A 133,232-nucleotide genomic window follows, 5' to 3' on the forward strand; every position below is an offset into this window, starting at 1 on the left:
CTAGTTGTTTACAGTGGTAGGGCTGGTCCAATACCAGTTAGTCCATCATGGCCAGAGACAAAAGTGTCTCTGTTATATTTCCTGTTGATTTTTGCTGATGTATAGGAGCACTGTTGATTTCTGTAGTTTTTACCAATCAGGTGAATGTTATGATTTATTTTACCATGTCTATCAGTTTATCTGTTGAATATTTTTATTTTCTATGCAACTATCCTTATACCTTTACTTTTTTTCATGTCTTAGAGCATGGTCCAGATCATCTAGTACTATACTGAACAATGCCTGGAATCAGGTATGCTTATCTTCTGCCTAATTTTTTTATTTTTTATTTTATTTATTTATATGTTTTTTTGAGACAGAGTCTCGCTCTGTCACCCAGGCTGGAGTGCACTGGCGTGATCTCGGGTCACTGCAACCTCTGCCTCCTAGGTTTAAGCAATTCTCATGCCTCAGCCTCTCAACTAGCTGGGACTACAGGCATGCACCACCATGCCCGGCTAATTTTTGTATTTTTAGTAGAGATGGGGTTTCACCATATTGGCCAGGCTGGTCTCGAACTCCTGACCTTGTGATCCGCCCACCTCAGCCTCCCAAAGTGCTGGGATTCCAGGCGTGAGCCACTGTGCCCGGCCATCTTCTGCCTAATTTTAAAGAGCACGTGTCTAAAGTTTCTCCATTAGATATGATGTTTACTCTCAGTTTTTGATATTATCTTTTATCAAAGTAAGAAGATTTCCTTCCTAGTCTTCTGAGAGTTTTTATCATAAATGCATGGTGAAATTTGTCATAAACTTTTTTTCTGCATCTACCAAGATAATAATTTTCTTTTTTTCTCCCTCTGTCTACTTATGTGGTGAATATACATTGATAGATTTTCTGGCATTTATTCAACCTTCTATTTCTAAGATAAACCATTTAGTTAGTTCTGAGGGGTTTTTGCTCTGATTTTATTTAGAACATTTTCATCCATGTTTATAACTGAAATTGGCCCATAATTTTCCTTTCTGGTACTATCCTTGCCTGTTTTTTATTTCAAAGCTAAAAGGTGATACTGGCTTTATAAAATGAGTTGGAGAGATTACCCTTTTCCTCTGTCTTCTAGAACAATTTGTGTCATGTAAGGAGTATCTTTCTTTGAAGGTTTGGCAGAAGGTAAAACCATCTGTTCTGGTAATTTTTATGTAAGTGTGAGTGGCTGTGCATGGCTTTAAAAAGAACTACAAATCCAATTTATTTAATGTTTTAAGTCTACTCAGGCATTTAATTTCTTACTGAGTTACAGTAGGCAATATTATTTTTCTAGAAAATTGTTCTTGCTTTTTGGTTTCACATTTATCAGTACAATACTCACAGTAGTTTCTTACATTCATTTAGAATTTTTACAACTTCACTGCTATCTGCCAGTCTTTATTTGTGACTTCACTCCTGTTTTTTCTTGATCAGTTTGCCAGAGGGTTGTTTTTTGAGAACTATTTAAAAATAAAAGCATCTCTACTGTTTCTTTGCTTCATGTTTCCTTAATTTATGCTTTTATTTTTTTTCCATTTTCTTTGGATTTACCCTGTGATTCTTTTTCAGCTTCCTTTGTTGAATGCTTAGGTAATTAATTTTTAAACCTTCTCCTTTTGGTAACAGGTATTTAGGGCTATAAATGGACCACTAAGTATTTCTTTAGATGTTTCCTAGGTTTTGATATCAAGTGTTTTTATTGTTGTCTAAATAGATTATAATTGAAAACTATTGCAAATATGAAATTTAAATATCTATAAGTTATTTAGAAATATATTTTATAATGCATGACTAGCTATCTTTTTGTTATTAACATTGCAAGAAGGTCAGATAACGTGGTCAGTTTTTTGATATTTGTTGAGATGCATTTTGAAGCCTAATGGATGGTTAATTTCTATTTTCTTTCTATATCCATTTGACTATGTTTTTAAAATTATGTTATTTGCATTATCTGTAGCTTTATTAATTTGTCTGCTATAAATATCAACCCATTATGACTGAGGTCTTGTCATTTTGTCTTCCACCTATTTTGAAACTTTGTTAAGTGACTACAAATCCAAGATTATTTGATAACACTGAGGAACTGTGTCCTTTATGTAGTGGTCCTCTTCATCCTTACTAATTTTTTTCTTTTTTGAGACTGAGTCTCACTATGTTGCCCAGGCTCCGGTGCAGTGGCCATGATCTTGGCTCACTGCAAACTTCGCCTCCTGGGTTCAAGCAATTCTCCTGCCTCAGCCTCCCAAGTAGCTGGGATTACAAGCATGTGCCACCATGCTCGGCTAATCTTTGTATTTTTAGTAGAGATGGGGTTTTGCCGTGTTGGCCAGGCTGGTCTTGAACTCCTGACCTCAAGTGATCTGCCCACCTCAGCCTCCCAAAGTGCTGGATTACAGGCGTGAGCCATCGTGACTGGCTCTTTATTTTTTATTTTTAAGTTTGCAATTACCGGTTTCCTTCTACAGGGATATCATTACTTTTTCTTGTGAGAGCCCCACGTTGTCATAAAGGTTTTGCTACCCAGGCATTTGGCATTGGCCTCTGTGGATATTCAAAGGATTTCACAGGTCCAGGACCAGGTTTTTGATGGATTTCTTGGCTAGGAGATTTGGCATCATGCAAGTGGTAGTAAATTCAGATCCTACACCTGTGAATGGTGCAAATTTGGGGCTCTAGCTACTCAAATTGGTGCCCAACTCTACCTGCACGCCCACACATCCACACACCCAGTTACAGGTGGGGTGGAGCTCCTAACAGCACCCTGGGCAGAACACTGCTTCCTCTGGGCAGCTCCCTGGGCCCTGGCCTCATGCAAGTTCCCCTGTTCAAACTCCCTCCCCAACTTGATGCACTCCAAGACCACCTCCTAACCTCTAGCCCTCCCACCCCTAGCCCCTGGAGCCTGTGTCTCATCTGGTGCACCCTGGGCCCCCGGCGTCAGCTCTGGTTGCTGATTCATTTGTGGCACCTGAAGATTTCTCTTCCTGTCTGTCATCTTTCTACTCAGTATTTTATTTGGGTGGGGCGGGAGGGGAATTGTGTTTTCTCCAACATTTTTTGGTCTCCACGGTGGGAGCACAGACCCATGTCCCAGAGTTACCAATCTCCACAGGTCACTATAATTGGAAATGTCCCCTCAGGTTTAAAACAGATTTAAACATTTACCAAACTCATACTATGTGCCAGATACATACATTCCATATATATAAAAACACATATACATATATAATAGTGCACACACACATATGCACATAGACATATATACATATCACACATAGCATATATTCATATATACATATGTAGCACATATATACACATAGAGCACATAGCTCTATACACAGCACATATACCTATACACAGTAAACACACATATATGTATACCCATGTACACGGACACACCGAGCACATATATAACGATGACCACGAACTCACAGTTGTGGGTAGGAAACACACAGTTAAAGGCAGTCCTACCCTACAGCTCAGGGTGTGTCTAACAAGGTGAGGGACTCAGAGGGTAGGACTCAGGTGGGAAGGGGAGCTGGGGGGAGCCAGGTGAGGGAGCGGGGTGCTGGCTGCAGGAGAAGTGTGCGTGCACGTGGCTGGGTACCAGGGTCAGGCCCTTCCCAGGCGGGCTTGGGCACCGGCTGCCTGATCCCTCTCCAGCTTGTTGGGGAACCCCCTTCTAATGCCATGGAGCCTGGCCTCTGCCTCTGGGTCACCTGTGCACCCACATGACCGCTGCAGGACGACGCGGGTCTACTCCATGTGGATTCAGGGGTGTTTGGGCAGTGCTCTGTGGGGAAGGGAGACCAGGGGCCCCGAAGCTCTGAGAGAGGAGGGTGCAGACACATGCTGCTGTCCCACGGTCCTTGTACTTATACTTCTGATGGGTCTTCCCAGGCCATTGTCCCCCACCTGCCACCTTCCCCATCCCCCACTCTGCTCTGGGTGTCTGGACAGGGTGGTGATGTCCAGTGGGGCTCAGAGGCCCTCAGGGCGCCTGGCTTCCTCTTGGGGGTCACCAGGGAGCCCCTTGCAGACATTTCCCAAGGGCCCGCAGTGTGTCAGGGGCTATTCCAGGTACCAGGGTGCTGGAGAGAAAGAGACAGGCCCCTCCTTGCACCTGTGGATGCCGTTCTGCAGGAGAGACGGTCCCTGAGCAGGGACAGCAAGGTGGCTTCAGCCTGGCACCTGTGAGGGTGATGGCGAGAGCTGTGATGGGGGCCTTTTTTTTTTTTTTTGACACGGAGTCTTGCTCCGTCACCAGGCTGGAGTGCAGTGGCGCGATCTCAGCTCACTGCAACCTCCGCCTCCTGGGTTCAAATGATTCTCCTGCCTCAGCCTCTCCAGTAGCTGGGATGACAGGTACACGCCACCATGCCCAGCTAATTTTTGTATTTTTAGTAGAGACAGGGTTTCAGTATGTTGGCCCGGCTGGTCTTGAACTCCTGACCTCAGGTGATCCGCCCACCTGGGCCTCCCAAAGTACTGGGATTACAGGTGTGAGCCACCGTGCCCGGCCTTGATGGGGGCCTTTATGCGGAACCCTGATGGGTTGCAAAGGGATAAGGGTTGGAGGTGGGGCGTGTGTTAGGGAGATGGCCCCAGAGGACCCCTCCCGGTGGGGAGATGCTCAGCTGCAGGGACCCCTGAGAGAGTGCAGGTGACATTCGAAGGAATGTGTGGTCATGGGTGGGGTAGGGGAACAGAGAAATGACAGGGAGGCTGATCTCTCCATTTACTGGAACGACGTGATTGTGTGCTGTATTCGAGGATAGTGATTCAGTGGACAGGGGACTCCTGATGCGTGGGAGAGGCCGCAGCTGCAGGAATGATTTCCTGGGGAGGTGTCGAGAGGAGAGGGGACCTAGCCCACAGTCGGGAGCTTGGCCAGCTAGGAGCTGAGACATCAACATCATCAGGAGGAGGCGCAGAACCAGGCGTGGGTCAGCCAGGGACTTGAGGGGGGGAGGTGACACTCCCTGGCATCCTCTTGCTCCTTGATAGCAGGAGAGTGTCAAGTATTGGGGCTGAGGAAAGGAAGAGGTACTTGGGGTGGAGGGGTTGAGAGACAGGAGCCCTTATCCCAGCCGAAGTAGAATAATGAGCTGTGGCTATTTTCTAGTAAAAGCCAACACATACGTGAAAACTGGCCACATCAGTGGAGATGCCTGGCTTCTCTGCAGTGACGTGAGCTTCAGGATGCAGGGGTGAGTGGGGAGGTGGAGGGTGGGGGAGAGTACGTGTCTCTGCCACCCCTGAATCAGGGGCTGGCATACAGTGGTGCTCAATAAATGTTTGTGGCTTGGCCCCTGGATTAAGCGCCCCGCAGCGCTTAATGAACTCCTGAACTCCCGGCCCTCCTTCCCTCGTCTCTGCAGATGGAGTGAGTTCAGCCAGCATGTCGGCTGGATGGGTGGGCACCGCGTCTGACTTGATCCCTCTGTCTGTCCACCTGGTCCCTAGTGTGAGTCCAGCTGCACCGTTTCGTAAGCCCCCTGCCACTGCGCAGACCCTGGTGAAAGTGAAACATTCCACGGGGATTTGGGCTGTGAGAAACAGCCTGCCTCTTATCATATTCTGCTGGGAGAAAGTGCAAGCAACACCCCCATGATCTTATCAATATCCTGCCAGGCAGCAAGCCATATTGCCCAGACCCCTCCCACCCATACCTATAAGTACCCCAGCCTGTAAGCGGTGGTGGGCTCTGGCATCAAGCTGGTCCCCCACCTCCGCAGGTTTTTACAATATACCTGCGTTTCCTGTAGAGCCGCCACTCTCTCTGTGTGTGTGTGTCTTTCCTTAACCCTCACCTCCCCTTTAAAAAACCTAACACTAGGCCAGGCACAGTGGCTTACACCTGTAATCCCAGCACTTTGGGAGGCCGAGGCAGGTGGATCAACGAGGTCAGGAGTTCGAGACTAGCCTGGCCAATATGGTGAAACCCTGTCTCTACTAAAAAATACAAAAATTAGCCAGGCGTGGTAGTGGGTGCCTGTTGGGCACTGAGTAGCTGGTGGGTCCCAGCTACTCGGGAGACTGAGGCAGGAGAACCACTTGAATCCAGGAGGCAGAGGTTGCAGTGAGCCCAGATGACGCCATTGCACTCCAGCCTGGGCAATAGACCGAGACTCCGTCTCAAACAAACAAACAAAACAAAACAAAACAAAACCTAACACGTAGTACCATGCCTGCAGGTAGTAAATGTTCAACAAGACTTGCTGACGGATGAATGAGTGTGCAGACCAGCAGGTTATACACTGGCTGTTTCCTGTAGGGGGCTGAATGGTGGTCCCTAAAGATAGGTCCCTGTTCCAGAACCCGTGAATGTGACTTATTTGGAGGTAAGGTCTTTGCAGATGTAATAGAGTTAAGGATCTTGAGATGAGACCATCCTGGATGAGGCAGTTGGCCCCTAATCCCAGTTCTTATAAGAGACACACAGAGGAGTTGCCTAGGGAGGAGAGGGGGCCTCATGAAGACACAAGCAGGGACTGGGTTTATGCAGCCACATCCCAGGAACGCCTAGAGCCACTAGAAGCCAGAAAAGCAAGGAGGGGCTCCCTAGAGCCTCAGGGGGCGCATGGCCCTGCCGACCCTAATTCTGGGCTTCTGGCCTCCCGACCATGAGAGAGGAGCTTTGTGCTTTAAGCTGCCCGGTCTGTGCGGCCACAGGAAATTCCTATGCCCCTTGGCGCAGGTGTGCCCACCATAGAGAGCAGAGTGCCATCGCCACACACTGCTCATTGAGGGGTTGATCCTGGACTTGGGAGAGGGCAAGTGGAGCCCACCCACAAGACGCCTTCCCAGCTGAGCCCGACACAGCAGGAACAGCGGGGACCCGGCCCCAGGTGGCTCTGCTCTCAGCCTTCTCTTCCTAGGAAGGGTGCGGGGGTATCCAGGGCCAGCCAGGGGGCCCCGTGCCCAGCACATCATGAGCACTCAGAGTTTATTGGCTGAGTGCCTGATGGACTGATGGACTGATGGACAGTGGGACCCCAGACTGCTCAACCCTCCTCAGGGTCCCACGGTTCCCCTGAGTGGCTCTGGGGCTCTGTTAGAGGTTCTGAGCTTGAAGCTTGCTCCTGATCCCCATCAGAGCCAAGAGAAGCCCCGATTTATGCCAACTCCTGCCCCCAGCACTAATCGATGCTGAACGAGGCCTCGAGGAGGTACCGCAGCGGGGGGAGGTGATCATCACTCAGGCCGGGGACGGCCGCACGGCGTCAAGGGGTGTTTACAGTGTTCTAGTGTGCTCAGCGCTGCTTTGCTTGGCCACTGAACACATCAGAGACCGTGGAGACCCCTGGGAGGAGAGGCGTTAATAGCAGTGACCGCCCCGGGTCAGGACCCATGGAGGTGAACGTGCACAGCCCTGAGACGGAGCACCTCCTAAAATTTGGGGGTCTTGTTCTTATTACCAAGGTTATTTGTGTTTACTGTAGAGCACATTGGAGACGCTGGATAGATACTCAAAATACCGAAAAAGAAAAATTGCTCATAATCTCACCACCAGAGATAATTCCTTTGGGAATGGATCCTTCCAAGCGTTTCCTGTGTGTAAGCTTTCACACTGTGGGGTATGTTCGTGTTATGCTTTGATTCCCTAGTTGTTGGGTTTAAAATATTTCAGATTTTTTTTTTTTTTTTTTTTTTTTTTGTGATGGAGTCTCTCTCTCTTGCCCAGGCTGGAGTGCAGTGGCTTGATCTTGGCTCACTACAAGCTCTGCCTCCTGGGTTCACGCCATTCTCCTGCCTCAGATTCCCAAGTAGCTGGGACTACAGGCGCCTGCCACCACATCTGGCTAATTTTTTTGTATTTTTAGTAGAGACAGGGTTTCACCGTGTTAGCCAGGATGGTCTCGATCTCCTGACCTCGTGATCTGCCCGCCTCCACCTCCCAAAGTGCTGGGGTTACAGGTGTGAGCCACCGCGCCCAGACAATATTTCAGATTTTTAAAGTATTTTCTTTTTTCCTTTTTGAGATGGAGTCTTGCCCTGTTGCCCAGGCCAGAGTGCAGTGGCGTGATCTTGGCTCACTGCCACCTCTGCCTCCTGGGTTCAAGTGATCCTCATGCCTCAGCCTCCCGAGTAGCTGGGATTACAGGCGTCTGCCACCACCTGGCTAATTTTTATATTTTTAGTAGAGACGGAGTTTCACCATGTTGGCCAGGCTGGTCTCAAACTCCTGACCTCAGGTGATCCGCCCACCTCGGCTTCCCAAAGTGCTGGGATTACAGGCGTGAGCCACCACGCCTGGCCTTTAAAAGTATTTTCTATTTCCACTGCCTTATGGCCAATAATGGAGCCTGATTTTTAGAATGTGTTGAGGAGTGTGAGTGTGTGTGTGTGTGTGTGTGTGTGTGTGTGTGTGTGTGTGTTGGGGAAGGCACTAGGTTGGAAACTGTCCTCTCATATTCAATGTCAAGTAAGTTTTCCAATAGAGAATCTCTCATGTTAACTTTTAGGATTCCTGTCCTCAAAAGCCTTGCTTGACCTTTTGTCCATGCCACTGAAGACACAAAAATGTGTTCTTTCCCACGGCTAGTATGACGTTGTCCCTTTCTCCCTGTGCCTTAAACATCTTTAAAAACGACACAGATAAGATGCAAAGATTCTTATTTTGAAAGCTTCCAATGCTAAAGAAGAAAGAAGGTCTACCCTTGTCTTCACCCCCAGGTATCACTATAAATCCTTGAAGATTTTTTTTTCTGTGCATTTACCTATCAATATATGTTTTTTACATAAATGAAAATATAGGGCCTGGTTGTCTCGTAAGCTTGCTTTCTCAAAAACAAACTATGTCTTCTTGAATTTAGCTTGTCCGACGCTTCTCCGTGCTGTGCTGCACACTGAGGTGGCAGGTCCCAGGGTTGGTGACATGAGCTCATCCGCGCTTTGAATGTTTTTGAGGTGGGTTTCATTATTTCTGCTTTATTTGGGCTCAGAGAAGCTGAGACACTTGCTGGGCTACCTGGCTACCCTGGCCGAACAGGAACTCCCCCAACGTCCCACGGGGTGCAAAGCATCGCTTCTGTCCCCCACGCTCTCCTGCCTTCACCCAGATTGCAAAAAACAGGCCTCTCACCTGTCTTGGATGCAGTGTGTGGTCCCTCGGTGAAGGTGGCTGGTGCCTGCCCACTCCAGTGCTGGAGGCCTCAGCAGCCACCTAGGCCCAGGCCCCTGAGCCGCTCGCCCTGTTCTGGCTCTGGCCTGAGCTGCCTGCTTCTCTCCCGCTGGGCAGGGCTGCCCCCAGGCTCAGAGGAGCCTGTCCCCAGGATCCCCTGATGATCTTCGCTAGGTTCCCTCTGAGCAGTGGGAAGCCGGGCCTGAGGTATAAATGCAGGATGGGTGCCGGCCCCGCCTGCCAGGGCCTCTGCACGTGGGTACCGCGGTGCTGGCCCAGAAGAGCCAGCTGAAGTCTAATGGACCTGAGCATGAACCCCCGGCCCCCACAGGAGACAGCTTGGCGGCAGTGAAATGGAGGATGAGGCTGGGGCCTTCAAGGAAAGGTGATACCTCCCTTCCTGAATGCCACCAGGGATGGCCGAGGAGACCTCACAGCATTAGTGAGACCCACCGTGGGGGGTTCAGGTGAAGCCATGGAGGAAATGGGGGTTCTTGTGGGCTGGGAAAGGCTATTACAGCCACCCCCAACTGCCTGCCTGGGGAGATGCTCTGGCTAATGGACTCACTAAGGATGCTGCCTACGGAGGGATGGGGAGGAAGAAGAGCTGGGCCCGGAGCCCAGGATCTTATTTCCAGTCTGAGTTCCACTGCTTGTGAGTTGGGGAACCACACCATTCAGGTGACGTCTCTGAGCCTCAAAGTCCTCACCAAAATGCCTGTAGTCCCTCAGGGCCTCCCTCAATTCCTAGAAAGAAGGGGAGCTCACACACATGCCACACAGGCAGATGGTAGAGCAGCCCTTTCCCCCACACCGGCCGAGGCCCCCTTCCTGCCTGGCGAGGGAAGAGTTCTGATGTGTCAGTCCCCTCAAGGGCAGGATGGAGGCCGGCATCTTATCCGTGTCACCTGCCCTGTGAGGGTGCTGGCCTGGAGCAGGTGCCGGGTGGGCCGTATGGGTGGTGCAGCGGATGGCTGAGTCTCTAGGACGGTCCCCGAGCTAGCATGGTGTTCATTCTCACTGTCCCGCCCTGCAGCGGAAGGAGGTATAGGCATGGGAGATGCTGGGCATCTGCTTTGAACAAATGTGCATGAGGAAAGAAAAAGCGGGGACCCCAGACGTTAAGGCTGATCACAGAAGTAACCCTAGGCAACTGACTTGGGGGACAGTCTTAGGGGTGTGGGCGGTGCTGACTCTGCAGTGACAGTGAGGACTTCCCTGGCCTCTTTATTCTGGGTTTGCTGTGCTGGACCTATGGTGCCTGTCTCTTCTCCAGGAGGGGAGATCCTGCCTGAGAATGGGCCAAGACCCAAGAGACAGAGACAGGCTGCTCAGAAAGACATAAGCTTCCAGAAGGTGGCAGTTCTCACATTTTTTGTGCCTTCTGTGCCTAGAACATTGCCTGGCATGTAGAGATGCTCACATTTCTTGACTAATTGCTAGTTGATTGACAGAGTCCCCAGATCCAGGCACCTGGATCCAGCTGTTCTTGAAGCCCATCTTTGCCTGGACTTTTTAGTAATAGGAGCCAGTGCATTCTGTGTGTGTGTGTGTGTGTGTGTGTGTGTGTGTTTCAATGGGGTTTTTGTCATTTGCAACAAAGATTCCTGACCAGTGGAGAAACTAATACCTGAAAGAGGCAAAGAGGCTTGTTGCAAATACCTGCCTTTACATATGCAATTGGCTGGGTCCTGGTGGGATGACACCGTGAGGTTGGTAAAGCCCCACTTTCTGTGTTGGGCCACACGTGTCAGGAGGCAGCTCAGCTCTGCTTCCCCAGGCCTTTAAAGAACATGTGACATCAGGAGTGGTCCCTGCAGATGTCTTATCTGAAGCCTCCCTCCGGGAAGAATCTGCTTTCAAGTTCATGTGGTTGTTGACCGGGCTCGTTTCTTTGCCGGCTGCCAGGCTGGGAGCCTCTGTTTATTGCTGGCTGTTGGCCAAAAGCTGCCTTCAATGGCTTGCCACAGGGGCCTCTCTAATATGTCAGCTCACAACACGGCAGCTGGCTTCATTGAAGCCAGCAAGGGAGAGAGTCTGCTAGCAAGATGCAAGTCACAGTGCTGTGCAGCCTAATCAGCTTTGCTGTGTTCCATCGGTTAGAAGCAAGCCACTTGGTACAGCCCATGTGCACAGGGAGGGGATGACACGAGGGTGAGACGGCATTGCTGGGGGCTGTCTTGGATTCTGGCCGCCACATCGGTGGGCTGACCAAGACCCCCGTTGCGCTGCTGGTTTCCTGCCTAGCACAGAATATGCCACAGACCAACAACCACCACGTGTTTTTGTTCTTTCCTTTTCCTTTCCAAGTGGGAATTCTAAAAAAAAATTATTGTTATTTCCTTTTTCCTTTCCATTGCGTGTTGTGTGTCTGGAGAGTGACCATCATTTGGCCAAAGGGCACTGTTGTGGCCTGAACGGGGTCTCCCCAAAATTTGTATGTTGAACCCTCAAACCCCCTGTACCTTAGAATGTAACCATATTTGGAGAAAGGGTCTTTAAAGGGTTAATGAAGTTAAGATGAGGTCACTAGGATGGTCCCTGAATCCAGTGTGATTGGAGTCCTGATAAGAGGAGGTGAGGACACAGACAGGCACAGAGGGACCACCCTGTGAGGACACAGGGAGAAGGTGGCCGTCTGCAAGCCAAGGAGAGAGGCCTCAGGAGGAACCAGCCCTGCCACACCTTGATTTTGGATTTCTGGACTCTAGGACTGAGAGAAAGAAAATTTCTATTGTTTAAGTGCTCCCACCAGTCTGTGGTATTGGTGAATGGGTGATAGCATCCCCAGAAAGTACTACAAGTACCTTTCAAAGAGGAGGTGTTTGTGGCTCTGACGGAGGGTGGCGTGAGTAACACCCAGGGTGTGGGCTCGGAGCTGGGGAGGCAGGCCCTGCGGTTGACTTTGGTCATCTCTCTTCTGTGGGGAAGGCAGGCATTTTATGTTGTAAATTATACAGCTACAGATTTTGGCTGGGAGCATTTAAAAATCATACTTAGGAAAGAAGTGGGCACGTAGAGGGTGGACTGAGGGGAGGAACGTGGCCAACACCTGCTGTTTGCCTGCCAGTTTGTTTGTTTGTTTGTTTATTTATTTATCGAGACAGAGTCTCACTCTGTCGCCCAGGCTGGTGTGCAGTGGTGTGATCTCAGCTCACTGCAACCTCTGTCTCTCAGGTTCAAGTGATTCTCCTGCCTCAGCCTCCCGAGTAGCGGGGATTACAGGCACCTGCCACCACGCCTGGCTAATTTTTGTATTTTTAGCAGAGACGGGGTTTTGCCATATTGGCCAGTCTGGTCTCGAACTCCTGACCTTAAGTGATCCACCCACCTTGGCCTCCCAGAATACTGGGATTACAGACATGAGCCACTGCACCCGGCCATGCTTGCCAGTTTTACCTTGGGCGCACCTCTTCCCTGTTTTCAGTCCACTGGGCTAAGGTGGGGTGACTGTCACCCCCTGTCCCCCATCCCTGCCTCCAGCTCCTGGGAGGGTGTGTGCCCCTGGCCTGGCCAGTGCACTTGATATCAGGACTTAAGCTAGAATCTCCAGGAAGGGCGTGCTCTTTCTGCTGGGATTGCAGAATTTGTAGAAGATAAACCGAGAACTGCCGCTTACCTGCCATTTAGTTTTTCCATTGAGAATAAATAGAACACAGACCAAAACAGGGATGAAAACAGGGAAAAGAGAAGTGGCCTAGCGAACATCATCTGCGGCCCTGGATCCAGCTGTGTCTGAAGCCAGAATCACTTCTGGAACTTTCTGGGTATGTGAGTTAGTAAACTCCCTTAAATACACACATACCTCCCATGTACCCCAGATGCCAAAGCTAGATTAACCCGGGGTTTCTGTTACTTGCCACCAAGCACCCTGTCTGATATGGTGTAAAAGTCTGCCTGGGACACTAATCTACAGTGGCATAAAAGCAGAGATGGATGGTCCACCCAGGTCGGGGCAGGGCTGTGCCCAAGGCTGGACCTACTGCCCAGTGGTGCCAGGGAACTTTGGGGGGATGATGGAAGCGATTCTTCCGCAGGGATAGAAACATTCTGATGACATGGGCACATAAACATTTGTCCAAGATAATTAAACTGGATATTAAATGGGTCAGTTTTATTTTATGTAAATTAGGTCTCAATTCAATTTATTAAAAAGATGTTTAAAAAAATCTGCCTGAGCGGGGGAGCCTCCTCTTGCATGCCAGGAAACTTGGCGCTGGCACTCTGACTCACCCGCGCAGAGTTTTCCATGAGTTTTGATTTTGTGAACTGTGCCCTGTTGTTTTCAAGTTCTCCAGCTGTCAAGCCCCTACTGGCTTAAAAGGGAATGTTTTGCACTTGTACTCTCAGTGGTTTTAGTTTGGGAGGATCTCTGCAATGTGTTTGCCCAGCTTTTTGGCCTTGTCACCAGCCCGTCGAAGGGCACATTTCCCAGGCCTGGTCATCTCCCTGTATGCCGAGGGGCCGGACCACATGTGGACCCTCATTTCCCTGCCCTACCTTCTAGATGAGGCCCTGGTTCTTGGGGAGGAAGGATGGTCCTAGCTGAGGATTCCAAGCCAAGCTGTGCAGATGTGAAAAGATCCTGGGGGCTTAAAAATCCTGGCATAAAATATAAAATTCAAGTTATCTGAAAATGACAACTGGCAGGGGATCCGGGAAAGCTGGGTGGATGCCAGAAAGGCATTCCGTTTTCCTTTTGTGAAGACAGGAGACAGAGACGGGAGAGGCGTCGGCGTTCAGGCCGTTTGCTGAGTGTCCGCTGAGCACCTTGTTCCCAGTCCCCGCTTTGATTCAGACGCCCACAGCCTGAAACTGAGCTGTTTCCTCCATTGGTCTCCACAGAGTGTGGATAGGTCTCGATGGCCCGTCTGGGTTATCCTAGGGCTGTGATGGGCATGTCCAGGCCACTCCGTGCATCTGCCCGGAACCCCAGTGTCCAGTGCTTTGCAGATGGGAGATGGAAGGTCAGAGACCTGAGCCTCCAGGGCAACAGGAGGGCCACTGTGGGGAGTCCCTGGATGGTGATGTAGGCCTCCAGCCAGGGCCGTCCACCAGCGCGACTGACCTTGGATGAGAAACTCCATTCATGAGCCCCCACTTCCACAGCTGGGGCTGACAGTATGGGCCATGTAGCCCTGCATGGACAGTCAACAGAAAACCTACGTGCAGCTCTTGGCCAGCACCCACTGCCCATAGTATGTCCGCAAACAGCAGATTGGTGCTGGGGACAAACCACTCACAGGCACATCCCTTCTGCAGTGGCCATTCTGCTCCCTGCCCTGAACGCCCGACCAGGGCAATCAGGCACACCGGCTGCCACCCCAGGCCACTGCACCAACTCCTGGAGGTCGGTGCTGTAGCTGACTTATCCAAGGAAAGTGAGGCACAGCAAGACTGAGGTCCCATGGCTTATAGGTGGCAGCCCTCTGCCTCCCTGAGGCTTGCTCTTGACTTTCCAAATTTGGCCTTGCTTATCCCTTGCATAATCTAAAAGAGCAGCTTATTTTTATAGAAATAGTGGGTGGCAGACAGCACGGAAAAGTGGAGAGTTCTGCCCTGCCTGATGCCCCACCCCTGCCCCTTCACCCCACCCTTCCCACATACCACATGGTTGTTACTAAGTCGGCTTTGTAACAACCAGGGCAGCCCAGATGCTCTGGTCCCATGCCCCACTCTCCATTCTGTGACCTGCTGTGGATCCTTTTCCCAGAGCTGTGGGATGGAAATCTCCCCCGCAGCCCTCAGCTCCTCCCAAGCCCACTTTAATAATTAAATACCAAAGGAAGGAGGAGGAAAGTGGAGGAGAGCGGGCAGTTCCCGCTCATCTCATCATCTGTGCAGTCTCCCTCCATTAGCACAGAGAGCGAGGTGGTCCAGGGAGGTGTGGGAATCCTGGGGCTTTGCGGGGGGATGGAGGGGAAGAAAGCTTGTTCCCTAGCAAGACTGCAAACACCTGCACCTGAGAAGGGCCACGGGTTGGGGGAGGCCTAGTTCCTGGGGTTCACCTCTGCCCCTCCCGCCTTAGGATCCATCAGGGCAGATGCCTCCTCCTAGAGTCGGACCCAGCCTATTCCTGACCTCCAGGCCCTGCTACTGCGTGAGGCTGTCCACCCCCTCACCGGCCCTGGCTCTGAGCTGTTGCAGCAGCATCCAGGCAGGGAGGCCCCTTCCTTCTAGGTCAGCAGCTCCCCACGAGGACTCAGGGCTGGAGTCCTGGGGTGGGGACTCCTAAGGAAGAGATGAATTCCCAGGAACTGGGATGCTCTGGGCCCTGAGGAGGAGCCAGGACCCCAGATGGACCCCCCACCCAGCTGCCTTCAGGAGAGGGACGTGCTTCTGCCCACTTGTGTAGCTAGGATGCCCGTGCTGGTGGGAGCTTTCGCCACTGGACGAGGTCCTAGCCCTGCCTCCTGGTGTGTCTGCTCAAGGCCCCACCTGGCTTCTCTGAGTCGCTGGAAATGACCTGTTGGACATGGTGGTCTCCAGCTCTGCTCTTCTGGGATCCTCTGACCAGCGCTGGGGAGGGTGGGACTTGGAGGATGGCAGAGCTCGTTCTGGGCACTGGGAGGGAGCGGGTGGGGACATGCAACCTTCATCACCTAGAGGTCCTGGAACTACGACATCTGGGCCACATGAGATCCCCTCTTTTCCTAGAGCGGTGGTCTTGCTGAGAGGACCTGACCAGGATTGTTAGAAAGGGGAGCATGGAGGAGCAGTGGGCTGAGGAGCAGGGGCAGGAGGGCAGTGGAGGTCAGGTTGGCCGGGCAGTGGATCATCAGGGACACAGAACTGGGGGGTCAGCCCACTGAGGGCTGGACCACTTCACCAGGGGCAGGCTGAGCAGGCTCCAGGGCCTGCAGTTAGAAGGCCACGTTCCAGGTGGCTGGGTGCGTGAACCTGGTGGTACTGCCCACGCCTCTACTCATTCCCACCTGGAGCTCGGAGTGCTGCCCGCCTGCCTGCTCCTGGCTCTGCTCTGCAGACGAGGGGCCCAACTCTGTCAGCCACGTTTCCTGACTGGGGGCACCAACACCTCTGCCATGATCTCTCTCCATGGGACCATGGGGTGAGCAGGCTTGCCTTAAGGCTTGTCTCAAAGGAGCCAGGGTCCTAGGTTGCACACCAGGAACCCAGGATGGGGCCCTTCTGGGGGCTGACCAGAGGCAAAAGGGCCAGGCAGGAACCCTTCTAGCGTGGCGCTGGCTGGGCTGTCATCTTGGGAGGGCTCCCAGCCTATCGCTGGGTTGTAGAGAGATGTCTGGGCACTGGGAGGCTGGCTCAGGGATCTCAAGACAGAGAGGGGCATCCTGAACGGGGGCAACAGGAGGAGAGGCAGCAATCCACTCCACGGAGCCTCCGGTGGACACAGGCAGGACCATGGTGGCCGGCCCAGAGCCTGGCATGGAGGAGGTGAGAGCTGTGGCTCCCAGAGGCCGTGGGGGCCTCCGAGCTGAGAAGGGGCACTGGGATACGCCGGCACAGGACAGCCTGGCTGACCACGGCTCCCTCTGGCAGGGAGTGGACAAGCCACAGGAGCGGGAACACGGGTGTGTGCAGACCCAGCCCCAGGAGGAGGCCTGAGAGCAGAGGCAAAGAGCAAAGTGTGCGGGAGAGCTGGCGGGGGGTGCCACCCGTCCCGGGACTCTGTGCCCTTGGGCGTCCTCACTGTCGGAAACAGAGACCCAGGGTAGGACTGTGGGCATGAAGCCTTCCTGGCTGCAAGTTATAAAATGTTTATTGATATACATTTTGTCTTTTATAAAACTTCCGTTGGCCACATTGGGCCACTGTGCACCACAGTGCCAGTCCCCAGGTGGCCAGGGCGGAGCCAGTGTCCACTTTCGGGTGGGGGCTGGAGCCAAGAGGCTGTCCAGGAGCTGCCCAGTGGGTCCTCATGGCCTGCGGGATACCTCAAGTGCTCCCGGAGGCAGCCTAGGACTGGCTCGTCCCGGAGTCAGAAAAGGCAGGTCAACTACCCAAGGCGGCCAAAGGCCCTTCCTGTCTCCAGAGCCTTGACATAACCAGAAATCCCCCCATCAAAGTCACCAAATGACTCGACGGGGGGAAGGGAGGTTGTTTGCAGAAAGACTTAGCTACAAGGCATGTGAACCAGAACTTTCTTCCAGACACCATTTCCTTCACATTTGCTCACTGATAATGCCTTAAGAGGATCGAATCTCTGGAACAGCCCTGAATGGCAGGGATGAGGCTGCTGGCCTGGTGCTGGCTGGGACACAGTCAAGGAGGGCTGACCCAAGAGGCAGAGGTGGCTAGGCTGGGTGTTGACCTCCTCTCTTTTACCAACCAGCCTAGGGCAAGGAGGGGCCCCACCACCTGGGGGCAACTTCTGTACAAGAGGTCTCTAGGGGAGCAGAATGGGTGGGGGAGCCGGGCAGGGGCCACAGGGTCTGTTTGCTGGTGGCTGCCCAGTCTCCCAGCCACCCCTGGAGTCCCCAGCCCAGGGAGAAGGAGGCCCGAGGAGAGGAAACAGATCTTTCTTCTCCTGTATGGACTCAGAAGCAGGTGCCCATTCCTGTCCCAAGGCGAAGGGTCTTGGAGGCCGCTTCCTGCCCCTGCCTCCTCCAGGCGCTGGAGTCTCAGGAGGCGTTCCCCGGGGGACACTGCATCTCCATGGTGACTGTGTTGGGCGTGCTGCCCCCGGCCTCCCCCAGCTCAGCGCCGTCCCGCAGGGCCCGCTGGAAGACCACCCTGAGCGGCTCCCACAGCCGCTGCGACTTGTCCCTCCCGGCCAGGAAGTAGACGATGGGCTTGGCGCTGCTGTTGATGCAGATGCACAGGTCAGTGACGTACTCGGGGAAGGGGGCCGGGATCTGGAAGACCCAGAAGAGGAACCAGTCGATCCCTAAGTAGATGGAGGACACCAGGAAGACGGAGACCATGGCCAGGATGACGTGGTTGAGCTTGGCAGAGCGCTGGCGCCGTCGGGCCCGGCACTCCACGTGCAGGATGAGGGCCAGGCAGGGCAGCACCATGAGCGGGCAGCAGAGCAGGAACAGGAGGATGCCCAGGAAGATGTCCATGTGCCTGCAGGCCGCGCCGGGGGCCCCGCGGCCCAGGAACACGCAGAAGTAGTTGTGCAGGCAGGTGACCAGGAGGGACAGGACCCACAGCAGGGCGCACACCACGGCCGACAGGCGCTTGGGCCGCCGGCGCCAGTACCAGGCGGGGAAGATGACCGAGGCGCAGCGCTCGGCGCTGACGGCCGGCAGGAGGCTCACGCCGGTAAGGAACATGCAGAGCCCCAGGACCCGGCACACGCTGCGGATGTAGTCGGCAAACGTGCCCAGGAAGCCCCCCGTGTTCAGGATGGAGAACACCGCCTTGCTGAAGAGGTAGCCCACATCGGCGCTGGCCAGGTGCAGGAAGTAGATGGAGAAGGGGTTCCTCTTGATGGAGAAGCCGAAAAACCAGAGGACCAGCCCGTTGCCCACCAGGCCACACAGGCAGAGGAGCAGGAAGATGTAGTTCATGACGGCCGGAGGCGGCAGCATCGCGATCTGCTCGATGGTCAGGAAGCCCCGGCTGTAGAGTTCCGGGGCCTCGCTCAGGCCAGGGCACATCTGCGCAGGTGCAGAGAGGGACACCTGTGATGCCGGCTGGCCCCCACCCACAGACCTGCATCTGGGGCCCAGCGTGGGGGAGGGGGGGGGTCCCAATTAGGGACTTGGGGCAGGGAGGGGGTCTGTAAGGCAGTGGCTGTGGAGCAGCTAACTGGCTGCAACTCTATCCTCAAACGCCCCTGACCTCACCTGATGTTAACTCTCCGTCCCAGCGTCTAGAGCTAGCAGCACACAATGGTGCCTATAGGAGTAGAGGTAGCACCAGACAGTGCCCAGGAAGGGTGCCAGGCTGCCCACCGGTCAGAGTAGACTGTCCAAAAAACGTCCAAGTCGCACAAAAAACTGCAGAGCCTTTCCCTTTTTTTTTTTTTTTTTTTTTGAGACAGAGTCTCACTCTGTCACCAGGCTGGAGCGTGCAGTGGCACGATCTCGGCTCACTGCAACCTCTGCCTCCCAGGTTCAAGCGATTCTCCTGCCTCAGCCTCCTGAGTAGCTGGGACTACGGGCACGCGGCACCATGCCCGGCTAATTTTTGTATTTTCAGTAGAGACGGGGCTTCGCCGTGTTGGCCAGGATGGTCTCGAACTCCTGACCTCAAGTGATCCACCTGCCTCCCAAAGTGCTGGGATTATAGACGTGAGTCACTGCGCCTGGCTGAGCCTTTCCATTTTTAAGAAGAGCAAAGAGACATGACTCCTAAACACAGTGTTAGAATCCTGGATTATACGCTGGATCTCAACAACTGCTGCAGAGGATATCGTTGGGACCACTGGGGAAATGTGAGTATGGACGATGCAGAGATAATGGCATTGCATCGGTGTTGCAGCTTTTGAATGTGACAATGTACTGTGGCTACGCACATTTTCACTATGTGGCTACGGGAACGTCCTTGTTCTTAGAAGATACAGGCTATTTGGGCATCAAGGGCTTGGTGTCTGCAATTTACTTTTGTTTGTTTGTTTGTTTTTGAGACAGAGTCTTGCTTTGTCAGGCTAGAGTGCAGTGGCCCGATCTTGGCTCACTACAGCCTCCGCCTCCCAGGTTCAAGCAATTCTCCTGCCTCAGGCTCCCGAGTAGCTGGGACTACAGGCACGCACCGCCATGCCTGACTAATTTTTGTATTTTTAGTAGAGATGGGGTTTCACCATGTTGGCCGGACTGGTCTCGATCTCTTGACCTCAGGTGATCCGCCCATCTTGGCCTCCCAAAGTGCTGGGATTAGAGGCGTGAGCCACCGCACCCAGCCTTGCAATTTACTTTCAAATCATTCTGGGAAAAAAAGCCTATCTGTCAAGAGATAGAGAGAAAGCACTTGTGGTGAAGGGTTAACGATGACTGAGCTGAGGTGAGGTATTGGCGGGCATTGTACTATTCTTGCAAAATCTTGCAATGTTTCAACAAACACGAAACTATTTGAAGAAATAAAATCACTTGTAAGTTACATTTAAAAAAAAACAACGAGTGGATCTCGGCCTTCCCCGGAGCTGGACCCTGTCCTCTAGTGGGATGGGAGGTGGCTTCCTGATGAGCCAGGGTTGCCCCTGGGGTTTCCAGATTGTGGGAAAGTCCAGGGGGTCCCTGGGGTGGAGGAGAGGCAGCAGCTATTTATCAAGCTGCAGGGAAGCATTTCAATACTTTAACTGTTGGTGTGGCTGTAAGAGTGCATCCCAGCTGAGTATCGGTCCTGCCCTCAGGGTCTAGGCTTGTGTATAAATGCATGCAGGTGGGCCAGGTGCAAGGAACAGGTGAGAGGGAGCACAGTGGCAAATCTGAGAGCCCCTCTCTTGAGCGAAGCGGGCAGCCTGCTGTGCTCCAGCTGGTGGGGGCCAGGGATTGGGTGCACTGGAGTGGCTGATCGTCCTCCCCCGCTCCCTGGAGAAGCCTGAACTCTAGACTGGAATGTGGAACACCCGATCTTTAAATGTTAACATTTAAACATGCTGTGCAGGCCAAACAACCCATCTATCTACAGGCTGGCTCAGCTCTCCGGCAGTCCTCTCCGACCTTTCCCCCCAGAGGCAAAGGCTGCCTGCCCGGAGAACAGTCACTCCTCTTCCCACATCCAGCATCTCCCCTCAAAGGCTGGTTTCTGTTCCCACTGCTCAGGGCTCCCTAACAAAACCAAAGGCAAGGTTATGAAGGCAGGATCCATTCTGCCACCTTCAGATGACTCCCAGCTCTGGCAGAAAGCTGGGTCCTGAGAGACTGTTCTCTGGGTTGGACACCCCGTTGCAAAGGGAGGGACCTCCTAGCCTGCTCAGGTCAAGGGGAATCTGAAAACAGGACTGAAGGTGTTGGCAAAACTCTGGGGAGACTCTGTGAGGTCAGGGCAAGCACTGTAAGGGGGCCCTGCTCCCTCCCTGCCATTCTCTAAATACATTTATAGGCTCAACCCCTGTCGGCTGGTCTGTTCGCCCCAAATCCCGCTCCTTAGCTTCTCTTTCCTGTGGGTGACCTGGACACTCTTCTGGGCTGGGGAACTAGACCGTAGGATCTGGTGCCCAAACAGGCCCAAGAGGACCAGCTCAGGTGCTGGGAAAGAGCTGGGCTTCAAGGGGCTGGATGGAGGCGGTCAGCTTACTCAGTGCCTCTTGTATGCATGCACGCTGGAAAAAGTCTGCAATCCCCTCCTTGGAGTCAGAGGGGGAGGCCGGGTGAGTCACTGGGCGTGTAGCTGCCGTGACCAGCCGCATACTGCCTTGTAGAATGCCTGCTCTGGAGCCCGGCCCCACCCTGGGCTCTGCCTTTGCGCTGGGAGTTTCTGCAGACTGCCTCACCCCACCTACCAGTCCAACCTCTGCCTCCTGCGGCCGCCACTCCACAGCGGTCACTACGGGGAAGAGGGAGAGGGCCCAAGGCCCAAGGGCGTGGGGGTGAGATCCCCAGGGCTGGGCTGGAGTTGCCACTCTGCTCCTGACCCAGGGGCTGATCCCAGTCAAGTTACTACCTGGGTGTAAGCCTCAGTTTCCTCAAATGCAGAAGAGGATGGATAGGAATTCAAGAGATCCTTCGAAGTTGAGAGCGAAGGAAATCCCAGAATTTTCAAGGGATTCAGAGAAGTAGGGGACTAGGTTGGCTGAGGGCAGGAGGAGGGTCAGCCTGGAGGGGTTGTCAGAGTCTCAGGGTGGGTGACTCATGACTAATGGACCCTGGCCTGGGGCAACACTCTCGGGGTGGCCCAGGACCCCCTAGGCTCCATGGAGCACATGACATCAGGGCCACCTTGGAGTCAGCGTCCCAGGGCTTCCTGGCCCGCCTGGCTGTAGTAAGTAGCTGACTGCCCCACCTCTGCAGGGAAGAGATGAAACAAGACCTTGCAAGGATGCTACAAGGCGACCACAGTGTCAGCACAGCGAGGGACCTTGAGGTCCAGTCCTGGTGCTTGCCTCACTGATGAGGACAGGAGGGTAGGAGGGTCCAGGGAACTTGTGCCCGGCCACATAGCCCAGAGGAGCCCACTGCCCACGGTGGGTCCAGAGCTGGAAAGTGGGGCCAGGAAGGGGGGGATGGGGGAGGAGATGCTGGGCTGGGTCTGCCCCTCCCACCCACACCCGTCTGGGCAAGACCAGGGCCCTCCGCCTGTGGCACTTACCTTGTTCCTGTTGCCGGGATGGGCCTCCCAGGAGCAGTTTCCAGCCATCTCCAGGCCTGGCGCGTCTGGGCCCCTGCTGGCAGCTCACCAGTCTGCACACCCACCTGGCAGAAGCCCAGAGAGAGGGTGGATGAGGACAGCAGGGACCCCTCCCCTTCCTGGACCCCCGTGCCTAGGCCCCCAAGGCCTGTGGCTCTCAGCCATCACCTTAGAGGAAAGGCAATCACCCCACACCCTCAGCAGCAGGGGCATTGTGGGACTGTCCTGGTGAGATTCTGGAGGTCACCCCTGGGGCACGGCCCCCTCCTGCCTGTGGACTCCGCGTCAGCCCCACCGCAGCTCACTGGAAAAGAAGCCCTCTCCTTTCCCTTTTCTTGTGAGAGTTCTGGAGCCAGGCTGCTTTTGCAGACATACATTTACTTCCCCACACACATTTTTGGGGCACTTCCTTTGTGCCCTGCCTGGTGTGGGGACAGGGGTTTCCCAGCAATCGGTCCCAGAAGGAGGAGCAGGGGAAGAGGGATCATTCCTGGCAGGGGGAACCTGCTGGAGGAGGAGGGCTTTGGCTGAGCCGCGGTTTGTAACATGCTAAGGCATCTGGCCTTTCCCCTACATGTGCCTGGGAGGCAGGACAGCCCGGTCATCAGCATCACTGTCACCACCACTTACCCTGCCAGCCCGCCTACACCCATCATCTGGTTTGGTCCTCATGACCAGCTATGGGCCAGGTATCCTCATGCCCCTTTGATGGGCGCTCCTGGGCTTAGAGGGTGAGGTCACCTGCCCAAAGGCACACCCATAGCCACACCATGCCCTGCAGCCTTGCAGATTTGTGTTTCGAGCAGCTGCCGTAGGGAGGGACTGCTGGCATAGAGAGGGGAAGCTGCACCCACCCTAGGGCTGCCAATGGGAGGCCTGGGGTAGGGGGTGACCCTGCTGGAGGCTGGTCCACCTTGGCCGGCCAGACCTCATGGGTCTGCCTGCCTTGGGTCCTCTGGAATTGATCCCGGTCCCCCAACCTGAGCTTCACCCCTTGGAGGAAGCTTCTCCCCGTGAAGCCCTGTGCCCCTTCCCCGCAGAGAAGCATCTATTATTATTCCCTGCTGTACTGGGGGGGTAAACTGAGGCTGTGAGCGGAGAAGGGCCTTGCTGGGCACAGCCCAGGTCGCAGGCTGCCGGGCCCCTCCTCTCCCAAGGGGAGAGCTGGGCATCCTGCTCAGCTCAACTCCCCGGAAATTCTTTCCTCTGCGCCGCGCGGGTCCGCCCGGCCTCAGCCAGCCACGTGCCCCCGCCCGCCGCGCACTCCTCCCGCCCGGGGGCGGGCCGTACTCCTGGCCTCCGCGCCCACCATTGGCTAGAAGAGGTGGCCGTCTGCGCGTGTGGCCCGCCCCCTCTTTAACCCTGGGCCTCCCGGAGCTGGTGGCGCAAGTGTGGCCCCAGGGGCCGCTCCCAGGACCCTTCCCACCCAGTGGCCTGGCTCCCCTCGGCCCCGCGCTGCCAGACCGCGCCGCTCTGCGCCTTCAAAGGGCGTTTGTGAGCACCTGTGCCTGGCCTACGGCTGACTCAGCCTGGGGTCTTCGGGGTGTCCCAGGGTGGGGGCACCTTGTGTGCCGGAGTGAGCCAGTGCATTGTGATGTGTGTGCAGTGGGCTTGCAGATGGCTGGTGCTGCGACCTGTATCTTAAGTCTCCCTCCTTGGACTCCAGTTGGGCCATTGTCCCGTTGCCACAGACAGGCCGTAACTTCTCCACGCTCTGGGGCCTGTCTGAGCTTTCCTGCCCTGCAACCCCAGACCTATCACCTGCCCTCATCCTTCCGGGCGCCTGGTAAGAGCCCCCCAAGCTCTCTCCATTGCCCCTACTCTTTTTGGTGGCCCTTCTGGACACCCACCACCCCTAGGTCTGGGCCCCCAGCCTTGTTTCCAGAGATGTCCTGACTCACAGGAGCCTCATCCATTCACCCTGGCCAGGCTAGACCCCAGCCACACCAACTAGTGCCCCAAAGGCAGTGGGCTGGGCTCCCCCCTACGCTGCAGGTGGGCATGCAGTGGGGGCCCCCAGCTCCCCTCTCTACCATCTGCGTCCCTCCATTATGTGGGTGTCCCTGTGCATTTGTCCTTGTCCTGCCAGGGACAACCTGAAAAGCGATTTCACGCATGCACAGAAAGATCTAGAAGCCAGCAGACCCCAGATGGGCCATATTAAAGGACATGTGTGTGACACGTGGATGGGGCGTGCGTGTCAGTACATGTGTATGTGTGTTCCTCTGGGTGGGATCTGGGCTGCTATGACAGAACTAGTTTCCACTGAAGCTGACCCAAAAAGCTGCCAGCACAGCTCACACCTGACCCTCCCCTCGGAGCAAGCCCAAGGGTGGCCTGGCCACCTGTCAGCCTCCTGCAGCCTTGCCCGCAGGAAGCTCCTCCTCTCCCTTCACTCCATCCCACCATGACCCAGCCCCGACGCCGCTGGGGCTGTCCCAGCCCCTCTCCTTAGCCGCTTGTGCCGCCATCAGAGGGGCCTGTCTCGCTCCCCCAGACACAGAGCCTCTGTTTTCCTCACTCCGGGTCTGGAGTCCCCTGCTTAACAGCTTGGATTGAAGAGGCTTGTCTGGGGGGACTGAGACCTTGCAGATCATTCCAGGAGCCGCCTCCATCCAAGGCCAACAGCTTCATCAGGCCGCAGGCCTGGGAGAAGGTGGGACTGCAGTTGCCCAACATCCTGTGGCTGCCCACACGGACACCCCATGTGCACCCCAGGGCTGAGAGCAGGGGGAGCCATCTCCCTGTGTGTGGGACACTGCCTGCTGGGTGTTCCGTTCCAGCCCCTCTAGAATGCATGCTTGAATGGCCAGTGAGGCTGGGGGAGGGACCGAGAGGGAGCCCTCACCCCCAGCAGCACAGAGCAGGAGCTGGACGGTGGGGCTGGGGGTGAGGCCAGCTGAGAGGGGTCAGGTCCTGCCACGGGAGGGGGACTTTTAAAGTTCCTCCATGGCCCTGGAACCCTGGAGCCTCAGGAGTGGCAGGGGAGCTTCTCCGGTGAGTGACAGCCTCTCTGGGGTCTCAGGGCTCCCTGCCTGGGGCCTTAGGATTTCTGGGAGCTGCCTGCCCCGACAGCGTCCACCTCTCTGCCCCTACAGTGCCCGCGTCATTTTCCTTCCCTGCCTGGCCCTCACCCTGCAGCCCCGGTTGTTGGAACACCCTCCCCTGGACCCTGGGCCCCTGGAGCTACCTGCAGCTGTCCTGATCCGCCGAGGCCTCCTTTTGTGGAGGGCTCTTCCTGTGACTCCCGCCTCCGGCCGGCGGACCCGCCGGGGCAGCAGGCCAGCGCCGAGCGCGGCCCGGAGCCTTGGAAAATAGGAGCTCAGAGTAGAGCCCTCTCCTGCTGGAAGAGATGGCTTTGGAAGCAGAACCCGCCCCAAACCCAATTCCTGGCCCGGCAGGAGGGGGAGGGGGAGGGGAGTAGGAGGAGGGGCTGAGCAGGGCTGAGCGGGGATGAGGCTTCAGGAAGGAATGCCCCGCTCAGGAGCCCCCCCCAGAGCCCCACCGGGAACTCATCTCTCCGCCTGGTGACGTCACGTTGGCCCGAGCACTGCAGCCCGAGTCCAGCTGTTCATCTCCCTCACATTCTGCTGCTCGGCAGGGCTGCCCAGGAGAGGGAGCACCGGCTGTACACTTGCCTGGCGTCTTTGGTCTGCCCCCAGTGGGCATTTCGGGGCAGGCTGGCCCAGGAGGGGCTAGTCCCCACCCCGTTGTTTTAATTTACTCAGGGGCTGATACAGAGCAGTGGGGGGCAGCAGGGCGAGGGCTCCATGGAGGGGCAGTGCAGAACTGGCAGAGGTGGTCAGCACCGCCCAAGCGGCACCCCTCCCCCTTCCCACCCCGGACTCGGCCTGGGCCCCCTGGGGGCTTATGGAACCAGGAATTCCCTTTTCCCCAGCCCTAATAGCAATCAGATGGCGCAAGTGGAAAATCACGGCGCTCGGCAAGCAAGCTGGAAATTGGCGGGCTGTGGTGCCTGGTGCCTGCGCTGCTCAGCGGGAGGATGAGTCAGGTCCCCCTTCCCCATTGAGCCCCTGGAGGCGGGCGGTGGGGGGGGGTCCTGGAACGCGTTCATGCCTGGGGCACTGAGCATTGGTAGGGGTGGGGGTGCAGAGTCGGGGGTGCGGGAGCCAGCAGGGTGGCCAGGAGGAGGGGGTGATGAGAAGGCTCCCCTCCTACCCTGGGCCAACTTTCTCAGGGTCCAGGAAGCCCGAGGGAATTCTGAACTTTCCCTGCAGGAGTGTAGTGCCCAGACTGGGAGAGATGTGCCTCTGTGGGCATCTTGAAGGGAAATGAGAAGCGGAGCTGCCCCTGCACCTGCGCTGGGAGCTGCCTGCCTCCTGCTTGTCCTGGCCATGTGCGAACCTCAGCGTGGAAGAGGGACTCTCGCACTGCTCCCTGCGCGGCTCAGCTGGCCTCCTGGGGTCCGTTTTTCAGGGATGGGGTGAGGAGGGACTCTGGGATCCTGGAGGCTCACGGGCCATGCCTGAGGCTGAGAGAGAGGCTGGAGGCAGCAGGCAGGGTGGTGACCCGTCCCCTCCTCTCCAGGGCAGCCAGCTGGGGCCCAGCTGGAACGCTTGTTTACATGGGGAGGCCGGGGGAGGCTGAATCCCGGCGAGTTCCAAGTGTAATTGCGTTTGGACACTTAAAAGGAATTGTGTGAAGTGGGCAGAGGCTCTGAAGTCCACCGCCTTATTTGGTATGGAAATCTGTTTCTCTCAAAATAAGCGAGAGGCGCTTGTAAACGGGAAGGTCGTCCTGGCCTGAGTTTGTGGAGTCCCCTTCCCGTGGGCTTGGTGTGTCCGGCTGCTCTGTTGCAGTACCGCAGACCAGGGGCTTATCGGAGCAGGCGTTTGTTTCCCATGGCTCCGGGGGCTGGAAGGCCAAGATCAAGGCCTCCACAGATTCAGCGTCTGGTGAGGACCCAGCCTCTCACTGAGTCCCCATGTGGTGACCCCTTTCAGGCAGGCGAAGGAGCTCAATGGGGCCTCTTTTACTCGGGCATTAATGCCATTATGAGGCCCCACCCTCATAACCTGCTCATCTCCCAAACACCCCACCTCACACAGGAGATTAGATGTCAACACATGAATTCAGGGCAGTGGGGCAGCAGGGCAGGGGGTGGGGCCACAAACATGCAGTCTGTAGCAGCCACCCTGGGGGTCTCTCCCCACCCCCTGGGGGAGTGGTGGGCTGTGTGTGTGGGGTGGTGCCCAGAGGCCCAGTGCAAGGAGTTCCTGTGCTGCCTCCAGGCTTGGGTGACCGTGGACAGTTTCCTTCCCACTGGGGACCTTGGTTTCCTCAGCTGTCAGATGGGAAAAGATAATGACCCACAGGGTTATAGCAAGGAGGGATTGGATGCCGGGAGGAGCCGGGAGAAAGAGCTCTTCATGCACCTCAGCAACGCCGCTCCCTGCTCCAGGTGTCCCGCTGGTGCCAGGCCCTCCCTGCAAGGCTCAGGGCTCTGGCTGATGCTGAGAATGGGGCATGGTCCCTGCTCGTCCAGCCTTCACTTTCTAAACAGCCACCACTTGCCGTCAGGAGTCCTCCCCTGCCCCTCCCAGTAGAACTTTGTTTTTAATCATCCCTTGCCAAGGGCCTCATGGTCCTACGCCTCTCCCCATGTCCCCTCCTGAGGGTGCAGGCCTGGACCCTCCTCTGTTGGGGGGATCCTTGGGGGAAGGAGGTCGGTTCTGGACAGAGATGTCTCCCTGCCAGGTGCTTCTGTGGCCTATGGTTGCCCTGCTGCTCCCTGGACGAGGGGGTGGGTGTGGACCAGCCCTCGTGGCCCCTCTGCAGCCAGCACCATCCTCAGTAAAGACTACAGGTATTTCCTGAGCACCTGCAGGGTGCCAGGCACTGTGCTCTGTGCTGATGAATAGGACAGGCAAGGTCCCTGCTCTCCGGGAGCTGATGTCCAACAGAGAGGCAGACCAGGTCAAAGGAAACACAGTAAAATGCACCTGCGATGAAGAAGGTGTGCAGGGCCATTCGGCTGGTGTGGTGGCTCACGCCTGTAATCCTAGCACTTTGGGAGGCTGAGGCAGGTGGATTGACTGAGCTCAGGCGTTCCAGACCAGCCTGGCCAACATCGTGAAACTCCATTTATACTAAAAATACAAAAAATTAGCTGGGCATGGTGGCACACACCTGTAGTCCCAGCTACTTGGGAGGCTGAGACATAAGAATCACTTGAACCCAGGAGGTGGAGGTTGCAGTGAGCTGAGATCACGCCACTGCAGCACCCCAGCCTGGGTGAGACAGCGAGACTCTGTCTAAAGAAAAAAGGTTGAACCAAGGCCTAGCTGTCTTTCCTAATAGTGAAAGGGACCCCTCTCCTTCTGCTCTGTTCCCCTCCTCCACTAGGCTGGGCCTTTCTGTGCTGGAAGGTGCATCTTGGGAATCTCAGCAAAAGTCCACATTATCCTCTGTCCTGCATGTGGTAGACCATTCATTTGTTAATTTGTCCATCTTTCCATCTATCCACTTACTCATCTACCCACTCAACTACCCATCTACTTGCTCATCCATCCATCCATCCATCCATCCTCCCATCCATCCATCCACCCACCAGACCATCCATCCATCCATCCATTCACCCACCAAACCATCTATCCATCCATCCATCCAAGTACAAGACCATCCATCCATCCATCCATCCATCCACCCACCAAACCATCCATCCATCCATCCATCCATCCACCCACCCACCAGACCGTCCATCCATCCATCTATCCATCCATCCATCCATCCATCCATCCATCCATCCATCCACCAAACCATCCATCCACCCACCAAACCATCTATCCATCCATCTATCCATCCATCCATCCATCCATCCATCCATCCATCCATCCATCCACCAAACCATCCATCCACCCACCCACCAGACCATCCATCCATCCATCTATCCATCCATCCATCCATCCATCCATCCATCCATCCATCCATCCACCAAACCATCCATCCATCCATCCATCCATCCATCCATCCATCATCCATCCATCCACCCACCCATCCATCCATCAATCCGTCTATCCATCCATTCATCTATCAATCCATCCATTCATCCATCTAGCCATCCACCCACCCACTCACCCATCCACCCATCCATTCATTCTTACCTTAATTCAACACATTTGTACTGAACACCAGCAATGTTGGTGCTAGGAAAAGAATTGTGGAAGAACCAGACATGGGGCATGGGGAGCAGGTGATAAATAGAAAAAACTGAACATAAGAACTCCAACCTGTGATTAGTGCATTGAGAAAACCAAACAGGCATAGTGACAGAAACTTAGGTGGTAGGCAGGGAGGGATGGGAGGTGAGCTGAATAATGGCCCCTAAAGATGTTGATGTCCTAATCCCCAGATCCTGAGAACATGTGACTTTGCACCTGGCCAAAGGGACTTTGCAGTTGGGATGGAGTGAAGGGTCTTGAGATGGGAGCATCATTGTGGATTATCCAGGTGGGCCCTATGTCATTGCAAGGGTCCTTGTAAGAAGGAGACAGGAGATCAGAATGAGTAGTGGGCCATGTGTTGATGTGAGGAAGGGGCCACCAGCCAAAGAATGCAGGCTGCCTCTAGAAACTGGAGAGGACAAGGAAACAAGCTGTCCCCTAGAGCCTCCAGAAGGAACCAGCCCTGCCAACACCTTGACTTTAGGCCTCTGATTTCTGGAACTCTTACTAGAATACGTTTGTGTTGTTTAAGCCACTAAGTTTGTGTCATTTGTTACAGAAGCCACAAGAAACTAATCCATGGGGATGGCCAGGCCTGATTAGCTGGGGTGGGGCTGGAGGCTCCTCTACAGAGATGATGCTTACACTGAGACCTGAAGGAGAAGGAGGAGGTGGCTGCTCACGCAACCCACAGGAAAGTGTTCCAGGATCAAGAACAGCAGGTGCAAAGGCCCCGTGATGGAAAGGATTGGTGCACTAGGAGAACAAAGTGGGTGGCTGCAGGGCAGGAGGGGAGGGTGCATGTGCAGGCTGGGCAGGAGGGTAGGGCCTTGAGGCACCCTACAGGCCCCTGTAAGTCCAGGCACAGAGCTGCTGCCTTGAGCCCTGAGGTCTGGACATTCCAGTTTCCCATCTTTCCAATGTGGGACTCTCTGCCTTTTCCAATTCCCCACTTCCCTGATGCCAGATACTGCCTGACTGTGTCCATCTCTCCCCCGTCCCCTGGGCCACCTCCCTGCTGAGACCCCTCACTGGTGCCTCCCAGGTGCATTCTCCTCGCTGCCCCCAGCAGAGTCCTTCCCACACACCCAGCTCCTCGGTGTGGTGCCTGCCCGTGGGTGGGTGGTGCACCCCACTGGCATCCCTCCTCTGCCCTGTCCACCTCAACTTCCAGGGCAGCCTGGACACCAGGTTTGGTCTACCTCGTCCACACCCGCCTGCTTCTGTCCCGCCTTAAGCGGATCCGTGATGTCCCGTCATTAGACCTTCAATTTCAGCACAGGACTGAATAACTAACCTTCAAAAAGTTTGCAGTAGCCTTGTCACTCCTAAAAATAACAAATAATTCCTTAAACATCATTCAACATCCAATCAGTGTTTGCACACTTTTTTTACAGCTCTGCATGTGTGTCACAAGCTAAACAAGGCCCGTGAGTGGATGTGCTTCTTTTTGGGGTTGGGGAGAGACGGTGTCTCACTCTGTTGCCCAGGCTGGATTGCAGTGGCAAGATCTTGGCTCATTGTGTCTCCCGGGTTCAAGCGATTCTTCTGCCTCAGACTCTTGAGTAGCTGGGACTACAGGCAGTGCCACCACGCCTGGCTAATATTTGTATTTTTAGTGGAGACGGGGTTTCACCATGTTGGTGAGGCTGGTCTCAAACTCTTGACCTCATGTGATCCCCCGACCTCGGCCTCTCAAAGTGCTGGGATTACAGGTGTGAGACACCGTGCCCTGCCTGATGTGCTCCTTTTAATGACAGGTTCCCCGCAGCATCTCCCTGTCCCTCTTCCTCAGTCTCTCTCCTTCCTGCCCTCCTCCTCCCCCGGCCCTGACTTGGGTCAAGAAACAGACACATCACACTATCAGGGAAATAGGGGTTCACACGTGGCGTGGGCAGGTCTGAGGCGTGCGAGTCTGGAAAGCTGTAGTCAGAGAATCAGAGGAACGCTCACTGGGACTTTGGCCAGCCCCTGTGTGGGTACTGGAGCTGGAAGAGCTTGGGAAGCTGCCCCGTGTGGCCGCCACAAGCCTGAAGGAAGAGCTCGTGGGGAGGTCTGTGAAGCCACTGCATCTGGGCGCCATGGCCTCCTGGGAATCACGGGTCCCAACTGACTCACCTTCCAAACCTCACCACGAGCCCTTCTCATTGAGAAACTCTGACCCAGCATCTGTCATGGAAGGGACTCGGGGAACAGTTTCCAGCCATAGGAGGAGGTCATGGGACTGAGAGGCCGTCCAGGTCCAGCACACTCCAACTGTCAATTTGCCATGCGGATACTCTTTTAACGAGACTTAACCTTTTAGTGGGGAGGTGCAAGGAGTTTATTTTAGGGGGTGACCCCAAGAAACATTACAGGGAAGGAAAAGAGTTCTGAGAATTCTCTCCCACTTTGCTTTGAGGGGTCCTGTCTTCAGCTTACCACTGCCCTTGCCTTCTCTGTGGATTATTATGGCAACAGACACTTGCAAACCCTAGGTAGGTCCTCAGCGAGGGTGGCTTGAGCAGCCAGAGACAGGCTGAGAGCAGCTGCCAGGATGGCTGTCGGACCCTCAGGGGCCTGGCGGGAAGCTCACTCCTGCTTTGGGGCAGCAAGAGAGAGGGAAACAGGAGTTGAAGTTGCACTGAACACTGAGGTCACGTGCGGGCTTTCCTTCTGGGCCTGCCACTGGTACGCAAACAAAACTCAAATATGTCTTCAAACCCAATCAAACTTCGTCACAGTTTCCCCTGAGACTGGTGCAAAACTAGTACAAAACTCTTGCTTTCTCAAGTCTGAGAGATCTGGGGTCTTCTGTTTGGGAGAGACCATGTTTCCTATAAACTTTTTATCAGAAGCAGCTATTTCCAGACAAAACTTCTGAATGTTCAGCCTCGAACGCATCTCTTGAATCTGGAATTTCCCCAAGGCTTGATTCCATGGGATGGCTGAACAGATAACACTGACTGGGGGATGGGTGTAGGTGTGTTGGTGTGTATATTTCAAGTCACTTTTGCTTCTTTAAAAATATTTAATTCCAGGAACATTTTTTAAAATTGTGATAAATTGTGCATAGTATGAAATTTATCTTTAGCAATTTATATATTTTTTTGTTTAGCTAGAGTCTAGTTCTGTTGCCCAGGCTGGAGTGCAGTGGCACGATCTCGGCTCACTGCAACTTCCGCCTCCCGGGTTCCAGTGTTTCTCCTGCCTCAGTCTCCTGTGGAGCCGGGATTACAGGCACGCACCACCGCACCCAGCTAATTTTTGTATTTTTAGTAGAGACAGGGGGTTTCACCATGTTGGCCAGGCTGGTCTCAAACTCCTGACCTCAGGTGATCCACCTGCCTCGGCCTCCCAAAGTGCTGGGATTACTGCGCCCGTCCCCATTTGTCCCTTGATCCATATCTGGGTCATGTCCATCTCTGTCCTTCCTAAGCCACACCTGCCTTGCACATTCTGTAACTTCAATGCTAGGTATAGGGCTGACAGCTATGAACACACATCAGATAGACTAGGAATGGGAGGGAGGGAAAGGAAAAAGAACTCAGTAATATATACCATGTACGCATACCGAAGCAGGGGTGAGAGCACAAGCAACCACCGCAAACCTTGTTCCCGTGATAAGGAACAGATAAGGCCTCTTTTCCCCAGCACGTTCCACGCTGCCTTTGCCCACCCGCCATTTCAGCTTGTCACTGTTCTTGGCCTGGTGGGGCGATCCAGGCCTTCATTTTTTTTTTTTTTTTTTTTGAGATGGAGTCTCACTCTGTCATACAGGCTGGAGTGCAGCGGCATGACCTTGGGTCACTGCAAGCTCCGCCTCCCAGGTTCAAGCGATTCTCCTGCCTTAGACTCCCGAGTAGCTGGAACTACAGGCATGTGCCACCACACCTGGCTGATTTTTTGTATTTTTAGTAGAGTAGGGTTTCACCGTGTTAGCCAGGATGCAGGCCTTCATTCTCGAAGGATCTGTGCCCTGGGTGGGGCTACCTCTTTTGCATTGCTGTAGTTTCCTGTGACTTTTTACCATGGGACACCAGAGTGCTATGGGATATGTCAGAGAATCTCCTGGATTCTAGGCATGGGTCTCCCATTTCCATCATAGCAACCCATGAGGGCCAGCCACCTCAGCCGGTGCCGTGACCCCCTCTGTGCTGGTGGGCTCAGGGGTTGATGGTTCAGAGCCTACACTTCATCCTGTGGTCCCACAACATGTCATCGTCTGCCATGAAAAGGTCATTCCTGTGTCCAAAAACTGCTCCTTGCTTAGGATGATGGGGAACTTGGCAAGACAGAGAATTCAGTGGGTACAAGCCAACGGGTCCATTGCATTTGTGAAAACTAAGCTTCTTGATCAGAAGCAATGCGTGGGGAATACACTAATGATCTGTAAGGTCCCATACGCCCATGGATGGTGGTTCTGGCAGAAGCACTGTAGGCAAGGAAGACAAATCCATATTCAAAACAAGTGATTGGACGGGTGCGGTGGCTCACGCCTGTAATCCCAGCACTTCGGAAGGCCAAGGCAGGCAGATCACAATGTCAGGAGTTTGAGACCAGCCTGACCAACATGATGAAACCCCGTCTCTACTAAAAATACAAAAAAGATTAGCCGGGCATGGTGGTGCGCTCCTGTAATCCCAGCTACCAGCCTGAGCGACAGAGCAAGACTTTGTCTCAAAAACAAAACAAAACAAAACAAAAAACCAAGTGATTATTCCAGGAAAAACAAATCTCTGCCCTTTCCAAGTGGAATCAGTCCAAGGAAATCAACCTGCCACGCACGAGGTGGCTGGCTGTCCCCTGGGAAATGATGTCCCATCATGGGCCTGTAGGATCTCAACAGTGATTGTAGATGGTCAGCCTTGGCCAGGGGAAGCTCACATGGCTGAGCTCATGGGAAACCAGGTGGCCAGAGAAACAGGCTGAGTGTCATCCTCGGAATAGGTCATCCGGTCCACCTGTTTAGTGAGAGCCGTCTCTGGGAGGCTGACCGTTGGCCAGTATTTACATGGGACACAAAGAGCTATCTGCCCCCCTTATGCCCATTAAAAGGGATTCGCCTTCATGCCTCTTCCCGAGACCTTGGATTAATTGTCCAATAGTGTTCCTTCCAAGCTCCGGAGCAGTCGTTAGATCCTGCCCATGAATCAGTGTAGACTCACATCTCTGACCATCTCTCCTTCTGTGTAATGTGAACAACCAGGTGCACTGTTTGCAAGTCTGTCCCCGGACACTTCAGGGCCACCCTTACTGGGGCAGTAGAGCTCCAGCTGCCCACTTTCAGGCGATGCCAGCGAGCCATACATAAAACAGACCTGGAGTTTTTTCTTTCTTGGTCAGCTGGTCATAAGGGACTCCCATGAGATCATTCATGTGGAGGCGGGGAGGAGCTCTGCAGTGAAGGGGGTGCACGGGAGTCTGGGCCATCTGCTTGTGCAACGGACTTCAGGAGCTGCTCAAGTCTGAGCTCACGTGGCCCACTTCTACCTGATCACGGTGCTACAGCACACATTACCTGTATCATGTGTTGGATTGGTTACCGTCTAGTTTCGGGTGGGCAGCTCAGATCCTGTGGGAAAATGTGACACATTTAGTCCAACAGCAAGCCAGAAGCTGTTTTTCTTTTTCTTTCTTTCTTTCTTTTTTTTTTTTTTGAGACAGTGTCTCACTCTGTCTCCCAGGCTGGAGTGCAGTGGCAGGATCTTGGCTCACTGCAACCTCTGCCTCCCGGGTTCAAGCGATTCTCCTGCCTCAGCCTCCTGAGTAACTGGGATTACAAGCGCCTACCACCACGCCCGGCTAATTTTTGTATTTTTAGTAGAGATGGGGTTTCACCATATTGGCCAGGCTGGTCTTGAACTTCTGACCTTGTGATCTGCCCACCTTGGCCTTCCAAAGTGCTGGGATTACAGGCGTGAGCCACCGCACCTGGACTTTTCTCTTCTCTTCTCTTCTTTTCTTTTTTTGAGACAGAGTTTCACTCTTGTCACCCAGGCTGGAGTGCAATGGTGCCATCTCGGCTCACTGCAATCTCCGCCTCCCGGGTTCATAGCAATTCTCCTGCCACAGCCTCCTCAGTAGCTGGGATTACAGGCACCTGCCATTATGCCCGGCTAATTTTTATATATTAGTAGAGACAGGGTTTCACCATGTTGGCCAGGCTGGTCTTGAATGCCTGACCTCAGGTGATCCGCCTTGGCCTTGGCCTCCCAAAGTGCTGGGATTACAGGTGTGAGCCACCGCGCCCAGCCCAGAAGCTGTTTTTCAAAAGGAGAATAGTTATCTTCAGAAGAGGACATGTCTTTGCTCTAAAATCCCAGTGGTCTCTTCTGTGACACCTGTTGGAGCCTGCCAGAGGCCTCATACAGAATCCCTACTTGCCCCGGACACCTCAAGATCCACTGGATCTGTTGGGTCTGTTGGGCTCAATAGCATGACAGCTTGAAAGCAGCCTGGATGTATTGCAGAGGCTTCTCTCATTCTGGGTCCTGAAACTGGCAGCAGCCTTGCAGGTTACCAGTGAGTCGGTCGGAAGAGCACACCTGAATGAGGTGTAAGCTGCACCAAAACCCAGAGCCCCACCAAAGGTCATGCCACTTTCTTAACAGGAGGGGGTGCCTGGTGCAGCAACTGGTCTTCCTCTTCAAGGGGCTATCTCAACACGCCCCCCACCATTGTACCCCTAGAAACTTCACTGAGATGTTAGGCGTTTTGTGGGGTTCATTTCCCACTGGCTGACATGCCTGTGTCTTGCCAAGATGGCTCGGGTATTTACTGTTTCTTCTCAGGTCCAACGCACACATGCTATCACTACAGTGGGTCGGTTCGTCAGCCTGTGGAATGGTGAGGTAATGGAAGTACTCCAGAACTAGCTGTCACAGAGGGCTGGAGAGTTGGTAGACCTGAGGTAAGGGGGTAAAGGTGTTTTCCTGTCACTGCCCAACGGAACACACTTCTCATTTGTTTCTATTTTTTTCTTTTTTTTTTTTTGAGACAGAGTCTTGCCCTATCGCCCAGGCTGGAGTGCAGTGGTACAACGATGGCTCATTGCAACCTCTGCCTCCCAGGTTCAAGCAATTCTTGTGCCTCAGCCTCCTGAGTAGCTGGGACTACAGGCATGCACCATCATGCCTGGCTAATTTTTGTATTTTTAGTGGAGACGGGGTTGTGGTATGTTGGCCAGGCTGGTCTTGAACTCCTGACCTCAAGTGATCCTCCGCCTAGGCCTCCCAAAGTGCTGGGATTAGAGGCATGAGCCACCGCGCCTGGCCTGTTTCTGTTAAGTAATGAGTATAGAGAAAAATAATTGGTATTGAGTGTTGGGAGCTGTGTTGATTTGCTCCATAAAAACATTACATCCAGAAAAGCACATGAAGTTGCAGTTACTGCTTGACTAAGTTCACAATATGACTTTTGGTTTTCCATGTTGGGAGAGAGAGGCAGTGCTGGTGGCATCCATGTGGCCCTTTCTACCATAGTAGCCCTCACTCTACCAGTCAAGGAGCCACCCCATGGCTTCTACACCACTGAGTGCCTCTTCCACTGTACTTTCCAGAATGAGAAAATAACCACAGGGTGGGTTTCAGGGCCTGCGGAGCCTCCCATGAGACGGATCAGAACAAACCCCATTCATTGCTTGACCTCCAAAAGCCCCTGCTTTGACTGTGGGACCGCAGTGGCTGTGTGCATCAGGCACAACGAGTACCGCTAAGACTCAGTTCCCTGTGACCGCCCTCCCCTCTGGGTATTTGCCTTTCCATATTCACTCTTCCCAGATAAATGGCACAGGTCCCTTTGGGGACAGCAAGGAAAATGTGTGTACATTGTAAATGTTTGGTGGCAGAGCAGCGTCCTTCCTCAGTGAGACCCAGCCTCACTTTATTCAAGGAGCTCTGGGTAAAATCTGGGAACTGGGTCAGGGCGCCGAGCCTCCACCACAGTGACTCGAGTCAGCTGTCCGTTCACAGAGCTCCTTAATCAGGTCAAGTAAGATCTTAGTAGGTTGCCAAGATGTTAGGCTGAATGATGTTAAATTGTAGTTTTTCTTGTTGAAAATGGTTAAACAGCCGGGCACGGTAGCTCACACCTGTAATCCCAGCACTTTGGGAGGCCAAGGCGGGTGGATCACTAGGTCAGGAGTTTGAGACCACCCTGGCCAATATGGTGAAACCCCATCTCTACTAAAAATACAAAAATTAGCTTGGTGTGGTGGCGCACACACGTGATCCCAGCTACTCGGGAGACTGAGGCAGGAGAATCGCTTGAACCCGGGAGGCAGAGGTTGCAGCAATGAGCCGAGATCGTGCCACTGCACTTCAGCCTGGGTGATAGAGCAAGATTCCATCTCAAAAAAAAAAAAACAACAAAAAACAAAAAAACAAAAAAACAAAAAAAAAAAGAAAAGAAAGAAAATGGTTGAACATTGGCAATTTTACATGGTAAAACCAACTGTTTCAGTCCTAGGTTCTTCATGGTGAGTTAACCACTGCCAGGGAACTCTGGGGTGGGGGTGGGGGGTCAAGCCATTCTGATTATTAATCCAGTTCTCTGTGATGTAACGACACCCTCCCTGTCTGCGTGGTGAACTGTCCCTTGGCCCCGCCACTTTGGGATTCCACCATCCTCACTGAATTCAGGAAGCCCATTTCAATGGCAGCATCTCCCACTGTCACTCCTAGCCTGCAGAGAGCAGCCACTACAAACTCTTCAAACATGCTGATGTTCCTGACCCAGTGTCTTTCTCAATGCTTGGGTGAGGGGCCCTCCTGAGGGCCTAGTTAGGGGATGAAAGAGTAGATTGCGGCTGGGCGCAGTGGCTCACGCCTGTAATCCCAGCACTTTGGGAGGCCGAGGCAGGTGGATCACCTGAGGTCAGGAGTTCAAGAGCAGCCTGACCAATATGGTGAAACCCTGTCTCTACTAAAAATTTAAAAAATTAGCCGGACGTGGTGGCAGGAGCCTGTAGTCCCAGCTACTTGGGAGGCTGAGACAGGAGAATTGCTTGAACCCAGGAGGTGGAGGTTGCAGTGGGTCGAGATTGCGCCACTGCACACCAGCCTGGGTGACAGGGCTAGACTCCATCTCAAAAAAAAAAAAAAAAAAAAACAACAGAGTAGACTGTACATGATACATTCACTCCAGTATTCCTCTCCTTAACTCTGGGTTTTTTTTTTTCTGTTTTGGTTTTGTTTGTTTGTTTGTTTTTCGAGACAGGGTCTCTCTCTGTCATCCAGGCTGGAGTGCAGTGGTGTGATCACAGCTCACTGCAGCCTCATCCTCCTGGGCTCAGGCCTCCTGAGTAGCTGGGACCACAGGTGCGCACCACCACACCTGGCTAATTTGTTCCATTTTTTTGTAGAGATGAGGCTTCACCTTGTTGCCCAGGCTGGTCTCAAACTCCTGTGCTCAAGTGATCCATCTGTCTTGGCCTCCCAAGTGCTGGGATTCTGGGTGTGAGCCACTGTGCTTGGCCCTACTCTTTGGACACCTTTCTCTACTGCAGTGGCTCTCAATCAGGGGAGATTTTGCCCCCCATGGGGACACTTAGCAATGTCCAGAGGCATCTTTGGTTGTTATGGCTGGGAGGGGTACGTTTCTAGCATTGAGTGGGCAAGGGATACTGCTAAGGTCCCCACAACCTCCCCCAACAGCAAAGAGCCATCTGGCCTCAAATATCAATAGTGCTGAAGTAGAAAAACTCTGCTCCACGGAATTCCAAAGAAGTCCTGGAATCCCATCTTCATTTAAAATGGGTCACCACTGGGCTGGGTGCAGTGGCTCATGCCTGTAATCCTAGCACTTTGGGAATGGAGGTGGGTGGATCACTTGAGCTCAGAAGTTTGAGAACAGCCTGGCCAACATAGTGAAACCTCATCTCTACTAAAAATACAAAAATTAGCCAGGCGTGGTGGCAGGCACCTGTAGTCCCAGCTACTTGGGAGGCTGAGGCAGAAGAATTGCTGGAACCCGGGAGATGGAGGTTGCAGTGAGCTGAGATTGTGCCACTGCACTCCAACCTGGGTGACAGAGCAAGACTCCATCTCAAAAAAAAAAACAAAAAACAAAACAAGGCCTGGCATGGTGGCTCATGCCTGTAATCCCAGCACTTGGGAGGCCGAGGCAGGTGGATCACTTGAGGTCAGGAGGTCGAGACCAGCCTGGCCAACTGGGTGAAGCCCTGCCTCTACTGAAAATACAAAAATTAGCTGGGCATGGTGGCGGGTGCCTGTAATTCTAGCTACTCAGGAGGCTGAGGCAGGAGAATCGCTTGAACCCAGGAGTAAGAGGTTGCAGTGAGCAGAGATCGTGCCATTGCACTCCAGCCTGGGCAACAAGAGTGAAACTCTGTCTCAAATAAATAAATAAATAAAAACATGGGTCACCACTGCTCCAGGTTTCAGTTGATGGAATGGGCCAACTCTGAGAGCCACTCCCAGGTGCTGAGTGGACACGTGGAGCTCAGAATCTCTGGTGAGTGCACCATATCAAAATAATTAAGCCTGACCCGGCATTACTTTCTTCCCCCACCCCGCCGGTCTGACACCCTTAGGGTTTGTTCCCCTACAGATTTCCTAGGTTTCTGCCAGTATGAACCGGAAATAGCTTGCAATTCTTTTGTTGTGTATAGTACATCTTCCTGGGTCAGATTTTGTGGCCACATTCCTGGAGCTCACCGGGATTTCGATCTAGAAGCTGGAGGTGGTAGGGGCTCTTGAGGAAGAGTCTACCCTAGGATTAGAATCTTCCCAAATGGAATCCGTTCCACCATTCAGGGATCCACTCTTTCCCCGTCAGTGCCCTGACTTTCACAGAAGAGAAACTTGCGGCCCTGAGTTCAAGTGTAGTAGTTGAACTTGATTCTATTTTGCCACCCAGGGGATCAGAGTTTGGATTTGTTTATTTTTTTGATCTCTCAACTCTGTGGCTACAAGAGATATGGACTTCTTTTCAAGCACCAGTGGAGGGTTTCTGGTACTTTAGGTCTTGAACTGGATATTTAAAACCCTGAGCTCCTATTTTTTTCCCCCAGCAAATTCTCCGGTGCAATAGGAGGAGGCCACCAACTTCACAGGATGCAAACTCTGTATTTCACCATCGCGTTCTGTTGCAACAGCTACCGTTGCCTGTTTGCCTTCTGCAGGCACTTGACCCCATGTGATTGCTGATGAGGACTGCAGCAAGCTTCCCACACCTTCCCCAGCCCCACCCTCCAGCTCCTCCTGCATTTATGGAAGCACTGATTTCTATAGTAAGCCCCTTTTTCTCTGGAATGCATGGAGTGGCCCTGCTTTCCTCTCCAAACTCAGATGGATATGGTTTTTAATTTTTTAGTTTAAAAAAATTTCTTTTTGGCCAGGCACGGTGGCTCACGCCTGTAATCCCAGCACTTTGGGAGGCCGAGGCGGGCAGATCACAAGGTCAGGAGATCGAGACCATCCTGGCTAATACAGTGAAACCCCATCTCTACTAAAAATACAAAAAATTAGCCGGGCGCAGTGGCGGGCACCTGTAGTCCCAGCTACTCGGGAGGCTGAGGCAGGAGAATGGCGTGAACCTGGGAGGCGGAGATTGCAGCGAGCCCAGATAGCACCACTGCAGTCCGGCCTGGGTGAAAGAGCAAGACTCCATCTCAAGAAAAAAAAAAAAAAAATTCTTTTTGAGACAGGATCTCACTCTGTCACCCAGGCTGGAGTGCAGTGCAGTGGCATGATCACGGCTCTCTGCAGCCTCAACCTCTGGGCTCAAGCGATCCTCCCATCTCAGCCTCCCGAGTAGCTGGGACCACAGGCACGCACAACACCCGGCTAATTTGTTGTGTTTTTTGTAGAGATAGGTTTTTGCAGTGTTGGCCAGGTTGGGTCACAAACTCCTGGTTTCAAGTGATCTGCCTGCTTCACCCTTTCAAAGTGCTGGGATTACAGGGATGAGCTACTGTGCCTGGCCAAAAAAATATTTTTTTAGAGATAGGGCCTCACTCTGTTGCCCAGGCTGACTGGAGTGGCGTGATTGTAGCTCATTGCAGCCTCCAACTCCTGGGCTCAGATGATCCTCCCACCTCAGCCTCCCGAGTAGCTGGGACTACAGGCAGGCCTATGCTACCACAATTGGCTATTTTTATGATTTCTTTTTTTTTTTTTTTTCTGGTAGAGACAGGGTCTCGCTATGTTGCCCAGGTTGGTCTTGAGCTCCTGGCCTTAAGCAACCCTCCTCCCTCTGTTTCCTAAAGTGCTGGGATTACAGGTGTGAGCCACTGCACCCAGCCTACTATACGTCTTTTGAAAACCTCTCTAGGCTGGGTGAGGTGGCTCATGCCTGTAATCCCAGCACTTTGGGAGGCTGAGATGGGCAGATCACAAGGTCAAGAGATCGAGACCATCCTGGTCAACATGGTGAAAGCCAGCCTCTACTAAAAATACAAAAATTAGCCAGGCGTGGTGGCACATGCCTGTAATCCCAGCTACTCAGGAGGCTGAGGCAGGAGAATTGCTTGAACCTGGGAGGCAGAGATTGCAGTGAGCAGAGATCGTGCCGAGATCGCGCCATTGCACTCCAGCCTGGAGACAGAGCGAGACTCCATCTCAAAGAAAAAAAAAAAAGAAAACCCGTCTCATTGTTAAACTCTTACCAGGAACCTTATAGAGAAGGGGATTCAAGGACTTGCAGCCTTAGAGGGATGTGCTGGCGGGGCCACGTTACTCTTTCTTGGTTTAGTGTAGATTTTGTTGTTGAGAACCTTTGTGTTTTTATTCTTGTGGCAACCCTCCCCCAATACCTTCATATGATACCTTTAATCCCCTCTTTTTTGGCAGGGGGGATTGTCGATTGGTTTTCTTTTGTTGATTGGTGTTCTTTACTCAGTTTAAAAATTTTTTATTTTATTTTATTATTTCAGAAAAATTTTCTTGAATTATAATTATTATTTGTTCTGCTTCATTGCTTTGGTTTTCTTCTGGGATTCCTATTGTATGTATCTTGAATCTTATTTGCCTATTTTCTATAGCTATAATTTTCTCTAGACTTTTTTTTTTTTTGGCTTCAACATTTCTTTTTGGTTTAAAATTTTTTCTGCTTTCTTTCTTTCTTTCTTCTTTCTTCCCCCTTCCCTCCCTTTCTTCCTCCCTCCCTCCTTTCTTTTTTTCTCTCTCTCTTTCTTCCCCTCCCTCCCTCCCTCTCGTCCTTCCTTCCTTCCTTCCTTCTTTCCTTCCTTCCCTTCTTTCTAGATAAGAGTCTTGTTTTGCGCAGGTTGGACTTGAACTCCTGGGCTCAAGCGATCCTCCCTCCTCAGTCCCCGAGTAGTTGTGACCGCAGACATGAGCCTCAACAGCCTGCTTTTCCTAGTCTGTTTCTCTTAAGGCTTTATTTGTGGTACTCATTTGCCCTTCTACTCCTTTTAGTTTCAGTCTTCATTTCTTAATTCCTTTTCTCTTTTAAACTCCTTTCTGATTTCATCATCTCTTTACAACTTTTCCTTTTCACCGATTGCTTCATTTCTGAGTTTTTCTAGTTTTGATTTATGCTATTTTCCATAACTTCTATTAGTTTCTTAATATCTAAAATCACAGCTTGTTGTGCGATGTTAAAGTGACTGCTTCTGTCTGTTTTGAGGACATGTCCTTTGGGCACACCATCGTTGGCTGGGTAGGGCTGTCATTCTGCTCCTTTGTCTCTCTTTTTTATTTTTATTTTTGAGATGGAGTTTCGCTCTTTTTGCCCAAGCTGGAGTGCAATGGCGAGATCTTGGCTCACCGCAACCTCCACCTCCCGGGCTCAAGCAATTCTCCTGCCTCAGCCTCCTGAATAGCTGGGATTACAGGCATGTGCCACCACGCCTGGCTAATTTTTGTATTTTTAGTAAAGACAGGGTATCACCATGTTGGTCAGGCTGGTCTCAAGCTTCCGACCTCAGGTGATCTGCCTGCCTCAGCCTCCCAAAGTGCTGGGATTACAGGCATGAGCCACCGTGCCTGGCCTGTCTCTTTTTGTATAGCATCTCTGTATGGGATTGGACAACACTTCCTTCCTGTTGATCATTTCCCCCCCACAGTGAGATGCATCTTTCTGAATATCTCTGGGGGAAAGGTGGGCCAGGATAGCTCCCTTGAGAGCGCCCTCTGCTCTTATTAAGTTGGTGCAAAACTAAAAAACTGCAATTACTTTTGCACCAACCTAATAGTTCTGAGAAGAGATGGTAAACACAGCCCCTTGCTTTCTGCAACCTGCTGCCTCTGTTCTCTTCTCTCCCTTTTACTGGGACCTGTTTTCCTTTGTGCTTCTGCCCTGGTCAATTTGGATTCTACCCCCAGCAATTTCTTCTCGGGGCAGGGCTTTGTCTTGGAAGCGAGTTGCATTTTGTGAATTTCAAGAGTCCATGGCCCAGATGGCTCCGGCACCGTCTGCCTTACTGCTTTCTCCTTGCAGGCGCCTGCAAGTGGAAGGAAGGCTGTGAGTCTCCCTGCTTTGACTCTTGTTCTCTGACTGGACTATGGGCTTTCCAGGGAGTACCTGCTGTGATTTGGGGGTCTCTCCAGATCTCAGGACCATCAGAATCCCCGTCTGCATTGACTTCTCTCCTCTTCCTCTCCTGCGGTTGCTGATACCATGCAAGGCTTGTGGCTGTCAGTGACTTTGTACCCCCCTGCTTGTGTGCTGTGGACACCTTGCCATCTAGTCCCGTTGTGGCTATAGTTATCCAGAGGTTTTTGGTTTTTCTATCCTAGATGCTCTGTCAATTGTTGGGGAATTTGGGGAGGTGGAAAAAACTATGGCATCACTGTCCCATCTTCCCAAAATTGCTTTCAAACCCACTTACCAAAAAGTAGCAGAAACATTCATTATAAAAGCCACAGTGTGGATGGCAGCCCCCAGTGTTCTTCAGGGGAAATGAGAAGCTTCAAAGAGCAGAGCATGACATGTCTCAGGGCCTGGGCCCCTGTCTTGAGACTGCAGAGACTCTGTGGATAGAGCTCTAAGCAGGGCTGCCCTGTCCTGTTGCTGGGTTGTGCACTCCTCAAGTGCCCCTGGCTGAGAGGGTAAGTGGGGCTGAATCCCAGCCCATGCTGTTTGCTGAGTCCTGCGTCTGGTCCTGGGATGTACCCCTCCCACCTTGATAATGTACGCAGGACCTAGCAGCTTTCCTGACCATAGGGGAGGGGGTGGCTGTGTGGTTTTGAGGCCTTTTTTCTGCGGGGGGCGGAGGGGGGTCCCTGCAGGGAGGCCTGCAAAGCCTGAGTTCTCTCCCTGAGATGGGGAGAGTGACCACCAAGTTCCATGCATGTCCTCCCGGGTCTGAGCTGCACCAAAGTCACTTCTGGTAGAAACGTGGAGCTCCGGCTGGGCGCGGTGGCTCACGCCTGTAATCCCAGCACTTTGGGAGGCTGAGGTGGGTGGATCACGAGGTCAGGAGATCGAGACCATCCTGGCTAACACGGTGAAACCCCGTCTCTACTAAAAATACAAAAATTAGCAGGGCGTGGTGGTGGGCGCCTGTGGTCCCAGCTACTCGGGAGGCTGAGGCAGGAGAATGGCATGAACCCGGGAGGCGGAGCTTGCAGTGAGCTGAGATTGCGCCACTGCACTCCAGCCTGGGGGACAGAGTGAGACTCCATCTCAAAAAAAAAAAAAAAAGAAATGCAGAGCTCCCTCACCTCTGTCCTTAACCATGCTATCTTCAGCCTCATCTGGGAAAGAGGCTTCCGGGAACAGGAGCAGGGGGACCCTCAGCCAAGCCAGGAGCTGGATGAATCATGCTGGCTTGGCCCAGTCCACAGGGGCTCCAGGTAGAGGGACTCTAGAGCCACAGTCCTCCCGGAGGAGTTTCCCCAACTTTCCAGCCCCTGGCCCACCGTGGACTGCTGGGGTTCCTGGTTGGTGCGGGCCCTTTTCTGCCCCTCGGTTTGTGATCACACTGTTTTCTTTACCACTGTCCCTTGGAAAACTTCCATGCATCCTTCAGGGCCCAGCTCAGATGTCACCTCCTCCAGGAAGCCTCCTCATGAAGCCTTGCTTCTTAGCCCAAGCTCAGTTTGTCCCTTCCGTAAGTGCTGCTGCTCCTGACTCCATTCAACACGTGTGGATTCTGTCGTGCATCAAAACACCATTTGCTGAGCAGCTACTATGTGTTCAGTCTCTGTGTGTTACCCTGGGGTAAATAAGACAGACCTGGCTCCTGGCCCCGGGGGGGTGTGCGGTGAGATTATCAGGGAGGGGCACCATGGCAGATATGCTGCTGTCCCCAGTGCCCAGCAAGGACCTGGCATGCAGGAGATGCTTCATGGGGGTTTGGTGCTGGGCGAACGTCCTCAGCGTGGAGGCCTCAGCCAGCACAGCAGGGGAGCAGAGGCTGTCTTTGGCATTAATCCCTGAGTAGCTTCCTGGTCCCAGCTGCTGGGCTGGGGGACATCGCCCACTCTCCAAGCTGCTCACATACATTAGTAGCCGCTGGAGATGGGTGGGGGCTTCTCAGCTTCACAGGGGCAAGGTGCAGTGGCAGAGTAGGCCTTGCCCATGAACCGCCAGGGTCCCCTAGCCGAGATGAGTTCCCTCTGGCAGGCTGTGGAAGGATCATCCCTCCCTGGGTGCGTGACCCCCAGCCCCGCCCGACCTCAGGTCTATCCCGGGGCCTCCCCTCCCACCTCCGAGCTCTGGGTCCCCCGCTGTAAAAAGCCTGCAAGGCTGGCTCAGAGTCTGGTCCCAGGGCAACTGTGGGGTTGGCCGTGGCCCCACCCTACTGGGTCTCACTCACTCTCAGCTCACCTCAAAGCCCTGAGGTGGGAGTCCTGTGTAGCCCCTTTCTGTGCCAGAGCACACCCAGACTTTTCTCTTCCAGCCTGGGGCTCATCGTCTGAGGGCAGGGCTGCCTTTAAGACATCGTGGGGTTCGGCCACCCCAGTGCAAGCTGCCCCCACCACGGCCCCTCTTCAGGCCCAGGGGTGAATGGCTGCTTGTACCAGGTAACTGCAGCCCAGTCTCAAGCCATTGTGTCCCTGAGGCACCTGGTCCCCCTGGAGGGTCGGCCTTCTTCCCCTCTAATCCCCCCAGGCCTCTCCCAGGGACCTCTTAAAAGCACAGATCCCACGTGTTTCTCTCCCTTGCTCAAGACTGTCTGGCGGCCTTCTCCTTGCTCTCGGAGTGAGGTCTAAACCCCTCAGCACGGACACCAGGCCCCACGGGGTCTGCAGCTGCCCCTCACTTCCTCTGGGTCATCTCCCCTCAAGCTCACTGCTCCCAGCACCGCCCCTGCACACTGCGGCTCCTCCTGCCTCCCTGTCTGTACCCACCGTGTGGAGGACCCCTCATCAGCCTTCAGACTTCAGCTGAAGCGGCACCTCCTCCCAGAGGATCTCCCTGTTTATCTCATTTAAAGATGGCCCGCTGCGTGTGCGCTTTTGAAAATTGCACCATAATTCGCTTACTATAAAATGGGCCCTCTTAAAAGGATACACTTCAGTGGCTTTTAGTATATTCACAAGGTTGAACAACCATGACCACTTTCCAATTTCAGAATGTTCTCATCACCCCAAAAGGAAACCCTATCCCCGTAAGCAGTCTCTCCCTGTTCCTCCCTCTTCCCAGGCCCTGGCAACTGTAAAGCTGCTTTTTCTCTCTCAGGACCTGCCTCTTCTGGACATTTCGTATAAATGGAATCGTGTAATATGTGGCCTTTCGAGCTGGGCTTCCTTCACTCAACGTCATGTTTCCAAGATCCATCCCCATTGAAGCTGGTGTCGGAGCCTCACTGCTTTCTGCGGGCAAGTAACATACCATCCGGAGTGGGTTACGTTGGTTCCTTTCATCAGTCCCTTGGTAGCACAAGTCCAGTTTGTACTTTCTATTTTTATTTTATTTTATTTTATATTATTTTATTTTTGAGATGGAGTCTCACTCTGTCTCCCAGTGGCCCAGCTACTTGGGAGGCTGAGGTGGGAGGATCGCTTAAGCTGGGGAGGCCGAGACTGCAGTGAGCTGTGATTGTGCCACTGCACCCCAGCCTGGGTGACGGAGCTAGACCCTATCTCAAAGAAAATAAAGAAAGAAAGAAAGAAACAGAAAAGAAGACGAGTGAAAGTCCTAACCGCCTTTGTCTCTAAAAAACTGTTTTTAGAGACAGAGTCTCACCCTGCCGCGCGGCTGGAGCTGCCATGCCATCACAGCTCACCTCAGCCTCAAACCTCGGGTGCTCCTTGTGTGTGGTTGTCGGGGGAGGGTCTGAGCTCGGCACTGCCTCCTTGCAGGGGTGCATGGTGCCACCTGCAGCACGTTTGCACTCCCCGACCCAGGACAGACTGGTGGTGCCCCCTTGCCGGCCCCTGCGCCCCTCCACGCAGGGAGATCTGTGCCCTAGGAACAGCTCCCAGCCATGGCCAGGGACCACCGGGAGTGGGGAGAACAGCCTGCTTTCCCACCTCCCCGATACCTCTGAGGCTTGTTCTATGTGGTCTCCCAGAGGTCTCCACGGGGCCTAGCCCCGCTGCCACTGCTGAAAACTTGCCTTATTTGGCTTCTCCCCTCCCCTGCGCCCCTTCCCTCTTTCCCTCCCACCCTTCCCAGGCTCTCCACCAAAACACACTACTTGTGCTCAAATCCTTGTCTCAGCGGGAGCGTCCAGGGCCCTGGCCTAAGAGCTGGCAAGACCCCAGCTTCCACCCCGCTGGCTGTCCTCCCAGCTAGGCCTGACTGGCCCCTGCTTCTCCTGGGGCTTCACCCCCAGTGCCCCTCCCAGCCTTTTCCCCTCTCTGTACCCCCAACCCCCTCTCCCGGGGCTTCACCCCAGGGGCCCCTCCCAGCCTTCTCCCCTCTCTGCACCCCCGACCCCTCTCCCAGGGCTTCATCCCAGGGGCCCCTCCCAGACTTCTCCCCTCTCTGTACCCCCAACCCCACAGGCCTCTGGGCTCGGACTTCAGCCCTCACTTTCCCGACGCCACCCTAGTGACTCTCGTCCCCCACCGGCCCCTTCCTTGGCTGCCACCACAAGCCATTTGGTTCACAACATAGCAAATGGCCTGGGTCTCCCCGAATTCCTGTTGCTTGTGTCATATGCAAGAGAACTCAAAATAGCACGTGCAGCCTGCCCTGGCCTGGGAAGTATCTGGTTTTCCCAGGGGTTGGTCCCCAGGGCAGGACAAGGGGGTTTGCTCACCAACACCCCATTTTTGGGCCCTGTGCCCAGCTCACACGCTCTCCTTCCCCTCCAGGGCCAGGCTTGGCTTTCACTGTGCCCCTCGCTCACTGTGTGACCTCAGACAACGCACACAGCCTCTCTGAGTCTTCATTTCCCAGCGTGCAACACAGGGATAATTCCTGGGCTGCTCTGGGCAGTAGTTTCAAGGTTGAAGTGTGACAAGGGATGGGAGAATAGCTCATGAGTTTTTTTTGTTTTTTTTGTTTTTTTTTTTTGAGACAAGTTCTCTCTCTGTCACCCAGGCTGGAGTGCAGTGATGGGATCATAGCTCGCTGCAGCCTCGACCTCCCCGGCCAAAGCGATCCTCCCACTTCAGCCTCCCGAGTAGCTGGGACTACAGGCATGTGTCATCACACCCAGCTAATTTTTAAAATTTTTTATAGCGATGGGGTCTCCCTATGTTGCCCAGGCTGGGTTTGAACTCCTGGGCCCAAGTGCTCCTCCTGCCTTGGCCTCCCAAGGGATTGGAGAATACCTGGTGATTTTAAAACAGCATTTTTTTTTTTCTCCCAGAGAATGGGCATGAAGGGAAGGGGGTGGGAGGGCAGAAACCTGGCCTGGGGCCCTACCGCATGTCCCTTCTGTCTGCAAACCTGGGCCCTCACCATCATTATCCCCATTCTACAGATACAGAAACCGAGGCTCAGTGAGATCCTGGGGTTGCCAGAGCTCATGGGGCTGGCGGTGGGTGGGTCAGGGCACAGGCTTTGCTCACATGACCATGAGGCTGACGGTTTTTGCTTTCTTCCACGTGATCTTAGCAATCATCAGAGACTGTTACAATGAGCACGTTTGGTGTTATTCATTAGTGCCTAGGACAGTTCATGATATGTAGTAGGTGCTCAGTAGATGCGTGGGTGAATGAATGAATGAATGAATGAATAAAACCACAGAGCTCCCCTTAGAAAGACCGATACGGATACATGACCCCTGTGGATGCAGCTAAACAGAGGAAACCCAGCTGCACGTGGGCAGTCGGCCTGACGCACCCGGAGCCGGGGAAGTAAATATGGCCAAGAAGCACCTGGAGCAGGTCCCGGGTGCTCAACCGCAGACGGCCAGTCTCCAGGCTGCGGGGACGCTCGGGTCCTTCTTGGGAGGTTCCTGCAGGGGAGCGGAGCTCCTGCCTCCCCAGGCATTCTCCGTCTTGGGAGACATTGATTTCAGTGCAGTGCTGGTGCCTCCAACTCATTGCTGGACCTCACAGAAGCCCCGGCAGCCTCCCCGGAAGACATCATTTCTTCCTCCTATAAAATAAAGGGGGAGAGATGATGGGCACTTTGGCCAAAGTAACACAACTGGGGCAGTTTTTGGAAACCCAGGGAGGTATTTCTGATATTCAAACCAAGTTAGGTGCAACCTCTGAGTGCCTTGGGAGAAAAAGCTCCCAGTCGATGGCACCAGCCCTCGGCCTTGGCAGGACATAAGGGACCCTCAGGCTGAGCCAACATCACTGTCCCCACCAAGAATAAGTCTTTCTCCACTGCTGGTTCCAAAAGACATGCGTGACGGGCAACAAAAGCCACATTGGAGAGTGCAGCTGTGCTGTGAGGGTCGTTCTTGGTTCATTTATGGGGTAGCGGGGCGGGGGGAAGAGGAGGACAGAGTACTCTTATGACTCTCCTGGGTTGTTTTCTAGCCTAGGGGGAGGGTAGGGAATGGGGTTTCTGTGCCAGGGACCCCCTTTCTCATCGACCTCACACAACACTGGCTCACACAGCTGGGCCAGTCTCCTTCGCAAGAGGAAGCCGCTGTGTTGGGGACTTGGACGGCAATCCTATTCCCAGAAGAGGGGTCTTGTCCTAGACCCCAAGAGTGTGTTCTTGGATCTCTCGTGGGAAAGAATTCAGGGTGAGTCGCAGAGTATAGTAAAGTTAAAACAGTTTATTAGAAACCACTCGGCCGGGCGCGGTGGTTCGTGCCTGTAATCCCAGCACTTTGGGAGGCCAAGGGGGGTGGATCACGAGGTCAGGAGATCGAGATCATCCTGGCTAACATGGTGAAACCCCGTCTTTACTAAAAATACAAAAAATTAGCCGGGCGCAGTGGCGGGCGCCTGTAGTCCCAGCTACTCGGGAGGATGAGGCAGGAGAATGGCGTGAACCCAGAAGGCAGAGCTTGCAGTGAGCCAAGATCACGCCACTGCACTCCAGCCTGGGCGACAGAGTGAGACTCCATCTCAAAAAACAAAAAAAGAAACCAAAGAAACCACTCTAGGCCGGGAGCAGTGGCTTGTGCCTGTAATCCCAGCATTTTGGGAGGCCGAGGCAGACAGATCACCTGAGGTCAAGAGTTTGAGACCAACCTGACCAACATGGTGAAACCCTATCTCTCCTAAAAACAAAAATTAGCTGGGCGTGGTGGCGGGCGCTTGTAATCCCAGCTACTTGGGAGGCTGAGGTAGGAGAATCGCTTGAACCCGGGAGGCAGAAGTTGCAGTGAGCCGAGATTGTGCCACTGCACTCCACTCTGGGGGACAGAGCAAGACTCCGTCTCAAAAAAAAAAAAAAAAAAAAAAAAGAAATCACTCATTGCAGAGTAGGGCCTCCTCAGGAAGCAAGAGGAGGAATGCTTCTATCTTAAACATAGTGCTTGCTTATACAGGCTGTTAAAAACAGTGTGCTTTATTACAAAGGCTTGTGATCAGCTTGTGACAGACTATTAGCATTATTTTCCTATGTTACTACTGATTTTAATAAGAATTTACCAGTGTACTATTATCTTTAAGAAAAACTTCTTCTGGCTGGGCCCAGTGGCTCACCTGTAATCCCAGCACTTTGGGAGGCTGAGGCAGGTGGATCACCAGGTCAGGAGTTTAAGACCAGTCTGGCTAAGATGGTGAAACCCCGTCTCTACAAAAATTAGCCAGGCACAGTGGCAGGCACCTATTATCCCAGCTACTTGGGAGGCTGAGGCAGGAGAATCAGTTGAACCTGGGAGGCGGAGCTTGCAGTGAGCCAAGATTGTGCCACTGCGCTGCAGCCTGGGTGGTAGAGTGAGACTCCGTCTCAAAAAAAAAGAAAAGAAAAACCACTTCTTCTTCTTCTTTTTTTTTTCGTAGCCCAGGCTGGAGTGCAGTGGTGCAATATCAGCTCACTACAACCTCCGCCTCCTGGGCTCAAGCAGTCCTCCCGGCTCAGTATCCTGAGTAACTGGAACTACCGGCATGCACCACTACGCCTGGCTAATTTTTAATGTTTTTGCAGAGTTAGGGTTTCACTATGTTGCCCAGGCTGGGCTCGAACTCCTGGGCTCAAGCAATCCACCTGTCTTGGCCTCCCAAAGTGCTGGGATTACAGGAGCAAGCCACATGCCTGGCAAGAAAAACTTATTCTTAACCCAAGAATGCTTTTTGTTCTTGAAAGATTGGGGCATTTCCATCAGTTCTGGGTCTTCAGTTAGTTAGCATCATCAACTCTTTCTCTCAACCATAAAAAACATCTTGTGGGCAAGACAGCCCAACCCCCTGGAATGTAACCCAGTAGGTTTGGCCTTATCTGGCCTTTATTCAAGATGGAGTCACTCTGATTAGGATGCCTCTGACAATCCCAGCGAGCTGCTGTGGGTTGACCAGTGTATTAGTCCATGCTCACATTGCTAATAAAGACATACCTGAGACTGGGTAATTTCTAAAGGAAAGAGGTTTAATTGACTCACAGTTCAGCATGGCTGGGGAGACCTCAGGAAACTTACAATCATGGCGGAAGGGAAAGCAAATATGTCCTTTTTCACGTGGCAGCAGCAAGGAGAAGTGCCGAGTAAAAGGGGGAAAAGCCCCACTTATAAAACCATCAGATCTCATGAGGACTCACTACCACAAGAACAGCAGCATGGGGGTAACTGCCCCCATGATTCAATTACCTTTCACTGGGTCCCTCCCACAACATAGGGATTATGGGAACTATAATTCAAGGTGAGATTTGGGTGGCGACACAGCCAAACTACATCAACCGGCCTGGGTCAGCCTCACCCTCCTGACATCATCCTACCCTGGGTGGGCCCTGGCCTCGTGTGAAGCAGTGGATGACATACCAGGGCTGCTTCCAGACACTGTGCCACCAGCCCTCTGGGCGATGCAACGTCACAAAGTCCCTCTAGCCTCGACTTTCTCATCTGCCAACTAAGAAGAGTGACAGTGTCCTTGGCTCACAGGCTGGCTGTGAGAACCAGATGGGAAGTGGGGTGTGGGATCTTAGGAGGCATAGGAGCAGGCCTAAAGTCTCACCACTGTAAACTTCCACACTACATATTGTGGTAGGCCACCTTCTAAGATGACCCCCAAGGACTCCTACCTCTTGGTGGTCACAGCTTTGCTCTTCCCTCCCCTTGCAGGTGGGCTGGACCTGGTGACTTGCTTCTACCTGATAGAATACAGCAAGAGTGATGAGATGTCACTTCCGAGATTAGGTTGGACGGATGGTGACTTCCAGCTTGTTAGTCTTCTCTCGGGCTCTTCTTGTTTGCTTGCTCTGGTGAAGCCAGCCACCATATGGTGAGTTGCCCTGTGGAGAGGCCCATATGGCAGGGAGCTGAGGGAGGCCTTTGGGTAACAGCCTCTGAGAAACTGAGGCCCTCAGTTCAGTAGCTAGTGAAGAGCTCAATCCAGCCCACAGCCACTGAGCAAGCTTGGAAGAGGACCCTTCCCTGGGGCAGCTTTGTGCTATTGTAATATAATAAAGAGTGTATATCTGGTTTTCATCTAGGGTTCCTGGCATAGAGTTTCTAAAACCACTGGAATTTCCTAAGTAAAAGGGGTGAGAGAAGTGTCTTTTGTTACTCATAATAAGCCCCCTTCAACCATACTTGAGTTTATTCTAATGAGGTGACTCATGGAGGTTGGGGGCTGGTAGCCAGAGGAACCAACCACGTGATTGAGGGTTGCAACTTTCAGCCTCACCCCCAACCTCCAGGGAGGAGAGAGGGGCCAGAGATTGAGTTCAATCACCCATGGCCAATGATTCAGCCAAGCATGACTATGTGATGGAACCTCCATAAAAACATTGGGTCTCATGAGAACAACAGAATACAGAGAGCTGGTTTGGTGGACATATGGAGGCTCTGGGAGGGTGGTGGGCCCAGAGAGGGCATGGAGCCCCTCTCCCATACCTCGATTATACATCTCTTCGATTTGGCTTTTCCTGAGTTGTATCCATTATAATAAACTGGTAATGGTATGTAGATTGTTTTCCTGAGTTCTATGAGCCATTCTAGCAAATTATTTAACTTGAGGAGGAGATTGTGGGAACCTTCAATGTATAGCTGGTCTGTCATTAGTGCAGGAGGCCCTGGACTTTCAACTGACATCTGAAGTGGAGGCAGTCTTGTGGGATCCCTTAACATGTGGGATCTGCATTAACTCCAGGAAGATAGTGTCAGAATTAAATGGAATTGTAGAACACTCACTTGGCGTCCAGAGAGTTGGTTGGTGTGTGGGAAAAAATATCCCACACACTTGGTGTCAGAGATGTGAGTAAAGACAGGTCAGAGACCTTGCGATGATTGCAGCCCTGGCTGACACCTTGATTACAAGCTCTTGGGAGACCCAGAGTCTGAGGCACTCAGCCAAGCTGCATTCAGATTCCTGCCTAAGAAAAACTAGGAGATAATCAGCATTGTTTTAAACCACTAGGTTTTGGGGTTGTTATATGGCCATAGATAACTAATACACATATTTATTTTAACATCTCTTAGAAAAATAGAACTAACACATCAAATTGAGTTTTAGTGTTTTATTACTTGCAATGAAACTAAGTAGAGAAAATGAATCAATGTAAATCAATTTGAAGAGAACCGTAAGATAAACAGAGGTACAGATGGGTGTGGGATGGCAAACAGCAAGGGGTAGAAGGACAATGACTGAAGTTTGGTAAGCACTGAGCTAATTGAGCTGACCGTGATTCCAAAGCCATAGTATGCGTGCTCAGTGTTAGGAATAATGAAGGGTTACCTCTGTCTGGGTGCAGGAGTCTACAGGGTGCAGCAAGTGCCTCCACCCCCAATGGTAAGTTGTGCCCTGCTGAGGGGGCTGCATATCAAAATCATCTGGGTTCCCGCTGCCTGCCTCCCATAGCTCCCTCCCGTCCCTAGCTGCTTCTTGCCTTACCCCCAGCCTCAGTGCAGGCAGCACACCCATCAGGGAAGGAATGACTTTGTGACCTGTTTGCTGTAGCCCTGTGTCCAGTGGCCTGAGGGGACTGGAGATCCAGGAACCCTGGTTCTTTTTTTTTGTTTTTTGGGATGGAGTCTCGCTCCGTCGCACAGGCTGGAGTGCAGTGGCACGATCTTGGCTCACTGCAACCTCCGCCTCCCAGGTTCAAGTGATTCTCCTGTTTCAGCCTCCCCAGTAGCTGGGACTACAGGTGCACGCAACCACACCAGGCTAATTTTTTATATTTTTAGCAGAGATGGGGTTTTGCTATGTTGGCCAGGCTGGTCTCGAACTCTTGACCTCAGGTGATCCGCCTGTCTTGGCATCCCAAAGTGCTGGGATTACAGGCGTGAGCCACCACACCTGGCCAGCATCCCTGGTTCTAGGATGGCTTCTGCCATCACCTGAACAGGAATTGTGGAAGGGTTATTTCTCTTCGCTGGGCTGAGGAAGAGGAACAGTGGTGGGTAGGGTGGAAGAGAAAGGAGAGAGAAAGATAAGGGTAGGGGATAGGTGGGACAGGGTCAAAGGACATCACTGCCCTGCCTCGAGTCCACTGCAGAACTGCCTCCCAGTCTGTGGCACCAGAAAGACCCATGGATGGGGCAGGCAGGAGGACTGGTGGCTTCACCCAACCTCGGCTGCAGATAAGGGGAGATCTTGGCCAAGCCCTTCTTGCCTCTGGGCTCAGTTTCTCCCTCTCTAAAAGGATTGCGGAGGCCTTTCTGGACTGTATAGCCTTGAAGGGGAGGTGGCCAGAGCCACTGAGTCTCTCCCCTTCTTCTCTGGGTCTGGGAAATGCTGTCATAGCCTCCTCTTTCTGGGTTCTGTCTCCTCCACTGGACCAGACAGACAAGGAGCTCTGAGGATGGGGCCGGGCACTCAGACTGTGCCTACTGGAAGGGTGCCCCCTTCACCAAGTGCTTCCCATTGGCCCCGCTTCTGACACATGTCATCTTGTTCGAATCCTCCCTACAGCCATGTGAGGTGCAATTCTCTCCCCACTTTACAGATGGGGAAACTGAGGCTCAGAGAGGGGGTGATGCGCCCGGCATCTCACAGCTGGGCCAGTGTAGGTGTGGAATCAGCAGAGCCAGCAGTAGATCCCCATTTTGCCCTCTCCTCTATTGTATCCACAGCACCTAGAAGAGCACACAGCACCTACGAGGCGCTCAGTAAATGCTTGCTGGGCAGGGCTTGCTGGGGGGTGGTTCCTGGTCAACCTCGCAGAGCAACTGGCCCCGAAGGAGCAGCTCGAGCCAGGGCCTGGACCTCCGCTATTGGAGGCACGTGTGTCTGGGAAGACCCCCTTCACCCAGCACAGGGGGCTTGGGCTTGTTACACCCCCACTTCACGGAAGAGGCAACTGAGCAGCCGAAAAGTGCTGTGACTTGCCCGAGGTCCTGCAGAGGCTGGGCTGGTGTCTCACTAGTTTTTTCTTTTTTGAGATGGAGTCTCGCTCTGTTGCCCAGGCTGGAGTGCAGTGGCACGATCTCGGCTCACTGCAACCTCTGCTCCCTGGTTGAACCAATTCTCCTGCCTCACTCAGCCTCCTGAGTAGCCGGGATGATACGCGTGGGCCACCACGCCCGGCTAATTTTTGTATTTTTAGTAGAGACGGGGTTTCACCATGTTGGCCAGGCTGGTCTTGAACTCCTGACCTCAAGTGATCCGCCCTCCTCAGTCTCCCAAAGTGCAGGGATTACAGGCGTGAGCCACCGTGCCTGGCTGTGTCTCTCTAGTTTTACTCCCAGGCTAGCACTGCTCCCTTGATGACAGGTCCCTAAGCCAGGGCCCAGAACACCCACAAACGGTGACTGCCAGGCTGCTGTGAGGATGGTGCTACCCAGAGGGGCCCCTACACTAGCTCTTTCTCTCCCTCCCGAGACCCGTAAGTACGTGGCGACAGACTCACTGAATGCCGGTGAGGGACACAGCCCAGATGCCATCTGTCCGTGCCCCATTCTGGCTGTGCCAGGAACAGGACATTGCCATCCCAGTCTCAGCGCCCTCTTGCGGGACCTCACTGGGCCCTGCCCACATTGTTTGTTTCTGCTCCTTCTGAGCTCCCTCCTGCATCACGCTCCACATGGTGTAACTGCTTACTGGGAACCACATTCCACTAGGGCCTCTGGGGTTGTGTACCCAAACATCAAGGGAATTCTTTAGCGGCAATAAAGACAATTTATTGGGATGTGCCGTTTTTGCAGACAGCTGCGTGCATCTATTATTTCCTTTCTTCGAAATAAAAATATCTTATACTTTTTTTCATGTTTTAAAATGTATGCTCCTTGTCACAACAAAACAAAACAAAAAACAAAACAAAAACAAAACTCAAACCTGTGGCCACATCCTGAGATCTCTCTCGACCCCACTCTGTTCCCCAGAGCTGTGTCATCTTTTAAACATTTGCTGACTTAGGAGTTCAGTGATTTCATTGTTACTTTAATTTGCATCCCTTTGTAGCCTAATGAGGTGGAGCTTTATTTTAGGCATTCCTCACTGATATTTCCTCTTTCTTGGGAACTTCTGGTTCAAGTCTTTTCCCATATGTGGAATTTAAGGCTGAATGTATGGGATTTTAAAGGCTCTGCAGGAAGCAGAATTTTGGCACCCATGATCTTCACTCCTGGTGTCCTGCCTGTGGTTGTGCTAGATGAGATGGCAAAAAGGATTTTGTAGATGCGATTGAAGTCACGAATGAGCTGATCTTAAATTAGGGAGATCATCCTAGATTATCTGATGAGCCCAGTGTAATTGTTACCAGAAAGAGGTCCTGATCTAGATCCCAAGAGAGGGTTCTTGGATCTCCCACAAGAAAGAACTCAGGGCAAGTCCACAGTGCAATGCAAAAACAAGTTTATTAAGAAAGTAAAGTAGGCTGGGTGCGGTGGCTCGTTCCTGTAATCCCAGCACTTTGGGAGGCCTAGGCGGGTGGATCACCTGAGGTCAGGAGTTCGAGACCAGCCTGGCCAACATGGTCAAACCCCGTCTCTACTAAAAACACAAAAATTAACTGGGCGTGGTGGCGTGTGCATGTAATTCCAGCTACTCAGGAGGCTGAGGCAGGAGAATCCCTTGAACCTGGGAGGCGGAGGTTGCAGTGAGCTGAGGTCGTGCCATTGCACTCCAGCCTGGCGACAGAGCGAGACTCTGTCTCAAAAAAAAAAAAAAGAAAAAAAAAAGAAAAGAAAGTAAAGTGGTGACAGAACAGCTGCTCCATAGACAGAGTTAGGACGTTCCGGAAAGTAAGGAGGAACGTGTCCACCCTAGGTATAATACTCGTTTATATATAGGATGAAAAAAGATCAAAGATCATGAGGACACGTGCTCTGCCACTGGGGTTTGTGATAAAGAATTTTCCTAATTACTGTATTTTGCAAGAATTGATATTATTACCTTTAAAGCAAAATTAGGGATGCTTCTGTTCTGAAGATATCAGGATATCAGCACACTCCCAAGTCTAGGTCTGCTTAGTAAACATTATCAATCTGTTCCCTTAACTGTGAACGCCTCACTTTCTGGGAATGCAGCCTGATAAAGCCCCAGCCTCATTTTTCCTAGTCCTCACTCAAGATGGAGTCGCAGCAAGTCCCAGCCTCATTTTCCCTAGTCCTCACTCAAGATGGAGTCGCAGCAAGTCCCAGCCTCATTTTTCCTAGTCCTCACTCAAGATGGAGTCGCAGCAAGTCCCAGCCTCATTTTTCCTAGTCCTAACTCAAGATGGAGTCGCTCTGGTTCGAATGCCTCAGACATAATCATATGAGCCCTTGGCTCACTGCAACCTCTGTCTCCCAGGTTCAAGCGATTCTCCTGTCTCAGCCTCCTGAGTAGCTGGGATTACAGGCGCCTGCCACCATGCCTGGCTAATTTTTGTATTTTTAGTAGAGACGGCGTTTCACCATGTTGGTCAAGCTGGTCTCGAACTCCTGACCTCAGGTGATCCGCCTGCCTTGGTCTCCCAAAGTGCTGGGATTACAGGCATGAGCCACTGTACCTGGCCTGAAAGCAGAGTCTTGACGAATTATTTGTACACTCATGTTCACAGCAGCATTATTCACAATAGTCAAAAGGTGGAAGCAACCCAGTGCCCATCCATGGATGACTGGATAAGCAAAATGTCATGGATACATACAGTGGAGTATTATTCAGCTTTAAAAAGGAAGGAAATTTGGACACATGCTACATGGATGAACCTTGAGGATTTTAGGCTAAATGACATAAGCCAGTCACAAAAGAACAAATACTGCAGGATTCCACTTAAATGAGGAACCTAGAGTCGCCAAAATCTTAGGGATAGAAAGGAGAATGGTGGTTTCCAGGGGCTGAGGGAATGAGGAGTCAGTGCTTAATGGGTCCAGAATTTCAGTTTTGCAAGATAAAAAGAGTTCTGGAGTTGGAGGTGATAGTTGTATAGCATCATTAATATATTTAATATCAATGAGCTGTACACTTCAATATAGTTATGTGAACTAAAAATATCTGAGACAGGTCTCGATCTATTTAGTAAGTTTATTTTGCCAAGGTTAAGGAGTGCCTGGGAGGCAGGTCTATGCCTTCCTTCAAGGATGATTTGTAGGACTTCAATATTTAAAGGGGAAACTGGCCAGGTGCTGTGGCGGAGGTTGCTGAGTGACCTGAGATCGCACCACTGCACTCTAGCCTGGGCAACGAAGCAAGACTCTGTCTCAAAAAAAAAAAAAAAAAAAAAAAAGGGAAAGGGTGGATATTGGGAAAGAGGGAGAAATTTTAAAAATATGTGGAGAGATAAGAGACAAAGGTTGCATTCTTGTGAGTCTTTGATCAGACTTTCACTGAAATACACAATTTACAGGTTGCGGGGGTAGAGGAATAGTCACTTATGCCTTAGTCTGGCTCGGTGAATCTGCACTTTTATACCAGAGGAAGCAATCAGGTGAGCAGAGGGATGACTTAGAGTTCCATCCTTTGTTTGGAACCTGTGAAGATCAGTTGTCAATGTACATTGTTAGGGTAAAATTCAACAAAACTGTTTTAGGGTAAAGATCTTGGGTGCCCACGAAAAATTTCCTAGCGGGCAAATTGTGAGGGAGGTATGTAGCTTTTTAAATCTTCGTAGCTATTTTATTAAAGAAGAAAAGGCGAGGCAGTTTGCCCAACGCAGTTCCCAGCTTGACTTTTCCCTTTGGCTTAGTGATTTTGGAGTCCTGAGATTTATTTTCCTTTCACAGTTATGATGGTAAATTTTATATTTATTTTAAACCCTCCCCCCTCCCCAAAAGAGGGGGAAAAAGTAAAGAGGTATGGCAGAAGGGGAAGTCACAGAGATTGGAAGCGTCTTGCAGCACCTTTTTTTTTGAGATGGAGTCTCGCTCTGTTGCCAGGCTGGAGTGCAGTGGCGCAATCTCAGCTCACTGCAATTTCCGCCTCCCGGGTTCAAGCGATTCCCCTGCCTCAGCCTCCGAGTAGCTGGGACTATAGACACGTGCCACCACGTCTGGCTAACTTTTTGTATTTCAGTAGAGACGGGGCTTCACCATGTTGGCCAGGATGGTCTCGATCTCCTGACCTCGTGATCCACCTGCCTCGGTCTCCCAAAGGGCTGGGATTACAGGCGTCTTGCTGCATCTCGAAGCGTCTTCAGCGTGCTCTTGCTTGCTGGCTCTGATGATGGAGGTGTTCAAGCCATCGTGGAAGGAATGCAGTGGCCTCTAGGAGTGAGAATGACACCAGCCAACATCCAGCAAGAAGACGTGGACTTCAGTCCTAGGCCCATGGAGACAATTCTGTTAACATCCTGGATGAGCCTGGAAGTGGGCTTTCCCCAGAGTCTGCAGATAAGAGCCCACGGCAGCTGACATTTTGACTCTAGCCTCGTGAGGCCCTGAGACAGGAGGTTTCCTGCCCCGCAGGACTGAAAGATGATGAATGGGAGTTATTTTATATTTTCAGATTGTGGTAATTAGTCACTGTAGCAATAGAAAACGAATACAAGGTCTTTATGCATTAATGTTGAAAACACTTTTTATATACGTTGTAAATATTTTTTAAGTGTGTCATATGTTTTTAAACTTTTCCCTTAATGATATTGAATCCTCCTAATTTCACCATCAGAGGGTAAACTCCAGTTCCATTCTGGGGGGAGTCCTTTGCAGTCACCCCGTGTACTCAATACTCACATGCATCAGAATCACCCCGAATGCTTGTTAAAACACAGATTCCTGGGTCCTCCCCGCAGAGTTGCTGATTTAGTAGGTTTAAGGGCCCAAGAATTTGCATTTCTAAAATGTTTCCAGGTGATGCTGAAGCTTCTGGCCGGAAAGACATCCTTTGAGAACATATTTCCTCCCCAGCCCTCGGCCCTTAAGCCCCAGAACGCTGCCCCGCCCTGGGTGGAACGAAGCTGAGCTCCACCCTAGAGGGGCGGGGCCCTTTAGCTCCGCCCCACTCAGGAGAACCCCACCCCTCCCTCCCCGTTCTCATTGGCTGGGACTGCAGGGATCCCCTGCGCCACAGTGCCGTGCGCGCGTCAGCAAAAACGCCAGGGACGGGGTCTCCGCGCCTGCGCAGTGAAGCTGGGCGCCTTCGGGGCTTGAGCTTCTGAGGGTCGGGTCCAGCGCGTGGGCTGCTGGATGGCGGAACCCCAGGCGGAGTCGGAGCCCCTGCTGGGCGGGGCCCGCGGCGGTGGCGGCGACTGGCCGGCGGGGCTGACCACTTACCGCAGCATCCAAGTCGGCCCTGGTGAGCCGCCCGGACCTGGGGAGGGGACTGGCCCGGGAGACCAGGGTCGCGCGTGGGGGTCCCGCTGTCCCAGCACCCCGCTTTCTGCCGGGCGCGCCCCCACCAGGTTCGAGTCCGAGCGGGGCCCGGGCCGCGCCGGGTGCCAGGCGAGCCGGTGTTCTGAGGGCGAGTGGGCTGCGTCCTGCGGACCCGGACCGGGGTCAGGGCAGAGCTGGGGTCTCTTCCGTGTCGCGTCCTGATCCCGACCAGCTGGGCGAAGAGGCCCTCGCCCAGCCTTGGGCAGCCCCGAGGGAACCGGCCACCTGCGGCAGGCACCCTCCGTGTGCCCGGGCGGGCCCAGACCCCATACTTCCCGACTGTCGCCGTAATGAGGGTCGCCTAATTGACTCAGAGAAGGCAGCACTTTGATTTTTCCCGTTTCTTCTGGAAAAAGCAGAGGCTCACAGAGAGGCGTTACCCTACCCAAGGTCACACACCCAGTAAGTGGCCGAGGTGGGATTCGAACCAGTTGGGAGCTAGGAGTCCTTTCTTTGTAGGGTGCCTTTCCCCGTCCCACTTCCCGTGGGGCTGGGGCGGGCCCCCTAGACGGGGGCGGCTTCCTCTCCTTGCCCTCTGCCACCCCAGAGTCCCCTCTGCACTCCCTCCTGCCCTTCCCGTTTTTTGTCCTGGTCTGAAGATTGCTGAATCCGCCCCCCGAGGGTGGGGTGCGTCCGCCCCTCGCTGACACCAGGGGAATGAGATTCTGGATTAAGAGGTGGAAGGACCTTAGCTTCACTTCACAGATGAGGAAACTGAGGCCCAGAGAGGCCCTGAGACCTGCCCAAGGTCACAGCCCTCTGTTCTGGTGCGGCTGCTGCTCGAACCACTCTGAGAATTCACACCTGGCTCCTTCCCTCTCTGGCCTCTCTTTCCTTCTTTCCTCCTCTGTCTGGAAGGAACTGGGTTGGAATCCTGGTGCCCACCCACTGGTCTGTGGCATGTGCCCATCCATGGAGTAATGAGGGGCCAAGGAGGGGACCCTGACGAGAGATGAAAAACCAGAGGCCAAGGTGGCCACCCTGTCTGCTCACCTCAGAAGCTGCCTCCAGGAAGTTCTTCAGGTGCTTCCTGGGACCAGTCAGGAAGGAGATCTGCAGGGAGCAGCTCTGGCAGGCCCCTTGATGAGACGCCCAGCATATGGCACCGTTCAGGGAACACAGACTTTGTGTCTAGGGGTCTGGGCGCCTTTCTGGGGCTGCACTGGCTGTGTGACCTTGGCAGGTTGCTTAACCTTTCTGTTTCTTTTTTGAGATGGAGTATCACTCTGTCACCCAGGCTGGAGTGCAGTGGCGTGATCTCGGCTCACTGCAGCCTCTACCTCTGCTGGGTTGAAGCGATTCTCCCGCCTCAGCCTCCCAAGTAGCTGGGACTGCAGGCGCCCGCCACCACACTTGGCTAATTTTTGTATTTTTAGTAGAGATGGGGTTTCACTGTGTTGGCCAGGGTGGTCTCAAACTCCTGACCTCGGGTGATCTGCCTGCCTCGGCCTCCCAAAGTGGTGGGATTACAGGCGTGAGCCACTGTGCCTGGCCATGCTTCACCTTTCCGAATCTCAGTAAAAGGGAGATAATACTAAGGACTGCCTGGCGGGCATTGTGAGGATTCAGAGAGAATCCAGAGTTTGTCCTCAGCACAGGGCCCGGCGGGCTGGTGTGGGGGCCAGTGGCCGTCCTGGGTAAGCTCTGTGATCATTGCAGGTCCTCCCTGGCAGGTGAGACCCGCTCTGCTGGGCAGTGTGGCTGACAAGAGGAGGCTCTCGGGGAGCGCTCTTTGTCCCTATGCTGTGGCCTCAGCCAGGGCTTCTGAGAACGTGGACAGGACGCTCTGTGTTCTGAATCCCCTTGGCCAGGGTCCCCAGCAAGGACTGGCAGACTATGGAGCCATGGAGACTCCGAAAGGCTCATTCAGTCTCTGTGCTGAGGCCTGTGCCAGGCTTTGAAATGAAGGCCCTGTGCTCTGGTTTGCAAGTCCTGTGGTTGGTCTCTTGCCAACGGGTTGTGGTGAGGGCTGCTGCTGTGGGTGCCCCAAGGACCCCAGTGGACCCTGCTGTTGGGTCGTTTTGACTTGGCCCCACCTGATGGGGCCGGGGTCAAAGGTTGAGAACAGTTGTTTTCTCTTGTTGCTGGGTCAGAAAAATCACACTTTTACTGGTTATCAAACAAGTCAGAGGACAAGGGATTGCGATGCTGTAGAGGCTTTCAGAGTAACTGAATGCTTATGAAGGGCTCACTTAGCAAAGTACTCTGGCTATAGTAAGTCATTCAGTCTGTACTTAGCTCCTATTGGGTGGGGGTCCATGAGGACCTGGAGCACCTAGAGGTTAAGGGACTTGCCCAGGGTCACAGAGGATGATGGTCAGGACCCTACACAGGTTGTGCAGCCTGGAGCCTGGAGCAACAGGGGAGCGGGAGCTCAGACCTGGATGTTGCGGGGCAGAGGCTTGGATTAGGAAGCCGTGTCGAGGCCTGGTGTGCCGGATGCAGCATCTCAGCCCCTGCTGTCCTCTGTGCCTTGCAGAACCCTTCAGCCCCAGTGGGTGATGGTGTGTGGAAAGGTGATTGTCCCCCAGGGTGATGAGCTCAGGGCGGGGCGAGCTGTCCCAAGGGAGTCCCTGGACTCACAAATTGGGGGATGGTGCTCCTGGCAGAAGCAGCAGCCTGAGTAAAGGGTTGGAGGCTTTGGAGAGCATGGCCTTGGCAGAGCCCAGTTCGGAATGAGTGGCACTGAGGGTTGAAAGGCAGGAGAGAGGCGGGCCGGCAAATGTGGGAACCTGCAGTGCCAGACCAGGGTGGAGTGTGGGCCTGGAATAGTGGGGGCCCAGGGGAAGCTGCGATGTGCTTCTGAGTGTTTGGAACGAGATCCTTGGGCTGTTGCAGGGTGAAACGGAGGATGGCCAGACCCAGAATTTTACAAACCAGCAACCAAAAAGCCAGGCGAAAGGGAACCACGAGTGCTGGATGGTTCCAGGGGTGCCCACCACTGTTGGCCTGGGATGGCTGGCCTGGGTGGATGTGAGTACTTTCCGTGGTCCTGGGGCTGGAGTGAGGCCCGGAACTCGGCCGCTTGTCTCTTGTCTAAGAAGCTTGTATCACTAGATCTCTCCTGGTAGAGATTTTGTCTTCTCCCAGGGAATCTGGTAAGGTGGGGCCTCTCAGATCACCGGCCCCCCAGGCTCCCCTCAGGGCTGTTCATTTATTCATGGGATATATCAGCTTTGAGTCCTGTGTGCTTGACTTCTGGGCTCTGCAGATACAGCAGGGAACAAAACAGTGTGGCTTCTGTTCATAGCGATCCCAGGATGTGCTCAGGGGACATAAACAGTAGCCACTTTCAGAGCTTCCCTGGGGAGACATTCGGGTGTCCTCAGGGTGGGTCTCGTGGCTGTGCATGTGGGCACCAAAGCCACAGGGAGGGAAGGCTCTTGCTCCCGGCAGTGCAGCAGGGCCGGGCAGAGTGAGGGTGGGGTCCGGTCTCCTGCCTCTGTCTGGGGCCCCTCACACCTCTAATCCGTCCAGGGCCCAGCTGCCTATACCTCATGCCCCCAAGCAGGAGCCCCGAGGACAGGGGCAGCTGCCTCCCTAAGGATGGCCAGTGGCGTGGGCGGGTCATGGCCTGGAGCTCTGCCTGGGGACCAGCACCTCCTGAGGCCTCTGCTGCTGCCTCCCATGTCACCACATTGTCTTGGTGCAGCTGTGGGCCCCAAGGGGCCAGGTGTGAAAGCCGAGTCTCAACTGAAAAAGCAGCTGCTTCACCCTCTCCCCGTGCTGGGAAGTGTCAGCCTCTCCGGGCTCCTCAGTTGCTTCGGGTTGAGTTTTCCTTCCCTGTTGGCCTGCTGGGGAGCAGCTCTGCAGCGAGGCCAGAGGTGGCCCGTGCCTACGATGCGGGTGGGTGGCCCAGGCTCCCTGCAGTGGCTCAGTGGCTGACCAGGTGCGCCCGCTGGCTGCTCTGTGGCAGGTGAGGGGCTTGTGAGCAGGCCAGGGTGCTGGGTCCTGGCTTCTGTGCCGCCTGACTTTTCCTGAAGGCCCCTCCTAGTCAGGAGCCACTGCCGCTTTTGCCCAGGCCTGCCGGGAGGCTCCACCCTGCTTGTGCTGTTGGTAAAGGCGGGCGGCCACCCTTCACCACAGAAGGCACCGGCAGAGGCTGGGGGACTCGGGCGTTCCTGCAGCTCTGACCCTGGGAGTGATTTGGGTGGGCTTGCCTGGGCCCATGGACCGGGACAGTGAGGGAATGGGACCTTGGTAGCACTCATGAAGCCTCATGGCAGTGCCTTTGGGTTCTAGATGCCAGTTCTCCCTGTCACTGTTGAATCCGAGGTCTGGTTTGATGGGGGTGGGTGGGACACTGGGTACAGTGTCCTGGCTCATGAAGACTGTGCAGGAGCCAGGTAGGGCCGAGCGGAAGAGGGGTGACAGCAGCCCCATGTACCGAGCATGCCTGGGGAGCGTGGCAGGGGGCTCTTGTGCTCCTGCGTTGCACCTCACAGTACCCTCTGGGGAGCCGATTGGGTGGCTGTAAATAGCCCCACTTGACAGAGGAGGAGCCAGCCACAGCCTTCCTGCCAGCACGTGGAGGAGCCGGGCTCTGAACCCCGACGCTGGTGCCAGGGCCCTGCAGGATGTGCCGCTTCCCACAGGCTTGCTAGTTGTGTGCGCTGCATGCGGAGGTGCCGTGCCCTGGGCCTGGCCTGTGCATTTGATGCCGAGGCACTTACCTGGTTTGGTCCCTGCCCTGGGCAGGTACATGCAGCCCCACTGCCGGGTGGAGTCATCTCTTTACAAACGGCCTTGGGAAGAACCACAGCCGGCATCTTTCCTTGATCACGGGTATCCTGGAGGGTGAGGCCATGTCATCCTGCTCGGTCACCTGATGTGTCCCCTCTGCCTGCAGGTGCCGCGGCCAGGTGGGACCTCTGCATTGATCAGGCTGTGGTCTTCATCGAAGATGCTATTCAGGTCGGTGGCACCTGCTCCCTGTGGCCGGGCCTGGGGGGTGGCCGCCCTCCGATTGGCTCGCCCCTCCAGGGGCGACTGACTGGGTCCAAGGCCTCCATTGCTGGACTGTAGGTTAAGAGAACTGAGGGTGGAGCCTCTGGGCACGGCTCTTCGTCAGTCCCCGGAGGACTTGTCTTCTGCATCCTGGACGCATTTGCTGCTTTGATGCACCGTGTTCTGAGGCCTGTTGTGGACCACCCCATTCTAGGTCCCGGGTGGGTGGGGGCATCCTGGAGGATGACACAGCTGCACGGGGCGTGGGAGGGTCAGCCTTGCACAGAGAAGAGAGAGCCTCGCAGGCAGACACGGGCACAGCTGTGCTCTCAGCAAGTGTTCCCTGAGTGTTTGCTCACGCACCCACCCACCCCGGGTGTGTGGCCTGTGAGGTCTTGTGTGTTGGGCAAACCTCGTGGTTTGTGATGGTGTGGGCCTGATGGGTCAGGGCTGGCCATGTCCACACGCTGAAGCGTCCCCTGTGATCCACAGCCTGAGACTTGGGCCTGTCTCGTGTGTGGTGTGGGGCTCGGGTCACGGCCCACCCTGCATGCACCCATGTCATGCCTCATGTGACTTTTCGCTTGTAGTACCGCTCCATCAACCACCGGGTGGATGCCAGCTCGATGTGGCTTTACCGACGGTATTACTCGAACGTATGCCAACGGTGAGAACGCACCCATGTGGAACTCAGGGTTCCTGCCGGCTTGCGTGGCAGGGGAGGCTGGCCCCCACCTGGGGATCACCTGGTCTCAGGGTCCAGGCAGGCTCCCCACTACATAGATAGGGCGGTTACCATCATCCTCTCTGGAAAGGAGACGGCCTGTGATGGCAGGCTCCTTCTACAACAAGGGTTCCTTTCTGGAATGCTGTGGTCAGCCCTCGGCAATGGAGCTTTGAGCAGATTCGTGATCTCCCCAGTCACGAGTGTCCACGCTCAGGCAGCGCCAACTCCCGTGCTTCGGACTGGGGAAGCTCCTGACCAGCCTCTGGGCCCTGAGGGCTGCTGGCTCCTGTGTTTTCATGTTTCTGTCCCCTTTCCAGGACTTTGAGCTTCACCATCTTCTTGATCCTGTTTTTGGCTTTTATCGAGACCCCATCCTCACTCACCAGCACGGCGGACGTGCGCTACCGCGCTGCTCCCTGGGAGCCGCCCTGCGGCCTGACCGAGAGTGTCGAGGTGCTCTGCCTGCTGGTCTTTGCGGCCGACCTCTCTGTGAAGGTGAGGCGGGCGCCAGGCCCTCTACGTGCTGCCCCGGCCTCCCAGCGCCTGGCCGCTGCTCTCCTGGTTTATTGCTGATTCTCTGGAGTGAGCTGCCTTTTCCCCAGACTTTGTACTTTGACCCGGTGAGCAAGGCACACTTTCTTGGACAAGCAAGTGCCTGAGGCAGAGGCTATGTCAGCTCTCCTCCCTCTCCACCATGCAAACTGAGGCCAGTGTGCCGTCAGCTCTCCTCCCTCTCCACCATGCAAACTGAGGCCAGTGTGCCGTCAGCTCTCCTCCCTCTCCACCATGCAAACTGAGGCCAGTGTGCCGTCAGCTCTCCTCCCTCTCCACCATGCAAACTGAGCCCAGTGTGCCGTCAGCTCTCCTCCCTCTCCACCATGCAGACTGAGCCCAGTGGGCCGTCAGGGGTTGCGCAGGCTGACAGGGCCTCTGGGAACAGTCCAGTGTCTGCAGTGCTGCTGTGAGGAGAGGTCCCAAGTGAATAAGTGAGGCCCAGGTGGTCCCTCCTCAAGGCTCACCCTGCCACCCCAAAGAGAAGAGGAGAGGAGGTGGGCGTGGGGCAGAAAGGGGTTTCTTATGCACACAGCAGCTGCTGCATGTTTGACTCTGGGTTCTGCCTGTGACGCACGTCCTCCCACAAGCTGGAGGTGGGCCTTTGGTGCTCACCTAAGCTTCTGAGCCTCGTCAGAGACTTAGTGCCTTTCCAGGGAGGTGCAGGCTACGTTTTCTATTTTTGTCAAACAGTGATTCCAGTGCTGCGGTCTCAGGGGCCCCCACATCCATGCCCATGGTGTTAGATCAGGCCCTGGCTGCAGCCCTCCTCAGCGCCAGCCCTGCCGCTCCTTGGCTGGGCCTTGGGCTCACGTGGCTTCCTGGTCGCGTGGGGCCTCTGCCCGGCACTGCCCTGTAGTCCCTTGTGGGCAGGGCGGGCTGTGTGCCGACCGAGGGTTGTGGCTGGATGCTGGTGTGTGTGATTGCAGGCCCCGGGCAGTTTCTCATTTCTTCCTTTGTAGCTTATCATGTGGTTAGCAGGTCTGGGGGTTTTTCAACTGGAACTGAAACTGGCAAGAGGTTGTCATTAGCGTTTTTTGAATGGTTGGTGTGTTTGAGAAGTGTCAAAAGGTGAGAGAGGGTACATCAGCAAGCTGTGACCTCTGGGGGCTGTCTTTTATTTTATTTTATTTATTTATTTTGAGACACAGTCTCGCTCTGTTGCCCAGGCTGGAGTGCAGTGGTGCAGTCTTGGCTCACTGCAACCTCCGCCTCCTGGGTTTAGGTGATTCTCCTGCCTCAGCCTCCCCAGCAGTTGGAATACAGGCGCGTGCCACCACGCCTGGCTAATTTTTTGTATTTTTAGTAGAGACGGGTTTCACCATGTTAGCCAGTATGGTCTCGATCTCCTGACCTTGTGATCTGCCCGCCTCGGCCTCCCAAAGTGCTGGGATTACAGGTGTGAGCCACTGTGCCCGGCCGTCTTTTATTTATTTATTTATTTTTGAGACAGAGTCTAGCTCTGTCGCCCAGGCTAGGGTGCTGTGGCATGATCTCAGCTCACTGCAACCTTCGCCTCCTGGGTTCAAGTGATTCTCCTGCCTCAGCCTCCCAAGTAGCTGGGATTACAGGTGCCTGCCACCATGCCCGGCTAATTTTTCTATTTTTGGTGGAGACAGGGTTTCACCATGTTGGCAAGGCTGGTCTCAAACTCCCGACCTTGAGTGATCCGCCCACCTCGGCCTCCCAAAGTGCTGGGATTACAGGCGTGAGCCACCGCCTTCTGGGGACTTTCTTGATGGTGGGAAATGGCAGTTAGGTAAGGGAAGAACAGACCAGACCTCACTTCCCAAGCTGCCTTGCTGTGGCGGCGGAGACCTGCCCACTGAGCTGGTATTTTTCTAGCCTTTTCCAGAGTGCATTCCATGTCTTCTCAGCCTGCACAAGGTGGTTGTTAGATAGGCAGAACAGGCAGGAGCCTCCCATTACTGATGAGGACCCCAGGCCAGAGAGCTTTGGTGCTGCCTGAGACTGCACAGCGAGTCCCTAGCAGGCTTGGGCGGGAGCTCGGGCCTCCTGACTGCTGCTCTGCGTCCCGTGGGGACCACACTGTTGTGGAGGCGCACCCTGCTCTGGTCGCCTGGTCCCTGCGCTGCGCACCGTCATTCTCTGGCTGCAGGGCCAGCGTGTGGGGCTACTTGCTGCTCACCCGCCCGTCTATCTTGCAGGGTTACCTGTTCGGGTGGGCCCATTTCCAGAAAAACCTTTGGCTGCTGGGCTACCTCGTGGTGCTGGTGGTGTCTCTGGTGGACTGGACCGTGTCCCTGAGTCTCGTGTGTCATGAGGTAGGTGGTGAGGCAGCCCTGAGACAGATGGAGAGATCTGGGGCTGGTGTGGGTGCAAGGCCCACGGGGGTGCTGGGATGGAGCCCTGAGCCCGCCAGCCATCCTGCCCACCCGCCCAGCACTGCCCACCTCCCATGGCACTTCCTTCACTTGTTGGCTGGGGATCCTTGTTCCTGTCTCACAGATGAAGACATGGAGGCCTGGACGGGCACAGGGTTCCTCCTGGCTCGCCCTGTTTTTGAGGGCGGACCTGGGAGTGAGCTCCAAGACTTCTGCCTCCCGGCTCTCCGCTCTCTAGCTGAAGGCCTCGGCCGTCCAGCCCCGGATGAGAGCGCCACACCAGGGCCTCACCATGCCCCGTAGTCACAAGCCCCAAGCTCTGTGAGGTCTGACAGTGAGAAAGCCCCCTCACCCGGCCACACTCAGCCCTTTCCACCGCAGTGCCTTGGTTTCCCCTCAGAGCACCCAGAAGCACCCCCTGGGCTTTGCGAGAATAGAGCTGGGAGAGGTGGGTGCGGAGTCAGCAGAATCCACTGGGGTCTGTCGGGAAGCAGAGCCCCACAGGTGCCTTGTGGAGAGAATGAACAGAGGGCCTTAAACAGGCTCCGAGAAACCAACAGTGAAAGGAGCCCAGTGGAACCCAGAACCACCGGGAGCAGTCCCACTCATGGGCAGGGGACGGGGGAGAGATGGGGGTTGTTAGCACCTGGAGGCCCAAGGGAGGGGCCCATAGAGCTGGGTTCTTGCCCTCTGTCCTCTGGGAGGGGGTGCTGTCTGGTGGGCGCTGGTGCCTCCCAGAAGCTCAATGAGGTTGGTCCCAGCAGTGCCGATGTGGGGGCTGGAAGCTCCAGGTGCAGCTGATAGGAACAGCCTAGTGAGTGCATCTCCTGTCCCCGCCTGCCCCAGGGCCCTGCTGGCAGGACCTGGTGGGGAGTAGCTGCTGAGGAGAGCTGGAATGGGCGGCATCGCAGCCCACAGCACGGCAGAGCGGAAGGGTGGCTGGAGGGCAGCCCCGCTGTGCTGCTGCGGGGCCTCCGTGGCCACCTCCTTCCTGTCTCCCTGACTCGGCAGCTTCCCGCAGCCTCCTCCCTGCAAAGGGAGAGCCTCTTGCGTGACTGCCCCAGCAAAGGGAGCGAGGATAGCCCTCCCACCGCCATTTCTGAGTTACGGTTGTGGCAGCTGTATCATGTTCTGTAACTTACAGGCTAAATTGTAAGCCACACCAAGAATCCTTATATGAAATTAGGATGGGGAAGGAGACAGGAAAAAGAGACACAGGTCTACGTTACAAGCAAGGAAGAAAATGAATAAAGGCCTGGTTTTATACCTGGCCGTGGGCCCTGCCTGGATCTCTTCTGCCACCTGCTCCGCGCTCCCTTCGCCTCCGCCAGCTCCCCACCTGGCCCGGGTTTTTCACCTGGCACAGGGACTGGACCTTCCTCCCTGAGGGGCCCGAGTCCTTGGTGGTCCTGCCTTTGGAAGGCTGGAGTTTTCTGCTAACTTTTCCTATGGGACATAGGAGTAAGAGGTGGCCCAGAGGACCCCCACCCAGCCCTCCCTGCTGTTCTCAGTGGCAGCAGCCAGCCTGCCCGCTCACCCTGCTGGCACAGCAGCCCTCTTTCCATGAACAAGCTATGGTCCAGCGTGTGTCCCGGTGGAAGCATCCCCACCTTGGGAGTGGATATTTCCAGAGCGGGGACCCAGAATGGGGGAGGTGGGAAGTGGAAAGCTGGCCATCCACCTGTGCCTCTTCACCATGTTCACTCCCATTGCCCTTGCCTGGGTCCCAGTGGGTCCTGGCTGGGGGAGAGACAGCCCCGCCAAGTGGCCTCTGGTTCAGAGCCTGTGCTGTGCCCTGTGACCCTAAGCTGACAGCGTTGCTGAGTCTTCCTAAGGCTCTGGGACCCTTCCTACAGCCAGCTACTGTGGGCCCGCGCCGGGGCTGCCCCAGCTCTTTCACCTGAAGCAGCATTTGCAGGGCTGTGAGTGGGACACAGTGCCCCACAGTTCATTCCCAGGTCCTGGGATGGTGCTGGGAGAGGCGTTGGAGGCAGGGCAGGCAGATTCATAACCTGCATGCCTGTCTGTCCAGGGAGGACAGATGAGCGATGGTTGTGGGCAAGGGCCCCTCTGTTGTCAGGGGGCTGTCTCGGGCTGGTACCTGGCCCTGCCTCTGGCTGAGTGGTTGTGCTATTGGCACCAGGCATAGCCTCCGTGTCTGTCGTGGTGGTTGCTTTGTGTGTGGTGGAGGGAGTTAGGAGCAGGGTGGCTGAGGGAAGAGGCCTAGCTGCATCCACAGGATGCCTGGTCCTGGCCAGAGAGCCTCCTCTCCACGATGCCCATGGTGGGCGTTCACATGGGGCACCAGCTCCTTAGGCCACGTGCCCTGCAGAAAAGCTCGTTCAGAGCAGCTGGTCCACATACTTCCTCCCAGACCTCGTGCCCAGTCTTCCACTCTTCTCTCTCCACGCCCCTGTCCTCCACTTGGGAACATCCCCTTTCTCAGTCCACACAGGGGACTGCCCAACCCTGCCCACTGCAGAGCTTTCCCTTCTGCAGCATCCGTGCAGCGCTTTCTTGATGGAGGCTGAAATGTGCGTGTGTGTGTTTCCGGCTGGGCCGGCTATCATTCAGCACGTCTGCAAACCAGGCCTGAGGTTTTCCTCTGTGGCCAGCTGTCCAGTCATAAAGAACTCCTACAGGCATGGGGTGGCTTGCAGGGAGGACTGGGTGCCCTCCAGCCTTGTGGCCGAGTGGGTTGGATAATATGGAGGCTGCCGGTCACTGTTGGGTTTTGCTCGTTCACTCTTGTCTTTGCCAGGGCTGTTTGGACGTGGTTTTTCCTCAAGGCCTTGGGTCTGAGGGTCCCAGGGGCTTGACTGGCATTGTGGTTGGTTGTCCTTGGAGGCTAGTCACCTGGATGTACCTTCCCGTCCTTATAGAGGCCTCATGGCCCCAGCTGTCAAGGGAAGGCCCTCAGGTTGGGCTCTTGTGTCTGGGGAAGCTGTGCTGTGGTCTGTGTCTGACTACAGGTGAGGGTGCAAGTTCCTGGGCAGGGGAGGGGACCCAGCAGCATCTTCAGCACCTCCTTGGCCTGTAGAGGGGCTGAAAGAAGCCTTTGTTATCAGGCCCTAAGACCAGAGTTTCCAACCAGTGGGCAATGAATGGGTTCCGGGTGAGCTGGGCGCACAGGGCAGGGGCCAGAGCCCTGAGCAGTTCTCTGTTCACCACTGTTCTCTTGGCCTTCTCAGTCCTGCGCCAGGCCCTGGGGTCCCTTTTGAGAATGGTGATTCACTTGGAGTGAGCGCTGGGGATCAGTCACTTGCAGATGTTCTGGAGGGCCTGCCGTGCTGCTGCTGGCTGGACCTTGGTGAACAGAATAGGCAGGTCTCTTGTCCTCTGAGACCCCCTTCTGGAGTGAGAGAGAGACTGCCAGCGCACAGAAGTGCCAGACATAGAGTGTGATTCCCAAGTGTGGTGGTGGGTGCCATGCCGGAGAGGAGCCCGGCAGCCCTGGCAGAGGTGGCGTTCTGCAGGTTGCGGGGGCTGAGCCGGCCGGCTGGGCAGACACTGGCAGCTTGAGGGCCGTGGCCTGTGAGGTCTGGGAAGGGGCTGGACTGACTGGCTGGGCCTGTTCCGTGGACCCCGGAGGCCATGGGCAGAGCTGTGGGCAGTTGTCGGAGGGTTTTGGTTTTGTGCAAGGAGCTGACAGCTCTGCGTTTCTAAAACAAGATACTGATGAGGATGCGAGACTGCAGTGGAGAGCGTGGATTTGAGATTGACAGGCGCCAAAGTGTAAACGAGATACTCAAGGGACTGAATCCAGGTGTGAGGCAGAGAGAGGAGGTGGGGGCAGGGTGCCCAGCACAGGCGGATCGGGCAGTGCGGGGACCTACAGGGCAGCTGGGAGCACCAAGGTAGCTGTGTCTGGTGCTGAGGGCGCCAGGCAGGATGGGAAGGTGCTCATGGGGACCCCCAGGTGGGTCCCAGTGGCCAGGAGGGGAGGATGGGCTGGGATAGGAGCAGGGGAGTGAATGGAGGGGAGGGCAGGGAAACGTGGCATGATGGAAGCTGTGAGAACACTGGTGTGTGATGGTTGGGGCAGAAGGTGGTGATTGAGCCAATCCTGAGAGGGCTGGGGTGGGTTGACAGGACTGTGGGTGGTGTGGTGGCCGTGGGTGGGCCCTTCTGTCCTCACAGAAGGAAGGCAGGGAAGATGGGGATATCTGTGAGAGTGTGTGTGTGTGAGTGTGAGTGTGTGTGTGAGTCTGTTTTGCGTGTCCATAAAGCAAGACCTGAGGCTGGGTATTAATAGAGAAGGGGTTTATTTGGCTCACGGCTCTGTAGGCTGCATGGGAAGCATGGTGCTGGCGTCTGCTTCTGATGAGGCCTCAGGAAGCATCCACTCATGGCAGAAGGAGACGGGGAGCAGGTGTGTCACATGGCGAGAGAGGCCCCCAGACTCCTTTTAAAAACCAGATCTCTCGTGAACCCCTCACCTGAAGTCATTGCTGCAGGGAGGGTACCAGGCTATTCATGAGGGATCCACCCCACGACCCAAACCCCTCCTGCTAGATCCCGCTTCCAACACGGGGAGTCAGATTCAACGTGAGATTTGGAGGGGACGCACATTCACACCGTGTGAGTGTTGAGCGTGGGAGCAGTGAGGCTGGAGGGCGCTGTGTGAGTGTGGGGGTGTGGAGGTGGGGCTCCTGGAGGCAGGGTCTGTGTCTGGGAGGGGAAGGCTTGGAGATGGGGACACAAGGGGAGGCGGGTTGAGGGGTGAGGAGGCGGGGATGGTACCCTGAGAAGCCAGGTGTGCTGGGCAAGGCAGGAGGGTACCAAGGGAGGCATGGGGCCACCACCCTTCCAGCTGTGTCCTGGGTGGGCACAGGGGAGGATGGCCTGGGACAGGGACAGGTGTTAGGATTGGGGAACCTGTGTGTGCAGCGCCCAGGAGTTGGGAGATGGGTAGTGGGGAGGCCTGTGACAGGGAAGGACTGCAGAGCATGTGGCCTGGAACAGGTCTCAAGGCCAGCTCTGGAGCCAGGCCCTCCACTTTGGGCTCAGTGACTCTGGAGTGGCCCCCAGGGCACTGGGGTCTCTGAACCGTGTGCCCATCTGGGATGGTCGGTGAGGGGTAGAACTAAGCACTTGACGTGGTCCTCAGTTTCCTGGGTCTCTTCCAGCCCCTGCGGATCCGCCGGCTTCTCCGTCCCTTCTTCCTGCTGCAGAACTCCTCTATGATGAAGAAGACCTTGAAATGCATCCGCTGGTCGCTGCCGGAAATGGCCAGGTGGGCTCTTGGTGCTCTGGGCTCGCAGGGTTGGGAAGGGGCTCTCTCTGCCCCGGGCCACGTGGTTGCGGGTGGGGCCCACCGGAGTCTCATCTTGGACTGCGTGCTCCGCATCCCTGGCTGGCTGGTGACGGTGTGGGGAGGCTGCTGGGGGGCTTTTGGGGTCTCTTTGGTTCCAGCAGTTCCCCAGAAGCCTCCCAGCAGCCTTCGAGCTAGGGCCAGGGCTGCAAACACCGCGGCCCCAGCTCGAAGGCTGCTGAGTCCCATGGGCACTCTCTCCGATGGGTCTCCTCTTGTCCCCTCTGTGGCTGTGCCCTGCCTCTCCCCTCTGCCGTCCCCTCCCACTCATGGTGTCGGCACGCTGCCAGCCTAGACTTCATAAAGCTGAGCTGTTCCTGACGACACCCCTGCTTGGAAGCCCTCGTGGCTCTTGTTGCCACTAGAAGCGTGGGGCTCTCTCCCTGCGCCCCAGGCCCAGCCTCCATCCAGCCTCGGCTCACCCCTGGTCCCGATCCCCTGCCGCCCTCCGCTCTTGCCAGTGGCAGCGTTGCCCGAGTCCCTAGTGGCTCACGTGCTGACCCCTCACCATCCAGCTCAGGTGGATGGAAGTGGCCTCCCCTCTGAGAGCCCTGGGTCCTTGGATGCTGTCTCAGCTGGGCCCCCAGGGTTTCATTTGTCACTGTCAAAGAAAGGACCCTGCCAGGGCACGACCAGGCCTTTCCTCTGGGCCCCATGAGCTGAGCATGAGGCAAGGCCCTCGGGGAGAGGGGGACCCAGCTGCTGCCTGGATCCACCCCAGCTGCTGCAGACTCTTGGGCGCTCCTGTCACCGAGCCCTGCAGGCAGGTCAGGTGTCCCTGCCTGCCCGCCGCCTGGCCCAGGCTGAGTGCCGTGCTCTCCCCCAGCGTCGGGCTGCTGCTGGCCATCCACCTGTGCCTCTTCACCATGTTCGGAATGCTGCTGTTCGCTGGTGGGAAGGTAGGGCACCCGTGGTCAGGGTCTGGGAATGGGGCTGCCCTGTGCTGTGACTAACAGAGGGGGCTGGGCTGGTGTCTGCTGCCCTGGCCTAACCCATGTGCGGACTCTGTCCAGTAATAGCAGTGGCCCATCTGGGGTCCAGGAGTCTGCCTTTGGGTGGCCACAGTGCTCCACCACCCCACTGCCCAGACACCTGTCTGCCCTGGGGTCTCCTGGGCTCAGGGCCACTTGTCCTTTGTCCTGGCTGTCCGCTCCCACCCTCCTCTGCTCCCTCCCATCCTGACTCAGTTCCCCTATCCTCCTTCCCACTTCCCTCCCCCCTCCCTATCCCCCGCCCCTCCCCGCCCTTCCCCGCCAGGCTATTCACTGAGGGTGGGTCCTCTGGTTTCTCCTCCAGCCCTGTTCATCCTTCCTGACAACCAGGCTTGCCCTGTACCCTCTCTGACTGCAGCCCCCAAGGCTGCGCTGGCCTACTGGGAGGGCCCTCACCTCCCACGCCCTCTCCTGCCACTAGTCTCTCCCACCATATCCTCCTCTGCGGCTGCCCCGGGGCCCAGCAGCTCGTTGCTGTGTGGAGGCGTCTTCCTGTCCCCCAACCCCGCTCCAGTGCTATGTGTTTGTCCTCCTGTCCTGGCCGAGGGCACCATCCTTCTTGGGGCTGGGGCCACGCTGCATCTCTGCTGCTTTGTTGTGGGAGTGGACAGTGCTCAGCCTGCGCTGCTGTTCCTGTTTGTGGCCGTGTTGGGGTTTGGTGTGTGTTGTCCAGAAGGGGAAGGCTGAAGCCCGCGTTCTCACCCAGGGCGGAAGCGGTCATTGAGCCCCTGTGTGGCTCTGCATGTGTGTGTGGAGTCTGCATGTCTGTGTGCATGTTTGTTTGTATGTGTAGGTGTATGGTGTTTATGTCTGTGTGCGTGTTTGTATGTGTGCATGTGTAGTGTCTGTGTGCATGGTGTCTGTATGTCTGTGTGTGTGTTTGTATGTGTGCATGTGTAGTGTCTGTGCATGGTGTCTGTATGTCTGTGTGCGTGTGTGGTGTCTGTGTGCATGGTGTCTGTATGTCTGTGTGTGCGTGTGGTGTCGTGTGTGTGGTGTGTCTATGTGTGCATGCATGGTGTCTGTATGTCTCTGCGTGCGTGGTGTCTGTATGGCTGTGTGCGTGTGCATGTGTGTGCGTATCTCTGTGTGTATGTGTGTGTTTGTGTGCCTGTCTGTGGGTGGTGGGGGCAGCTGGGTTGTGGAGATGGAACCGGCTGACAGAATCTCAGGCCCTCCTCTGTGTGACCGTCCAGTGACCCCTGCAGTAGCGCTGTTTGCCAGAGCCTGTACCAGGTGGATGGCGTCAGTGTGGGTGCTGGAAGTGGCAACAGCCTCGGCCTTGAGGCCAGGGTGTGGTCCTCGACCCCGGGAAAGCCGAGTGTCCCATCCTGAGGCACCTGGAAGGGTTGGCTCCTCCTCCAGGCGTGGGTTTCTGCCCCACGAAGGGGACCTAGGGGAGCAAGGTGTACCTTGTGTGAGGGGTGCGTGCTTGTCGTGGTCTTGGCAGGAGTCTGGATCCCTGTCCGAGGCAGGACTTGAGAGGAGCGTGGGATGGTACCCGGCCCATCCTGCCTTCCTTCCCTGGCCATCATGCCCTGCCACCCTGGCCTGGGGCGGTAGCCAGGCTGTGCTTCTGGGTGCAGCGGCCGCCTTGCTTTAGCTACCTTTGTGAGTGCGGTCCAGAGCCAGCCTGCTTGTCCTCTGCTGGCTTTGCTCGTTGTGAAGCTCCAACCTGGATTGATTTCCAAGAACCAGGGTTGGTGTTGGGGTGTGTGGTCTCCCAGCAGCCGTGATGGTGCTGTCCCATTTTACAGATGTTTCTCAGGTCGGGGCTGTGGGCTGGCTCGGGTCCATCGTCGCTGGTTGTGGCAGGTTGGGCAGGAGCCCAGGGCTCCTCTGTGTCCCTGCAGAGCTGTGGCTTGGGCTGGGCAGGAGGTACGGGAAGTCATGCCTAGGGTCTGGAGCTGAATTGTAGAGGAGGAGCGTGAGGCCTGCTGGGAGGTACACAGTGTGGGGTGGGAGATGGGCCGGGGCAGGGCCACCTGCCTTAGGGAGTTCTGTCGGCTCTATGGACCTCAGCGTCTGTTAGGTGGTGTGCCTCAGCTGGCTCGAAGCCTGGCCCTAAACCTTGCTCCATGGGCGCTCGGTGGGTTGCTTTACATTTGGGAACGTGGTGGTTTGACTGGGTGAGGGTGGGACGGGGGATGCCCGGGAGGCCTGGACCCAGTGCTGTGGTCCTGCCGTCCCCGGTGACTGCTGGAGGCCAGCCTGCCCTCCAGGCCTCGGAAGGCCTTGCTCTGCTCCTCCACTCTGGCTTGGGCTGAGGCCCAGGAGGGGCCCGCCTAGCTCTCCCCAGCAGGGGAGCCTGTCCCTACCCGTGGCTCTGTGCCTGACAGCGCTCCCTGCCTTCTAACTTCCTCTCAGTGGCCCCTGTGCCCCCTCCCCCAGCAGACTGTGGAGTCTTCACCAATTAGCTCACGTGTCCTTGGGAGCCCCTGACTGGACAGACGAGGGGACAGTGCCATTTTATAGGTGAGGCCTTGGAGGCCTCAGTGCTATTGATGCGGCTGTGAGGCAGGAAGGGCGGCCTGTGCGACAGAGAGTGGCCATCACAGGTGCCTCCATGCCAGGGCCTGCCTGCGGGGTTGCCCCTTGGCCAGCAGCTGGGATTGTGGCTTTGAAACGATCCCTAAGAGAGGAGGTTGCTTTGTGTGCCAAGTCCCGCTGTGCCACCTGCCCCCACAGTTCATACAACCAGTCTGGTTTGCGGGAACCACCCATCTTCCAGCTGGGGGGTCTGGAGGCTTGGTAGGCAGAGGGTGCCCATGAGCCTGGCCCCAGTGAGAGCCCCGGGCCCGGAGTCTCAAGCAGAGTTGCTTTCCGAGCAGAAACACTGCATGTGCCAGCTGTGTTTTGTGGCTGGGACCCCTCTCAGGAGGGAGAGAGGATAGGGACTCCGGTGTGGATGCCCCCTTACCAATGGCTGTGATTCGCCACAGCCACGAGCACAGTGCCACTGAGTCCCGTGGGTGGCTATGGGCGGCCGTGGGCCCTGACACACAGCCTCTAGAGCAGGCTTCACGAAGGGTCCAACCTATCTCACCCTGGCAGCCTGGGCCCCTCTGCTCCTCCTGCCCCTCCTGCCTCTGCCCCGTAGCCTCACTGCTTGCACAGTGCATGGCAGAGTCGGCTGCGAGCAGGCGAGGTGGCCTGAGGGAGGTCACTAGGCTGGCTGAGGGCTTTTTGCTGTGGTTCTGAGCCGGCCTGCTTCCAGGCACCGTGTCCATGCGGGTGAGCGGTCTCCCTGGGTGCCCACTCTTGCGCCCGGAGATCCTGAGTTTGGTCCTGTCTGGCCATGAGCTCAGCCTGCTGGGAGGCCACAGGGAGATGCAGGCTGGGCGGCGGGTGGATGGTTCCAGCCGGTTGGGTCCGGGGCCTGGAGCTCAGCCTGTGGGGTGGGGACCCAGTGGTGCCCTGGAGCTGCCGCTTCTGCTCTTAGCAGGATGATGGGCAGGACAGGGAGAGGCTGACCTACTTCCAGAACCTGCCTGAGTCTCTGACTTCCCTCCTGGTGCTGCTGACCACGGCCAACAACCCCGATGGTGCGTGCAGGGCCAGGGAGGGACCGTGGGGGTCGGTGAGCCCAGCACTGGGGGGCCGGTTTGGGCTGCTGAGCCTTAGAACCCAGTGGGAGTTTCTGAGGCCTTTTTTTCGATAAGTGGAGAAGAAAGGGTGACATTTTCCTTCCTCCCCTTCTTTTCCTATCTCTTCTTTTTTTGTCTTGGTTTTCTTCTCCCTCTCTCTTGTCCCTTCTCTTTCCTTCTTTCCTTTTCTGTCTCATTCCTTTGCTTTCTCACTCCCTCCTCCCTTTTTCTTTTCATCTCCTCTTCCTCCTTGTCTACTCACTCCTCTGAGAAGCTGAAAGTGGCTGGTGTTCTTCATAGGGCGATGATGGCAGTGGTCAGAGGGGTCTCCTGGTGCCGTCCTGCTGGAGCTCCACACATCCACGCTGCGGTTGCTGCCGAGGTTCAGCTGTGGGAGCCACTGGGCAGCAGCATGTGAGGGCCAAGGGTCTTACTGGCCACGACGCTCACCCTGTGTGATGCTCATGGGGCCTCCACTGCTCAGGTGCAGGTGTGGCCAGGATGGAGGCCACGGTCCTGGGCTTGGCTGTGGCCCAGCCACCCTGGCTGGTGCCTTTCATCTTGCGGACCCTGAGTGCTGTCTCTTGTGTCCTCTGAGTCCTAGGAAGTGACCGCAGTGGGAGCAGGACCGTCTGAGTCCTAGGAAGTGACCGCACTGGGAGCAGGGCCGTCTGAGTCCTAGGAAGTGACCGCACTGGGAGCAGGACCGTCTGAGTCCTAGGAAGTGACCGCAGTGGGAGCAGGACCGTCTGAGTCCTAGGAAGTGACCGCACTGGGAGCAGGACCGTCTGAGTCCTAGGAAGTGACCGCAGTGGGAGCAGGACCGTCTGAGTCCTAGGAAGTGACCGCAGTGGGAGCAGGACCGTCTGAGTCCTAGGAAGTGACCGCACTGGGAGCAGGACCGTCTGAGTCCTAGGAAGTGACCGCAGTGGGAGCAGGACCGTCTGAGTCCTAGGAAGTGACCGCAGTGGGAGCAGGACCGTCTGAGTCCTAGGAAGTGACCGCAGTGGGAACAGGACCGTCTGAGTCCTAGGAAGTGACCGCAGTGGGAGCAGGACCGTCTGAGTCCTAGGAAGTGACCGCAGTGGGAGCAGGACCGTCTGAGTCCTAGGAAGTGACCACAGGGGGAGCAGGACCGTCTGAGTCCTAGGAAGTGACCGCAGTGGGAGCAGGACCGTCTGAGTCCTAGGAAGTGACCGCACTGGGAGCAGGACCGTCTGAGTCCTAGGAAGTGACCGCACTGGGAGCAGGACCGTCTGAGTCCTAGGAAGTGACCGCACTGGGAGCAGGACCGTCTGAGTCCTAGGAAGTTACCGCACTGGGAGCAGGACTGTCTGAGTCCTAGGAAGTGACCGCAGTGGGAGCAGGACTGTCTGAGTCCTAGGAAGTGACCGCAGTGGGAGCAGGACTGTCTGAGTCCTAGGAAGTGACCACAGGGGGAGCAGGACTATCTGAGTCCTAGGAAGTGACCGCAGTGGGAGCAGGACTGTCTGAGTCCTAGGAAGTGACCGCAGTGGGAGCAGGACTGTCTGAGTCCTAGCAAGTGACACAGGGGGAGCAGGACCGTCTGAGTCCTAGGAAGTGACCGCAGTGGGAGCAGGACCGTCTGAGTCCTAGGAAGTGACCGCACTGGGAGCAGGACCGTCTGAGTCCTAGGAAGTGACCGCAGTGGGAGCAGGACCATCTGAGTCCTAGGAAGTTACCGCAGTGGGAGCAGGGCCGTCTGAGTCCTAGGAAGTGACCGCAGTGGGAGCAGGACCGTCTGAGTCCTAGGAAGTGACCGCAGTGGGAGCAGGACCGTCTGAGTCCTAGGAAGTGACCGCACTGGGAGCAGGACCGTCTGAGTCCTAGGAAGTTACCGCAGTGGGAGCAGGACCGTCTGAGTCCTAGGAAGTGACCGCACTGGGAGCAGGACCGTCTGAGTCCTAGGAAGTGACCGCACTGGGAGCAGGACCGTCTGAGTCCTAGGAAGTGACCGCAGTGGGAGCAGGACCGTCTGAGTCCTAGGAAGTGACCGCAGTGGGAGCAGGACCGTCTGAGTCCTAGGAAGTGACCGCACTGGGAGCAGGACCGTCTGAGTCCTAGGAAGTGACCGCACTGGGAGCAGGACCGTCTGAGTCCTAGGAAGTGACCGCACTGGGAGCAGGACCGTCTGAGTCCTAGGAAGTGACTGCAGGGGGAGCAGGACTGACTGTGGGGAGGGCTGCAGGGAGGTTTCAGCTCTGTGTGCAGAGGGACATCCTTGATAGGTAGGGAGTTCCCCGTCCTGGAGGGTGTGCGAGCAGAGGCAAGAGATCGAATTTGGACAGGAAGGCCTTTCAGCCCTCCCAGGAGACCTCCTTTCTTTTTTTTCCTTTTCTTTCTTTTTTTCTTTCTTTCTTTTTTTTTTTTGTTTGAGATGGTGCCATGCTCTGTCACCCAGACTGGAGTGCAGTGGTGCAGTCTCGGTTCACTGCAACCTCCACCTCCCAGGTTCAAGTGATTCTCCTGCCTCAGCCTCCCGAGTAGCTGGGTTTACAGGCATGAGCCACCACACCTGGCTAATTTTTGTATTTTTAGTAGAGATGGAGTTTTACTATGTTGGCCAGGCTGGTCTCGGAATTCCTGACCTCAAGTGATCCACCCGCCTCAGCCTCCCAAAGTGCTGGGATTACAGGCGTGAGCCACCACGCTCAGCAATGGAGACCTCCTTTCTATTGCAAAAGCAAATAGTGTAGCGTCAGGATGGGAGTGGGATCAGGTACTGAGGTTGTCAGTTTCTGTTATTTCTTTTTTCTTTTAGTGATGATTCCTGCGTATTCCAAGAACCGGGCCTATGCCATCTTCTTCATAGTCTTCACTGTGATAGGTGAGTGCAGGTAACGTGGCCAGCATTTTGTGACAGGATCCCGAGAGCTCAGGGACCGATACACCCTGCTGCCTCCACGACCTGAAACTTCACATCCGTGTTTTTCACTCCAGAGATCACCCCAGGGATCCCCTGCCAACAGCTTTTAACCCCAGAGATCCCCCACCAACAGCTTCACCCGAGGGATCCCCCACCCCACGGCTTCACCCCAGGGATCTCCCGCCAACAGGTTCACCCCAGGGATCCCCCACCAACAGCTTCACCCCAGAGATCCCCCACCAACAGCTTCACCCGAGGGATCCCCCACCAACAGCTTCACCCCAGGGATCTCCCACCAGCAGCTTCACCCCAGGGATCCCTCACCAACAGCTTCACCCCAGGGATCCCCCACCAACAGCTTCACCCCAGGGATCCCTCACCAACAGCTTCACCCCAGGGATCCCCCACCCCACGGCTTCACCCCAGGGATCCCCCGCCAACAGGTTCACCCCAGGGATCCCCCACCAACAGCTTCACCCCGGGGATCCCCCACCAACAGCTTCACCCCAGGGATCCCCCACCAACAGCTTCACCCCAGGGATCCCCCATGCCACGGCTTCACCCCAGGGATCCCCCACCAACAGCTTCACCCCAGGGATCCCCCACCAACAGCTTCACCCCAGGGATCCCCCACCCCACACTTTCTGTTCTGTCCCCACCATTGACCTCGTCATCCTCCCACCTGTGACTGCGCTGGCCAGGCCATGTTTCCATTTGATAGGGGACGCCCCCGGCGCTGTGCTATCCTGTGCCGGCCACCCTTGCGTTGGTTTTGCTGCTGTACTGGTGGCGCCCCTGACCGTGGCTGTCTCCTCTTGAAGGAAGCCTGTTTCTGATGAACCTGCTGACAGCCATCATCTACAGTCAGTTCCGGGGCTACCTGATGGTGAGCGAGCTCCCCAATGCTGGCTGTGCCTGGAGCTGCCGGGAGGCCAAGCAGGGTGTGGCTTGAGATGAGCAGCTGGGTGACCCTTGCTGGCCAGGCCCCTGGTGGGACGGGAGGGCAGGGTTGCCACCTCTTGTGGATCAGCCGGGGATGCACATGTGTTGTTGCTCTAGCCACTGCCAGAGATGGCAACTCCCAGGACAGCAGACCCTAAACCCTCTTGAGGGGGAGCTGGGGGCGCCCCCAACACACAGAGGAGAAACGCGGCCCAGCATATTGCGCAGCACGCCCGTCAGACTCCTTCCTGTGCGGCCTGTCCCGGGAGTCTGACCAATCCTCTCATTCCTGGGGGGTGAGGGGCTGCCCCCAGGCTGTGGGGAACTGGGCCCCCCCCCAAGGCTGCCCAGACTCCCCCTCTGCCTGTTCCCCAGGGGAGGGAAGGGTCGGGGGTTCTGAGCTGGGGGAGGGCTGATCCTGCCGTTCATAGCCTTCCTCTTTGCAGAAATCTCTCCAGACCTCGCTGTTTCGGAGGCGGCTGGGAACCCGGGCTGCCTTTGAAGTCCTATCCTCCATGGTGGGGGAGGGAGGAGCCTTCCCTCAGGCGTGAGTGCTGGGCATGGACCCTCTTCTCCCTGAGGGTGGGTGCTGTGGCTGCTGGGCAGGGGCCGGGTGTTCATTAGGGGCTTCTTGTGCTTGGCCTGTGCCTCGCCCCTGCTGGCTGGCACCCGACTCATGGAAACCACCATGTCCCTGGCGCTCTGTGGTTCCCGGCGTCCTTGTCCTGAGTCCATGCCTTTGTCTTCGTGCCCCCCGGGGACCCTGGGCTGGTGAAGGGCCGAGTGGCCCGGCCTTCTTGTCCCCCTTTGTGCTCTTCTACCCTTCTGTGCTGACTTAGGCAGCAGAGCCAGAGGTGCGTGGGCCAGGTGTCCACACCACCATCCTGCTTGGAAATGAGGGCAGAGAGCTTGAGGGACATTGCAGTGGAAAGTTCTGGTCCTGACTGCTCATAGTGGTGAAGTCAGTTTGCGCCTTCTCGGGGGGACGGCAGTGGCAGGATGCTCGTTACAGGGGCTCTTGGTGTGGCTCAAGCTGCAAAGTGGCTTCATGGCAAAGCTCAAGCCAGACGCCAGGGCAGGAGGACCCAGGCCAGGGTTCCAAGGGAGCCGAGCTGGCTGTGCTCACCGGGCTGTGGGTTTTTCCCTGCAGAGTTGGGGTGAAGCCCCAGAACTTGCTGCAGGTGCTTCAGAAGGTCCAGCTGGACAGCTCCCACAAACAGGCCATGATGGAGGTACCCGCCCCCTGCTCCCAGCCTCCTCTGGGCTCCTCCCGGGAGGTCACTTGGGCCAGCAGCCCCTTTTCAGGACTAGGGGTGTGGCTTCAGGTCACCTGCAGCATTCACAGCCCGTCAGGGTGGGGTTGGGGCTGGGGGCGCTCACCTTCGAGGGCGCTCACCTTCCCGTGCGCCCCTGCTGACCTGTGCTCCTTCCTGTGCAGAAGGTGCGTTCCTATGGCAGTGTTCTGCTCTCAGCTGAGGAGTTTCAGAAGCTCTTCAACGAGCTTGACAGAAGTGTGGTTAAAGAGGTAACTGGGGCCACAGCCGCCCAGGGTGGATAGTGGGGGCCTTCCAGTTTCCCCTGCCCTTGATCACCTGGGGAACTCTTCTAATGATCAGTGCTGGGATTCACCTGCCAGGGATCCTGGCTCCTAGTATGGGAACTGGGAATGGAGTTCTCTTTGGCTCTTGGAGACTGGGGAGATTTTTATGAAATTCACCAGACCCCAGGAACTAGCCTGAGCCCAGCCCGACATGAAGGAGTCTTCCAAATGGTCTTCTCGGTTTCCATGACAGACTCTCCTTTTCCTGTCTGTCCTTCCTCAGGAGGTCCACACACTGGTCCTCTCCAAGGCCTTTGCCTTTCACCCTTGACACTTACAAAGTTCCCAGGTGGGCCTCAGCATCCGACTAAGCTCTGTGTCCAGAAGGCCTGGGCCAGGTGGGTGGAGACAGTGGGAAACAGCCCAGGTGCTCACAGGCAGTGTGGGGGCAGCACGGGGGCTGCCATTCCAGCTGCTCAGCCTCAGAGGACTGAGCCAGACCCTGGAACAGGGATGGGGCAGAGAGGTGGGGTGGCAGACGCCTGCCAGTTCTGTGTCACTTTTCTCGTTTGCTCAGGCTCCTGGGACGGCACCACAGACTGGGGCGGGGGCAGGGCTGAAGCAGCAGACATTTGTTATCTCACAGTCCTGGCCGTCAGTCCAAGGCCAAGTGTCACAGGGCTGGTTCCTCCTGAGGCCCCTCTCAGTGGCTTGTAGGTGCTGTTCTTTCCCCATGTCCTCACCTGAGGCCTCTCTCCGTGGCCTGTAGATGCCAGCCTCTCCCTGTGTCCTCACCTGAGGCCTCTCTCCGTGGCTTGTAGATGCCAGCCTCTCCCTGTGTCCTCACCTGAGGCCTCTCTCCATGGCTGTAGACATCGCCTTCTCCCTGTATCCTCACGTGGTCATCCCTCTGTGTGTCATCTCCTCCTCTTATAAGGACCCTATTCAGATTGGATTAGGGCCCATTCTAATGGCCTTGTTTTAACTAAATTACCTTTTAAAAGGCCCTGTCTCCAAATATAGTCACATTCTGAGCTACTGGGGGTTAGAGGTTAAAGATACGAATTTCGAGGGAGACAAAATTCAACCCATAGCAACTGTCAGCTGCTTCAGGATTCCTTGTCGGCCCCTGTGGCTGCAGGACCCTGTCAGAGGTGGTTCTCTAAAAAACATTGTTTTCCTAAGGTCCTTCCAGACCTCTGTAGTCAGGCCCTGCCCCAGCCTGAGCTTGAGTGCCACGCACTCGTCCCCATCCTCACTTCGGGCATCCTCTTTAGGGCTGCATTCCTCATTGTGGCACCCCCAGCCCCTTGGGGCATATGGGCGATGAGTGTGGTGAGGATCAGTAGGTGGCAGTTTGAATATTCACGCCATCAAACCTCTGTTTGGGACAAGGCTGGGCAATGCGTTATCAACTTAAGGTTGACTTGAAGATACGAAATAAATTTTACCAGGTGCAGATTTCACAGAAACTGTGGAGATGGTCCTCAGATAACAGAAAGTTAAGAAGCACCATTCTAGATAAAGGCGCTTGTCCTAGGGGCGGAGCTGTTTGGGGCTCAGGAAGCAGCTCTTAGCGGCTGTCGTAGGCTAGGTTTGCTGTGATCCGGCCCATGTTTAACCCAGACGGACACCTTGGCCAAGAGAGATTTCAGCATTATCTATTATGTCTAAATTGTTACAAGGAGAAGGTGTTCGTATGTTAGCTGTGTAACTGAGAGATAACTGATATGACTAAAGGGGCAGGCAGACACAGGCTGGGAGAAGCCAGTCATCCTAAAGGTTCTGGAAAGGTGGTTTTTGTTCCTCAGGCTTTGCTCCTGGTGTGTTCTGGGCCATCTGGGCTCTCCCTGGGCAGTTGTTGCCGTTCCCTAGGGCGTGGTTGAGTCCTGGTTGTCCAGAGCTGACTCTCCCACCCTTTTCCAGTGTCAGGATTTGGTGAGACCTGGAAAGGGGTTCCTCCTCCCGTGATGATGTGGAGGAAGGGCGGATGGATTGCTTTGGCCGTGACCCAGTAGAGCGGGCTTGTGTGCGCACAGGAGTGGGGAAGGCCCAACACGCAGGCCTGGCCTGATTCCCAGCCTGGTGGTCTCCCTGGAGGTCCCGGCGATGCTCTTCCCAGGGCACCGAGCACTGGGCTTTGAGATGGGAGTTTAGGTTCCACAGGTTTTGGGAGCCACAATAGCCTTAATCTGGTTTTCTGACTCCTTCTTTCCTCAATAATGCTGACTGTAGAGGGGAGGCCGTTGCCCCTCGGTATCTGCAGGGATTGGTTCTAGGACTCCATGTGGATACAAAATCCATGGATGTTTAAGTCTCTTAAGATGATGTAGTGTTTGCATGTAACCTACACACATCCTTCCGTATACTTTAAGTCATTTCTAGACTACTTGGAATACCTAGCACCTAGGAATGCAGTGGGAGTTTGGGGAATAAGGGTAAGAAAACCTGTACATGCTCCGTACAGATGCTTTTTCCCTGAGTATGTTTTGATCTGCAGTTGGTTCAGTCTGCGGACGCAGAGCCCGCTGACGTGAAGGGCTGGCAGAGCTTCAGTTTGGGAGGCAGATGCTTCTGGGATTGCTCAGATTTGGGGCAGCCTGTGGTTTTGGAAGCACAAAGAGGTCCTTTCTCGGCAGGCTGACGTCATGGGAGCTCCAGCCTTTTCGAGAGCCCTCCCGTGTGGGGTCACTGCCTGGGCGTCAGCCTGGCCGTGGCCAGGGAGTCGGTTGGTGCTTGCTGGCGAGCTTCAGAGAAGGTGCCCTGCCTGCTGCTGAAAGAAGTCTCCTCTTCATATGAGAAGCTTTTGGGGTTAAAAATGTAGTGGTCATTCATTATAGACAACAGAGGGAAGTGGGAAAATCCACCTCACGGGCTTTCTACCCAGAGACAAGCACTTTAGTCATATCAGTTATCTCTCAGTTACACAGCTAACATATGAACACCTTCTCCTTGTAACAATTTAGACGTAATAGATAATGCTGAAATCTCTCTTGGCCAAGGTGTCCGTCTGGGTTAAACAGAAAGTGTCATGTACGGCAGTGGCAACTACGATAAAAGAGTAACTGCAAGATGTAAGGAAACCATGTGGTGTCCTTGGGCTGAGGGGAGTGCATGAGGAAGGATGGACCTGGAAGGGGACCCTCCGAAGCTGGGGTTCAGACCTCTTGAGAGCAGGTGTGGTTTTGCCCACAGGAATGCAGAGACGTTCACTGGCTTCCCCGGGCTGCGGTTGGTTTGTGGTCACTGGGTAAGCAGGAGGCGACCCTCCTGGGTGCAGCAGGCCCAGGCTGTGAGCAGGCAGTGGCGTGGTCCTGCCGAGGGAATTCGGTGCCAGTGTGGGCAGGTGGCCTTTGGGCACTGGTTTCCACATTGAGGACTGTGGGAAGCTGGGAAATTTTCAGGAGGTCAGGCTGTGGCTGTAGGTCCCCTGGGGACTATGTGTCTCGGACAGAGCGTGTCCAGATGTGCTTAACACCACACTCCGATCCACCCCGTAGCATCCGGAAACCGCAGGGGAGGCCTGCCCTCCTGCTCTGTCCCTCCACCTGCCCTCCTGCTCTGTCCCTCCACCTGCCCTCCTGCCGTGTCCCTCCACCTGCCCTCCTGCGGTGTCCCTCCACCTGCCCTCCTGCCGTGTCCCTCCACCTGCCCTCCTGCCGTGTCCCTCCACCTGCCCTCCTGCCGTGTCCCTCCACCTGCCCTCCTGCTGTGTCCCTCCACCTGCCCTCCTGCTGTGTCCCTCCACCTGCCCTCCTGCCGTGTCCCTCCACCTGCCCTCCTGCCATGTCCCTCCACCTGCCCTCCTGCCCTCGTGCCATGTCCCTCCACTTGCCCTCCTGCCCTCATGCCATGTCCCTCCACTTGCCCTCCTGCCCTCCTGCCATGTCCCTCCACTTGCCCTCCTGCCATGCCCCTCCACCTGCCCTCCTGCTGTGTCCCTCCACCTGCCCTCCTGCCATGTCCCTCCACCTGCCCTCCTGCCACGTCCCTCCACCTGCCCTCCTGCCCTCCTGCCATGTCCCTCCACCTGCCCTCGTGCCATGTCCCTCCACTTGCCCTCCTGCCCTCCTGCCATGTCCCTCCACTTGCCCTCCTGCCCTCCTGCCATGTCCCTCCACCTGCCCTCCTGCCGTGTCCCTCCACCTGCCCTCCTGCCGTGTCCCTTCACCTGCCCTCCTGCCATGTCCCTCCACCTGCCCTCCTGCCATGTCCCTCCACCTGCCCTCCTGCCACGTCCCTCCACCTGCCCTCCTGCCCTCCTGCCATGTCCCTCCACTTGCCCTCCTGCCGTGTCCCTCCACCTGCCCTCCTGCTGTGTCCCTTCACCTGCCCTCCTGCCATGTCCCTCCACCTGCCCTCCTGCCCTCCTGCTGTGTCCCTCCAGCCCCTCCGCTAAGAAAGCCTCAACTCCCGTTCACTGTGGATGAGACGCTGAAAGGGACCCTGCCCGTTGTGGCAGAGTGCGTATCGAGGAGGATGTCGGGAGCCGAGAGGAAGTTCGCTGATCATTGGCACCACCAGTTTGGGTCTCACTGGAGAATAGCCACTCTATTCAACTGGATATTTTGGTGTTTTCCTTCCAGACTTTTCCCTGTGTAATTTCAGGCATTTGTAGTTACCTGGGGAAACAGTTGCTTTGTTCTTCTTTGACGTATACATGAAGCATTGCGATTTTCACTCTGCAGCCTGCCTGTTCACGCAGCCATGTCTTCTTACCCTCTCCATTTTCATATGGACTTTCTGGGGGGATGAGCTGTAGCCACGTGTCACATGTGGCTGTGGAGTACTTGACACGTGGCTGTTGCCACCGAAGAACTGAGTGTTGAATTTTGTTGCATTGAAATTTTCATGAAATAGCCGCCGGTGGTCAGTGGCTCCCGTGTGGGACAGCGGGTGCAGGTCTCCTTGCTGAGAAATGTTTAGGCCATTCCCCTTGTTGACCTCTTGCACACACAGACGTGTCTCAAGGAGGCTGCTGAGCGTGGGAAGTGCTGGGTCTCACAAGGGTCCTGACAGTGGCAGCGTCTGCCCGCCTGCCCCTCATTGCCTCCTGCTGCTGCTGGCCACAGTACAGGAGTTGGTTCTGTGCTGAGTTTCTGTAGCTATGAGTATATCACTTACCTGTGTTTTTTCACACAGCTTTTTTTTTTTTTATATATATCAGGGTGACACTTTGCGTATGTTTCAGGTGACTCTAATATCACAACATGGTTTACTTACAGCCTCAGTGGATGTTTCAGTTGCTTCTATTTCTCTTTGGGTGTTACAAAGACCACTGAGATGAACACCTTTGTGTATAAAGCGATTTCTGTGTCTGGGATTATTTCCTGTGGCTGGATAGATAGGACGGGAGATGGGGTAGGAAAAAATCAAATCCCAGAATAAGAGGGTGTGAGCATTTTTGGGCTGCAACAGCCACGGCTGCTGGCCTGTGCTTCTGAGCACGTGTGTTCCTTGCCCAGCACCCGCCGAGGCCCGAGTACCAGTCTCCGTTTCTGCAGAGCGCCCAGTTCCTCTTCGGCCACTACTACTTTGACTACCTGGGGAACCTCATCGCCCTGGCAAACCTGGTGTCCATTTGCGTGAGTGTGGATTTGCCCCAGAGCTGGCACGGAAGTGCCGGTTCCCGCCCACCTTGCAGGGGAGCCTGCCCCTCCTGCCTCGCCCAGCGCTGTGCTGGGCCAGCCGGCGAGCCCTCTGTTCTGGCGTTGCAGGTGTTCCTGGTGCTGGATGCAGATGTGCTGCCTGCTGAGCGTGATGACTTCATCCTGGGGGTAAGTTCTGAGCTGTCCACCTGTCAGGGCCAGGGTGAGGCTGGGCAGTGCTGGCAGCCCTGGGGCCCAATGCTGGGTGCCTCTTCTGCCCCTTTCAGATTCTCAACTGCGTCTTCATTGTGTACTACCTGTTGGAGATGCTGCTCAAGGTCTTTGCCCTGGGCCTGCGAGGGTACCTGTCCTACCCCAGCAACGTGTTTGACGGGCTCCTCACCGTTGTCCTGCTGGTAAAGTAGGCGCATCCGAGGCCGGCCTCTACTGGGCGGGTGGGTGAGCGCCACCTGGGCTCTGTGCTGGCCCATCTCAGGCCTCCCCTGAGGACTAGAGGCTGTAGGAAGGTGGGCTTCTGCTCTCAGTGGTGAGGGCTGGCTTCCCTGCTGGCCGAGTTGCTCAGTGGGCAGCCGGTGAGGTCTTTAGGAGGCTGGGTTTCTACTGCATCCGAGTGTCATGGGGGGCAGGCTGCCCCTCCCGACCCCCAGGGGAAGCCCTGAAGGACTTGTAGCCCTGGCCAGCGACTCCAGCCCGGGGAACAGCCTCTTAAACGTCACTGATAGACGGTGTGACCTCAGCATGGGTGGAGCGAGGGGCCAGGGGGCTCTCAGGCACCAGGGTGTTCTTGGGAAATGCTTACACTTCCTTTCCCCAGACCCAGTGGGAGTGAGGGCATGCCACACTTGGTGTGTGTGTCACAAGCAGCCACATGAGAGTGACGTTTGCTGTAGCCAGCAGGCCCCTCGGCACATAGGTGAAGAGAAATTTGAAAAGGGCCCTGCAGTCTGTCCTTGACTCAGTATCTTCTCTGCCACCTCTGCCACCCCAATCTGTGCAGTCCCCCGATTCCTGAGGCCAGGGTGTCTTTCCAGCTGAAAGAAGTCCTGACATCTGGAACCAACCCGTGGGGTCCAGGACCAAGCTCTGATTTCTCCCCAAAAGCCCCTTTTGGGGAGAATGTGTTAGAGATGAGCTTTATAATAATTCCTTTAAGGGCCGCCCAGATTAGTGTTGCTGTAGCGAAGCCTTCTTTTCTTTTGTAATTAAAGGTTTTGGAGATCTCAACTCTGGCTGTGTACCGATTGCCACACCCAGGCTGGTATGTGACTGGGCAGAACCGAGGGCGGCTACAGCAAACAGCACCACCACCCAGCGCCCCTGGGAGGGTCTCAGTGGTGTCCAGGGGGCTGGGTCTGCTCTGACTCTAGGGCAGACCCCGTGATGGTGGAATGGGTGGGCCGATCCCACAGCAGAGGCTGTGTCGGGGCAGGGCCCTGCCGTCGCTCTGGGGGTCCTCTCTCCAGAAGCTGGCACCCCGCAGGCTGTGGAGGGAAGCCGTTGTTCCCCCTTGGAGATGCCCTCCCGGGCGGCAGTGGGCTCCCCCTCCCAGCACACATGCTGGGGGCTGGCAGCAGAGATGCCCCTGGCTCAGGTCTCAGGGGACCTGTGACCACTGGGATTCGGCTGGGCCCCTCTGCTGGCGGGAAGGTCCTTGGGAGAGCCCCTGCCTCACAGTGTGACCTTGAGTCATCGCCTCCCACTCTGGACATCACTTTAGCCTCCTTAAAATAGTGGAGCTAGGGGCCCGGGGCTCACTGAACTCTGAGGCTGTGTGCTGATTCACCACTGCCCGGGGTTCTGGCCATGAAGAGACAACCTGGGCAGGGACCCTGGAGCCTCGTGGCACCACAGGGCTGTCAGCCAGGCTGCTCTGCCCTGAGAGCGTGGCTCTGGTGTGCCCGTGATGAGACAGGAAGGGTGGGGCACGGGGCCCAGCATGCCAGCCTCGGCCCTGTGGTTAGGCCGGGCTCCTTGGGTCTCTGTGTGCTGTGTCATCCACCCCACTGCCTAGGGAGCAGCTGGGAGTCGCTTGGTGGGGGTGGGGACGGTGGACAGCAAGAGCCTTGCTATTCCGTCAGCTCCCTAGGAAGCCCCCCAGAACTTACCTCAGGAAGGCAGGCAGTGCCACTGTGCTGTGCCGTGGGGCTGGCATTGCCTTGTCTTTCATGTGCACTGAGCATGCCCGCTGCACTTTGTTCTGAGTCATTACCTTGGGGGGCTGACACTGTGGGTGAGAATGGGTTTGAGTTTCAACAGAAATGAAAGCATGGAAAGACCATGAGGGATGCCAAGCGGGGCTTGGGTCAGGGATGGGGTCAGGGTCAGGGTCATGGGACAGGAGGTGGGCGATGGGGGCAGGAACCAGGGGATGGGGCTGGCGCAGGAGACCGGGGCAGGAGACATGGGCTCACGCAGTTCTGCTGGGGCCTGAGCTGGAGCAAGTCTCAGTGTCTGGAACCTCCATGCCCTCCCGTGTGGACAGAGGGTCTGTGTAGAAGGAGGGCTGCAGCCTTCCCGCAAGGGCTGGCTGGGAAGGTGTTGGGGGGATGGGGGTCGCTCCGGGGCTGCAGGTGGAAGCGGAGCAGTGAGTAGCCCAGGCCCCGCCCTCTCGCCACCCTGCAGAGGCTTTTCTGCTCGGTGTTGGCTGTGGGGTGCACTCCCGTCATGCCCTGTTGCCCTCCCTGCGCCTCCGTCCAGGAACCCGCGCGTTTCCTTGTCTCCTCCCTGTGGGGCTCCTGGGCTCCTCCCAACCCGCCTCCCGTGTCTCTCCCCAGGAGGCCGGAGATGGTGGGCCTGCTGTCGCTGTGGGACATGACCCGCATGCTGAACATGCTCATCGTGTTCCGCTTCCTGCGTATCATCCCCAGCATGAAGGTGTGTGCCGGCCCCACCCCCACTCGCCCCACCCTCCTGGGTCATGCTGCTGCGTTGCTCCAGGGTGGGTGAGCCTGGGGCAGGAAGGGCCCGAGGACTGTGCCCGTCACCCTGGGCTCCCTGGCTGCACCCTCAGCTCTCTGCCGTGCTCTTGTGATGCTGGGGAAGGGTCATTAGAAGCAGGAGAGCCCAGCCCTGCATTTCTGGGTTGGGAGAGGAAGGCGGGCAAGGGTGTGGCGGGTGCAATGCTTTGGCCAGTGGCAGGAGCTCCTTGGGGCTGGAGCCCTGGACACCAGTGCTCCCCCAGGTCTCTGAGGTTCCCAGAAAGGCCTTTGCCATGGCTCCCAGGGTGCTATTAATGAGGGGCAGTGGTATCCCTGGCCAGGGAGCTTGTTTCCAGGATCCTCTAATGCGGGCGCAGGTGGCTCATGACCATCTCTGAGGGCTGGTTTCTCTTAATGCACCGGTTAGGAGCAATGGGCACCTTAAAGGGGCAGGCAGGCAGAGGTCGGGGGTCTGGGCCTTGCTGCTCCTGGCATCATGTCCTAAGACCCATGTTCTGAGTGTCCAGGTCCCTCCTCTGTCCCCGTTCATCCTTCCTCTGAGCTGTGCACCTGTCCCACCTGACAGTATGTCCCACTTGAAGGCAGCTCAGGGGTCCTGAGCCTTCCTACGGGGCTGCTGTGCTGGGACCTTCATACGCACACACACGCGCACACGTGTTCACACATAATTACAGCCATACAAGCACAATCATACATATATACAATACAGCCAAGCACACGTGATCTCACACACAACCACACATGTGACCATGCACATGCATATACACACACAATCACAGGCACACATGATCATACACAGTCACACATATACAATCATGTTTGGATACAATACACATCATCATGCACATACACACGTACATTAATACGCACGCCCGCATCACCGTATGCACAGATAATCACATGCAAATATCCATGTGAACTCATGTCCGTGTAAGACGCATGATCGTGTGTGCACACATCGCATGCAGATATCCATGTGAACTCGTGCCCGGGTAAGACGCATGATCGTGTGTGCACACATCGCATGCAGATATCCATGTGAACTCGTGCCCGGGTAAGACGCATGATCGTGTGTGCACACATCGCGTGCAGATATCCATGTGAACTCGTGCCCGTGTAAGACGCATGATCGTGTGTGCACACATCGCGTGCAGATATCCATGTGAACTCGTGCCCGTGTAAGACGCATGATCGTGTGTGCACACATCGCGTGCAGATATCCATGTGAACTCGTGCCCGTGTAAGACGCATGATCGTGTGTGCACACATCACGTGCAGATATCCATGTGAACTCGTGCCCGGATAAGACGCATGATCGTGTGTGCACACATCGCGTGCAGATATCCACGTGAACTCGTGCCCGTGTAAGATGCATGATCGTGTGTGCACACATCGCATGCAGATATCCTTGTGAACTCGTGCCCGTGTAAGACGCATGATCGTGTGTGCACACATCGCATGCAGATATCCTTGTGAACTCGTGCCCGTGTAAGACACATGATCGTGTGTGCACACATCGCATGCAGATATCCATGTGAACTTGTGCCCGTGTAAGATGCATGATCGTGTGTGCACACATCCACAGTAAGGCCTCAGTGCTATCCACAGGTTCTTGGAAACTGTGACTTTAAGGGAAATGGCGCACAGCAGACCCTGCAATCATGCCGTTTTGCTTGAAGTCGCAGTTTCCCAGGACCTCTCACGTGAGTATATACATGCTCACGATGACACGCAACGTGTGCACACGTACATGCTGACTGGTCTCCACTGTGGCGTTCAGCTGTGTTGTCTAGTTTGGATTCCTCAGGTGGGTTGATGGGGCTGATGTGAAGGCCTTTCTCCCGGCTAGGCTGTGATGAGGAGGAGCGGCTCTTTGGAGCCGGGGCCTCCCTGCTGGTTCTCAGAGGCCCCTTCTCAGACTCAGTTCCTGCAGGTGCTCCTGCCACCTCTAGCTCTGCATTTCTTTGGCGTCTCCAGGCCACAGAGTAGCTGACCCACCTGCAGTGGGTTGGGAGGCAGAGAAGGGCCTCCCACAGGAATTTGAAGTCCGTGCTTGAATGAGGCTGGGGTGGAGGTGTTGGGATGCGGGAGTGGGTGAGTGAGTGCGTGCGGGTGGCGATGCAAGCGTGTGCGAATGCGTGTGGGTAGATGTAGGTGTTGGGGTGCGAGGGTGTGTATGGGTGGACGTGGGGGCCTGACAGGCTGTGTGGGTGTGTAGAGGCGTGTGGGGGTGGCTGTGGGTCCAGGTGTGTGTGTGTGGGTTGGTGGTCATTGGCCTGCCCCATCTTGCCTTTCTGTCAGGGTCAGCGTGGTGGGCCGGGATGGTGTCCCCTCAGTGGGGCCAGGAGGAGTAAGGGCTGTGCTCTCTTCCTGTCCTCAGCTGATGGCCGTGGTGGCCAGTACCGTCCTGGGCCTGGTGCAGAACATGCGTGCGTTTGGCGGGATCCTGGTGGTGAGTCCCAGGCTGCTGCTGGTGGCGGGTTATGCACTGGAGTGGGAGGCTGGGAGGCTGGCGGAAGGCAGTGCCGGGCCGGCTCACTGCTCTGTCGGTAGGAAGGTTCTTGGGTTCGGACGGCAGCAGGTTCCTGAGGCCAGGGAAGTACAGGGTCGGGGTAAGAAGCCAGAGGCATCCCCTTCTTTGTACAGCAGGGAGCTCGGGTGGTGTGGCTGGTGGCCCTGCCTGAGCATCCTTCCCTCCCATGGCAGAGACTGTTTGGTAATTTTTGAGTCTCTCGTGTTTTCTGGGTTGTGGATCTCGTTGAGAAAGTAATGACAGAAATTTAAGAGGCGCAGGGCTTTGCTCCAGGGACCCCAAAGCCTGCACAAGCCCTGGGATGAGGACTTGGTCGAGGCTCCTTTCTTAGAGGAATTTCAGGGACTCACAGCCACATTTGCTGAGCGAGAACTGTGGGACGCCCCGGCCCCTCCCTGGGGGCCAGCCTTCCAGCTGAGGAGCCCATCTGCTCTGCCTGGTGGCCGGGCTTGGGCAGGAGAGGGGCCTGTGACCAGGCAGGCCCCAGATCCGCGCCGTGCAGAGTGACAGGAGGCGCCCTTTGCAGGAAGCCCGGCCACACTTCAGGCAGTTTTGCCATTTTATTCTGACCACCTTGACGTAGGGACCACTGGGGTGAGAAGGTGTCTCTGGGGCCGCAGGGTGCTCTGGGCTGGACCCCAGCTGTGCCTCGCGCCTCTGGAAATAGACGCTGGGAAGAGAATCTTGCCTCAGGTGCTGTCTGCCCAGCCCCCTAACTTGCACAGCAGAGGAAACTGAGGCCCAGAAAGGGGACCAGGTTAGCCCAGGCGTGTACCCCTTCCACTCTGCTGACGCATGTTAGGGACAGGCCTGGGGTTGGCGGGCAGCCTGTCCCCTAACTGTGGCTGCCAGGGTACCTGGGGGCAGGGCCCTAATTCCCTTAGGAGCTCCATGACCACGCCTGCCTGAGCCCCACTGTGTCTGTGGACCCGCCAGCCCTGGGGGAGGCCAGCTGCGTGTGTTTTGAAGTAGCAGCCAGGCTGGAATCCCAGCCCTGGGCAGAGGGTCCTGGCCTCACAGTCATCCTCTGGCTTTGCGGTTCTGTCTGGGGAGGGTGGTGGTGGGTGCACCCATGGGTGGGGCTGATCAGTCCCCGGCTCCTGGCCCGCCAGGTGGTCTACTACGTATTTGCCATCATTGGGATCAACTTGTTTAGAGGCGTCATTGTGGCTCTTCCTGGAAACAGCAGGTGAGGTGGGGTCCGAGGTGCCACAGGGAGTGTCTCAGGGGTGCTGGGGTGGGCGGGAAGCCTTGGCGGTGGCCTCAGTGGGCTCAGCATCTCAGGATGGGAGGGTGTTCTCCCAGTTCCTTCGTCTCCTCCCTCCACCCCCTTTTCCCGACCCCCAATTTCCACCTCCGCTCCGCACCTCTCCTAGGAGCCCTTGCCTGGAGTCTGCTAAACACATTTCTCGTGGCCTGCTCAGAGCAGCACTTTCCCTGCCCTCTGAGCCTCTGTATCCCAATTTGTACCTTCAGGCCAGGCTGAGCACGCCAGCAGAGGAAAGGGGTGTAAGGTATCAGGCCTCAGAACCTGGAGCCCCCGCCCCTGACCCAGGTGTGTTGTGTTCCCCAGCCTGGCCCCTGCCAATGGCTCGGCGCCCTGTGGGAGCTTCGAGCAGCTGGAGTACTGGGCCAACAACTTCGATGACTTTGCGGTGAGCCCTGCGCCCTGTCCCAGCACCCTGCTCCCCGGGCTCCTCCCCTCCCTACCTCCTGGGCCCTCCTGGACCGCTGGTCTCTGCCCCCGCAGGCTGCCCTGGTCACTCTGTGGAACTTGATGGTGGTGAACAACTGGCAGGTGTTTCTGGATGCATATCGGCGCTACTCAGGCCCGTGAGTCCTCGTCTCCCTGACGGCAGTGATTCTCCGTGCAGCCTGGGGGTTCCCTCACCTCCGGGCACGCTGCATCTGCACTGGACGCCCGGAGCGTGGCTGGGACGGGGACTCGGGCCTTGACAGGGAAGTCGGCCAGCGTGGCATCCTGGCTTGCCTTGTCCCTGCCCCCTGCATAGCCACATCGTGACTCTCAGGATGGTGGCCAGTGACTCTGGGTTTACACCTCCTGGAGGTCGTTGGTGTGTTTGGGGCTTCTGAGGAATTCCATGGGGGTGGGGGAGCCCCGGGAAGGCTGAGTGAACGAGATAGTTCAGCTCTGAGCTTGAAGAGCTCAGACTGGCCCCAGCTGATGGTCCTGGGTTTTAATCCCAGCACCGCCTCCTGCTGGCTTAGCTACCTCGGCAGCTTGTTGCACGTTTCTAGGCCTCAGTTGGGTTGTTTCTGAGATGGAAATAGTAACGCGCTCTGCATCATGGTGTGTGTGGGCCGGCTGCCCGAGAGCTGTCCTGGCCACGCAGCAGTGGTGTTTGTATCGAGTGCTCTTGCTTTGCTCATCGTGGTTCACAGGGTGGGTCTCTGTCCTCCGCAGGTGGTCCAAGATCTATTTTGTATTGTGGTGGCTGGTGTCGTCTGTCATCTGGGTCAACCTGTTTCTGGCCCTGATTCTGGAGGTATCAGAGATCCCCACCCAGGCTGTTCTCCATGGTCGTTTGTTTCTAATTCACTCTCGATGGGCCTGAGGCCACCGGCCGGGCCTGCCTGGAACTTTGATGGGAGAGTCGTGCTGGGTTAGGCGGGTCCTGAGTGAGGCTGAGCCCCTCCCGTGGGGCTCAGTGCTGCCCGCCCTGGCTGCTGGGGCCTTGGGGAGTGCTCCTGACATCTGGGCTGCTGGGGCCTTGGGGGGTGCTCCTGACATCTGGGCTGCTGGGGCCTTGGGGGGTGCTCCTGACATCTGGGCTGTGGGGATTCTCAGGCCCCCAGGTCGGGCTGAAGGAGGGACTTGGACATTGGCTCCAGGAGGAGCCAGCAGCCTCGTGGGGCCTGTGCCTGGGTGTCCAGGGTGAATGGCTCAGCCCCCTCAGCGGGTGCCCTGTGGCTGACCCTGGAGGGGCCGGGGATGGGGCAAGGCTGCTTTCATTCGGGGCCCACACTCACTGGCCACTCCTCCTGCTTGCCAGAACTTCCTTCACAAGTGGGACCCCCGCAGCCACCTGCAGCCCCTTGCTGGGACCCCAGAGGCCACCTACCAGATGACTGTGGAGCTCCTGTTCAGGTGTGTGGGTGGGGAAGGCGCTTCTGTCTGGCCCCCTGGGATGGGAAGCCAAGAGCTGGGGGGTGGAGGGGTTGAGGCGGCGGGCAGGCCCTGATGACTGTCCTCCCCCTCCGCCCGGTTATCTGGCTTTGGTCCTGTGCTCTAGGAGAGCAGCTCAGAGCCGGGATCGGGGCGGCTTCTTCTTCCTGCCACTGGCGTCATAGCCTTTGTCCTGCTCTCCTGCTCTTGGATTGGGCATATTTAAGGCACCATCCTTCAGGGTCCATTGGATCCTGTTGGATGTAAACAAGGGACCTGAGGAAAACGCACCCATCTCTTCTCCTGGCAGCTTTGAGATGGTTCCTCTGCTAGTCCAGAAAAGTGACCACCCAGAGGCAGCCCTGCTGTGGGGCCTCTGTGCCTTCCACCAGGGGCTGCCGAGTTGCTGCAGCCAAGCCCTGCGGTCCTGCCAGCCAGTGGGAAGACGTGGCCCCTGGGCTTTTAAGAATGCCGTGTAGATATTTCTAGTGGCTACATCCATCCTGAGGCTCATCTGAGTCCCCGTGTCTCTGTGTCCCTGTGACACTCACTTCGCATGTGTTGCTAAGCTCTGCTCCCTTGTTCTTGTGGGCAGGCCAGGGTCTCCCTCCTTTAGAGGCCCCTGTGTGCATCTTTCCTCAATTCCACAGGGATATTCTGGAGGAGCCCGGGGAGGATGAGCTCACAGAGAGGCTGAGCCAGCACCCGCACCTGTGGCTGTGCAGGTGACGTCCGGGCTGCCGTCCCAGCAGGGGCGGCAGGAGAGAGAGGCTGGCCTACACAGGTGCCCGTCATGGAAGAGGCGGCCATGCTGTGGCCAGCCAGGCAGGAAGAGACCTTTCCTCTGACGGACCACTAAGCTGGGGACAGGAACCAAGTCCTTTGCGTGTGGCCCAACAACCATCTACAGAACAGCTGCTGGTGCTTCAGGGAGGCGCCGTGCCCTCCGCTTTCTTTTATAGCTGCTTCAGTGAGAATTCCCTCGTCGACTCCACAGGGACCTTTCAGACAAAAATGCAAGAAGCAGCGGCCTCCCCTGTCCCCTGCAGCTTCCGTGGTGCCTTTGCTGCCGGCAGCCCTTGGGGACCACAGGCCTGACCAGGGCCTGCACAGGTTAACCGTCAGACTTCCGGGGCATTCAGGTGGGGATGCTGGTGGTTTGACATGGAGAGAACCTTGACTGTGTTTTATTATTTCATGGCTTGTATGAGTGTGACTGGGTGTGTTTCTTTAGGGTTCTGATTGCCAGTTATTTTCATCAATAAGTCTTGCAAAGAATGGGATTGTCATTCTTCACTTCAGCACAGTTCTAGTCCTGCTTCTCTGGAGTAGGGTTGTTGAGTAAGGTTGCTTGGGTTGTGCATTGCACAAGGGCACATGGCTGTGAGGTGTATCCTGGCGGGGGGCTGTCTACCTGCAGTGAGGGGCACCTTTTCTGTTTTGCTCAAAGGCATGTATAAGCCAATGGGTGACCTTATTTCCTGTGTCTTCAGGTGTGTGGCAGGGGGCCTGGGGTGGGGAGGTGGGGCGAGCGAGCAGTGTGTGGAAAGCCTTGTTGTCACCTGAAGCACGCCAGGTCCAGATTGACCAATGGTTTTCTCACTTCAGGGGCCAACCCACGCCCCCTTTCTGCTGAGGTTTGGGTGCCATCTAGTGGTGGGATGGGACTTGGTTGACTACATTTAAGGTAAGGTGGACCCAGCAACTCCCAGAAACAACTCCGGGGACACCACTCCCCATCACACTCCACACCGAGCCTGGTGCCCGGTCTGTGCCCGAGCTCAGCGGGACCAGGAAGGGATGGGCCCTGCCAGGGTTGCCCCTGCACTGTGCATTCTCGCCTGGGAGGCACAAGTTCTTTCATCTGCTTTTCCTTCAGAGGTGCTGAGCCCACGCCATAGCCCCTGTGGGATGGTGGGGGAGGGGGCGACCCGAACAACAGTGCAGTCGGTATCGAGATTGGGGAGAGGAGCGAGTCCAAGGAGAAGGTCATGAGTTTCTTTTTACTCGTGTTGAATAATAACAATAACAATAACAATAACAATATGGAAACCACCGCAAACTTGGAGAAAAGTTGTAAGCACAGTAAAGAGAAGCTTCCTTCTGAGTCACTTGAGTGGTTGCCGTTCTGGCCCTGCACCCTCTGTGCTTTGGGACGGCGTCCAACCCGCATTCATGTCAGGAGTGAGTCGCACGTGGCTTTGTGGTCATGGCGACTTAATCCGCCTGGACGGTGGCTCCGTCTCCCTGGGCTTAGACGACCTTGGCACTTCTGGAGATAAGCCCATGGCTCCCAGGTTGTGTTCATGTGACGTTTCCTTGTGGTAGGTTCTGGGTCTGCGTTTCGTCTAGGAGTGTCACAGGATGGACACTGCCTCCTGGCAGGGGCTGCCCAATGCAGTTAGCCTCCTGCTGGTGTTCTCTCTTGTTGCTTGGTGAAGGTGGCCCTGGTCAGCTTCTCCACTGCCCAGTGAACGACCCCTTTGTAATGAATGAGTGGGGAGGTAGTGTGAAGCGATGCCAATATCCCATCCCTGTCAAACTGCCTTTACTTTTTCCTTCCTTCCTTGCTCCCACCTGTGTGGATCCTGGTCCCTTCTTGTATTCAGGGCTGTGGTCTGTTATGACATTTACTCTCAGGCTCAGGTCCTGCTTGTTTGGCCCGTGGGAGCCCCTTCTTCTGCCTTTTGTGTTTTTTTTGTTATGTACCTACAGTTCTTTAGCTGTTTCTTTACTTTCTGGTGCAAAAAGATGTTCAAGCCTTATTTTATACTTGCCTGCCCCTTTCTCTTTCATTTATTGGAGTGAGCTGCAGCTCTAAGAAGACCTGTTCTTTTGAATGGAGAGTAGCATCAGGAACCAGGATGTGGGTGCGAGGCGTGCTCCTGGCTGTTGCAGATTGCTGCACCCGGGAGCTCTTAGTGGACAGAGCTAGAGGATATGTGCACGTACTTCCATCTCTCTCTCTGTCTCATCTATTCACAGCTGGGAATGATACTAATACCTCCGATTTTAGCCCAGCACCACAGGGTACGTTCCAGTTTTTCTCTCTTTCCATAGCTGTAAGGCCCTTTCTGGGAATGGTTCTCATTCTCCTTAATCTATTATTGGGTCAGTTTTCCTGCATGTCCCCAGCCTCCCATCACTGCCACCCACTCCCCACAGAGATGCCCTGCTCATCCGACTGGGGCTTTGACTCCCACACTGTGTACCCCTCTTGTGTGGACGCCCTGCTGCCAAAACCTTCAGCAAACAGCTTTCCAAATGGAAGTTGTCACTGTCAGGGCCTTTACAATCAGCAACAGCAAAATCTACATGCTGCTGAGGGTCCTGCCTCATTAAGATGCAATAAATATGTAAGTACATAAAAACAGCAATAGAAGAAACGTAATGCTTTATTCTCAAATATGATGTCTACATAGAAAAGCCAAAATTATTAAGAATAGTAAGAATTCACCCAGCACTTTGGGAGGCCGAGGCGGGTGGATCATGAGGTCAGGAGATCGAGACCATCCTGGCTAACAAGGTGAAACCCCGTCTCTACTAAAAATACAAAAAATTAGCCGGGCGCAGTGGCGGGCGCCTGTAGTCCCAGCTACTGGGGAGGCTGAGGCAGGAGAATGGCGTGAACCCGGGAAGCGGAGCTTGCAGTGAGCCGAGATTGCGCCACTGCAGTCCGCAGTCCAGCCTGGGCGACAGAGCGAGACTCCGTCTCAAAAAAAAAAAAAAAAAAAAAAAAGAATTCAGCACAGTTGTTTGCTATGAGATTTAAAAAGTTTTTACTTTATTACTTATTCATTTATTTATTTTAGGGTCTTGCTCTGTTACCCAGGCTGGAGTGCAGTGGTGTGATCATGGCTCACTGCAGCCTCCAACTTGTGGGCTCAAGCAGTCCTCCTACCTTGGCCTCCTGAGTAGCTGTAACTACAGGCACATGCCACCAGGTCTGGCTAATTGTTTTATTTCTTGTAGAGATGGAGTATCTCTATGTTGCCCAGGCTATTCTTGAATTCCTAGGCTCAAGTGATCCTCCCACCTTGGCCTCCCAAAGTGCTGAGATTACAGGTGTGAGTCACTGCACCTGGCCTGCCCTGAGATTATATACTGAAATCAATTGCTTTTCTAGACACTAGCAATAAGCTTATAAATTATATTCAAGGATTCAGTTATATTCATTTTTTAAAAGATATTTAAATAAGATTAAAAATTCTTAAAGTTTCTAAAAATAAATGGAAGGAAAGATATTCAAGGCCTATATACAGAAAACTATAAAACTTCATTAAAGCCCATGACTGTAGATACAAGTAAATTGAGACTATGTAGTTTTCTGTTGCTGTGTAACAAGTCCCCACATACTTGGTAGCTTATCACAACCTCATTTCTTAGCTCCAAGCTGCAGGTCAGACATCCAGGCACGGCTTGGTAGGTCCTCCGTTCAGCAGAAATTGGGGTGTCAGTGGGCTGGGTTCCTTCTGGGAGCTCCGGGGAAGAGTCTGCTCCCATACTCACTTGGGTTGTTGGCCAAATGCAGTTGCTTGCAGGTGTTGGGCTGATGTCCGTTTCCTGCTGGCTGTCAGCCAGGGGCTGCTCTTAGGGACTAGAGGCCACCCACATTCCTTGCCATAGGGTCCCCTCCATCTTCAAAGTCAGCAACAAAGAAGCTGCCTCACATTGACTCCCACTCACCCTTTGAATCTCTAGGAAAAGCCTGTGTGGTTTACAGTTTCACCTGATTAGGTCAGACCCACCAGGACAACTGCCCATCCTTAAAAGTCCTGTGTGCCACCTAACATATCCCAATTCCGGGAGTGACTTATTCACGGGAGGAGATTATGTAAGGGTAAGGATCACTGGGGTCATCTTGGAATTCTGGCCACCACAGTTTTTCTATCTTCATGGTCAAAAAGAATTGATATTGTAAAAATGTCAGCCTTCTCCAATTTCATCCATACATTCATTATAATTCTAAACATAATGCCATTTTTTTCCCACAAAATTTGATAAGTTGATTGAAAAATTAACATGAAAGTACAAAAACAAGAGCAAAAATCCTTTCTGTGGGAGAATCCAGTTGAGGGAATTGCTGCTCCATTATTCCTGACTTACATTGCTGGGACAGCAGCCACAGCAGTGTGGTCCTGGTGCAGGAGCTAATCGGCTAAGGGGAGAGAGCCCGGGAGCCCCGCACACCGGCGCAAGGGCGAATCTACTAAGGGGAGAGAGCCCGGGAGCCCCGCACACCGGCGCAAGGGGCGGATCGGCTAAGGGGAGAGAGCCCGGGAGCCCTGCACAAATGCGGAACTGCGACGGATGGCAGCAAACCCGCAGGGAAGGGATTGTTATTTAATAAATGCTGCCAGAAATTCCAGCCCAGGTGGGAAAAGAAAGAAATAAGTTCCCTGTTTCACACCTAACACAAAAGTACATACCGACTGGAGGCGGGCTTAAGTGTGAAAAGCAAGTTTTAGAACGTTTAGAAGATGAACTCAATATATTTAAATTAAGAACTTCTTTCTTTAAAAAAGGCCATAAAATAGGCAAGCCACACACTGGGAGAAGATTTTGGTAACTGAGAACAACTAAGAACTTATATCCAGACCACATAAAGAGTACCTACAAATTAGGAAGAAAAAGACAAAGCAGTAGAAAGTTGGGCTTTTCACAGAAAAGCAAACACCCGGGTTCCATAGCTATGTCAAAAGTTGCTCCGTCTTACTAGTTATTAGGAATATGCAAAATGAAACTGAAACACAACATTTCACTCACTCCATGGTCAAAATGGAAGAGGTTGGACCATCTTAATTGTTAGTACTTACATGTTTATTCTGAAGAGTCAAGCTAAGCTGAAACAACCTCTTTGGAAAATTGTTTGGTGTCATTTCTTGCAATTGAATAGGACATACCTTGGTAATTCTCTGCTAGATACACTCACAAGAGAAACTGCTGCCCGTGTGCACTGGAAGACGGTCGGCAGAGTGATCCTAAGAGCAGTATCAGTACTAGCAACACATCTGCCAGCTGAAACGTCCTCAACAGAATGACAGGTACGCTGCAGCTTGGTGACAGTGGAGTATTACACGGCCGTGAACATGAATGAACTCCAGCTGCAAAGAGCTACCTGGAAGAATCTTAGAAACATAATGTTGGGTGAACAAGTTCCAGAAGTCTCCACACGGCACGGTATTATTCATGTAAAATTCAAAAGCAAGGTTAAACAACATACCATGTAGGCACGCATACATCAGTGATGAGGTTACTTCAACACAAGACAGCCTGAAGCCTGTGGTCCAGTCAGTGCTGAGATTACTTCAACACAAGACTCCCAGAAGCCTATGGTCTGGTCAGTGCTGAGATTACTTCAACACAAGACGCCCAGAAGCCTATGGTCCGGTCAGTGCTGAGATTACTTCAACACAAGACGGCCAGAAGCTTATGGTCTGGTTAGTGCTGAGATTACTTCAACACAAGATGGCCAGAAGCCTATGGTCCAGGGAGCGGCCACCTCTTGGGGAAATGGGGATGGGATGGGAAGGGACTGACTGCCATGAGCAAGTTCCAGGGGAAGTTCTTGTCCTGGCGGGGCTGGGCAGGGCTCATGGTCATGGTATTAACCTTAGGAACATGCACATGTTACATGTGTTCTTTTGCATGTGCCAAATATTAAAAGGAGAGCGAGAGGAGAGGCACTGAAGACAGTGAGGATGGACGGCCCTCAGGGAATCTCGCTGCAAAGGGGAGGCGGGGTCAAGAGGATATTGTGGTGGTTTTCACGTGGGAGGATCCTGTGTGGACTGATGTGGAAGACCCAGGGAAGAGCCAGAGAAGTGACAAAGCAGGAATGAGGAGGCCAGGCAGGGGTCAGCCACAGGGACGTTGCTGGGCAGTGGCAGGAGGTGCAGTGCCAGGGGCAGCAGTGGGGCAGAAGTGGGGCGGGGCTTGGCAGGGCTGGGCAGGGCCGGGCTGGCAGGTCCTCTGCCCCCAGGGCTCAAGCACAGGGCTGACCAGAGCAGCAGTTCTGCCGGCCCCGCAGGCCTGGTATCACTAGTGGGAGCACTCAGTGGCCATCAGGTTCCTCTCCCAGGTTCCCTCCCACATGCTGTCCCCAGTGCAGGTGGCTGGATGGGGTCCAAGACCCATGCCCAGTCTGTCGCTGGGGCCTGGGAGCGGGGTCTTAGCGAGCAGGCTGGGGCCTTTCATGTGGTCTCTGTCCAGCTGGGCACAGCAGGGGGAATCTTCCCTACTGCCAGAACGGCTTGGATTGGGTTTCCCGCCTGAGATAATTAGTGGTTCTTAGGAAAAGGTTAGAAGAGTTCTTGCTTAAAAACCACCAAATGGGACTGGGCACACTGCACTGCTCCTAAAAATCAAAGAGGAGGCGTGGAGCCCAGACAACACTCCTCACATCAAAGTGGCCAGCAGACGGCCCAGGGCAGCGGGCACAGCCTCCTGCACGCCTCTCCCCAGCCCTCTACTCACGTTTCAGGGTGTGTGTGGGGGGCCAGCTATTCTTCTGAGTAATTCAATCGGAGCCTCACAGGGTGGTGGGACCCACACCTGTGGGGGTTCTGGGTAGGCCTGGGTGCCTCCACAGTTCCGACCACAGTTGGCTAATCCACACCTGGGCCTGGGCCCCAGCAGCACCTGTTGCCAGGTGAGCCTGCCTGCCTGCCTCCCAGGCCCTGCAGGTTGTGGCCTTTTTAAGCACAGCTGACGGGCACACTGACTTGTGAGGTGGGCGGGGGCCCAATAACACAAGTCCATGGTGAACATTATAGAGTGGTTCTTATTTCTGAAGCTGAGACCTATGCAGTGCCGGGCAGGTGTCTGCCAGCGCCCCTCAGACATGAGCGTGCGTCAGAACTCCCTGGGGAATGTTGACAATGCAGATTCCCAGGCTCTGCCCCAGAGTTTCTGATTGAGATGGCCAGGCTTGAGGAAGTACACGTGTGAAAAGTTTCAGGTGCTGCTGCTGGCAGGGGCCACATGTGGGGGTCGACTGGCCTAGGAGCGCCAGCTTCCCTCCCTCCTTCCCTTCTTTTCTTTCGGCAAATTGTAAGGAGCACCCAGAGCTGCTAGGGGCCAGTTTGAAACTAGCAGTGCTTTGGGAGGAGCAGCTACAGAAAGGCCCTTTCTCTGGGTGGTTGGAATGAACCCAGCCTCTCTGGGTAGGGGCATCAGGGAAAAGTGCTGGCTGCTCAGTGCTGCCGTGCCCCCGGCCACACTGGCGGACACGTGGCTTGGCCGGTAGGAGCCAGGCAGGACATTGGCCCATCTGCCTTGGCTATGGGATGTGTGCAGGGTGCACGACTGGATGTGGAGAGCCTGGCCGGACCCTGCCACACTCAGGGGCACGGGTATCAGCAAGAGCCCCTGAGCATGAAGAGAGCAGAGATGGGGTCCCGGCCTCTGTGGGGTCTGGAAGTTCCCGGCTGATGCCTCCCATCCCCCAGCTCCATGCTCCTGGGCTTTTGAGCCCCTCCACTCACCCTGTGAGGCCTTGTGATGTGGAGAAATTTGTAGATATGCATGCCATCGAATGCCAGAAAGAACAGAAGGTAGCTTACATCTGGTGCTGTAGCATGCAGTCAGTGTTTATCTGAGGTTACTGTGAGCCAGGCATGGGGCGCTCACGTTCTCACCTGGACGTACCAGGGGGATGACAGCAGAGAAAAGGCTGGGACCAGGAGGAGGAGGAAGAGGCTGGATATGAAGCCCGAAGACCCACTGTTACTCCAGGCCAGCTTGGAGCTTCCTGAGGGCCTTTGGGAAAAGGGAAAAGGTTTCTACCTGAAGAGGCACGGGTCTTGTTGGTGAGCCCTGCCCTTCCTGGCGGAGACATCCCTGGGTGGGCTAGGCCTGGAGAAGGCTACCACCCAGCGTTGGTGACCCCAGCACCATGTTGGGAAACATCGGGATGTGAGCCAGGACCCACAGAAGCCTCGATTTGGTCTCCGTGTGTTTTGAAGGTTCATGGTGGGAGGCCCAGGGGGTGAAGGGTATGAAGGCACCTTCTAGTGTTGAAGGCAGGGAACACATGCCCATTGTCTGCATTTCATTTCCCTTAAAAGGAATCTCAGGAGAGTAATAATAGTGATAATTGGTTGGTAGACGGAAGTCATGTTGCTGGGGGCCTGCTGGCCTCTAGGTGCTTTCTGGAGCCCTTTACCTGCAGGCTGGCAGATGGATGTGTTTAATCTTACAGAGTCACCCGCTGTGGCCCTATTGACAGATGGGGAAACTGAGGATCAAAGAAGGTGGATAACCTGCCAAGGCTGCCTGGCTGGTGAATGGTGCTGCCGCTGCTCCTCCCGGCCCCAACCTTCTCTGCTTTCCACCCCCTGGTACCTCTGGGTGGAAACGTGAGCTCTGCGTGCCTGGCTTGTCCTAGCCCCGGATAAACACTCGCTGAACCAATGCTGCAGCGTCAGATGCAACTCCCAGGACGGCCCTTTGCCCACCACGGCAGGGTGGCCAGCCAGTCCCAGTGGCTCCGTGTGTCACCGTGGAAGGTGGCAGGTGACACTTGGCCTAGAGTCTGAGGCTTGGCCTGGGTCCTGCCTGCTACTGGCTGTGGTCTTGGACTTGAAATCGGCTTTTCCTGGCATCTGTCCTGTCTTTTGGAAAGGGAGGCGAGTGGGCTTGTTGGGAGAATGGCAATGAGGAAGCCGAGCTAGCGACCCCGGCATGGGCTGTGAGCTTCAACCACCAGGTTCAACCCTTGGAGCTCCTTGCATGTGGGGTCACTGTCCCCATCTTGCAGGTGAGGAGACTGAGGCACAAGGAGATTCAGGGACCCATGCAGACAGGTGGCAAGGTAGAGCGTGAGCCCAGGGCCACTCTGCCTGCAGCCCCAAGCTGTGGCCACGGACTTCCCATGGGGCGGCTCCTCGGTTTCCAGGCCTGGGCTCAGCCATAGTGACTGCGGTCTGGGTGGACCACCGGCCTCTCTACACTCATGTCCTTAGCTCTCAATCTTCAGGATGGCGGTGGGCATATGGCCTCTCTCCTTTCCCGTGTCCTGTGGTAATGACCTTGATAAGTGCAGAGTGGAGTGAAGAGTGAGGGAGGGAGAAGCAGTGTGGGGTGCAGCAGGCAGAGCTTCCGGTAGCAATGCTCCAGGTGAGGGACCCTCGAAGCTGTGGTTGCAGGACCCATCCCTGGTGCAGCTGGGCCCTCCCATTGCCAGGTGAGGGGCGCCAGGCATGTCGGGAAGGAGGGGGATGTGGGTCAGCCGCGGAACTCATGGGAACTCTGTTGGGACAGGAGTTGTGGGAAACGGCCACTTCCTCTCTCCTGGCACCTCTTCCTTCCAGACTTGCTGATCGAGGCGCTGGCGGGAGAGATCAGAGGCGAGAGGCCTTTCTTTCCTGGGTCGGCGAGGGGCCTTTCTTTCCTGGGTCGATGGAGGTGGGCTCTGACGTTGGGTGATGCGGGTGGCCTCCAGCTGAATCGGGCTCCCTGGGTGCCTGTCCACTCCTCTGCTGTGCCCTTCATTGGCCCAGCACGTCAGGCACTGGGGATCCTGGTCCTCCCATGGGTCCTTAAGCCAGTCTTCAAACAGTTCATGCCAGGGCCCTCTGCCCCTCCTGCGTGGTCCCCACCTGGATCCCAGCAGCCTCAGGTGTTCTTGGGCTCACTGGCTGGAGGCTGGAGGTGCCCTCCCCGGCCCACCCCTGCATGGCTGGGCTGCTGTGGCATCAGGCACCATCTCCATGTGGGGGGCACCAGTCCACCCTCCAGGTGGCCCTGAGCCCTCTCACCAGGCTGGGTGTTAGCTGGTGGAGTGGCCACATCGTTTGCACTAACCCCACTTTCTGGGTCCCTCTGGGTGTTCTCTCGTCTCCAGTGGGTGAAGAGGCCTACAAGTCGGGAGCTGGTTTTTATTCATTTCCTTTGTAAATTCTTATGTCCAGAGGGCTCCTGCCTTGGGATTCATGTCTCTGGTTTTCAGATGGAAATGCCCATTTTAAATCCCGTTACAGGTGTGTTTGCAGAGAAACAATACTGCAGACATGAACGTGTCCTGTGGTTGGTGGGTCAGTGGGGCATTTGCTCCTTTTGTTGTCCTTTTTAGTATTTTACTATTTTTGAGATGGAGTTTTGCTCTTGTCACCCAGGCTGGAGTGCAGTGGCCTGATCTTGGCTCACTGCAACCTCCACTTCTTGGGTTCAAGCAATTCTCCTGCCTCAGCCTCCTGAGTAGCTGGAATTACAGGCACCCACTATCATGCCCGGGTAATTTTAGATTTTTGTAGAGATTGGGTTTCACCATGTTGGCCAGGCTGGGTCAGGCTTGAACTCCTGACCTTAAGTGATCCGCCCACCTCGTCCTCCCACAGTGCTGGGATTGCAGGCGTGAGCCACCGCACCTGGCCCCCTTTTAGTATTTTAAACCATTCCCAGGCTGAACTTTAAGAACTATGAGGAAAAATAAGATGTTTAAAGTCACGAACGAACACACACATCTTATCCTGATGGTGAAACAAATAGTTACAAGCTACTTTAAAATACCAGGAAGTTCTGGATTGGCCAGAGGGTGGGAGTCAAGGTTTGTAGCCAGTTGGGTGTCAGGGCCTCTAGGCATGTACTGAATCCGTGGCCCTTTCTTCGAATAATGTCTTTATTTTATTCTATTTATTTATTTATTTTGAGATGGAGTTTCGCTCTTGTCACCCAGGCTGGAGTGCAATGGCGCGATCTTGGCTCACTGCAGCCTCTGCCTCCTGGGATCAAGCAATTCTCCTGCCTCAGCCTCCTGAGTAGCTGGGATTTCAGGTGTGCACCACCACGCCTGACTAATTTTTTTTTGTATTTTTAGTAGAGATGGAGTTTCACTATGTTGGCCAGGCTGGTCTTGAACTCCTGGCCTCAAAGGATCTGGCTGTCTCAGCCTCCCAAAGTGCCACACCACTGCGCCCAGCCTCAAATAATGTCTTTAAATCAGCCCCAAATCCACGGAGCCACAAGGAAAATAATTACATCGAGCAGCAGTTAACAGAATATCCCAAACCCCAAGGTGTGACAGAGTAAGGCCTGTGCAGCTGCAGCGTGGCGCTGAGCAGGAAGGACGCGTGGAGATGCCGGCTGTGGCGACCGCGTGATTTGAAGGCACCTGTGACTTCTGCTCCTGATGGGGCAGAGGCCTCATGAACACGACTGTGGTCTGTGGCATGCTCACATTGGAGGGAGTGCCAGGAAGTTCCCAGGCCCGGGACGGCCGCGCCTTCTGTTGGTCCATGCAGGGCTCCTGCCTGTCTTTTATGAGTGTAATGTCAGCGGTAGCTTAGCTCTGATTTTAAGCTCAGCTGTACCTCAGCTCTGGTGTAGTTTAGTGGCTTAGCCGTGGCAGGGAGGGGATGGGGTCGGCCCAGCCCCCTCCCCAGGAGGGCTTTCCTGATCTCCCCCATCAGAACAACCCCCTCTCAGCTCCTACCACCTGTTCTGTCTGTCCCAACATCGACCTCTCCCTCCTGTCTCACAGCTGGCTGTGGGCCTGTGAGTGCTCCTGGATGGAATGTCCCAGATGCCGTCGGTCCCAATAAATGAGCCCGTAGCATGGCACCCGATCCACCCAAAACAGACTCTCCAATACATATGGAAAGCGGGGTGGTGGGGGAGCTTTCCAGCATTGTTCCAGTGATTCCCAAACATTCGTGTCCATCGGGATTCCTGGAGGGCTCGTGGAACAGGCTGCCAGCCCCGCACCAGGGTTCCAATTTGTCAGGCCTGGGAGGGACCTGGGAATTCCGCTCCTGACCAGCTCCCTGGTGTTGCTGATGCTGCCGGCCGGGGGTCACACAATGAGAACCACATCCCAGCATTAGCATCACTGTAGTGGGCTGAGCGGGGATCCCCCAAAGTATGACCAGGTCCTAACCCCTGGCACCTCAAATGCGACCTTATTTGGGTAATAGGGTCTTTGCAGGTGTAATTAGGTTAAACACCTTGAGGTGAGGCCATGCGGGATTTAGGGTTGCCCTGAATAGAATGGCTGGTGCCTTATAAGAATAGAGAAGGCAGAGACCACAGAAAAGACCACGTGAAGACAGAGGGCAGAGACTGGAGTGATGCGGCCACAATCCAGGGAAGGCTGGGAGCCCTCCGGGGCTGGAAGAGGCAGGAAGGACCCTCCTCTAGAGCCCTCGGTGGGAGCACAGCCCTGCCAATGCCCTGATTTCTGACCCCCGGAACTGTGGGAGAAGAAACCTCTGCTGTTCTGAGCTCCGGGTTGGTGGTGATTTGTTGTGGCAGACAGGAGAACAGTGCAGCCCCCGAATTGTGCTCATTAGCAGCCACTTCCCGGTGCCAAGCTCTGCAAGACCTCACATCGCGACCTCCAGGCAGCCAAGGCCACATGGGGCAAGTGCAACGATTTCATGCTTCTGCGCCCTGCTGTTTCTCCATGCAGCGGCCCAGGGGTGCTTCTGGAACACATCTAGGCCTGAGCCCCTGGGTTCCGGGAGCCTGTGGAGAGCTTGCAGCTTGGGGCTGTCCCCAGGGCCCCTCTCTCTCAGTTTTGTTTGGAGCGGTGGCCTCGAATGCTGCCCGAGCCTGGGCTGGGGGTACCACCTGGGCAGAGGGATGCCCTGTGACCTCTCAAGGGGCTGCGGCATCTGGGAACAACCTGCCCTGGGCCCAGGGTTGGGGGGTCCATGGGACAGGCATGGTGGGGTGGTGCTGGTGCAAAGCTGCCTGCCCAAGTGGGGAGTGCTCCAGCCGCATGGGGCATCAGTCACCTTGGGTATTGCTCCAGGAGCAGGCAGTCTGGGAGACCTCAGAGGAGGCCTGCTGGCTGGTCCACTGGTTTGTCAATCACTGGCAGGGCAGAGAGTGATGAGCTGGGCTTGGAGGGGACACAGTCTTGGATATGAGCCCAGCTCTGTGGGCACAGGCACTGTGGCCCCTTCTCCACTGGCCTCAGGTTCCTGGTGTGTGAGATGAGGTGGAAGTGAGCAGAGGGGGCTCCTGGCAGGGCTGCGAGCCTCCTACCTCTGGGTCCCACATCGGTGCTGGGTCCCAATGCCCACCTTGTCTCAGGGGTGACGTCATCACCTTTTGAAGAAGCCCCAGATGGTGTTGAATAGCGATCGCCACCCCCAGTGTGCACCAGGGAAGGAGCATCGTAGACCTAGCAGATGAGGGCAGGCATGACTGAGCCCGTCCCAGCTGGGCCTGGGTACCGGAGGCTTGTAACCTACAAGATGCCCTCAGAGCATAATTTGCATACAGGTGAGGGCCTGCGACAGAGGCCCTGCATGTCCAGAGGCATGGCCAGGTAGAGTAGGTAGGCAGGCTAGACACACCTGGAGATGCTGCCCTGGGCACACGCAGTTCCTGGGTAAGCCAGCGGAGGGCAGCAGAGCCTAGCGGCAGGCGACCCAGTGCCCAGGCCCTGGTACCCTCCTTGCCTCGCTCAGCACCAGGCCTGGGAAGGCAGGGGGAGTCCCCTCCTGGCAGGAGCTCCTCCTCCTCCTGGCAGCCTTCCTGGGCCTGTGCTGGGAACCTTACAACCCTTGCCTAAGAGACCCTAGGGGAATCTGTGTGGTGGCAGTGACAACCAACACTTGTTAGATTCTAGCCAGGAGAGAGGGTAGCGTGCTTTTAGTGGGGAGAGGGTGTGATGAGGTGGGCTGCTGGCTCCCACCACCAGGCCAGCCGGCCACCTGGAGTGCAGGGTACTGATGGGGCCCTCTCTGGCTGTGGGGTTCCCGCTGGGTGGGGCTGGAGCATCCCCTGGGTCTGTCCACCTGCCAGCCACTGTGGGGACACTCAGACTCCCTTCTCCCCGGGTGGGCCACGTCAGTGCCCCCGGGCATGTGAGGTGCTCAAAAGACCCTGCGCTTCTGTGGGTATGCGACTCATTCCACCTCATTTCCCCAGAAATCCGGGTCTCCAGGAGGCTCTTGCAGTCACCCCTTGCTGGTGAGTGCGCTTAGGGAAAGGCCATTTTCAGCCTTCACTGGGGCAAAGAAAAGAGGCTCTGTGTCTGGGGATGCAGTGGGCCACTGGTGAGGGGGGTCACGCTTTGCAGACAGGGCCAAAGTCCCAGAAGGGGAAATAGGTTGGGAGCTGTCAGAGGCCAAGTTGGACAGCTCCACCTTTCCCCCCGCACTGCACAGCCCCTTCTCCTGGAAGTGGACAGGGCAGGGAGGACTGAGAGGGGAAACTGAGGCCCAGACATCCAGGCAATTGCTGAGGTCACCCCAATGTCTGTTCCTTGAGTGCAGCAGTGGCTTGGGCCCCGGGTGCCCTGCCTGTCCATCAGCTCTGCCCACGCCCCCTCCCTGCTTTTTCTCCTTGGCATAGCCCACCCAGCCTCTGGCACAGCCCTGGAAAAATGGTCAAGGAAAACTCTGGGTGCTGGGCCAGCATCAGAGCAGAGCCTGGGGGACCCTGGACCTCCGTCGGTGGCCACAGCGGGAACACTGTGTGGAAGTGTGCTGTGCATACTCATGCATCCTCACTTCTGACTTACAGAGGAGGGAGCTGGGGCTCAGAACATCCTGGAACACGCCTGCCCCTGAGTACACCTGGGCTGGCTGCCTCCAGAAACCAGGGTGGTGTTGGCCACTCTGACAGGCAAAAGGGATTGCATTTGTTTTGGGAACTGTCTGAGGTTAGAAGTCACCCAGTGAAGACAGGAGAACACGGGTGGGGGATATTGCCTCAGTCTGAGTGCCCAAAGGTGGCGGTATTAGCTCAGCTGTGGGGACAGGCGGTGCACAGCCTGTGCTCTGGCCAGGAGGAAGGGGTGCATCAGGGGCTCTGTGGCTGGAGGCAAGGAGACCTCTCAGTAGAGCTGGGAAGGAGGAGTGGGGGCCCTCCTCCCTTGAGAGGTGGCAGGTGGGCAACGATGGCCATGGCTGGGCTGGAGGGAAACTGCTGACCCACGTCACTCGAGCGGGACATGAGACTGGCCCAGGCAGAAGGGCCTGAGACCCCAGGACCCTCATCAAACGTTCACCGGCTCCTTGGGGTTTGATGAAGGGTTCGCAGGCCCGGCAGTGTGCCCCCTCTGGGAGGCAGTCTTGCCTGGCTCATCTACCTCTGGCATTTGTTTCAGTTGCCAAGAATGTGTTTGGCGGCGCCAGGGCCGATGGTCCCACTTTCCACCTGGCAAGTAGTCCTGCCGTATAACTGAAAGGCAGCGACTCCACATGACCATGGGGCAGGCAGGATGGCGAGCTCTGCTCCATCCTGCATGGGGGCAGTGGCCCCGGGAGGCGGACTCCGGGCTGGACGGGAGACATGGGGGAAAAGTGAATCTGGTAGAGGTTACAGAGGGGCCACCCACTTGGCTGGGGCAAGCAGGAATGCTTTCCAGAGAGGCCACACTTCCAGGCTGTGGGGACCCGAGCACAGGGGTGGCGAGTTCTGGCATTTATTATTATTATTTGTTCCAGAACAAAATTCAACTCCCATCCTCAGTTGGCCAATAATGTGGTAGGAACAGGTGGGAGCTGACCCCCAGATGCAGGGTGCTGGGTGCTGTGCTGATTTTCTGGGGCTGCTGTGCAAAGTACCACAGCCTGAGTGGCTTTAGACCATGGAGATGTGCTGTGTTGCAGTTCTGGAGGCCAGAAGTCCCAGGTGCAGGTGCCAGCAGGACTGGGCACCCTCTGAAGGCCCTAGGGAAGCGTCCCTCCTTGCTGCTCCTGGCTTTTTGCGGCTCTGGTGTTCCTTGGCTTGTGGCTGCATCGTTCCAGTCTCTGTCTCCCCCTTCATGTGTCTTCTCCCCTGTGTGTCTGTGTCCACATTTCTCTCTACTTATAAGGACACCGATTGTATTGGATTCAGGGCCTTCCCTGCTCCAGTATAACCTCAACTTATTACATCTGCAGAAACCCTATTTCCAAGTAAAGTCACATCTGAGATTCCAAGTGGATGTGAATTTTAGGAGCACCTGATTCTACCTTTCCAGGTGTTTTCTCTCTCACAAGCATTCACGAGCAGGCAGCTTTTTGATTTTTACGGTGAGGGGCGGAACCCAGCATTGCTTTGAATGGCCGCATGCTAGGCATTGGGAGGGGTGAAGGCCAGAGAGTGGGGTGCAGGTATCAGGAATGAAGGGATGGGGGCCAGGGAGGCTCTAGCATCCAGTCTTCCTTCTGATCCCAGCCTTGCCATTTGCAGCTGTTTGGTGTTTGGGCAAATTATTGGACCTGCCTGAACTTTAGTTTCCACATCTGTAAAATGGGCCCGTTATTTCTCTGCACTGCACTGGCATCAGTTGCTGGTTCTCTGTAGCGAATGGAGATGACAGAGTCGGTTTGTACAGGGCCAGGAATGGTGTCCTCAGAAATGTTCCGGGGGTGGCCCCAGCTTCTCCTCCACCCGCTGGCTGCACAGACTCCTTGTGCCTTGGGTGCCTCATCTGCAGAACGGGAATAACCACAGTTCCTGCCCTGTTGGCTTAAGGCGAGGACAGGTGGGAGATGGGCCCAAAGCCCTCCCAGGTGCCTGGCCCGGGGCCAGCCTTCGATGCAGATCAGCCTCCGTGCAAGTCAGCTCTGGGGCTCAGGCATCTGGAGATGGTCGGGGAGGCTCTTGCAGATCTTTCTTCTTTCCCCCGAGACCCTGGCTCCACTGTGAGTTTTGTTGGCATTATTGGAGGGCGGTGGGGAGTGAGTGGCGGCGAGATGGACCTGGTAGCGATGACAGTTGCCAGCCACATCTCCAAGGTGGACTTGGTCCCAGCCTGGCAGCACAGGTGAAGCTGGGAGTGGTGCGTGCAGGGCTCTCTGAGTAAGCGGCATCCCAGAGCCTTCCTCTTGGACACTGACCGATGGGACATCGGGCCACGCAGCGTCCACACGCAAGCACTTGCCACCAAGTGTGTCTGCAGCGAGAAGATGCCAGGGGCTTGTGTGGCAGTGGAGCTGTCAGCGCCCACCTGCTGGGTCGAAAGCACCTGTCTCTGCCCAGAAGGGAGGGTCCCGTGGTGGGTGAATGAAGGTTGGGTTGGTTTCACAGACCCCCGTCGTGCCCACTTTGCCTGTCTCTCTGTCTAGACTGAGGCCACGTCAGCTGGCAGGGCCTGTGAGCCCTCTGGCCTTACATTTCCTTGGTCTGGGCCTCTCTGTGTCACATGGCGAATGATCCCTGAGCAACAGTGCCACGTCCTTGGGGAGCTTCGGTTTGAAGGGGCCCCTCCATGGATCTTTTGTAACGTGAGCCATTGCCCCGTGGGTTGGGGTTTCCATGGATTGGTGGGGCACACCGCACCTGTGGTCAGCCCCCACCCCCATCTTTGAGTCTGGGTAAGACAACTCTGGCCTTGCCCGGCCCGGGGTGCCCCCACAGCTCATTCACCTGGCACAGAGAGGCAGTGAGCAAACCAAGAAAGGCACTTTTGATCTGGGGACGGCTGGCACGTTTGCCAAGAGCCCCCAGACAGCCCTGCCTGGCTCGAGCCCAAGACAGCTTCTCAAAGGGCAGTTCCTTTGAGAGAGACTGTTGGGAAACACCTTTGAAAAATGGCTTTGTGCAGCCGGCCTGGAGGGCTGTGGACCGAGCCCCAGGGCTCCTCCTTGGCCACCAGCCTGGGTCCCAGGACGCAGGGCCATATGGCAGGTTTAGAAATTAAGCCAGGCCCTGACATTCCTGTGTGCAGCTCCGGAGGCCCCCTCCCCGCCCCGTGCCTGCAGCCCACTCCCTACCTCTGCCAGCCCGGGGCTCAGCGCCTGCCCTGTGCTTGGGGTGGGGTGAGGAGCTGGGCTTCCACGCCAGCCGACTGGGAAGCTTCTCCAAGTGGTGAAACCCAAGGGAAAGCCGTGGAGTCTTTCCCCGCTGCCACCCGCCTTGGTTTAGTGATGCTCTGCTGGGCCACGTATCCTGCTCTCAGAGTTCAGAAGGGACTTAATCTATTTTTGTCCTGTTCAGCCAGGATGATTATCTTTAATAAGGCCATCTTGAACGTTTCCTTGTCAGCTCGTTTTAAGGAAATGTTTGCGCATTAAGCATTTTCCCACAGCGGTAAGACAATGTGCTGTCCCTTGCCAAAGATCACATTTGCCATCCTCGGCGTTCCTGCCTCTGGACGGTGAGCCTGGAGGCTGGCCAGCCCATTGCTGCCAGGGGCCCTCCATTGATCACTATCAGGATGTGATTGATTAATATCATGGAGGAGGAGGCCTGCGCTTGGCTGGCCCGGAGCTCCCTGCTGCCGAGGGGCTCTGTGGGCAGGGTCCATGACCACTGGCAGTGGGGAGGGGCAGCAGCGAGGTGGTGCATGGGCTCCGGCAGGTGGCCTGAGTGATGGGCTGAGCTTGGCCGTAGCCGTGTGAACCGGCCGCCCGGCCCTGCCCCCAGCTCTTTGAAGCACTTCCAGTTTGCCCAGCTGGGTACGTCCAGTGCAGCCCTTTACATTTCCAGTTTGTCCAGATCCACAAAGCAAAACCAAACTTTCCAGGTCCCCTGAGGCCTGCTGGCCCTGGCTCCCAGGCCCGGCTGCCCAGTGAGGCGCTGTGGGAAGGTGCCTCTGGGTGATTCTCTGAGCCCGTGGGCAGGGGACGGAGGGAGCTTGTCCCAGCCTCCTGTCCTTGGTGAACTGCTCCAGTGGGGACAGGCCTCCCTCCACCATCTTCCCACTCAGGGCTACCCAGAGGCCAGGCTCCCAGGGCCCAGCCCTCACCTGCTGAGTGACCAGGGCAGGGGACAGCATCTGTATCTGGCTGTGTGGGGGCCCAGCCACAGAAAGGCAGGTGGGACAGCAAATGGCAGAGTTTGGGGTTTTCAGAGGCCACAGCTTCTGGGGAGAGGAGGATCCCTGAGCATGAATGGTTGCAACAGGATGTGGGGAGGGAAGAGGAAGAACTGGTCCAGACAGAGAAGGAGTAAGGAGGGCCCAGGGCAGTGGGCAATGCTGTGTCTGCTCCATATCCAAGAGGTGGTGCTGGGGCTGATGCCTGCGGAGAGGTGGGCAGCCCAGGGACTGCCTGGCCTGCTTGAGAAGCTAATGGCTGGATGGGTAGGGCCATCCAGTGAGGGTATTTTCTAAATTGGAAAGTCCCTGATTTTTTGGGAGCTGGAGAACTTTAAAGTGGGAAGGGCCTGTGGAGAACTTAGCATCAGGTCCCCTGGTGTTGGGGAGGCTGAAACCTGGCATGGCAGGAGTGGCCCAGCCCGTGCTGCTGGGAGAGGACCAGTGGCTGCTGCACTAAGAGCTTACCTGGGGCAGGTCCACGGGTCTCTCACAGTGCAAACCCCATGGCCTGGAATGCAGTATTCATGCCAGAAACACTGAGAAAGGCTCTGCCATCCAGGGACTATGCTGTGAGGGTTTGCTGAGCACCAGGATTTTCTGAGCAGTGGGGTTTGCTAAGCACCTGGGTTTTGCTAAGCACCAGGGTTTGCTGAGCACTGGGGTTTGCTGAGCACCAGGGTTTGCTGAGCACCAGGATTTTCTAAGCAGTGGGGTTTGCTAAGCACCTGGGTTTTGCTGAGCACCAGGATTTTCTCAGCAGTGGGGTTTGCTAAGCACCTGGGTTTGCTGAGCACCAGGGTTTGCTGACTACCATACTGCCTTGGATGCCACAGTGAATGCAGGCACAGCCCCACCTGAATGTTGCTTCAGCCTCCTCTTATCCCAGCTCTGTGAGATGGGGCCCCCACACCCCAGGGTTGTCCAGAGTATCACACCTCAGGATTGTCCAGAGTATCACACCTGGTCACACCCTCCTCCTCATCTTGGGAGAAGCCTCTGTGACCCACCTGCTCATGCCCGTGTCCTGGGCTCGGTGTTGATGCTCCCACCCCACCCCATTGCAGTCATCAACAAAGTCCATTTGAACCTCCAAGCACATTTTTGGTCTGCCTCTCCTCATTCCCTCTCCCCTGTCCCAGCCCCGCCATCCAACACACCTGGAGGACTATAGTGGTCCCTGATGGTCCACCTGTTTCTCCACTGCTGACTTCTCTGCTCTGTCTTTGCACCCGCAGCAGCTATTGGATCATGTCCCTCCCCGTTGTGAAACTCAGCCATGGCCGTCCACAGCCCTCCACCCTGGTCCCCAGCCTGCGTGCACGAGCCCCTGCCCACTGTGAGCCTGCCACCCCTGCCATGTCACTGGCCAGCACTACACCTCCCAGCCTCAGGGCCTTTGTCCAGGATGTTTGGATTGGGCTGAATGATGACCCCCTTAACGTATGTCCAAATCCTAACCTAGAACCTGTGGGTGTGACCTTTTTGGAAAGAAGGGTCTTTGCAGGTGAAATTAAGGTAAGGGATGAGATCATCCTGGATTATCTGTGTGGGCTCAAAATCCAATGCCAGGTGTCTCATGAGAGAAGAGGTGAAGACACGGAGAGGAGGAGGAGGATGCACGAAGACAGAGGCAGAGACTGGAGTGATGTGGCCACAGTCAAGGAACACCTGGAGCCCCCAGGAGCTGGAAGTGTCAGGAAGGACCCTCCTCTAGCACTTTCAGAGGGAGGGCGGCCTTGCTGACACCTGGGTCTTGGGCTTCGGGTCCCCAGAACTGAGAAAATAAGTCTGTGTTGTTCTGAGCCACCCAGTTTGGGATGGTTTGTTACAGCAGCTGCAGGAGACTTGTACACATTTGTTCTGCCGACACGCTTTTCTCATTCTCACACGCCTTTCAGGTCTCAGACCCACTCCCTGGGGGAGGAGCTCCTTGGTGCCCATCCAAGCACCTGCCCCTGCCCCTTTGGGAGCCCCACCACAGTCTATGATCATGCATTTATTGATCACTTATTAACTTATTTATTGGCTAATTACACATTTGTTGACTATTGAAAATGCGAACTATGTCTGGTTTACCTTTGAATCCCAGCATCTGTGAAGAGCCGGCTCCTGCTATTATTATTGTTAATCAGTATTAGTATTAGCATTAAATGAATGAACAGGTACCTCCTCATTCATTCATTTATCCATTCAATTACCATTTATTGAATGCTGCTGGGTGCCAGGGGCTGGGGATATGGCTGTGAACAAGACAGACCCAAGTGCCTGCCTTGGTGGGCTCTTCTAGTCAGAGTGGCCAGGAGAAGCAGACCAAGTGTCTGGTGCATCAGGCAGTGGTGAGCTCCAGTGGAGATTTAGCCTGGGCCAGGGCAGGCCTGGCTGATGAAGGAACACACATCCAAGGAAAGGGAGGCAGGGATCCCAGTGGAGACCTCAGGACAGAGCAGCACATGCCAAGGCCCTGAGGTGGGGCATGCTGAGCTCCTCGAGGTTCCCTGAAGGGGCCTTGTGTGGAGCAGAGGAGCTCCTGGCGGTTTGAGTGGAGGAAGGATGAGATCCAATGTACTCTGTTAAGGCTCGCCCTGAGTCCTGATGGCTGGGATGTCCATGGCCTTTGAGCTGTGCAGTGGAGAAGTGAGAAGTGAGGATCTGCAGGGGTGGCTCCAGGCATTTTTGAGTCTGCAAGGGAGACAACTGATCACTTTAATCAGGCACTGCAAACTCTTTAGATCAAGAGCTGGGAGATGTGGCCATTTTCTTGCTCACTCTGAGGTGGGAGATAGCTGAGGTGTTGACCAAGATCAAGACAGGGCAGCACCACCGTTTGCCATGCTCTGCCTTTAGGCATCTCCCACCTGGCTGCCTTGAAGAACACTTGCTCCCTTCAGAGTTGCAAATCAATCAATTGATAAATCAATCAATACATCAATCCTCATGTTACTTTGTTAATCATCTCCTGTATCAGTCACAGCACTGGCATCTGGCACACATTATCAAATTTAATCCTTCCTACTTTCCCTTATGAGGCCCTTTATACAGATGAGGAAACCGAGGCTCAGAGAGGAAAGTCTGTGGCTTCAGGGTCATCAGCTAGGAAGTGGCCAACTCTGGCACAGACCTCAGGCCTGTGTGAGGCTGAGTTCAGTGTGTCCTGGCATGGAAGAGAGAGAAGTTGGCAGATGCAGTGCCCTAGCATCTACTTGGAGGAAGAGGTTGGGATCCTTGGGAGAGAGGGCTTCTGGAAGTGCAAGTGTTCTAGGAGAGAACTGTGTGAGCAGTGCACAGTGCTGGAAAACATGGGGCCAAGAGGTTGGCCTGGTGGGGTTCTCTGTCTCTGAGGCTACGACTGGGGGACACAGCCAGTGGGGTCCCTGACTGAGACCTTTGTAGAGTTCTAGGGAGAGAAAGGCAGGAAATACAAATTATTCTACCAAGACAGTTGTCTTTCTGGGGTATGACCAGTTTTCTCCACCCACCATCCATCCATCCATCCATCCATCCATCCATCCATCTAAATATCCATCCATTCATCCATCCATCCATCCATCCATCTGTCCATCTAAACATCCATCCATCCATCCATCCGTCCGTCTGCCCGTCCGTCCATCCATCCATCCAAACATCCATCCATCCATCCATCCAAACATCCATCCATTCATCCATCCATCCATCCAAACATCCATCTATTCATCCAAACATCCATCCATCCATCTAAACATCCATCTATTCATCCATCCATTCATTCATCCAAACATCGATCCATCCATCCATTCATCCATCCAAACATCCACCCGTCCATCCAAACATTCATCCAAACATCCATCCATCCATCCATCCATCCATCCATCCATCCATCCATCTAAACATTTATCCATCCATCCAAACATCCATCCATCCAACCATTCAAACACCCATCCATCCAACCATCCAAACACCCATCTATTCATCCATCCATTCATCCATCCATCCATCCAAACATCTGTCCATCCATCCATCCATCCATCCATCCATCCGTCTGTCCATCCATCCATCCATCCATCCATCCATCCATCCATCCATCCATCCATACATCCATCCATCCATCCATCCATCCATCCATCCATCCATCCATCCATCCATCCATCCATCCAAACATTCCCCAAATATCTATCCAAACTCCCTACTTCCCTCTTTGTAGTCTATGACAAACATTCTTGTTGGTACTGGGGATACAGGATGGATCCTAGTTCCTGCTCTCAGGAGGCTGGGAAGCTCTGAAGAAATGATTATGCAAATCTACTAGAATTGTGAGGACCACCAGGAAGGAAGGTACAGCACTCACTAAGAGTGTATAACCAGGCCCCCCTCACCTGGTGCTCAGAGTGGGCTTCTCTGGCAAGTGAGCTGAGATGAATTGGATGAGCCAGAGTGACCTGGTCGGGAGCAGAGAAGCGCAGTCCCAGTGGGAGGAACAGAATGTGCAAAGCGTCTGAAGAAGGAAGGGCTTGTTGAAGTGGGAAGACTGGTGTCTGTAGGGGTGGGTGGGGAAAATGAAGAGGCTGTGGAGGAGGCGGGGGGCTCAGGCACTGGGTCGGGGGGCCATACTCTGATGATGCTGACAGACTCAGGGTCAGGTGATCACTCTGGGGTGTGAACTCAATGTGGCCCCCTTCCAATTCTGTTTTGCAGTCTCTGCTTTCTCAGAAGGTTACTCCAAAAGGGGACCACAAGGTCAAGATGGGCATGGGGAGGCTTTGGATGCCGAAGCAGTTTTATTTTGGCAAGTCAGCCGAAGGAGCACGTGCGCCTAAAATTAGGCAAGAGTGTGAGCTGCACACAAGTTCACACGCTCAAAACTCCTGTGGGCAGGGCCTGCGCAGCTCTCCTCTGTCTGTTAATGGTACAGTCTGTTCAGACCTTTGGAACATTCCTCAGCTTTTATTTAATGTAGGAAGAATCATTTCTGGAATTAGCATATAAATTGGCAGAAGTCAGCAGCTCTAGCAGAAGTCACTCTCTGTGTCAGGACAGGAGAGCGAAGGCCTGTGCATGGATGGGAGGTCCACTCCCACTCCCCTGGCGCCCTCCTTTCCCCTTCAAGGGGCATTTACATGGTTCATTTAAAACACTCCAGCCTTCTTCCCAAAATGTGCAACTTGGGAAAGAATCTGTGTCCCTTCAGCTCTGGCTGCAAGGGGAGAGGGGTCGTGGCCAGGGACGGGGTGCTGAGGAGAGCATGGGAAGCCTTTCTGACCAAATGGCTTGCTTCGGGAAAATTTTCCCACAGGAGTGGCCCCATGGCCTGCCTCCCAGCACAAGGTTATTGAAAGGGAACACAGAGAAATGTTCACTGCCCTAAGCTGTCTTGTCTGGTCTGGTCGGGGGCAGATATTTTACACATTTTATAGCCCTATTAGTTTTAGGTCTTTTGGATAGGGGTGACCAGTTGATCATTAACTGTTTGCTACGTGTGGCATTCCGAATTCTGGCCCCAGATAGCTCAGCCCAGCGTGCTGATTCCGCCTGGCCATTGGGCCATGGCTGGGTGGGCCGCCGCCTTCCCCAGCGGGTGGGGCGAATTCTCCTGATGCCAGGGCTGGGGCCCATGTGGAGGCCTCCCTGGCTCCCTCAGGCTCTGGTGTGAACACTTCATTATCCTTTCTGGGAGTTCAATCCCCTTGTGAACCCTTCACCATGGTGTCTTCACAAGACTGTGGGCGTCTGCCCTAAAAAGGCACCAATGATTTGATTCTGACATTCCTACTTTGGTGTGTTTCCCCCAGAATAAAATAGCAATCAGGCTGAGCGCGGTGGCTCATGCCTGTAATCCCAGCACTTTGGAAGGCTGAGTTGGGCGGATCACGAGGTCCGGAGATCGAGACCATCCTGGCTAATATGGTGAAACCCTATCTCTACTAAAAATACAAAAAATTAGCCAGGTGTTATGGGCGCCTATAGTCCCAGCTACTCAGGAGGCTGAGGCAGAAGAATCGCTTGAACTCGGGAGGCGGAGGTTGCAGTGAGCCGAGATCGCGGCACTGCACTCCAGCCTGGGCAACAGAGCGAGACTCCTCCCCACCCCCCCAGCAAAAACAGCAATAAAACAGGGGCTCTCTCTACGTCCTGGACAACCATGGGGTCTGGGTGTCCTCTTCTCCACCTTTCGGCCTCCAGGCCTGGCCAGGACACTGTCCTGTCCTCGTTGTAAGACTTGCATTTTTGACGTTCTCTACCTACAAAAGGTTCGTGCCAAAGTGCAGCTTTTGGTCGGGTTGGGAATCCTCAGGCGGCTTCTTGGACAGGAGGGTTGGGCAGGTCGATGGGGTGGGAGTTGGGGAGCAGCCACACTCATGAATAGATTCTCGTTTTGCACTAATCAGATTTTCTAGCAGAGCTTCCAGAAATGTCGTTCTCTTGCAGAATCAAAGGCAATTGCAAGGCATTAAAAACCAATGTGCCTTCAGTGTGTGGGCTCCCGGTCTCACCCCCAGCTGGTTCATGTTGCCGCCCAGTCCCGTCTCAGACCTCCTTAGGCCGCCTGTTCTCCCTCCCCGCCCTCAGCTCAGTGCCATCTCCCCTCCCGGCAACTCCCTGTTCTAACTCCTCTCATTCTGGGACACGTGGCCTCTGGTGGGCACTTCCAAATGGTCAGTGTTGTCACTCACCCTGGGCTTAGAACTGTCTATGGCTCTTCAGGATTCAATCTAAGAGAAAAGCCCCAACCCCTGGTTTGAGCCTAGAATGCCCAGCGAAGCCCGGCCCCTCCTTTCCCCACACCTTCACTCAGGGCAGCCTCGAGAACGTCCTGCAGCTGCCTGGACATGGCACCGCTGTCTCTCTCTGTGCGTGTCCACTGCTGTTCCCTCTGCTGTCTCTCTCTGTGCGTGTCCACTGCTGTTCCCTCTGCTGTCCCCTCGTCCCCACCTGGCCAACCTGCCCCACCCCGACGCCCCTCTTCAGGAGGCCTCCCCTGTCCCTGTCTCTGGGCTCTAGTGCTGCATTCATCACGTTATTCCCTTTCCATGAGTCTCATTTCCTCCTGGGTCTCCTTCCACCTCCATGCATTCTGGGGCCAGAGGCAGCTCTGAGCACTGTGGCCGAGGGATAGACGGACCAGTATGTGGGGAGGTGGGTGAGGGGTGTGCAGTTTTATAGCTCAGCCCAGAACATAGGCGGTGGAGCCAGATGGACCTGGGCTCGAGCCCAGCCCTCGCAGCTGTGTGATCTGAACAAGTTACCTAACCTTTCTGAGCCCGGTTTTTTCATGTTAGCAAACAGGCTGTGCGACAGCCCTTCTGGAAGGTCAGGGAGGCTGTGGCCCAGCTCTCGCTCGGAAGTGCTCAGTGATGGGTTTGGAATATTGTGGGGACCGAGGGGTAGGGATGTTTTCCCTGACTGCGTGAGGATGACCCTGGTGTGTGGAGCAAAAAGGCAAGCTGGCCCCCGGGCGTAGGGGCTGGGGGTGCCACAGGGAGGTGCTTTTATGCTCATGCCTTCCAGAATGGGAGAGCCCCAGGCCTCACCCAGGAAAGAGAAGGACCTGTGCCAGGTGCCGGCTTCATGTCCAGCTCTGCCACCCTCTTTCGTAGGGATCCAGGGCCCCATTGTTCACATGGGGGTGGCCTCTAGGCTCCTGATGATCTCTTGGGAGCTGCCCTTGGTGATGCCGAGCTGCCTACAGGGGTCCTTCTGGGGCCTGAGGCCAGGTGGTCACTGGGCCCCTGCCCCTCGGCCCCTTTGTGAACCCAGCAAAACCTGCACCTTTGGCGCATGACCTCCAGCTCCTTGGGAACCTATGGCTGCTCTTCCAGAAGTCCCTCTACCTGGCAATGGGCCCTCCACCGAGAACTCCTGGTGCTGAGATGGACGGATCATGATTTCCTTCTGTCTGCACCAGGCTTTGCTTAGGAGAGAAAATGCCAGAAACAAAAAGGCTTTTCTCACTCTCAGCCTTAACATAGGATTTATTATGAATAAATGAAACTCCCTTGCAGGGCAGTTGCTCTGCGACCAGCGTGGCCTAGGAAGGCTCAGCTCCAAGTGATCAGCTCTGTCCTACAGAGACTGAAGCTTGGAGCAGCTGGTGACAGGACCACGGGCACGTAGCCTGGATTGGGAGAAGTTGGGAGTGGCGATCACTAGTGTTTGCGGAGCACTTGCTAGGAGGCCTGAGCCAAGGATGTTATCTTATTGATGTACGTTATCTTATTTAATCAGAGCCTGCCAAACATCCCAGTCTGCCCCAAAGTCCCGGGCGACACCTGTCGCCCTGGCGTCATCATTAATAACCCCCGGAAGGTGAAAACTCTCAGAGTGCCCTTGTGGAGCTGAGAAGGAGCACGGTTTCACTGTGCTTAGTCCTCTGTCGAGCCCTCTGGAATATCCCTATGATGTGGATGAACAAGCTGTGGGTCAGGGGGATGGAGGGACTTGCCCAGGGTCACCAGCTCGGAGGCAGGGTTGGATTCCAGGATTTATAATCTCAGAGGTGGGATTTAAAGCCACGACCCTCTAATCCTTCCCAAGCAACAGAAGGCACGGAGTGTGTTCGCGGTGTCAGGGAGGGTGGTGGGAAGGCAGGGGCGGAGGTCCCTTCGGAGGCCTGACCTTCCCAGGACCCCTCACCAGCGGTCAGCAGCCGGGGTCCCGGGAAGAATTCTGCCGAGAGAGAGCTTTTTCCCCTTCAAGGAATAAAAAGCACACACACACATTCCTCCGAATCAAAGGTGTGTCCAGAGAGAGGGAGGGCAAGGCCCCTTGACCAGCAGCTGCCAGCAGCCTGGGCACATGACAGCCCCTGAAGGCTGCTGGCACCGACTCTGGCCAGGCATTTGCAGTGGACGGCGGTGCCAGGACAGGGAGGGCGGCCTTTCACCAGCTTGGCACCTCTGCCATGTGACGGCCGCCTCCCCTGGGGGAGGGCGGGGCCGCTCCTCTCCCAGCAGGCGGGTGCAGCCCCAGGGGTGCTGCAGGCCACTGCGGGACCTTCAGCGTCCGGCTCCCGGCACTGGCCTCTGTGCCCTGGCCGTTCCTGGGGTGGGGCATGGGTCAGGAACTCGCACTCTCACTCTCGGGAGATAGGAACTCAGTCCCATTCATAACCCCACCGTGTAACCTGGAAGGCACTTTGCAGTTTACAAAGGCCGTCATAGCCAGGGTCCTTGAAGGAGGCGTGTCACCGTCCACTCTCCAGAGAGCAGCCTGCGGCCTGGGAGGTGGGCTTCGCCTCCTCGACGTCACATGTTGGGGGCTGTTTCCTCGTTGACTTCCAGTGCAGGGCTGTGATCTGGAGTCCAGGCCTTGCTGGCCGGGACCCCCAGGACAAGGGTGGCCGTGACATATGTTCTGGCGCCTTCAGTACTAGTGAAAGAAACGAGCCGGCCGTGTCAGCTGGGAGATTTCTTGCGGCTGCCGTAACAAAAGATCACAAACTGGTGGGGGCTGGAAACCACAGAAATGCCTTCTCTCCCAGTGCTGGGGCCGAAGCCCGATATCTAGATGTAGGCAGGGCTGCGCTCCCTCCGACTGCTCCAGGGAGGGACCCCGGCCTCTGTCTGCCCTGGTGCCTCCAGGTGCCCTGTGGCTTGTGGCTGCCCCGCTCCAGTCTCCGCCTTGTTTTCATGTGGCCCCCATCTCTTCTCCCTGTGTCTCTCCTCTGAGCCTTCAGGAGGAGGCTGGTCATTGGATTTTGGGTTCTCCAGGATGATCTCACCTCAAGGTCCTTAATTGCATCTGCAGATGCCTGTTTCCAAATAGGGCCACATTTGGTTAGGACGTGGACACGTCTTTCGAAGCCACCATGCAGGCCGCTACAGGAGGTTTCATGAATTCATCTCAATTTCCAGAGGACCTGGTGTTGCTTGGCCGGCCCCCTCCAGCAGTGACTGGAGGTTGCTGAGTAGCAGAAGCTTTAGGTGGGGCAGGCCCTCACCTGTCTGCCACAGCGAACCCCACCCCTGACCCCCGACCCTGCCTGGGACCCCTGACCTGGTCTTCCCAGTCCATTTCACAGCCAGGTAAACTGAGGTAGCTCAGGGTGAGTTATTGCCAGGCCTGGGCTGCCCAGGGCACCCGGCCCACGGGGCAAACCCCAACACAGCCCTCAGTTTACCAATTCTCGTCACATGGAAGCCACCTGGGGGCTTCCCAGGGTGTTCTGTCTGCCCCCCTGTCCCCAAGGGTACCTTGTGTCAGGTTGGGATGACTCAGAATAATCAAATATGGCCACGTCTTTTGGGATGAGCAGCCATTTATCGTTTATCCTGGGGATCAGAGTTTTTTCCTCTGTAAAGCTGAATAATGTCGCCTGGTATAGCCCTAGGTAGTGTTACTTTGAAGGCTGAGAGAGAGAATGTGAAAGCGTTTTGGAGCCTGAAGAATACAGAAGGGAGAGACGTGGTGAGCATCAGGGTAGTGCAGTGTTATCTTCCTGAGCTGTACGGGGAGCGTGGTTAGGACAGGAGGGACAGACCGTGGTGAGCATCAGGGACAGTGCAGCGTCCCCTCCTGAACTGTACGGAAAGTGTCCTTAGAAACTTCAGGAACTCCTTCCGTGGAGTTTCCCTGTTCTTTGCATCCATCCTGTGCTCAGCCCTGAGCGAGGCGCTGGGGAAGGGGAGCGAGAAGGGCCTCTGTCTCTGTCCCTCTGGGCGTTACATGACTCCAGGAGTTGGGTATTGAACGTCACAGGCATGGCTGCCCCGGGCTGCCCGAGCGGCTGGACATAGGTGGTGGGTGTGTGGGGCACGAAGGGTGCCTGGCTCAGGCTTCTGGGGACAGCTGAGTGCAGGAGCTGGGGCAGCAGTGAGTCTAGGATGGAGGATGCTTTGTGGGGAGACCACAGGGAAGACCATCTGAGGAAGAGATCCTGTGTGACTGGTCACCCACAGAGAGATGGTGGTGAGACCTCAGCATGGCTGGCTCAGAGCCCCTTCCTGAAATGGCCTGGCATCACGGTGATACAGGAACAGAAATTCGGAGCAAGGGGAGGACTACCATGCCTCTCTTCTGCACTCTTGGGGGCAAGGCCAGAGCAGGAATTGGGTGTGGTGGGGGCTACTGAGCTTGGGTCCTATGTTCACTTTCTCCTTCCATTTATTTATTTATTTATTTATTTATTTATTTATTTATTTATGAGACAGGGTCTGGCGTTGTTACCCAGGTTGGAATGCAGTGGTGCAATCATGGCTCACTGCAGCCTCGACCTCCGAGGCCCAAGTGATCCTCCTACCTCAGCCTCCCAAGTAGCTGGGACTACTGCTATAGTATAGTCCAGTGCCTAGACTGTACTAGTACTATAGGCACATGCCACCACCTCTGGCTGATTTTTGTATTTTTTGTAGAGATTGGGTTTCACCATGTAGCCCAGGCTGGTATCAAACTCCTGGGCTCAAGTGATCTGCCCGCCTTGGCCTACCAAAGCCCTGGGACTACAGACATAAGTCACTGCATCTGGCCTAATTACTTATTTTTTTGGGGATGGGTCTTGCTCTGTCACTCAGGCTGGAGTGCAGTGGCAGCATCATAGCTTAAGCAATGATTTTGTCACTGCACTCCAGCCTGGCAAACCTCAAACTCCTGGGCTCAAGTGAGCCTCCTGCCTCAGCTGCCTGAGTAGGTGGGACTACAGGCATGAGCCACCACATCTGGCTAATTAAAACAATTTTTTTGTTTTTGCTGGAGACAAGGTCTTGCTGTGTGGCCCAGGTTGGTCTCAAACTCCTGGCCTCAAGTGATCCTCTGAACTCAGACTCTTCAGTAGCTGGGATTACAGGCGTGAGCCACTGGGCCTACTTCCTTTCCCTTTAGACTCAAAAATCCAGTGTAGGAGCTTTGTGGTCCATTGAGTAGGCTGCATTGCCTAGCCTCCCTGTTGCTGGAGAAGTGTATCAGCTAGCTTTTGCAGTGTAACAAACCACCTCAAAACATTGTGGCTTAAAACAGCGAGGGTTCATTATTTCTCCAGGTTCTGTGAGTTGGCTAAGCAAGATTTCTGATCCGGGCTGGCCTGGCTGTGGCTGGATGGTTGGGGATGGCCTCTCTCCCATGTTGGGGGCCTCTGCTGGGACAGCGATGCTCTCCCTATGTGCTCATTCATCCTCAGGAGATCAGCCCGGCCTTGCTCATGTGCTGGCGGGAGGTCCCGGTACCGACATAGCAGCCTGCATGCACAAAAGCTTTTCCAGCCTCTGCTTGCATCCTGTTTGCTTCGTCCCTTTGGACAAAGCAAGTCACAGGCCAAGTCCAGATTCAGGGGTGGAGAAATAAACTTCATCTCCTGGTGGGAGGAGTGACATTGTCAAACAGTCATATGAGGGAGTGTGAATAAATTAGGGGTCATTACTGTCATGCTCTACCACTGAGTGTGTGACTCAGTTCTGGCCAATGAGATGTGAGCAGCGTGGGTCTTCTAGGAAGTCTCCTTCCAGGGAATTAGGCACACCTCCTTTCTCCCTTCCACATTCCTTGCTGCTTGGAATGTGGATGTGATGGCTGGAGCTCTTGCAGCCATCTTAGACTATGAGGTTGAGAGCCACACCCTGGGAGTGGTGAATTAGTTGGAAGGAAGCTTGGTTCCTGTTGACTTCTTGGTGCCTTAGACTGCCTATCCCTGGACTTCTTTTACATGATAGGAAATTTACGTGGGGTCAAATTTCATCCTGACTGATACATTTGGCAAAGACTCTTGTCTCTCAGAACGTGAGGATTTGGGTGGCCTCTCCCCAAAGTTAAGTGGATGGACTTAACACACATGAGGAGGGCAGCTCAGGTGCTTCTCAGGGGCCTGGATACCAACCATGGGTTTCTTGGGAGAGATACTCTGGAGGAACCTCTGGAGTTAGGGCACTAGGGACAAACTGGCTTTGAAGGCCTGAGATCCAGATGGGGAGAGTGGCAGCCAGTACCACTGTGCCCAGCACTGGCCTCACCCCTGTAATCCCACCACCAGCCCCTGTAGTAGCTCTGTCACTATTTTACGGGTGGAGTAGCCAAGGGGTAAAGTGACTTTTGCATAAGGCTGTGCGACCCAATGTGGAATGAAGATTCCAACCCGCAAATGACCTCAGGACCCTGACTCTGAGCCGAGACTGAAGCAGCCCATTCATTCATTCACTCACACACTCATCCATTCATTCAGCACTTTCTGAACACCTTCCATGAGCCAAGCACACCTCACAGTGCTGGGGCACCGCAGGGGACAGAACAGACCAAGTCCTATCCTTGTGGCTTGCATTCTCATGGGATCAGAGACTCAGCCCCCTGGGGAAGCAGGGTGGGGAGAGAGGGCAGCCTTGCTGGGGAGGTCTGGGGGTCTCCTTGGAGTAGCATGTCTGAATGGAAGCCACGGCTGGCTTCGCACCGCGGCTGCAGCATGTTAGCTGGGTAACCTCAGGCAGGGTCCACATTGCGCTTCAGTTTCCTCACCTGTAGAACGTGGCCGTCGACCTCCTGCTGGTGGGGCTGGTGTGAGGAGGTGGGGTACCCCACGCTCACAGCAGCATGCAGGGGCTGCTCCTCTGCGAGGACTTGGTGGCTCTATTTGTCCCTCCTAGAGACCTCCAGTCTTGGTCTGGCTCTCTCTTTAGCATGGAGCAGGAGATGAGGAGGTGGCCCTGACTACATCACTGTTGCTTTCCCAGGGTCCTGCTGATGCCTGCTGGCTGGGACGAGAGGGGGGTGCGGTCAGAAAGGGCCTGGTGCCATGTGGCAAACAGGTCGGGTGCACAGGTCACGTGTGAGAGTCCAGCCGCAATAGCGGCTCAGGATCCAGCAAATGGGCTTGGGCCCTTTGCTGCAGAGCTCTTGGGTCAGGTGGTCACACGCTCCTGTGTGCTAGGTCCCTGACATGCCAGGTGCAGGTGGGG

General features: G+C 55.3%; 2 protein-coding genes, 3 long non-coding RNA genes and 1 other non-coding gene across 9 annotated transcripts, besides 25 other annotated features; 4 read left to right on the forward strand and 2 right to left on the reverse strand.

The window, feature by feature from the left end:
* Window positions 7,125-7,291: a silencer, noted in NCBI's record as "fragment chr11:68762134-68762300 (GRCh37/hg19 assembly coordinates)". NCBI's record gives its function as "represses an EF-1alpha promoter that drives an FKBP-Casp9 reporter gene in an ReSE screen in HepG2 liver carcinoma cells {active_cell/tissue: HepG2}" and the evidence as "EXISTENCE:reporter gene assay evidence [ECO:0000049][PMID:32094911]".
* Window positions 14,869-15,369: an enhancer, noted in NCBI's record as "H3K4me1 hESC enhancer chr11:68769878-68770378 (GRCh37/hg19 assembly coordinates)". NCBI's record gives its function as "activates a minimal SCP1, AML or CMV promoter by ChIP-STARR-seq in naive H9 embryonic stem cells {active_cell/tissue: H9 hESC(naive)}" and the evidence as "EXISTENCE:reporter gene assay evidence [ECO:0000049][PMID:30033119]".
* Window positions 16,330-16,831: an enhancer, noted in NCBI's record as "H3K4me1 hESC enhancer chr11:68771339-68771840 (GRCh37/hg19 assembly coordinates)". NCBI's record gives its function as "activates a minimal SCP1, AML or CMV promoter by ChIP-STARR-seq in primed H9 embryonic stem cells {active_cell/tissue: H9 hESC(primed)}" and the evidence as "EXISTENCE:reporter gene assay evidence [ECO:0000049][PMID:30033119]".
* Window positions 16,857-26,092, reverse strand: MRGPRF (MAS related GPR family member F). 4 transcript variants are annotated; one of them, XM_024448339.2, is made up of 3 exons: window positions 25,857-26,092; window positions 22,313-22,416; window positions 16,857-18,720 (listed from the first exon to the last, which is right to left on the reverse strand). In XM_024448339.2, the coding sequence occupies exons 2-3, from the start codon at window positions 22,358-22,360 to the stop codon at window positions 17,737-17,739; spliced, it is 1,032 nt and encodes a 343-aa protein (XP_024304107.1). In that variant the 5' UTR covers window positions 22,361-22,416; window positions 25,857-26,092; the 3' UTR covers window positions 16,857-17,736. The 4 variants fall into 4 exon arrangements, with proteins under 4 accessions (XP_024304107.1, NP_659452.3, NP_001091985.1 ...); NM_145015.5 differs by lacking the exon at window positions 25,857-26,092 and adding an exon at window positions 25,542-25,705; NM_001098515.2 differs by lacking the exon at window positions 25,857-26,092 and adding an exon at window positions 25,542-25,705 and having other exon boundaries at window positions 22,313-22,427.
* Window positions 20,078-20,785: an enhancer, noted in NCBI's record as "H3K4me1 hESC enhancer chr11:68775087-68775794 (GRCh37/hg19 assembly coordinates)". NCBI's record gives its function as "activates a minimal SCP1, AML or CMV promoter by ChIP-STARR-seq in naive and primed H9 embryonic stem cells {active_cell/tissue: H9 hESC(naive and primed)}" and the evidence as "EXISTENCE:reporter gene assay evidence [ECO:0000049][PMID:30033119]".
* Window positions 20,892-22,091: an enhancer, noted in NCBI's record as "CDK7 strongly-dependent group 2 enhancer chr11:68775901-68777100 (GRCh37/hg19 assembly coordinates)". NCBI's record gives its function as "activates an origin of replication core promoter dependent on BRD2, BRD4, P300/CBP, MED14 and CDK7 cofactors, with strong dependence on CDK7, by STARR-seq in HCT116 cells {active_cell/tissue: HCT116}" and the evidence as "EXISTENCE:reporter gene assay evidence [ECO:0000049][PMID:35650434]".
* Window positions 20,892-22,197: a biological region, named in NCBI's record as "CDK7 strongly-dependent group 2 enhancer GRCh37_chr11:68775901-68777100".
* Window positions 21,492-22,197: an enhancer, noted in NCBI's record as "H3K4me1 hESC enhancer chr11:68776501-68777206 (GRCh37/hg19 assembly coordinates)". NCBI's record gives its function as "activates a minimal SCP1, AML or CMV promoter by ChIP-STARR-seq in naive H9 embryonic stem cells {active_cell/tissue: H9 hESC(naive)}" and the evidence as "EXISTENCE:reporter gene assay evidence [ECO:0000049][PMID:30033119]".
* MRGPRF-AS1 (MRGPRF antisense RNA 1) lies at window positions 24,813-30,906 on the forward strand. The gene is made up of 6 exons (NR_120541.1): window positions 24,813-25,007; window positions 26,250-26,363; window positions 26,590-26,775; window positions 26,900-27,050; window positions 28,070-28,178; window positions 30,095-30,906. It is a non-coding gene; the product is annotated as an MRGPRF antisense RNA 1 (long non-coding RNA).
* An 18,568-nt stretch (window positions 30,907-49,474) lies between these two features.
* LOC124902701 (uncharacterized) lies at window positions 49,475-53,364 on the reverse strand. The gene is made up of 2 exons (XR_007062753.1): window positions 52,990-53,364; window positions 49,475-49,944 (listed from the first exon to the last, which is right to left on the reverse strand). It is a non-coding gene; the product is annotated as an uncharacterized LOC124902701 (long non-coding RNA).
* Window positions 50,395-54,881, forward strand: LOC124902702 (uncharacterized). The gene is made up of 3 exons (XR_007062754.1): window positions 50,395-50,548; window positions 53,030-53,189; window positions 53,401-54,881. It is a non-coding gene; the product is annotated as an uncharacterized LOC124902702 (long non-coding RNA).
* Window positions 52,514-53,015: an enhancer, noted in NCBI's record as "H3K27ac hESC enhancer chr11:68807523-68808024 (GRCh37/hg19 assembly coordinates)". NCBI's record gives its function as "activates a minimal SCP1, AML or CMV promoter by ChIP-STARR-seq in primed H9 embryonic stem cells {active_cell/tissue: H9 hESC(primed)}" and the evidence as "EXISTENCE:reporter gene assay evidence [ECO:0000049][PMID:30033119]".
* Window positions 53,016-53,515: an enhancer, noted in NCBI's record as "H3K27ac hESC enhancer chr11:68808025-68808524 (GRCh37/hg19 assembly coordinates)". NCBI's record gives its function as "activates a minimal SCP1, AML or CMV promoter by ChIP-STARR-seq in primed H9 embryonic stem cells {active_cell/tissue: H9 hESC(primed)}" and the evidence as "EXISTENCE:reporter gene assay evidence [ECO:0000049][PMID:30033119]".
* Window positions 56,804-57,471: an enhancer, noted in NCBI's record as "NANOG-H3K27ac-H3K4me1 hESC enhancer chr11:68811813-68812480 (GRCh37/hg19 assembly coordinates)". NCBI's record gives its function as "activates a minimal SCP1, AML or CMV promoter by ChIP-STARR-seq in primed H9 embryonic stem cells {active_cell/tissue: H9 hESC(primed)}" and the evidence as "EXISTENCE:reporter gene assay evidence [ECO:0000049][PMID:30033119]".
* Window positions 61,129-61,348: a silencer, noted in NCBI's record as "silent region_3687". NCBI's record gives its function as "represses an Ori minimal core promoter by ATAC-STARR-seq in GM12878 lymphoblastoid cells {active_cell/tissue: GM12878}" and the evidence as "EXISTENCE:reporter gene assay evidence [ECO:0000049][PMID:35858748]".
* On the forward strand, window positions 61,391-103,056 carry TPCN2 (two pore segment channel 2). Its single transcript, NM_139075.4, has 25 exons — window positions 61,391-61,565; window positions 66,492-66,556; window positions 67,180-67,256; window positions 67,634-67,811; window positions 70,037-70,153; window positions 75,343-75,449; window positions 76,354-76,426; window positions 79,962-80,064; window positions 82,889-82,954; window positions 83,815-83,879; window positions 84,382-84,482; window positions 85,086-85,167; window positions 85,374-85,460; window positions 90,941-91,060; window positions 91,193-91,252; window positions 91,351-91,479; window positions 92,293-92,342; window positions 93,859-93,958; window positions 96,404-96,475; window positions 97,669-97,745; window positions 98,130-98,211; window positions 98,307-98,389; window positions 98,982-99,063; window positions 99,571-99,665; window positions 100,334-103,056. The coding sequence occupies exons 1-25, from the start codon at window positions 61,457-61,459 to the stop codon at window positions 100,410-100,412; spliced, it is 2,259 nt and encodes a 752-aa protein (NP_620714.2). The 5' UTR covers window positions 61,391-61,456; the 3' UTR covers window positions 100,413-103,056.
* Window positions 61,469-61,638: a silencer, noted in NCBI's record as "silent region_3688". NCBI's record gives its function as "represses an Ori minimal core promoter by ATAC-STARR-seq in GM12878 lymphoblastoid cells {active_cell/tissue: GM12878}" and the evidence as "EXISTENCE:reporter gene assay evidence [ECO:0000049][PMID:35858748]".
* Window positions 61,719-61,818: a silencer, noted in NCBI's record as "silent region_3689". NCBI's record gives its function as "represses an Ori minimal core promoter by ATAC-STARR-seq in GM12878 lymphoblastoid cells {active_cell/tissue: GM12878}" and the evidence as "EXISTENCE:reporter gene assay evidence [ECO:0000049][PMID:35858748]".
* Window positions 63,795-64,369: an enhancer, noted in NCBI's record as "H3K4me1 hESC enhancer chr11:68818804-68819378 (GRCh37/hg19 assembly coordinates)". NCBI's record gives its function as "activates a minimal SCP1, AML or CMV promoter by ChIP-STARR-seq in naive and primed H9 embryonic stem cells {active_cell/tissue: H9 hESC(naive and primed)}" and the evidence as "EXISTENCE:reporter gene assay evidence [ECO:0000049][PMID:30033119]".
* Window positions 65,520-66,093: an enhancer, noted in NCBI's record as "H3K27ac-H3K4me1 hESC enhancer chr11:68820529-68821102 (GRCh37/hg19 assembly coordinates)". NCBI's record gives its function as "activates a minimal SCP1, AML or CMV promoter by ChIP-STARR-seq in primed H9 embryonic stem cells {active_cell/tissue: H9 hESC(primed)}" and the evidence as "EXISTENCE:reporter gene assay evidence [ECO:0000049][PMID:30033119]".
* Window positions 66,768-66,897: an enhancer, noted in NCBI's record as "active region_5150". NCBI's record gives its function as "activates an Ori minimal core promoter by ATAC-STARR-seq in GM12878 lymphoblastoid cells {active_cell/tissue: GM12878}" and the evidence as "EXISTENCE:reporter gene assay evidence [ECO:0000049][PMID:35858748]".
* Window positions 68,315-68,374: an enhancer, noted in NCBI's record as "active region_5151". NCBI's record gives its function as "activates an Ori minimal core promoter by ATAC-STARR-seq in GM12878 lymphoblastoid cells {active_cell/tissue: GM12878}" and the evidence as "EXISTENCE:reporter gene assay evidence [ECO:0000049][PMID:35858748]".
* Window positions 68,525-68,784: an enhancer, noted in NCBI's record as "active region_5152". NCBI's record gives its function as "activates an Ori minimal core promoter by ATAC-STARR-seq in GM12878 lymphoblastoid cells {active_cell/tissue: GM12878}" and the evidence as "EXISTENCE:reporter gene assay evidence [ECO:0000049][PMID:35858748]".
* Window positions 78,404-79,156: an enhancer, noted in NCBI's record as "H3K4me1 hESC enhancer chr11:68833413-68834165 (GRCh37/hg19 assembly coordinates)". NCBI's record gives its function as "activates a minimal SCP1, AML or CMV promoter by ChIP-STARR-seq in primed H9 embryonic stem cells {active_cell/tissue: H9 hESC(primed)}" and the evidence as "EXISTENCE:reporter gene assay evidence [ECO:0000049][PMID:30033119]".
* Window positions 92,224-93,423: an enhancer, noted in NCBI's record as "P300/CBP strongly-dependent group 1 enhancer chr11:68847233-68848432 (GRCh37/hg19 assembly coordinates)". NCBI's record gives its function as "activates an origin of replication core promoter dependent on BRD2, BRD4, P300/CBP, MED14 and CDK7 cofactors, with strong dependence on P300/CBP, by STARR-seq in HCT116 cells {active_cell/tissue: HCT116}" and the evidence as "EXISTENCE:reporter gene assay evidence [ECO:0000049][PMID:35650434]".
* MIR3164 (microRNA 3164) lies at window positions 95,635-95,717 on the forward strand. Its single transcript, NR_036122.1, has one exon. It is a non-coding gene; the product is annotated as a microRNA 3164 (primary transcript).
* Window positions 98,044-98,545: an enhancer, noted in NCBI's record as "H3K4me1 hESC enhancer chr11:68853053-68853554 (GRCh37/hg19 assembly coordinates)". NCBI's record gives its function as "activates a minimal SCP1, AML or CMV promoter by ChIP-STARR-seq in naive H9 embryonic stem cells {active_cell/tissue: H9 hESC(naive)}" and the evidence as "EXISTENCE:reporter gene assay evidence [ECO:0000049][PMID:30033119]".
* Window positions 98,546-99,045: an enhancer, noted in NCBI's record as "H3K4me1 hESC enhancer chr11:68853555-68854054 (GRCh37/hg19 assembly coordinates)". NCBI's record gives its function as "activates a minimal SCP1, AML or CMV promoter by ChIP-STARR-seq in naive H9 embryonic stem cells {active_cell/tissue: H9 hESC(naive)}" and the evidence as "EXISTENCE:reporter gene assay evidence [ECO:0000049][PMID:30033119]".
* Window positions 101,212-101,351: a silencer, noted in NCBI's record as "silent region_3690". NCBI's record gives its function as "represses an Ori minimal core promoter by ATAC-STARR-seq in GM12878 lymphoblastoid cells {active_cell/tissue: GM12878}" and the evidence as "EXISTENCE:reporter gene assay evidence [ECO:0000049][PMID:35858748]".
* Window positions 114,604-115,104: an enhancer, noted in NCBI's record as "H3K4me1 hESC enhancer chr11:68869613-68870113 (GRCh37/hg19 assembly coordinates)". NCBI's record gives its function as "activates a minimal SCP1, AML or CMV promoter by ChIP-STARR-seq in naive H9 embryonic stem cells {active_cell/tissue: H9 hESC(naive)}" and the evidence as "EXISTENCE:reporter gene assay evidence [ECO:0000049][PMID:30033119]".
* Window positions 132,854-133,232: part of an enhancer, noted in NCBI's record as "H3K4me1 hESC enhancer chr11:68887863-68888491 (GRCh37/hg19 assembly coordinates)", that runs on past the window's edge. NCBI's record gives its function as "activates a minimal SCP1, AML or CMV promoter by ChIP-STARR-seq in naive H9 embryonic stem cells {active_cell/tissue: H9 hESC(naive)}" and the evidence as "EXISTENCE:reporter gene assay evidence [ECO:0000049][PMID:30033119]".

This window comes from Homo sapiens, chromosome 11 (assembly GCF_000001405.40).
Source record: "Homo sapiens chromosome 11, GRCh38.p14 Primary Assembly".
Classification (NCBI taxonomy): Eukaryota; Metazoa; Chordata; class Mammalia; order Primates; family Hominidae; genus Homo; species Homo sapiens.

What these genes read in the sequence shown, in the direction of transcription:
- MRGPRF (XM_024448339.2), bottom strand. Translation starts at nt 22,360, where the DNA reads ATGGCTGGAAACTGCTCCTGGGAGGCCCATCCCGGCAACAGGAACAAG. An exon ending in ATCCCGGCAACAGGAACAAG is followed by an intron (nt 18,721 to 22,312) that starts GTAAGTGCCACA and finishes GCACCTGCGCAG; the next exon opens with ATGTGCCCTGGCCTGAGCGA.
- TPCN2 (NM_139075.4), top strand. Translation starts at nt 61,457, where the DNA reads ATGGCGGAACCCCAGGCGGAGTCGGAGCCCCTGCTGGGCGGGGCCCGC. An exon ending in CATAGTCTTCACTGTGATAG is followed by an intron (nt 82,955 to 83,814) that starts GTGAGTGCAGGT and finishes CTCCTCTTGAAG; the next exon opens with GAAGCCTGTTTCTGATGAAC. An exon ending in GCTCTTCCTGGAAACAGCAG is followed by an intron (nt 97,746 to 98,129) that starts GTGAGGTGGGGT and finishes TGTGTTCCCCAG; the next exon opens with CCTGGCCCCTGCCAATGGCT.